At 33.4% G+C, this 143,237-nt stretch overlaps 16 protein-coding genes, 6 long non-coding RNA genes and 2 pseudogenes across 22 annotated transcripts; 11 read left to right on the forward strand and 13 right to left on the reverse strand.

Annotated features, from left to right (window-relative positions):
- The first annotated feature begins 818 nt into the window (after positions 1-818).
- LOC146912907 (uncharacterized) lies at positions 819-1,171 on the forward strand. Its single transcript, XR_015015542.1, has 2 exons — positions 819-1,031; positions 1,086-1,171. It is a non-coding gene; the product is annotated as an uncharacterized LOC146912907 (long non-coding RNA).
- Positions 1,172-3,544: 2,373 nt separating this feature from the next.
- On the forward strand, positions 3,545-4,039 carry LOC146912908 (uncharacterized). The gene is made up of 2 exons (XR_015014865.1): positions 3,545-3,899; positions 3,954-4,039. It is a non-coding gene; the product is annotated as an uncharacterized LOC146912908 (long non-coding RNA).
- A 5,286-nt stretch (positions 4,040-9,325) lies between these two features.
- LOC146912909 (F-box protein At1g47056-like) lies at positions 9,326-13,451 on the reverse strand (annotated as a pseudogene).
- Positions 13,452-15,888: 2,437 nt separating this feature from the next.
- On the reverse strand, positions 15,889-17,215 carry LOC146912910 (F-box protein MAX2 homolog A-like). The gene is made up of 3 exons (XM_085720800.1): positions 17,110-17,215; positions 16,914-17,043; positions 15,889-16,867 (listed from the first exon to the last, which is right to left on the reverse strand). Exons 1-3 carry the CDS (start codon positions 17,213-17,215, stop codon positions 15,889-15,891), a joined length of 1,215 nt encoding a protein of 404 aa, XP_085576926.1.
- Positions 17,216-20,893: 3,678 nt separating this feature from the next.
- On the forward strand, positions 20,894-22,024 carry LOC146912911 (uncharacterized). Its single transcript, XR_015013206.1, has 2 exons — positions 20,894-21,251; positions 21,854-22,024. It is a non-coding gene; the product is annotated as an uncharacterized LOC146912911 (long non-coding RNA).
- A 93-nt stretch (positions 22,025-22,117) lies between these two features.
- On the forward strand, positions 22,118-23,319 carry LOC146912912 (uncharacterized). The gene is made up of 4 exons (XM_085720801.1): positions 22,118-22,124; positions 22,185-22,431; positions 22,520-22,643; positions 22,966-23,319. The coding sequence occupies exons 1-4, from the start codon at positions 22,118-22,120 to the stop codon at positions 23,317-23,319; spliced, it is 732 nt and encodes a 243-aa protein (XP_085576927.1).
- Positions 23,320-26,362: 3,043 nt separating this feature from the next.
- On the reverse strand, positions 26,363-27,682 carry LOC146912913 (uncharacterized; annotated as a pseudogene).
- A 563-nt stretch (positions 27,683-28,245) lies between these two features.
- Positions 28,246-29,559, reverse strand: LOC146912914 (uncharacterized). Its single transcript, XM_085720803.1, has 2 exons — positions 29,002-29,559; positions 28,246-28,929 (listed from the first exon to the last, which is right to left on the reverse strand). Exons 1-2 carry the CDS (start codon positions 29,557-29,559, stop codon positions 28,246-28,248), a joined length of 1,242 nt encoding a protein of 413 aa, XP_085576929.1.
- Positions 29,560-35,107: 5,548 nt separating this feature from the next.
- On the forward strand, positions 35,108-37,870 carry LOC146912915 (uncharacterized). Its single transcript, XM_085716232.1, has 5 exons — positions 35,108-35,464; positions 35,553-35,867; positions 35,949-36,048; positions 36,125-36,955; positions 37,457-37,870. The coding sequence occupies exons 1-4, from the start codon at positions 35,160-35,162 to the stop codon at positions 36,905-36,907; spliced, it is 1,503 nt and encodes a 500-aa protein (XP_085572358.1). The 5' UTR covers positions 35,108-35,159; the 3' UTR covers positions 36,908-36,955; positions 37,457-37,870.
- A 1,109-nt stretch (positions 37,871-38,979) lies between these two features.
- On the reverse strand, positions 38,980-40,287 carry LOC146912916 (uncharacterized). The gene is made up of 2 exons (XM_085720804.1): positions 40,207-40,287; positions 38,980-40,119 (listed from the first exon to the last, which is right to left on the reverse strand). The coding sequence occupies exons 1-2, from the start codon at positions 40,285-40,287 to the stop codon at positions 38,980-38,982; spliced, it is 1,221 nt and encodes a 406-aa protein (XP_085576930.1).
- Positions 40,288-45,548: 5,261 nt separating this feature from the next.
- On the forward strand, positions 45,549-47,189 carry LOC146912917 (F-box/LRR-repeat protein 14-like). The gene has a single exon (XM_085720805.1). It carries the CDS (start codon positions 45,549-45,551, stop codon positions 47,187-47,189), a length of 1,641 nt encoding a protein of 546 aa, XP_085576931.1.
- An 8,475-nt stretch (positions 47,190-55,664) lies between these two features.
- On the reverse strand, positions 55,665-58,095 carry LOC146912918 (uncharacterized). Its single transcript, XM_085720806.1, has 2 exons — positions 57,276-58,095; positions 55,665-56,491 (listed from the first exon to the last, which is right to left on the reverse strand). The coding sequence occupies exons 1-2, from the start codon at positions 58,093-58,095 to the stop codon at positions 56,142-56,144; spliced, it is 1,170 nt and encodes a 389-aa protein (XP_085576932.1). The 3' UTR covers positions 55,665-56,141.
- Positions 58,096-64,113: 6,018 nt separating this feature from the next.
- LOC146912919 (uncharacterized) lies at positions 64,114-66,427 on the reverse strand. Its single transcript, XM_085720807.1, has 2 exons — positions 66,353-66,427; positions 64,114-65,774 (listed from the first exon to the last, which is right to left on the reverse strand). Exons 1-2 carry the CDS (start codon positions 66,425-66,427, stop codon positions 64,419-64,421), a joined length of 1,431 nt encoding a protein of 476 aa, XP_085576933.1. The 3' UTR covers positions 64,114-64,418.
- A 1,146-nt stretch (positions 66,428-67,573) lies between these two features.
- LOC146912920 (uncharacterized) lies at positions 67,574-70,797 on the reverse strand. Its single transcript, XM_085718287.1, has 2 exons — positions 69,395-70,797; positions 67,574-67,833 (listed from the first exon to the last, which is right to left on the reverse strand). Exon 1 carries the CDS (start codon positions 70,755-70,757, stop codon positions 69,429-69,431), a length of 1,329 nt encoding a protein of 442 aa, XP_085574413.1. The 5' UTR covers positions 70,758-70,797; the 3' UTR covers positions 67,574-67,833; positions 69,395-69,428.
- A 13,528-nt stretch (positions 70,798-84,325) lies between these two features.
- LOC146912921 (uncharacterized) lies at positions 84,326-85,874 on the reverse strand. Its single transcript, XM_085720494.1, has one exon. It carries the CDS (start codon positions 85,852-85,854, stop codon positions 85,006-85,008), a length of 849 nt encoding a protein of 282 aa, XP_085576620.1. The 5' UTR covers positions 85,855-85,874; the 3' UTR covers positions 84,326-85,005.
- A 1,734-nt stretch (positions 85,875-87,608) lies between these two features.
- LOC146912922 (uncharacterized) lies at positions 87,609-89,271 on the reverse strand. Its single transcript, XR_015014871.1, has 2 exons — positions 89,185-89,271; positions 87,609-88,037 (listed from the first exon to the last, which is right to left on the reverse strand). It is a non-coding gene; the product is annotated as an uncharacterized LOC146912922 (long non-coding RNA).
- Positions 89,272-95,928: 6,657 nt separating this feature from the next.
- Positions 95,929-101,732, reverse strand: LOC146912923 (dihydroflavonol 4-reductase/flavanone protein). Its single transcript, XM_085716233.1, has 9 exons — positions 101,497-101,732; positions 99,264-99,390; positions 99,037-99,140; positions 98,271-98,396; positions 98,053-98,173; positions 97,835-97,919; positions 97,612-97,725; positions 97,483-97,522; positions 95,929-96,394 (listed from the first exon to the last, which is right to left on the reverse strand). The coding sequence occupies exons 1-9, from the start codon at positions 101,671-101,673 to the stop codon at positions 96,242-96,244; spliced, it is 1,047 nt and encodes a 348-aa protein (XP_085572359.1). The 5' UTR covers positions 101,674-101,732; the 3' UTR covers positions 95,929-96,241.
- Positions 101,733-103,144: 1,412 nt separating this feature from the next.
- Positions 103,145-106,066, reverse strand: LOC146912924 (glucan endo-1,3-beta-D-glucosidase-like). Its single transcript, XM_085716237.1, has one exon. It carries the CDS (start codon positions 105,809-105,811, stop codon positions 103,544-103,546), a length of 2,268 nt encoding a protein of 755 aa, XP_085572363.1. The 5' UTR covers positions 105,812-106,066; the 3' UTR covers positions 103,145-103,543.
- A 1,726-nt stretch (positions 106,067-107,792) lies between these two features.
- LOC146912925 (glucan endo-1,3-beta-D-glucosidase-like) lies at positions 107,793-109,951 on the forward strand. The gene has a single exon (XM_085716239.1). It carries the CDS (start codon positions 107,849-107,851, stop codon positions 109,829-109,831), a length of 1,983 nt encoding a protein of 660 aa, XP_085572365.1. The 5' UTR covers positions 107,793-107,848; the 3' UTR covers positions 109,832-109,951.
- A 1,989-nt stretch (positions 109,952-111,940) lies between these two features.
- Positions 111,941-115,107, reverse strand: LOC146912926 (glucan endo-1,3-beta-D-glucosidase-like). Its single transcript, XM_085716238.1, has one exon. It carries the CDS (start codon positions 114,306-114,308, stop codon positions 112,080-112,082), a length of 2,229 nt encoding a protein of 742 aa, XP_085572364.1. The 5' UTR covers positions 114,309-115,107; the 3' UTR covers positions 111,941-112,079.
- Positions 115,108-126,226: 11,119 nt separating this feature from the next.
- LOC146912927 (glucan endo-1,3-beta-D-glucosidase-like) lies at positions 126,227-128,614 on the forward strand. The gene has a single exon (XM_085716240.1). The coding sequence runs from the start codon at positions 126,452-126,454 to the stop codon at positions 128,459-128,461; it is 2,010 nt and encodes a 669-aa protein (XP_085572366.1). The 5' UTR covers positions 126,227-126,451; the 3' UTR covers positions 128,462-128,614.
- A 448-nt stretch (positions 128,615-129,062) lies between these two features.
- On the forward strand, positions 129,063-131,762 carry LOC146912928 (uncharacterized). The gene is made up of 2 exons (XR_015013207.1): positions 129,063-130,542; positions 131,025-131,762. It is a non-coding gene; the product is annotated as an uncharacterized LOC146912928 (long non-coding RNA).
- A 1,563-nt stretch (positions 131,763-133,325) lies between these two features.
- Positions 133,326-134,397, forward strand: LOC146912929 (uncharacterized). The gene is made up of 3 exons (XR_015013208.1): positions 133,326-133,533; positions 133,883-134,027; positions 134,167-134,397. It is a non-coding gene; the product is annotated as an uncharacterized LOC146912929 (long non-coding RNA).
- A 673-nt stretch (positions 134,398-135,070) lies between these two features.
- LOC146912930 (uncharacterized) lies at positions 135,071-140,467 on the forward strand. The gene is made up of 6 exons (XM_085716234.1): positions 135,071-136,180; positions 136,399-138,061; positions 138,139-138,289; positions 138,401-139,203; positions 139,281-139,475; positions 139,562-140,467. Exons 2-6 carry the CDS (start codon positions 136,400-136,402, stop codon positions 140,294-140,296), a joined length of 3,546 nt encoding a protein of 1,181 aa, XP_085572360.1. The 5' UTR covers positions 135,071-136,180; position 136,399; the 3' UTR covers positions 140,297-140,467.
- Positions 140,468-143,237: the final 2,770 nt, after the last annotated feature.

Raw genomic sequence — 143,237 nt, forward strand, 5'->3', positions numbered from 1 at the left:
TGGGTAATAGATGTGTTATTTGAAGATGTGTGCTTTAAAGATGTGTTATGTAAAGATATGTTATTTGAAGATGTGTGATTTGAAGATGTGTTATTTATGATGCTTATGATGATGCGATGTTTAAGATGTTGTTGATTATCATTTGATGTTGTTGTACTATGATGCTGATATGAGATGAATTATTTATATGCTGCATATACTGCTGAGTCTTATTTAAGATGTAAATGTCGGTCTAAGTCAAAGAGTTGTAAGATGTTCATGAAGTTTCTAAGACGTAAGATGTTGAGTCCATGCATACTCATTTATAGATGAGGGCTCATGCCCTGGAGCTTTTGCTCAACCACGACGATGGAGCTTTTGCTCAAACACGACGATGGAGCTTTTGCTCAACCATGACGATGGAGCTTTTGCTCAAACACGACGATGGAGCTTTTGCTCAAACACGACGATGGAGCTTTTGCTCAACCACGACGATGAGGGCTTATGCCCTAAAATGGTACCACATGCATTTGCATTTCATGATGATTCAAGATGATTTAAGACGTTAAGAGTTGCATAGTCGAGTTTAGATGCATTGTCAAGTCAAGTTGTTAAGTTGTGATGTTTTAACGAATTACTCTGTGATGTTTTAACGAATTACTTTGTGATGTCTTTTAGTATGATGATATGTGACGATGACTGTGACTGCTATTTGATGATATTTTGCTAAGATAAATGATGATGTTTATGTATTTAATTATAGTTGTTAAATTATAAGATGTTTATGTTGTTAAATGTAATTTATGATTTATAAGATTAATATTATTGTTTGAGAAATCTCACCCCTTCTGCGTATATGTTGCCTCGACCGTGGGTAATGTGCAGGTAATAAAGACTAGCTGTGTTCGTGAGTAGACTCCTCACATCGTGTCTAGGATGCTCTGATACGTAACAGGATGGGGATTTTAATACTATTTTCTGTTCCTTTACGTATTGCTTTTGAAGTTTAAGAATTATTTTTGAACTAAGATTTATGAGACTTTTATGATGAGGTTGAAGTTTAAGAATTATTTTTGAACTAAGATTTATGAGACTTTTATGATGAGGCCTGCGTGCCAAAGACTATTTTAGATGTTGAATTAATTCCGCTGCGAGATATTAAATAATTTGTTGATTGAATTTGAAGGATAAATATTTATTTATTCCATTTATGATTTTTAAGAAATGTGACATTCCGTTTTGTGAAGAAAAACTCTGATTTTATTAAGAAATTTTTACGTTGGGAAAACGGGGTGTCACAATTGGTATCAGAGCAGGTCGGTCCGTCCGGCCAAGTAGATGAGTCGTTGTGTTGTGTCGTCATGTTTTCTAGTTAGTAGTTATGTTTTATTACGTGATCATGTTTAACTGACTAACTTTGATTTGGTTTTTGTGTGTTGTTGATGTTTCTATTTTGATATATATGGTTTAAGATACCGGTGCAAATAACTAAATTCATTTTCTCTTATGCTCTGAATTTCGAGGACGAAATTCTTTTAAGTTGGGGAGAGTTGTAACGCCCACTTTGATATTTAATTATTTTTATTAAGTTAGAATCTATTTATGTTATTTATTTATATATATGAGGTGTTAGTATTTTATTAAGTGACTTTATTCTATTATTTATTAGAATATGAGAATTATTAGAGTAAGTAGATTTGGGGGTTAGAATAGAAAGAAGAAAAAGTTATTGGGCCTAAATAGATTTAGGAAGAGTATTTAGTATTATAAATAAGGTAGCTTAGGTTAGAAAGAGTTTTTACGTTAAACCGCTTTTTGGAGAAAGAGGAGGAAGATGAGAACTTAGAGAGAGAACCCTAGGAACGAAGAACGCTGCTTTTGATTTCAGAAAAACAATCTAAGGTAAGGGTGAGACTATCTTTCACTAATATTAGGTCTGTGAATCATTAGATTGCATCTAACATGCTTTAGGATGCTTTAGGATGAGTTTGTGACATTATGAGAAATTAGGGTTGTATGAACATATGAATAGTGAAGGGTATTTTTATTCTTTTCTTTATTTGTATGATCTGTTAATGAATTCATGTTAAATTCATGGTCTAATTTGTTGCCTTGATTTTGTGTATGTTTTATCTCCGAATTTATGATTTTGATGATTCCTTGCTATGGTTTTTTTGTATCTATCTGTTGTTGATTCTCATACTCTGATTCGCTGTGTGTTTATACTTTACTATTGATATTGCCAAATTGAATTTAGATTTGCGTGTCTTTTCTAGTGTTGTTCCTAATTGCATACACTTGTTATTGATACATGTTAATCAATATAACTAGACTTATTAAATGATAGTTATCATTAAATTTGGAAAGATAATAGATAGTTGAAAATTGTACTTAGTGTCGTGTGACATGACTAGGTGTTTTTGAAGAATTTATATAATATTATTTCATAGAAAATTATCATTGGTTTTATTACTTTGGATCGGCAACTACCATGACAATATTAGTTTCAATTTGTATTTGATTCATCTTTTAGTCCATGAATTCTATTATACTCTGGATCAAACAGTTTTTATTTTATTTTTCTGATCATGTGATGATTAATTGTCGTATAAGTTGTTAGCAAACATGATAGTAACTGATACGAAAATTCTAGAAACAAATTATCCTTGAAAATTGTTTTAAGAGGAGGACATGTCACGTGATTAACCCTTTCCTTTCTTGTGCAATATCTATTTTTATTTTTATCAAGCTTGTGCAATATCTGTTATGCTCATGTTAAATGGTGATGTCTAATAATGAGTTATTTAACGAAGTATAATTGATGAATTATTTGACTAAGTGTAATTTGTGAATTATTTGATGATCTGAAATTGATGTGTTAATTAACGATGGGTAATAGATGTGTTATTTGAAGATGTGTGCTTTAAAGATGTGTTATGTAAAGATATGTTATTTGAAGATGTGTGATTTGAAGATGTGTTATTTATGATGCTTATGATGATGCGATGTTTAAGATGTTGTTGATTATCATTTGATGTTGTTGTACTATGATGCTGATATGAGATGAATTATTTATATGCTGCATATACTGCTGAGTCTTATTTAAGATGTAAATGTCGGTCTAAGTCAAAGAGTTGTAAGATGTTCATGAAGTTTCTAAGACGTAAGATGTTGAGTCCATGCATACTCATTTATAGATGAGGGCTCATGCCCTGGAGCTTTTGCTCAACCACGACGATGGAGCTTTTGCTCAAACACGACGATGGAGCTTTTGCTCAACCATGACGATGGAGCTTTTGCTCAAACACGACGATGGAGCTTTTGCTCAAACACGACGATGGAGCTTTTGCTCAACCACGACGATGAGGGCTTATGCCCTAAAATGGTACCACATGCATTTGCATTTCATGATGATTCAAGATGATTTAAGACGTTAAGAGTTGCATAGTCGAGTTTAGATGCATTGTCAAGTCAAGTTGTTAAGTTGTGATGTTTTAACGAATTACTCTGTGATGTTTTAACAAATTACTTTGTGATGTCTTTTAGTATGATGATATGTGACGATGACTGTGACTGCTATTTGATGATATTTTGCTAAGATAAATGATGATGTTTATGTATTTAATTATAGTTGTTAAATTATAAGATGTTTATGTTGTTAAATGTAATTTATGATTTATAAGATTAATATTATTGTTTGAGAAATCTCACCCCTTCTGCGTATATGTTGCCTCGACCGTGGGTAATGTGCAGGTAATAAAGACTAGCTGTGTTCGTGAGTAGACTCCTCACATCGTGTCTAGGATGCTCTGATACGTAACGGGATGGGGATTTTAATACTATTTTCTGTTCCTTTACGTATTGCTTTTGAAGTTTAAGAATTATTTTTGAACTAAGATTTATGAGACTTTTATGATGAGGTTGAAGTTTAAGAATTATTTTTGAACTAAGATTTATGAGACTTTTATGATGAGGCCTGCGTGCCAAAGACTATTTTAGATGTTGAATTAATTCCGCTGCGAGATATTAAATAATTTGTTGATTGAATTTGAAGGATAAATATTTATTTATTCCATTTATGATTTTTAAGAAATGTGACATTCCGTTTTGTGAAGAAAAACTCTGATTTTATTAAGAAATTTTTACGTTGGGAAAACGGGGTGTCACATATACAGTCAGGGATGGATAAGATAAAAGTTCAGTATTCTAGAAATAAGGGAGCTAAATATTGCTATGTGAATCAAGGATCCTACATGGTCTAAGTTATGCAAAATTGCGAGTCGGAGGCATACACATAAGTTAAGAAGGAATATCTAGAGTCCATTTCCAAAGTTTAAGAGTTCTATCAAGAAAAGAGAAATGATTTATGAGTTAAGCAAGATGAGATTCATACTCTCCGATGCCATAAAGGTTGGGTGATAACGATACTTTTCTAGAACAATGTTAAACCAAGATTTTATAACTTTTAAAAGTTAAGACGGGTATTAAGGGACTTGGAAATGAATTATACCAAACAACATCGTATTTTCATTTTTTTTCTGAAACCGATGACACGCGTCATAAATGAGTAGGTTCAATTAAGACGTGTGGACTTCCATATCAACTTGTCATTGGCAAGCTTGGGGCGAGATTCAAACCTTTTTCAAAACATAGAAACTCGTCCTGTGGTTCTGCAGTACCGTTATCGGTTTGGTTTCAAAATGTTTTCTTTTGAAAGGATATACATATATTCATTCCAAGAATCCGCATACCAATGTTTATAAGGTTTCTTAAAATAAAAAGATAGAACAAGTATCATTATTATCTAACAATATGTGGCACTTGAAAGTATGTAAGATGCAATGAAAAGTAAAGATTGACGAAGTGAAAATCAGTGATCTCCAAAAGGTCTTATGAGACGTATAAGTATATGCTAATAATGTTCAAGTGCAAGCAGACTAAGTCGGAAAGCTTAAGAGCATGTGAACTAAAGAATTAGTTAATGGATGTTAAATTTAAATTTGCTTCTCCATGTCCAGCTACATGAGACACCTATGAGTTCAGATGAAATGAGATAGGAATATTTTCCTAAGACTCTGAAAGAGATAAGAGATTCGTTGAATTGACTAGATAAGTAATGTAAGTAAGAGATAGGTGCCTCAAATTACATAAGGAAAAGTATGTATTAGCTAAGTGGTTACACAATAAGATATTTATGATGCAATTGAGCACTGCAGGGCAAACCTGAATTCTAGTGAGACTTCAGTTGAAAGGCAAATCCTGAGTGTCCAGATACTGATAGGTTACCTATATGAATGATTCACCCTAAGCCGGTAAGATATGAATCCGAGATATCTGGTATAATATGCCATAAGTATAAGCTTTGATCATGATGTTTTAGCTTAAGTTAAGACTATGAGAAGTATGATTCTGACGATGCAAGGATTATTTCAAGATGTTATGTTTGAACTCGTTATATGATAAATGATCTCTAAATTTCGAGGACGGAATTTTTTTAAGGGGGGTAGAATGTAATATCCCGCCTGTCAGTATTGGAATATTACCAGTCGATTGTGCCAGAGGATTTAAATTCAAGGAAAGTAAGTTTGGAGAATATTTATTATGCTATGTCAGTTTAAAATGGATAAAGTATCAGTGTCGGATTTAACACGCAAGAGGTGAGGGTATTTTGGTAATTGCACGTCAAGGGAGTATTTAATTGTTTTGGGGCCAAAATATCTTCACAATCTTTTCACTTTCTCTCTCTAGGCTTGGCCAAAAGTTTCTCCTCCTTCTCTCTTCTTCATCCACGCCCTTCTCTCTTTCTCTCCACCAAATCTTCCAAATCTTTTTCCTTCCATGGCATAAGAATTCATCTTGTTTTCCTTGATCTCTTCTACTTTTAGAAGATGGATTTTGTTGGGTTCTCTACATCTTCTCTCAAGAAAAGAAACAAGGATTAGGGTTTTTGATTGGTAGTGGTTATTATCAAAGGTTTATGCATGAAGTTTCTTTAAGAATGGAGTAGCTCCAATATCTACAAAGATTGGATGCTTTTGAAAGGAGTTGCATGTATTAGGGTTTGGATTAAACTCTCCTTTCACTTTGGTTCTCAAGAGATGTGTTATGAAAGCTAAGGTTTGGATGTTGATTAAGAGGCTAGGGTTTTAGTTGCTTGAACATGGAAGCTTATGATGAAGCATGTATCATGGAGTTGTGAATCAAGAAGTTAAGGCCTTGGGTTTGTATTGAAGCTATGATGTTGACTTGAAGGCAAGATAAATAACTAGGGTTGTTAATGGTAAAGTGGAAGCTAGAGTTTGCAAAGGATATGGTTTCATCTTGATCAAAGAAGAATTATGAAGATAGAAATGGATGGAGCAAAGGAAGCAAGTGGGACAAAAGCTAGGATTTGGACTTGTTGGAGCTTGGGACTTGTAGATGCTTCAAGAAATTGTCTAGGTGAGTTCCTTAGATAGCTTACCACCCTTGGTTTATGTGTTTTAATTATGTAAGGAAACTATATGAATTCTAGGGTTTAAAGTGTAAGTTAGTTGCCCCTTTTCTTGACATGCTTGCTATACTTGTATGTACTTGTTCCATGACTGTTTTTATAGGTTTCTAATGATCCTAAGGGTCATATAGCACTTGGAGATGCTTGGTTTGAGGTTTTTAGGTCAAAAATATCAATTTTGAAGTTGCTGGACTGTCACAGCTCGCCACGGCGAGTAAACTGCTCGCAAGGCGAGCTAGAAGGTCGAACAGGGGGTCCTGCTCTCCCCCAACTCGCCATGGCGAGTAGGAGCTCGCCTCCCCAGTAATTTTACTCGCCTAGGGGAGCAACACAGTGGGGAAACCCATTGTTTTGTTCGCCTCAGGTCGTTTCGGCATTTCGCGAGCTGTTTTTGTTGTGCAGTCTTTTTAAGAGAAATAAACCCCTCAAACCAAGATCCTAATTGTTAAAGTTTTAAAAGGAGACTTCCTTATAAATGAAACAAGTATTTGGCAAGTATGGTAAAGCATGGTAAGCGAGAGTATGATGTTTGATTTGGGTAGCAAGATAATCTTTAAGTAAGGGAATGAACTAGAGCCTCGACTAGTTGTCGAGAACTAGCAAGTTAAGCAAGAATCCCTAGAATGTTAAGACGCGAAGTGTAACCTCTTCGCATATGATCATGTACATTTAGTTAGCACATTAAGCCATGGATTGATTAGTCAATCTCTCCACTAAGGATAAGAACGTATAAGCTAGAACAAGTAGGAGTTTACCACTAATCGGTTCGATTAAGGTTCTGAGGTAAACAATCAAGTATGTACATGTTTAACTTATGTATACGACAAGACCATGACTAATAAGTAGGTGGCATGTCTCTTGCTATCCACATCAGGGGGATACAAGAGGTTCTCGATCTAAGGGGAACGATTCAAGCCGTAAGGGAACCGCATGTCACTGAAATTAACAAGACGTAGGTGCTCGTGTCTCTTGTTATCCACGCCAGGGGGATACGGGAGGTTCTCGACCTAAGGGGAACGATTCAAGCCGCAAGGGACCCACACGACACCGAGGGAGTCCGATGTACGTACATCGGTCATGTATGGGATTGTACTCAGGGTTACTCCACCCGGGACTCTCCGTAAAATGAATCAAGATAATGATGTTTGTTCAACGCTAACATAATGATTAATGAACTTAGACACGATTATGCATTATATGATTATGATCACGAATGAACTCAAGTATGATATGTTAGGTGCAAGTACATGTTAAGTAAAGAATGTGATGCCGATGACGATCTTAGGTTTCCCTAATCGTCCGGCTTAGGATGGTGTCATGAACATGTTATATGTTTAGGCCTTGATACGTAGATCGTATTTTTGGCAATGCGGTTCTAGGTTCCCTTTCGACCGCCATGACACATATAGGATGAGAAGCCTATAACAAGTGAGATAAGCCTATGACGGGTCTAGCATGCACTACCGTCTAGGAAATATGACCACACACGTATAATCAACCGTCAGGTTGTAAAATAGACACGTGGTGACCGTAGGTTTTCCCCCGTGGTTGCCTATAGCCTAGGATTAGGTGGAACTCACTGAGACATTATGTCTCATCCCAATCCTATTTTGTTTCAGATAAACAGGTTGGATGTCAAGCTAGTAGCCGAATGGATGTTTCAACAAGTGATCGTTCGTACCTGCAGCATGATGTGATGGATTTGAAGGATGCAATTTATTATACTTTAGAAAAGACAAGTTGTATATCTTTGTACGAACGCATGTTGTTGTAATAATATTCAATCGAAATTTTATTGTTGTATATTTTAATGTATCCGGTACTAAACTTAACGCACGTGCTAGACTTTCTAGATACGTCTGGTATGGGTGTTACAATAACCTTACTAACATGTATAGATTTCATTAAAATGTCAATTTATCAGAAGAAAGACACTACGAAGAATGGTACATATCATAGACATATTCATCAGAAAAACATTAAGAAAACAAAATGTAATAAAAATGCCAATTTACAAAAATTAATACTACTCAAGGATTTCAGAGGAATACAATAATATGTTTCAAGGATTTCAGTAAAGAAGGCTTTAAGAAAAATTAAAGAAATATTATCTGTCTTTCATTGATAGTGATAGGTTTCTACAAGTACACTCTTCTCATTTAATTATTATAGAGAAGATATCCCTGCGACAATCCAGAACTTAAAAGAAGGTTATTACATAACAGAAGGTTGCTAATAATGACAAGTTCAAATAATAATAATAATAACTAATAAGCTTATTAATCTAAGGTGTCTATATGTAGTACTAATCTTGAATGCTTTTTGTCCACAATTCATTCATGAATGAACTAATACATTATAGTTCAACATCTTTCATTCTTAAGTTATATCAAAATAAAGCCAAATCCAATAATCTCAATGAATATTATTATCTTTCCTAACCCGAATAAAATGCATAAGTTATCATACTTCAAACACATATCATTAATCAATTCATAAGCTATATGTCTTATTTACTTCATATTAGCTTTCAAGTTGAATCAATATATAAATTAAGTTTGACAGCTGAATTGCAACTTATGGTGCCGCCATGGTGGCCATCGGCATTCCTTCGCAAGTTGACTGCAATGGTTGTTACAAATCCGTCATTTTACCATGGCGTTGCCTTTCAACAACGCTGCAGCCAACTATTTGTATTGCATTGTACAATATATAAACATGTTACACTATAACTTAGGAAATTATAATTCAAATTTGTAAGATGCATTTTAAAAAGGAAATTTCTTACAGAAGTAAATGTTGAAACAAAAAGAACTTACAGTATTCAAACTTCAGCATAGAAATTTCAAAATACTAGCAAGGATGGAATCCATTGTCACTTAAATGTAACCTCGCCAAATTTATCTCTCTCAGTTGTGTGCAATTTTGTGTCACATGTTTCACACCCTTCTCTGTGACACTTTTACAATGATCAAGTTGTAATTGCAAAAGCCCACAACAACTCTTTGAGATCGCATAGAGTGTTTTATCATTAACCTTTGTATTTGACAAGTTCAATACCTCCAGCTCGGGAACTACAAAGTTCATTCCATGTAGTTTCACTTTTGAACAGAAAGCTAAGTTCAAATGTTTAAGCTTACAACATTTCCTTAAAACTTCACAAATACCTTTAGATATGCCAAAACAATGATGATGCAAATCAAGTATCTGTAAATTAGGGAAAATGGAAGAAAACATTATCATCGTTTTATTATGTAACCAAGAATTTCTACCCAAATAGAGAGACTTTAATTGAGGGTATACACCATACTCAACCAAAGAATGAGAATGCCCTACAGTCTCTTTCCCAATCCATGTGTCTTCCATTCTAATCTCACTAAGTCAAGGACAGTTTGAAAACAAGGTTGTTTCTGTGAGATTGTGACAATGACTAAGGTTTATAGACACCAAATTACCAAGAAAGAGAGAGAAATCAAGAACATGTTGATTATTTAGAAAATTAGTGGTATGAAGTACCAAATGTTGTGTACATGGAGACTTGGATAACAGACGGTGAATTATATTAACAAAGTTAGTCTGTTTGTTATTGAAGACGCGAGGGTGAGAGAGGTTGAGTTCTTCTAGCAAAGGGAAACAATCAACAATGGGTGACAGATCTTTGTCACCAAAATAAGTATTGTAACAAGTGAGAGAAGTCAAAGTTGTAATATTCTGGGAGAAAGTTTGCAACCCATCCGCGGGAAAGCAGCATGGATCTGGGAGTTTGAGCCATGTGAGTTTTAATGTGAAATTTGAGATTTGACTAAGAAGATCGTCGAGGTTGCGGTCACCACGGAAGTGTGTGAGGTCGAGGGAGGTGAGGTTGGTGAACCTTTTGAAGAGACGAGGGAGGAAAGGACGAGTTGCATCTTTGATACTGAGAGAAAATAGAAGACTATTGGTGATGGAGAGAAATTGCTTGGAGACGAGGGATAGAGATCTCAAGTTTTTGTCATCGTTGTTGATATTGATGAATTTGAACAATTTAACAGCTACATCAACATCAGTTAAACAAAGACTGACAGCAAGGGTAACCGTTAAAGGACCTGTTTGAAACTTTTGAAACTTAAAGGACTAACTTAGGAATTCTGTCGAACTAAAAGGACCTAACTGAAACTTTTGAAACTTAAAGGACTAACTTAGAAATTCTGTCAAACTAAAAGGACCAAAAGTGGTATTTGGTCAAATAAAAATTATTCCAACTTTACATTAATCAAAAGTTAAGAAAATTTTAACTTTCTTTCAACTCCTTTAATCAAAATTAAGGCTTCAACTATAATTTCAACCAATAATAGATTCACATTATGTGGCATAGATTTGAACGTTGAACATAACAAAAACAAACATTGTTTAAAAAAACAATCTTTTATTATCCAAATACATTTTGTTTTAAAAAAAAAATATTTGTTTAAAAAATACAAACTTCAGTTTTCCAAATACATAACATTAATATGCATAAAAAAATACATAACATTAAGGCTTAATTGCACTTTTGGTCCGCGCATTTTGATCGAACAAAATCGTCCCTAAACTAATTTTTTTGCAATTTTAGTCATAACCCCCATTTCCCCCTCCAAAAACGCCGATGTGTCTAATTTTTTTAGTGATGTGGCCAAAATAGCTCCTATGTGGCAATTCCCACATGGAAAATGTCATTACCATGTCATTAACTCAGACAAATATCTAAAACATTTTTTTCTTCTCTTGGTTCCACATACCGTGTATACAAGAGTTACATATGTTTTGAGAAATATTGCTCAATTAGAGGGTAATGGACATTATAGTTTAGTATAACATTTTTAGCTTTTTTGATAGTAGATGAATAAATAAAGATAAAATACTACGATATCTTGTTTTTAGAACTTTTTCTAATAAAATAACTTGCTCAAGTTAGATGCTTATATATGTACTTTGATTTTCATTTAGACCGTATATAAATAAATTAACATATATCTTGTGGTGTCGGTGTCCTATATTTCTTACACTAGCGGTGTTGAAGTGTTTGTGCCAGTGTCGTGTCAGGTGTCCGTGTCGGAGTCCATGCTTCATAGCTCACCGTTAGAGAAGATTCTTTGACTTTCACCCCTATACACATCTGATTGTGCAAATTAATCATACTCTTAGATCAATTCCAAGTTAAATATGAGTTGGTGAATTTTGTGTTGCTGATATGAATGTGGAACTTATGTAGCAGATGTATCTAGATTGTATGGTCCAATCCAGGCAGTTCTTAAGTTTGACAAGAATCAATTAACAGGTACAAGTCCTTATCGGGGAAATGAAAGGTTCGTCATAGTGTTTTCATTTGAGGAAATTTGGTTTCTGGAACTTTTTAGAACTTTATGCAATTTCTCTTGGGATCTATTCCAATGGTGGAAACAATTGTGAATGATATTTTACTTGTGCATATTGGCATTAGCCGTAAAACTAATGTCAAGATATATTAGCTGTTTAGAGGCACTAGCGTGACATTTGAGAAATTGACTACTACCAAAAAATTGAATCAGAAAAACTGAACTTTGATTGATAGTTCAGAAACTGAACCAATTCAGTTCGGTTCAGATTAAGTCATGAACCATCCGCCACGGTTTTATTCATGAAAAAACAAAATTGCAAAGGCAAATATGATTGGAAAAATCAAAAAAGTAGGACAGAAGTAGCACAAAATGAATCAACGGGGATGATGACTTTGGAGCCTATTCATATATATCTAAACTAAACGTGTTATTAAAAGGACAAAAACACATATAGGTTCCAGAAAGAAAATTTTATACAGATATTAATTAGAATCTCAATGAGCAAACTTGTGAAACAACAAAAAGCGGATCATTGACTTGTTTCATTTGCGAATAGAAGATAAAAAAATAATACTGAGAAGGAATTATTATATCCTTTCTACCAAACAGCAGCCCCTTAAAAAACATGCAGCACATCAGCATGCTTTTTTTTGTTTACTGCTGAGTATATACGACAGACCTGTATGAGCTTGTCTTGCCGAATATGTGGTTTATGATCTTATTTTGGAGCTTGTCTTGCAAAATAATGAAATCTACCAACAAATGATCTCTCAAGTTCAAGTTTAAATAATTAAAGTTTCAGTTATCTTGAGAGTAGAAATATCCTAATTACTTAAAATATCTAAATTACATGAGATCTAGAATCTGTTATGAGTATCGAGAAAAGGGTGCATTTACATATGGTGCACATGTTGAGGAGTTGTTGGTAGAAGTTAGGCTTTTATTGAAATAAACGATAAACTAGATGGTTCCTAGTTAGTCTACAACACAGTAAAACGATATCATACATTTCTGTGGTAACACAGTACGAACATACTCTGGTTGTCTCAAAGCAAAAACAAAAAAAGGAAACATAAGTCTCAATCTGGTCATAAATATACTAGAGCAGTCAGCTGGGAAGAAATTGACCAATTATTTGTTTTGTGCAAAGATATTTCTGAAAATCAAATGCAATTAATCTGTGGAAAGAATTATATACGATGATATGTCATTAGTATGGTATATATTCATCCAAATGAAGTAGAGAATAGTATCCAGCTACTGTAAAAGCAATACATTATTATAGCACTACAGAATTGTTTGGAAAACACATGAGATTCAGATACAACAAAAGATGGTGGTCTTGGAACCGTTCGCTAATAAGAAGGTTTGAGGAAAATGGTCTCACAGTTGTTCGCTGAACAGATTAACGACACTGAAGGTTAATTTGAGGGGTGTTGAGGAGTCATTTGAATGTACAACGATGGTTGAAGCAACGTTTGAGAGCACAATGATGGTCAAGGCGGTGTTTGAGGGTACATGGTGGTAAAAAGAAAACTAATGCAATGTACACACACATTTAACAACTTTACACTCAATGTACATTATATAAAACTATTACCATGCACAGAGTGATGAACAAATGCACATTTATATGATGCCATTGTAAAAAATTAATTTTTTAGAAAAGTAAAATCTTAAAACAAAAATAACTTATGTTCAAACTTCAGCATAGAGATATCAGAATACTATGAAAGAAGGCATCCACAAATCAAGAAGAATTTTCTATATCTCTTAAAATAAAATCATCCAAACTAATCTCTTTCAATTGTGTGAAATTTTCTAGCACACATAATTCACTCCCTTCTTTGTGACATTATCACAATTTTTCAGTAATTAATAGTTTCAAAAGCCCACAACAATTCTTTGAGATCACATAGAGTGTTTCATCGTCAACCTTTGTATTTGACAAGTTTAACACCTCCATCTTGGGAACTTCAAACTTCATTCCATGTAGCTTCACTTTTGAACAGAAGGCTAAGCTCAAAACAACATCGATTTGTTTATAGGATTTTTTAATTAAAACTTGACATTTCATTAAAGAATCCTATAAACAAATCGTTTTTTTTTTTTTTAGAAAGTAGACAGTATCATTGCCATGAAAAAAAAATCTGACATATCAAATAATTATAGAAATTATGGACAAATAATTAAGCTGCATAGAGTAATTCTCATATTAAAATATGCACAGCCATATTAGAATCATTGAATCAACAACACTGACGACAACAAGTATAAAGTATTACTTGTATTTCTAAAGCTTTCATTCTCGCTTTCTGAAACCCTTTCAATTATTTCAAATGGAAACTATTATAGTAAAAAGCATTGGCTTAACACTAAAGTACTACCACATGTTCACAAGTCAAAGAAGAAAGCACAAAACAAATCAATATCGGTCGAACTATTTCAATGAAAGACTAAGGCAATTTTTGCATTGTTTAATGCATGTCTAAGGCAATTCCTTTAAACAAATAAAAATTCTTTCTTCCGAAATACAGTCTATAAAGGTAAAAGATCTTTTTTCCTAACTCTAAAGATCCAAAAACCTAAATAAAACAATACAGCAGTTTTTGGATGAGTCTCTAATCTCTTCTGCATATCTACTCCAATGGCCTCCATACTCTCCTGTGGAGTTCTCCAGCTAACTTCTCAGCTTTTTAACATCTTAAACTGCATCATAAATGACAAACATATGTTTATACTGTTAATTTAGATGCATTTAAGCACGTAGATGACCAATGAACATACAAATGGCATATTATGGTATTTTCTAATTGTGTGTGGGGATGTCTTTTTATTATTACCTCCATGTTTCAAGCGGTAAAAACAAATGAAACTAAAACTATATAAATATCATGAATATGATCTGACATCAAACATTCGTGCTTTTTGATTATTAACATCAACATTCGATTCTTATCTCATTTAAAAGAGGCAGGAATGACACATCCAAAAGATCATATGTATAAAGCAGAATAGTAATTTTCACAAAGAAACAAAATCAAGACAATAACTTTACGAACATCATAACATGTAAAGATTTCAATAAATCTACCTATTTATCAGAAGAAAAAAAACGCTAAAAACAATGGTACATATCATAGACATATTCATCAGAAAAACATTAACAAAACAAAATATATTAAAACTGCCTAGGATTTCAGTGGTAGGTTGCAACAACCAGTTTTCACATTGTCATTAGTCATTCTTTCTGTCCACAATTCACTCATGAATGAACTAATACATTTTAGTTTAACATCTTTCATTCTTAAATTTTAACAACAAAATAAAGCCAAATCCAATAGTCTCAATGGAGATTATTTTATTTACAAACCCCAATAAATTCCTCATTTTCACAATCACAAATATAAAACAAAAATTAAATTAAATTAGTGGCACATATCAGAGTATAGCAGCTCATATGCAATCACTCCATTAGAATGCCTAGGCATTTTCCTTCAGGTACCAGTCCAAGTAGTTAGGAGTAGAAACCTGAAGGAGAGCAATTGTCCAAGGTCAAAACAGAACACTCAGAGCAGACATTCAGAAGCAATTAAAGAAATTAATTGAATTCACACAAAAATATGTTGTGCAGAACACCAAATGGGCTATAAGATGATTTTTCTCAAAGCCGTACACATGTTATCATACCTTAGACACATATCATTAATCAATTCATAAACTATATGCCTTATTAACTTCATACTTGCTTTCAAGTTGAATCACTATTTAAATTAAGTTTGAAAGCTGAATTGCAACTTATGGCGCTGCCATGGTGGGCATCGGTATTCCTTCACAAATTGAATACAAGGGTTGTTATAAATACATCATCCTACCATGGGGTAGCCTTTTAACAACACTCCAGCCAATTTTTTTTTTTTTTTTACATTGTACATGATATAATTATGTTACACTATTACTTAGGGAATTATAATGCACATTTGTAAGATGACATTTTAAAAAGGCAATTTCTCATTGAAGTAAATCTTAAAACATAAACAACTCACAGTGTTCAAACTTTAGCATAGCAATTTGAGAATACTAGAAGAGATGACATCCATGATGCGACAAGAGTTTCCTATTTTTGTCACTTAAATGAAACCCCACCAAATTAATTCCTCTCGGTTGGGTGCAGTTTTCAACCACAAATTTCACACCCTTTTGTGTGACAACGTTACAATTTTCAATAAATAATTGTAAGAGGCCAGAACAATTCTTTGAGATCGCATAAAGAGTTTCATCATCAACACTTGTATTTGACAAGTTCAACACCTCCAGATCGGGAACTGCAAAGTTCATTCCATGTAGTTTCACGTTTGAACAGAAAGCTAAGTTCAAATGTTTATGCTTACAACATTTCCTTAAAACTTCATAAATACCTTCAGATATTTCACGGCAAACCTTCAAATCAAGTAGCTGTAAACTGGGGAAAATGGAAGCATACATTATGATGATTTCATCACTTAACCATGAATTGCTACCCAAATAGAGAGACTTTAATTGTGGGTATACACCAGAATGTTCTAAAGTATTTTTCCCAATAGATGTGCCTTCCATTTTAATCTCACTAATTGAAGGACAGTTTTTAACAAGTGAAAACAGTGTTGTTTCTGTGAGATGATGACAACCACTAAGGTTTATAGACACCAACTTTCCAAAAAACAAACACATCTCAACAAGTTGATCGGTTAGAAAAGAACTACTACGAAGTTCCAAATGTTGTATACATGGACACTTGGATAACATTATGCAATGAATTGAATTAATGAAGTTAGGCTTATTGATGACCAAAGGGTGATGGAGGTTGAGTTGTTTGAGCAAAGGGAAACAATCAACAATGGGTAACAGATCGTTGTTACAGAAAAAAGTACCGTAACAAGTGGGAGAGGTCAAAGTTGTAATATTTTGGGAGAAAGCTTGCAACCCATTTACAGGAAAACGACATCGATGTGGGAGTTTAAGAGATGTGACTTTCAATGGGAAATTTGAGATTTCACAGAGAAAATCGAAGACAGGGAGTTTAAGTAACGGCATCGATGTGGGAGTTTAAGTAACGGTGGTCGCGGATGAGCGAGAGGTCGAGGGAGGTGAGGTGTGTGAACCTTTTGAAGAGAAGAGGGAGGAAAGGGCGTGCTTCCTCTTTAAGAGTGAGTGAAAATCGAAGACGATTGGTGATGGAGAGGAACTGCTTGGAGACTAGGGAGAGAGAACTCAAGTTTTAGTCAGCCTTGTTGATGTGGAATCTGAACACCAATTCCCAACACTCATCAGGTAAATATGTATTTGTTTGTTCGTCAACCATTTGTTGTGAGTTCCTCCGGCCCCGGTGATGAGTTAGGGTTTTTCGGAGAAACTGTGGAAACCTCATTGTTATCAGTGACAGACGGTGGTAAGAAATGAAAAGAGAAAGATGAAAATGGTGGTTTAGGGAAAATTTTATGCCTGTGTTTCCTATAATTGAGGTACGCTTTTATTTCTTCCACTCCCACGTGCTTAGAAGTTATTTTTTTATTCGACATTCATTTATATATATATATATATATATATATATATATATATATATATATATATATGAGGGCATTTCATGTGAGAGCACTACTTATAATGAGAGATGAAAGGAGTGAATATGGACCATTGGATTTAATTGTACGGTGCAGATTAAATTGGTCAACTTAAATAAATTGGTCAACTTAAAAGTAATTGTACATGATTCCCTTAGCTACATCCTTCTCCTTTCCCATCTCTCTCAGAAACGCAGTAAAGCCTTGAACCAACCCCTTTAATGATTTTTTTCCTGCATTCTTTCTTGTTCTCTATGTAAATACATGCATTGAAGATGAACAAAGAATGAATTAACAAACTACAAATATTGACAAATTTCATTTTTATTCATTAAAAAATCCAGTTATCTTATCGCTGTTTGCAGAATCTAGTTCCAATTGATTATGCACAAAATCAATCCACCGTATAAAAAAAATGATCAAAATTCCAATTGTTATAACAAAAGGATGCAGTTAATTAATTAATCCTCTATTACAAATCTATACATGTCTCATTAAGATATTCCAATAAAACCTAATTCCATTTCCAATAAAAAACAAATGGGTGGGTGGGGCATTTCACATATCAATCGGTGGCAATAACACCTAATTTCAAATACAAATTAACAGAATTGAAAAGAAAACATATTCATTTGACTTGTGAGAGAGGAAGAAAACCAGGAAAAAACAAAAGAGAGGAAAAGAAGAGGAAGGGATACGTATAGAGAGAAGAGAAACATATGCTTTCTATTCAACTGTGCCCAACCTTTTTTACTATCTTGTCAAAAAAAAAACACTACTAAAAAAACAGTGATTTCGGACGGAATTTTCGGACGGATACGAGTTTGTCTGAATTTTTCGGACGGATTTGGGACGGTTTTAACGGAGCGAAATTTTCGTCCCAAATCCGTCCCAAAATCGTGTGAAAATTTTATGACATGTTCAAACAGTGTTTTTTCCCACGAATTTCGCACGGAATTCTTTAAAAAAACAATTCTGTCCCAAAACCGTGTGAAATATTGAGACGGATTTCGGACGGCTAATATTTTTGAGGGTTTTAATTGGGAAAATTTCATCTCCCGCTTATATCTCACAAAATTTCCCTCGTGTGCTGCTCTCATGGCCCTAAAATTTCATCTCCCTCTTTCGTAACACTAAAACCAACTTCAACATCAATTTCTCAGGGTGCCGCTCTTCAATCAACTTCTCCTGTGCTGCTCTTCAATCAATTTCTTCCAAAAACTTCTCAAGCTCGTCAATCAATCTCTCAAGCTATCCAAGGTTCACTTCTCTTCTCTTCAGATCTGAGGATTATCTGTATATTTTTTTTTTAATTTCTCAGTGTTTTCTTCAAAAAATCAAGCATGTTCCCATAAACTTGTACCTGATTCTTGGTTCAGTTTTAGGGTTTAATTTGTTTTACTTATTAAGGTTTTTAGTGTGCTTAACTACCTATACTTGGATTCATGTTTGCTGTTGAAAATAATTGTGAGTTTTGTGCTTAATTGTGGGTTTTGTGTTGAAAATAATTGTGGGTTTATTTTTTGTTCACTTTTTTCTGTTGAAAGACTTGGATTCACTTTTAAGTTCTAAACTGTGGTTATAGACTTACAGTTACGGTTTCAATTACGTTTTGATCATTGATAATGCGGATAAATGCAGCCACTTTTTTAAGATGCTAGCAAGAAATAACCTGTTTGTGGTTGCGATCACAGAGCAATTATTGATATCGCGGTTAAATGTCATTGCAATGCAATTTTTATTAGTTGTGTTTTAAGTATAGAGAATTGAGAGAAATCTCATATTGCATAGACTGCAGAAAAAATACAAGTGTTTGAGCTATATATGCGGCTTACAAATCACAATAGCTAGCTAACTAAACTACTAACTAATAATAGTTACATCTACTGCTAACAGATGGATAACTGTCCTAATTGACTTTAGATGAAGTTAGTTGAATCTGACTAGCTTCTACATCCTTCACAGTACCCGGTGTTGATTCTTGGCGTTGTTAGAGTGCTGCTGTTGTGGTTGTTTTAGTGCTGAGTTTTCTTTTCTTTTTAGCCAGTTTTGGTGCCTTTAGCAGCTGTGTATGGGGCGTTGCTTTGCTGCTGCTGTTTCTAGGTGCAGCTAGTGTGTTTTTGCAGCTAGAGTGCTGCTGTTGTGGTTGTTAGTGTATTTTTTTCTAGGTGGTTATTCTTTCTAGATGCAGTTAGTGTTTTTGTGCTGTTTTTTTCTTTTCTGTTTTGGTGTTTAAGTGTGTGTATCTCAGTTCTGTTTTTCTGTTGGCATACTTTTGGTGTTGTATTTTGGTAGCTAGATATACCTGATGTTGGGTGTTATATTTTTGGTGACACCTAGTTATAGATTATCTCCATTGGACATGATAATGATCAATTTTTTTTTTTTTTAAGTTTTCAAGGGTTTACCAGCTGTGGCAGTAGTTCTGCAACTCAATACCTGGCTATGGACTATGGTTTTGCAATTAAGGAGAAGCAACCATCCTTATGGTGTCACAATTTTTCCATTGTTTACAATTAAATGCACTTTGTGTTTTGTCCTTCTTTAAAGAAATTAATTGCTCTTGCCCAATTTTTATTATCATGCATGTCATTGTTGAATTATTTTTAGCATCAATCAGAGTTTATGTTGATACTGGCGCTATAACATAGGAGAATTTGAAGAAATTTTCAGTGTTCTATTTAGTAAAAAATAATGTCAAATACTGGTTATAGCGATGCTAAATTTAGCTGCATTGGAAGGTATGAGTTGGTCTTGAGATTTTGAAATTTAGCATGTCAGGCACTCTAGAATTCAAGATAGTTGAAAGAATACACTTGATAGAGGTTAAGAATAAACTTTCAAAAAGTGGAATTTCAACTTATCATCTTAATTTTGTTTTGGTGCATTCTATAAGTTTAAAGGAATTTTTTACATAACTTGGTTGAACTATTGAAAAGTGAATCCAGTTTACCAACTGTTAGGCGCAAAACATGGCATAATTAGACTAGGGAGTAATAAATTACGGATCACAATTCATGTTTAAAGTGAATCTTCAATTGTAGACAGGTTGTGTATAGAAACTATGGACTATCATAGAGACTTAAAAATGAGAGGAAAAAACATGCATTGACATCACTAATTGCTGTAATGGTTTTATGTCTGGATTTCATTCATGCTATTAAAATGTAAATATTTCTAATAATTTTTTTTACTATGTTCAGCCTTGATATGTACATTATGCCATTTGGTTTTCTGGTGTGGTTTTATTGTTAGTGCTGGTCTAATTGCCTAGGTTTGTTAGGTCTGTTTTGCTTGGGAATAAATTTTTCATTTAAAAAGAAAAGTTATTTTGGCAGTTAATCAAATTGTTGTTTTAGATGTCTGGAAGAGGTACTAACAGAGGTGGAAGGACTTTATCCTCTCAAGGTCGATACTCAACTGGTAGAGGGCGAATTGTTGTATAAGTTACACCTACTACACCATCTCCACATGTATCTCTAAGTCCAGTGGCGGAGCCACGTGAGGACAGGGTATGGCCATGGCCTACCCATTATTTCTGTGAAATTACCATAATACCCTTGGCATAATTTTAATATTACAAGCATGCCATTCACTCACTCTCCCACTCTCATTCGTATTTTTTCTCAGAACGGGAAAGAAAAGGAATCGCATCTTTTCTCCTCATCCTCACCCAGTCACGGCGGCAATCACTCACCTTCATCCACCGGCAATCTGCCGCGACCGACGAACTCTCCTTGGAACTCAAAGCCTCCATCTCCATCTCCTTTCTCAGCATCGATCACTACTATGATTCTTTATTTGTCTCAATCTTTCTACAAACCCTAAAACTGTTAAACAAAGGTAAGTGTATCTCTGATTGTTTGATTTCTTTTTGTTTATTAATGAATTTGATATTTAATTTGGTTTTCAATTTCAATTTTCCCATAGCCCTAATCAAAACAAAAGGGGATTTTTGATTTTTGACTTTTGTTAATAATACTGCTTAAATGCATAATTGGAATTAGAGCTAGCTTTAGATTATTGAGGAACTAATCTATTCATGGTTGGAATTAGAGCTAGCTTTAGAGTTTAGAATATTGAGGAACTTAAATCATTGAATATTATAGCTAGCTTTAGAATATTCACGGTTGGAATTGAATCTGGTAACTTATTGAGTAAAACAATACATTTAAAAGTGCATAATTGGATTTTCAAAGATTATAAGGTATATAGAACCTAATGTGATTACTATGCATTATCTTTTGTCATGATTCTGTAATAGTGTAAGTAATGTGTAAGTAATGACAGAGAACAAGATCATGATTGAATGCCAATGTGTATAGTGTGTTATAGTGTAAGTACTGATTATATTTAGTTATAGCCAATGTGTATAATGTGATTATATGGCATATAAACCTTTATTAAGGACTGATTATATTTAGTTATAACTTGTTTCTCCCTAGTGAATGATGCAACCTGCATTCGGATGGAACCTATTGTCTGCTCAACTACACTTGCTGATTTAGAATAAGCTTCCTGTCTAGTTGATGATGATTTAGAATATGTGTATAGTGTGTAATTGTGTAAGTGGGCAATTGGCAGATAGGAGCTACCCTAGACACTTTGCAACAGAATTGACAATCCATTAGCAGTACCATTGTCAATTGTAGATTTGTTTCATTATAATAATTTTGATAATTTTATATATTATGTAGTTTAAATTTTGAATGATTAGTTTTTGGTTTATTACGACTTAAATTTGTTATACAATGTAATTTATATATTATATTTTAGTTTATTTTGATGGCGAGATAGCGGCCACCCCAAACATTTTTGTCTGGCTCCGCCACTGTCTAAGTCAATCATTATCACATGCACAACCTACACCATCAACACACATAAACACTCCGAACGCATCAACTACCATACCTCAAAATTCTGAACAAACTTTGCCACACACTCAATCATCTGCCATTGAACCTGATGAAGATGAAGGAATTGATCAAGAATGCCTTGAGAAAATAGAGCCGTATCGAAATGAGTAAGTTAAATATTATACTTTTGAGAAATTAACTTAATTTTTTGTAGAAAATAATTGATGCATGTATATTAACAATTTGTATTAACAGGTTCAATCCATCAACTGCTATTCGTTTCTTGACGAAATCCATTAAGAGCAAATTTGATTGGTTTTGTCCTACATGGGGACATGCATCTCTTGACCAGAAGTTGTTATGGTTTACTGAATTTAAGGTAATAGTTATATAATTAGTAATTTATAGTTAATTAGTAATATATTTCTTTAAGAAGAATACTTAGCTACAATGCTTTATATACAATTCAGTCGGTTAACATAAATTTCGCTAAACGACTTTGTTTTAATAGATACAAAATGCCTTTGCTGACGTAAGTTTTTGGTAGTTAAGATGAATATTAGTGTAGAACAGTACAAACAGTGCACAAAGTACTTTATCTAAGTGTTTTTTTTTTCATTAGTTAGATGTGATTTATAGAACAATTAAAGACTCTTGAAAATTTTGAATTGCTAACATGTTAATTGGGTGCAATTTTGTAGAAGTATTGTAAATGGGAACCTAAATATGATGCTAGGATTCGCCAAATTTTTGAAATCAAGGGAGAAGGTAGATTCAGAGGTATGATGTATCAAGAGACGAAAAACTATGCAGAAAATTCCAAATACTGGCTAAAGTACATCCCTGAGCCAATATGGAATCAATTAATACTTTATTGGGCATCCGATAAAAATTTTAAGAATTTATCAGTGGCAAACATTGCAAATAGTGCCTCAACTCAAGGGAGCTCCATTCATACCGATGGTTCTATATCTATGGGTATATGTTTGTCTTGTGTTCGAGTACGTCATCTTTTGAACAAAGTATTACTCAAATTTCTGTTAATTTACTTTTGAGTATTGACTAGTGAACAATTTAGTCATGTTATTTTGTGATATATTGTGCTAGAACATTGAGCACATATATGAATCTAGTTTGTATAATTTTGTTTTAGACAATGAGCATTTGTTTACTCTTGAATTATTATTTATTTTTATTTGAATCTAGTATGTATTATTGAATATAATTTTGGGATTTCAATTTATTTTAAACTCATTAAAATAAATTAATTTTTTTGCAATTCTGTATAAAAAAAAAGCATATAATCTCTCCCGAAAAGCGTGGTAAATATTTTAAGGTTCCTTAAGATTTCATCCGAAAATCATTGGAAAATTTGTCTGAACACTGCAGGAAATTAAACTTAATTCCGTCCGAAAACTGTAGGAAATTAAACTTAATTCTGTCCGAAATTCGTAGGAAATTAAACTTAATTCCGTCCGAAATGCGTCTGAAATCTATTCACATGTCCCACAAACGTAATCGTGCGAAATCCGTCCCAAATATTTTTGGGACGAAATTTGGGACGGAATTATGATTTGCGACGCGGCTTTTTCGGACAACGCCTTATCCGTCCGAATTCCGTCCGAAAACACATTTCCGTCCGAATTCCGTGGGAAATGTCCGTAAATTCCGTCCCAAAACCGTCCGAAATTTCGTCCGAAAATGACATTTTTTTAGTAGTGAAAAACATTTTTTACTATAATTTAATCTTGACCGTGTATTTTGATCCAAGGGATAATATTACATCCTCTCATCCTCTCATTTAAGTTGCTCCTCTCACTTGATATGCCATATATATATATATATATATATATATATATATATATATATATATATAAATATATATATTATTTACAAATTATTTTTTTGGTTTTTTCAAAAAATAATAATTTGGCTATTACTTTTTCCCACCCCATCCATAGAATGTACATCAATTTTTTTCTTAAAAAATGTCATGAAGTGCGGAGTTGTATGTTTGAACCTACGCCCCTGCATTTTTTTAGAGTATGAGTTGTACTTACATACTAGAATTTACATATTTTGTTAGAGAAGAATTGTATCAATGAGTAAAAATAAAATCATAAGAAAATTGAAAAAGAAAAAATGTGGAAGAGAAGAAAAAAGAAAATGATTATGATAGAATTGGTTAGGAAACTATTTAAGGTTGAGCTACGTGCTATAGAGTGCAGTTGTTGAGACGTCAACTCTTAGGGGTGGAGCTACGATAGGAGCTGGGTGCTACGTTTCAAATTAGAGTAGTATGTGAAGCTCAATGACGTATTTTAGTAGCGTTTACCTCCGAGATAACCAGATTTTAACATAGGGTTCTCCAAATGATCTTTTTGGGTCTAGGGCTTAGTTACTTAGCTATTGAGACGTCCACTCTTAGAGGCAGTGCTATGATAGAGATTGGGTACTATGGGGTCCCTAAGTTATATATTTACGGTGAAAAAGAAGTTCTATATCGAGTATGATGAAATGAGGAAGGGGGTATTTGAGTGACTTGATTCTTCTCCCTTGATAGCTAGGTTTTATGACACGTTCCTCAAATGCATAGATGCTTATTGGATTGTTTTAGTTACAAATCCACACAATGTGACAAATGAATTTTTATTTCTTCAAGCTAGGTTTTGATTCTCCACCGACATGTGCACGTCTATGGGCTTACATAGTACATACATCTCGTCACAATTGACATCAAATTAGTAATGAGTTGCGAATTTTTTTAATTTAGTTCTGACTTGTCATGGACTGCTAATGAACTATTGAAGAGTGTCAGGAAGACTCTATCTGGAGTAAAATCTGATTTGAAACATACCAAAGTGTAGTAGTTTCAAAAACGATTCAAGAAGTCCAAGCTTTTCATTATGAAGCTTTTGTTAATAAAAGTTGAGTCACATTAGTTTAATGTTCTATATGAGTCAGTATGACATGCCTAGCTTACTGCTTACATGCTCTGTCTTCTATTTCATTAAGAATATGTTGCACAAGATTTTGAAAATTGGACGAAGAGCTACCAGTATGGACTCAGAATGTTATATCTTTGCCAGAGAAATTTGAGTGTTCTGAACATTAAGTCTTAGACTTATTGTTCCAATGGTTTAAACAAATTTGTAAATGATACAACACATTTTTACTTGTGCATCATAGAACTAGCCGTAAAACTAATATCAAAGTTAAATTAGGTCATTGGAAGCACTAACGTGACATTTGAGCAATTGACTAGCTATACATAGGATGTGTTAAAAAAAATACCAAAGGACCAAACCAAAAAAACCGAAGTTTGATTGTAGTTCAAAAATTTAACCAATTCAGCTCGGTTCAGATTAATTCATGAACTAGCCATCACAATTTTAGTCATGAACAAACAAAATTGCAAAGTTAGTGATTGGAAAAAACAGAAAACTAGGACAGCAATAAATAACAACCAAAAAACATAACACTAGACCTGCAAACCATGTCAAAGTTATTTTCAAAATTAAATTAAGTGGTTGGAAGCACTAGGATGACATTTGAGCAATTGGCTAGCTATAAAAAAAGTACCAAAAAATCAAAACAAAAAAAAAAAAAAATTTGATTGATAGTTCATAAATTACAAAGGCAGTGATTGGAAAATCGAAAAAAGTAGGACATCAGTAGCAACCTGGAGACATATGCATAAAAGAACAAAAGAAACGACAGCAGCCACCGCAAAATAATCCACAACAAACTTTAGACCCGAAGCAAAATCAAAACTGCAGAACCTCAACAGTAGCAATAAGAGAATAAATACTACACAAGGAAAGACCAATCAGAAGTTCAGAACCAGATCGAGCTTCCTCCTGGCCCACTGCAGAGTGATGACCGAAGCACCAAAATAACACATTCAAAAACATCCCTTACAAACCGAAGGCAGATATTAAAACCCACCAACACAAGAAACAATCTGCTTAAAACAGATCAAAATCAATTAAGAATTTGTATTAAAATTTGATAAAGATTAGAATAAGATTTCCCATAATTAGCATAATGAAACTACATTTTTAAGTAATATAATTGTAAGTGTATTTGTGACCTCTTTCAGTTTTTGAACCATATTTTCACTCCTTGACGCGAGAAGAGTTCTTTATTTTTGCCACTTAAAAGAAAAGGCGTCAAATAAATCTCTCTCAATAGTGTGCAGTTTTCTGCCACATGTTTCACTCCCTTCTCTGTGATCTTATGACAATGTCTCAATGATAGTTGCAAAAGCCCACAACAATTCTTTGAGATCACATAAAGAGTTTCATCATCAACGTTTGTATGTGACAAGTTCAACACCTCCAGCTTGGTAACTACAAAGTTTATTCCTAGTAGCTCTACTCTTGAACATCCGGTTAAGTTCAAATGCTTAATCTCACAACATCTCTTTAAAACTTTACAAATACCTTCAGATATACGATTACACCAAGGCAAATCAAGATGTTGCAAATTGGGGAAGATGGAAGCAAACATTATGATGTTTTCATCACTTAACCAAAAATTGTGACCCAAATAGAGAGACTTTAACTGAGGGTATACACCAATATCCATCAAAGAATCAGAATTCTCTACACTCTGTTTTCCAATAATATTTGTGAATTCCATTTTTATTTTACCAAGTGAAGGACAATTCCTAATGAGTCAAAACAAGGCTGATTTTGTGATCCTCAAACATGAATTAAGGCTTATAGACACCAAATCATGTAGAAACAAAGACAACTCAGCAACATGTTGATCATTCAGAAAATAACTGTTATTTAGATCCAAATGTTGTATACATCTACACTTGGATAACAGAGAATATATTTCATTAATAAAGTCAGGGTGGTAAGTTTTTTGGGTCTTTAAAGAGTTACTCAGGTTGAGTTGTTTGAGCAAAGGGAAACAATCGGCAATGAGTAAGAAGTGAGAGCTATCAAGAGAATGAATGTGGGAACAATTGAGAGAGGTCAAAGTAGTGACCTTTCGGGAGAAAGCTTGCAACCCCTTAGTGGGGAAGGCATGCTTTTTTGGATTTGAAGGATGGTTGGAGATATTGAGCAATGTGATCTTTAATGAGAAACGAGAGATTTTCCGGAGAAGCTTGTTGAGGCCATAGTCGTAGTATGAAAGATCAAGGGAGTTAAGATCCGTGAATCTTTCGAAGAGGCGTTGAAGGAAAGGACGTGTTGAATCCCTAACCGTGAGTGAGAACAGAAGACAGTTGGTGACAGAGAGGAACTGTTTGGAGACTAAGGATAGAGAATTCAAGCAGCAGCGGTCATTGTCATTGATGATGAGGAATCTGAAGACAATTTCCCAACAGTCATTAGGTAAATATGCTTCTTCCTCAACTAACAGGTGTGAAGATTTGAATGAAGTTATTTTCTTCCTTTTCATTGGATTTCGCAAGAGTTTCGCTGGTGGTAAATTTTCCGGTGAAGATTTTCTTTTCCTTTTCATTGGCAGGGAATAGTCATCGCGCCGCCGACGCTGGTGGGAAAGGAAATAGAAGATATGAGAAACCATGGCACAGGTTTTAGGGTTTCGGATGAGAAAAGAATTGGGGTTAGTTTGTTTGTTGTAAAGTAAAATAGCGTTCTTTCCATCTTTATATATATATGCATTTGAGAACGGGCTTTGTTTGTGGACTATTTTCCTCCGAGTGAAGCACTTTTGTAGCTCGTCAAGTAAAACATTTTTTCATTCTTAAAAAAAAAAAAAGAAAAAAAACATTTTGTCATTCTTCAAAAAAAAAAAAGTAAAGTATTTTTTTAATTTCAAAATCATTTAATTTGTTTTTTTTTTTTTTGTCAAACACGGGGTTCAAAATAATTTAATGTAATTTCAACATAAGGGGTTTGAAACCGGCCCACCATATTTAAATGCATTGTCTACCAATTTAACATAAAACTAAAATTATGTTTTGTTGTGTTGAATTTAGTTTTTTTTTTCCAAGTAGTCTAATAGTTTTTTTTTGTTGACAAATGCATTGTCTTCCTATTTTTGTCACTTAAATGAAACCCCGCCAAATTTTTCTCTCTCCATTGTCTGCAACGTTTCACACCCTTCGCTGTGACACTTTTACAATTATCAAGTTGTAATTGCAAAAGCCAACAACAATTCTTTGAGATCACATAGAGAGTTTTATCATTAACATTTGTATTTGACAAGTTCAACACCTCCAGCTCGGGAACTACAAAGTTCATTCCATGTAGTTTCACTTTTGAACAAAAAGCTAAGTTCAAATGTTTAAGCTTACAACATTTCCTTAAAACTTGACAAATACCTTCAGATATGTTATAGCAATGACCCAAATCAAGTAGCTCTAAGTTGGGGAAAATGGAAGCAAGTATTTCGATGATTTCATCACTTAACCCGTAATTGTGAGCCAAATAGAGAGACTTTAATTGAGGGTATACACCAAACTCAACTAAAGAATCTGAATGCCGTACGCTCGCTTTCCCAATAGCCGTGCATTTCATTTGGATTTCAATAAGCGAAGGACAGTTTCTACCGAGTGAAAACAAGGTTGTTTCTGTGAGATAACAACAAGCACTAAGGTTTACAGACACCAAATTACTAAGAAAAAGAGAGAAATCAACAACATGTTGATCATTTAAATTAGTGTTACAAAGTTCCAAATGCTGTATACATGGAGACTTGGATAACAGAGGGTGAATTGTATTAAAGAAGTTGGTCGTATTGTTATGGGAGACATCAGAGTGAGAGAGGTTGAGTTCTTCAAACAAAGGGAAACAATCAACAATGGGTGACAGATCCATGTCACGAAAAAGGGTGGCGCAACAAGTGAAAGAGTTCAAAGTTGTAATATTTTGGAAGAAAGCTTGCAACCCATCTGTGGGAAAGCGGCATCCGAATGGGAGTTTGAGTGATGTGAGTTTCAATGGGAAAGTTGAGATTTGACTGAGAAGATCGTCTAGGTTGCGGTGATCGTAGAAGTTTGTGAGGTCGAGGGTGTTGAGGTTGGTGAACCTTTTGAAGAGAAGAGGGAGGAAAGGACGGATTTCCACTTTGACTCTGAGAGAAAATAGAAGACTATTGGTGATGGAGAGGAACTGTTTGGAGACGAGGGAGAGAGAATTCAAGCAAGATCTGTCATTGATGATAAATCCAAAGACGTATTCCCAACAATCGTCAGGCATATAGGAGTCTGAAATTCTCTTCTTCCTTTTCGTTCGATTTTCGGTGTGTTTCCGCGATGGTAAATTTTCCGATGAAGATTTTAGGGAAGAAGTTATTTTCTTCCGTTTCATTGGATGGTTTGAGCGCCGCACGGTTTTGGTAATGGTTTGACGATTATGAGAGCAGAACAAGGGGCAGTTTTACCGTAAATTCTGTTCCTTCCTTCAATATATAAACAACCTAATGGTTTTTTTTTTTATTACTAAAAATAATTTAATTAAAAATTATAAAATTATAAAATAACAAAAATTGTCAATAATAAAGTGTCATACCCCAATTTATATATATCTCTTTGAAGGGCCAAATTGTATATATCTATTCTTCAACTAACTGGTGTGAAGATTTGAACGAAGTTCTTTTCTTCCTTTGCATTGGATTTCGGAAGAATTTTGCTGGTGGTAAATTTTCCGGTGAAGATTTTCTTTTCCTTTTCATTGGCAGGGAATGGTCATCGCGTCCCCGACGCATGTGGGAAAGGAAATAGAAGATATGAGAAACCATGGCGCAGGTTTTAGGGTTTCGGATGAGAAAAGAACTGGGGTTAGTTTGTTTGTTGTAAAGTAAAATAGCGTTCTTTTAAAACATTTTTTGATCCTTAAAAAAAAAACATTTTTTTTTATTTCAAAATAATTTATGCTCCCAGTAAAAGAAAAAACCATACATGGGTTTCAGCCCTCTTGTAATCCAAAAAAAAGACTATATGTGTGCACAGGGTCTTGCGCGTCATGCAAATGGTGGGAAACTCGCATCTATTAATAGCTGCAACTTTTCTTCGCAGCAACTTACTTTTGACAACATTAAACCGAAGAAAGTTGTTCTTTACGACTAGGAGTTGCTGAAAACATCCCAGAGCCAAAGATCATTCGACGATCCTACATTCATGAATTACTCTTCATAAACTTATGTCTATTTTTAGTTATATTACGAGTGGCTAGTTTTATAGATTAGATCAAATAAAGTTTCTTCTCTAGAGCTGCTTGAACCACGTAATCTGTTGAACTGTTTAGCTTCATTAAGTTAATATTTGCTCATAAGACTTTTTATGCATTTACTAGTGTTCATAAATTGATTTAGGTTTTAAATGACTATTAACCCTAGCTTTTGGAACTCAACTTATATTAAATGTTCAATATGTAATAGCTTTAAACATATCTTCAATGACCATGAACTAACTAAACAACTGTAGACAATGGACACAATTAGAAAGTAACAAAAGAGAAGTGAATCAATGATGATCTAATCAATCTTTTTATCAATTTTTTCATCAATTGTTAATGGACTCATGCTTTACGCATTCCACCAAGTTAGCACACTCTCTAATTAACCATCAATAACGGTAATAACAATTCAAAACGAAGTTATACATTACAAATGATATTGACCTTACATAAGTTCTTATGTATAACTTATTCTACAATTTATCAAATTATTGGAAATTATATTTGGTTTAGTTGTGGGTTGGATATATCAGGTGTTTATTCTTATATTTGAAATGGCCAATATATATATATATATATATATATATATATATATATATATATATATATATATGTATGTATGTATATGTATTAGTTCAAGGACATATTTTTATATATCAAGTGTTTATTTATAGAATAAATTACCCTCAATCATCTGAAAGATGCTTAAATTATAATACATTTCCCTTTTATGTCAAAATATATACTCCCCCTCTCCTTTTAAGCAAAACATATTATAAAAAATTACATTCCCCTCCCCTATTACTCTCACGTCATTACATGACATGGATCATTAGAAAATTAATAATTAGAGGACGTGTTTTCGAGGACGTGCTTGCAGACAAGCCATCATGTAAAACTTCTACAAATATGTCTAAGTCACTAATTCTATCCATTGAGTTTCTAGATGATCAATTTGATCCTTCCTGCTAATGTACTATTGAAGAGGGTGATGAAAAATTTATCACCAGCAAAATCTTATTTGAAACACAGGTAAGTACAATAGTTGCAAAAACAATTTGAGAAGTATAAGCTTGTGTTTGTGAAGCATTTTGTACTCAGATTTGAGCAAATGTCTAGTTCTAATCTGTTGACTAAAACATTTCCTTAAAACTCGCATTTTAGTGTTTGTATCTCACACGATACCATATTCCATAATATATAGATGACTGAAAAACTGATTGAAACCTTATGATAGGTTTCACAGACATATTATATTACTTTTTAGATATACAAAATGAAGGGAAATAAGGAGAAAGGGGTATTGTGTATTAGTATGGAGAAATCTCAAATCGCTCAGTTTGGCCTGGTTCCACTTCAGCTGTTTGCTCTTTCTAAGTACGAGTTTCACAGCACCTACACGGCATACTTCTACTATTGAACAAAATAACCACAAGCACTTTGCAGAAGCTCATACGACGGATACAATTGGAAGAATATATGGTCAAAAACAAGTAAAAGGAAGTGAAAATCTAAGAAACTTTAAATGGACAAGTTACTGAGAAATAGAAAGTCTCGACCTTCCAAAATTCGGTATATGTGCTTAAACTTTTAATGCAATTTCTCTACTCATTATATAATTGATTCATCTGATGCTGTCTAGATTATGTGAGGAATAATTTAAGCTACATTCAACTTGTTGTAATTCCAAATTTGTAACTTTTCAATTCCTTTTGTCAGTATTCACAGTCACGTCTTACTAATACAACTATGAGCATATATAGAGGGAACCATGTCCAAAAACATTCTACTTCTTTGGTTTACATATTCATATTACCAAACAATAAAATCTAAAGTTTCAAAGTTTAAATTACTCAAACCTGAAATATTTTCAAGGCAATTAAAGCTTCTTTCAAAGTAAAAGAAACAAATAATTGTCTCATTTGAGAACCTCTCATAAGTTAGAATCTATTTTAACTTGGACCTATCATAATCATAAAGTTGACACATTTCATCAAATTCATTAGCAAGTAGAAAATAAAGCATAGGTAACCCAAAAATCATAATAAACAATAACAATGGGGTTAATCCAACAAGACAGACTTTTTGCACCAACAATCATCGCAAAACATTGAACGAGAGAGTGTACAAAACAAAGAAATTTCTTTAGGACTAAATTGAGCTCTGGAACCTTTCCAGTTCTAGCTATTTCTTTAATTCCAAACTTGCTTATATTTCTTTGAACTCCAACCATCTTCGCTCGATCTCAAGTAACTTTCAATGGTGATAATAACAACCGCTAAAATAATCACAATGGCTGCGAAGCCCACACCCAATCAATAATCACAACCGCTAAAATAAATACCCTGCGGCTAGATACCAGAACTTCGACGATGGAAACATAATGACTTTGGATTCTATTCTTATATACCTAAACTAATTGTGTGATTAATTTGAAACTCAATGACTAATTATTTTTAACTTGTGTGAAATTTATGGTGAAAGAAAAGTGCTGTGTTGGTCGAACAAACCGTTTAAAATTGTGGGAATATGGTTTATTTAGTTTTGATATAAGTATGTACTACTCCTTATGCACAAACACTCGTCCATAATGTTAAGTGTTATGTGATTAACCATTTATTTTCATTTTAGGAAGGCATCTGACTGCAACATGAAACTAGAAGGGACTCCTTATTCACAAACACTCGTAAGGATGTTTTTGAAGAATTATACATATGAATGGAGAAGTATTTAAATATACGATAAGAAATGGTCCGACACTTAAAAAGGTTGGGCTATCTGCAGCGCATCCAACATTGATTGGTTTTACGAAGTACAAACAAAATTTTATATCTAAATTCAGGTTGATTTTATGATGCAAAGTAAAATAGTGATATCCACCAATGAATCATTAAGTCTGAGACATATTATACCAATGGTTGAAACAGATTTGTAAATGATACAACACATTTTTACTTATGTCAATGTTAAATTAGGTCGTTGGAAGCACAAGCCGTAAAACTAATGTCAATGTTAAATTAGGTCGTTGGAAGCACTAGTGTGATATTTGTGCAATTGACTAGTTCAAAAATCGAACTTTGATTGTAGTTAAAAAATTTAACCAATTCAGCTTGGTTCAGATTAATTCGTGAAATAGCCGTCATAGTTTTAGTCATGAACAAACAAAATTGCAAAGGTAGTGATTGGAAAAAACAGAAAATTAGGGTTGCAGTAACACCCATAACACATAACATTAGACCTGCAAACCTAATGTCAAAGTTAATGCACTACTAAAAAAACGCGAATTAGAGACGGATTTTAGGGAGGGACAAAATTCCCTAACTAATTGTGACGGAATTAGGGACGGATTTTAGTATTAAATACAAATATTTAATTGCCAATTATTAGTGAGGGAATGGTTTAAACATCCCTCACAAAATATCCCTCACAAAACATCCGTCACTAAATCCCTTGCAAAATTGATGAGTTAAATGTTTGTTAAGGAATTTGTCATGGAACTGAGCCCTCTCTAACGATTCCCTCACTAAAATCGTCACTAATGTCAATTATATAGTTGGTGAGGCAATTAATCCCTCACAAACAATTAATGAGAAAAGTGAATTATTCCCCCCAATTGTTTCACGTTTTGGCTTTCCCTCTCTTATACTAAAATATTCCCCCTCTTTTTTTTTTCACAAACCCTAAAATAACATTTTTCCCCAAAATTTGGCTCCAAGTTTTGAACCCAAAATTAGAATGTTCTCTCAAATTCATTGAACCCACAAAGATGAAATCAGTACCAAAATCACTTAATACTCCCTCTCGTTCCAAAATTTTCCCCCAAATTCATTGAATCTTCACTTAATCTCAGAATCCTTCCTTCGTTTGTTCTCCCAGAATCGTAATCCTTCCCAGAATCGTAATCTTCACCAAAAATCTCTCAAATCTTCACTTAATCTCGCTGAATCTCTCCGAATCTCACCGAATCTCTCAGAATTTCTTTCTCTGAAATCTTTCCTTCTCATCGATGAACTCACACTCATGGTAACATCTCTCTCTCTCTCTCTCTCTCTCTCTCTCTCTCTCTCTATCAATCAAAGAATTTAATTTATTTTTTTATTTTTTATATTTTATTGCAATTTGTTTTGGGTTTTGTGGTGTAACAGTGAACTCACTCTCCTTTCTGAATCCAAAAGTGAATCAGTGAACTTGCTCACACACATTCTCTGAAACAGGTGAATCCAAACCCTTACCTATGTTTGTTATTAATTTTGATTTTTAATTTTGTATTTTGAATGATTGTTGTTGAAGACTGAGATTATTTAACTTTTGATTTTGTTGAAGATTGGTAGTATAAGACTTGTTTTTCAATGAATTCGTGTTGGACTTTCTGTTTTTCAGCTATCCTTCAGTTCCTAGGCTTGTGCTAGAATTGGTTTTGTAAGCTGTTAGGTTACAATTTAAAAAAATAACGGTTTTGCAGCTAAACTGCTACTTCAATTTAACATGGTATATATTGCAAGACAAAAGATACTTACAAATCTAGGAAGGACTTAGAAGCACATTGTAAGCGTAAGGGCCTGGAGCTTAAACCTGGTAGGAATGGTAACTTTGTAAAACCAAAGGCACAATATACATTAACCAAACAACAAAGAACAGCTGTATGTGAATGGGTTACAAAACTTAGACTCCCAGATGGTTATGTTTCGAATTTGAGTCGATGTGTTGACTTCAAGGAAGCAAAGTTGTCTGGCATGAAGAGTCATGACTGCCATGTATTCATGCAGCGTTTGATACCATTAGCATTTAAAGCCTTACCCAAACCTATTTTGAACACACTTACCGAATTCAGCCAATTCTTTAGAGAAATCACATCATCAGTGTTGAGTGAAGATAAATTGCGTAGTTTGGAGGAAAACATTGCAATCATTATGTGCAAATTAGAACAAATATTTCCTCCAAGCTTTTTCGACTCAATGGAACATCTTCCTATTCATTTACCTTACGAAGCAAGAGTTGGTGGTCCCGTGCAGTATAGATGGATGTATCCATTTGAAAGGTAAATTTTTCTACCTTATATACTCTCTTGGTTAGTTATCTTAGTTATTTCTTCATTTATCTAAGCTTAATCTTAATTTTGTCTGTAGGTTCATACGAACTTTAAAACAAAAGGTAACAAATCAAGCTTATGTGGAAGGTTCGATTGCCAAAGAATATTTACTAGAGGAGATGTCTACATTAGGTTCCTATTATCATCCCGCTGATGTTTCGTCGAGGAGAACACGAGTGCCTCGGAACGATGATGGAGGAGAAGATTTTTCAGTTAATCCTACATTGTCAATCTTTAACTATCCGGGTCGTCCTTTTGGAAAACGTACGAATTCTAATTTGACTGATAGGGAAATGAAAGCTGCACATCTTTATGTGCTTTTAAATTGTCCTGAGGTGGTGCCTTACCTGAAGTAAGTATTCCAAAGTTTAAATTTGCACACATGTATTGATTGTTTATGAAGTCAAATTTAATGGATATTTTACATGTGCAGCATGTACTCCGGTTTGTTACGAGAACTAGACCCCGAGTTGAGTGAACCAGATTTGGACAAACAAATTTCTGCAACATTTCCAACTTGGTTCAAAACACATGTACGTGAATCTCCATAGTTTCAAATTATAGTACTTAATTTATTAGGTTGAATTTACAATATTTTGCCTAATATAGGTGCTTGATTCAAGGAATGGGATAAATGATGTGCTGTTAACAAGTTTGGCATGGGGCCCTCTTAGAAATGTTATCAAGTGGCATAGTTATGTTATTAATGGCTACAAGTTTGTGACAAAATCTCGAAATGAAGGGATGAGTACAACCAATTGCAATTTATGTGTTCGGGGAGGGCAATTAGATTCTTTAGAAAATGATTACTATGGTGTTTTGACTGACATTGTCGAATTAGAGTACACCGGTCACCCTACAAAGAAGGTGGTTTTGTTTCAATGTGATTGGTTTGATCCGAGCTCTCAAGGGACCAAGACGGATAACTATGGCAATGTTGAAATAAAAAAATCTAGGAAATATCAAAATTATGATCCTTTTATATTAGCCCAACAAGCAGATCAAGTTTACTTTACATCTTTTCCTGAAGGGCAACAAGGTTGGCTAGGTGTCATAAAAACCAAGGCCCGCAGTAACATTCAAACTGTGGAAAAAAAACAGCAAACAACAGATGCATATCAAGATGATGATGCTAATACACTACCTGTAGTTGTTTCAAATGATGATTTTCAGCAATGTCTTGTTGACGTTAATGGTGTAGCCGAAGAAGTGCCAAACTCTTTGTTGAGGAGAAGTGCCAAACCCATTGTTGAGGATGATGATGATGATGATGAGGAGGAGGAGGAGGAGGAGGAGGAGGAGGAGGAAGATGAATATGAAGGGGAGGAGGAGGAAGATGAATATGAGAGGGAGGAAGATGAAGATATGTATGAAGATATAGATTCAAACTAAGTCATTGATCCAAGCAAGTGGGTTTCCTCAAAATCAAAGGATATTGCTGTAAGTTATTACTTCATGAACTGATGCTATTTTTAATTGTTTTAATAGTTCTGCACTGAAATAATTGTTCACTGATGCTATTTTATGGAGGTTATGCACTGATGCTAATTGTTAAGCACATATTAAGAAATAATATAAATGTACCTATAACGTAGATTGAGCACTACCATTTCAATTTTCTTTTTTTTTCTTCCATACCAATCCTAACTCCACTTGATTATTTTTTTGACATAAAGAACTCCATATTAAACTATGTCCATATTTAAGAAGCAGATTGAGAAAAATAATGAATTGTCTTGATAGGACGATATATTAGAATGTTAGTTTGTTTGATGCTTCTGGAAAACTGATATAGGCAAGCAGTGAACACATCATAAGTTTTTAGGACAACATACCGGGTAAAAATCAACAACATTGTTTTTATATAAGGTTTTAGGCGGTGGATTTTGTTTGTTTGTTTGTTGCTGTTATTCATCTGTTATTCACTCTGCTATTTTGCAGCTTGTTTTTCTGTCATGGGGTTTGCTGTTCTGCTTTTTCCCTCCCTCTCCTTTCTGTTGAGCGGCTGTTGGTGTGTTTAGTTTGGTGTTTTATGGCCTGTTCATAGGTGAGGCAGGGGTATGCTTGGTACTCGTAGGTATTCTACTACCTCAGCGATTGATGCCACCTTATTTTTGGTTTTTTGGGTTGTTGGTAGTTCCGTATATTTGCGGCTACAATTGTATTTTTCCCTTGTATCCGCGAGTTTTTTTGCTTCTTGCAATGGCTCGACGTGAATAAATTTCCTTGTGTCTCTTTATGTATTTTGAGAGTTGAACAATGGTTGTAAACTTATTGAGAGTTTCCTTATGACTTTTATGGTGACAAATGTATGTGTTGGCTATGAAGACAATTTATGAAGTGGTTTTTGTTGTATATTTATAATTTCCAACAAGTTCAATATGGTTTAATATAGTAAATGCATATACAATATTAATATAATCAATTAATGAAATCTGGTTTGAAATGGAACATTAATCCGCTGATGCAAATTTCTGTTTGAATTAGTGAGGGAAATAAATTTCTCACTAAACTTGTAGTTTGTGAGGGAATTCAATTTCATCACAATTTATGCCTTCAAAATTTGAGAGGGAAAACCAATCCGTCACTAATTACTGACGGAAATATTGGTAAAAATTGATGGAATAGTCCCTCACTATTAGAGAGGGAACAAGAATCCCTCACTAATTACTGACGGATTTGTCCAAGGTTTAGCACATTTCTGGTTCATATTTAGTGACGGATTTATATGATTAGGGACGGATTGTATCCGTGTCAATTAGGGACGGAAACCAAAATCCCTCACAAAAATTTAGCAAGGCCAATATTCTTAAGGGATTACCGGTCGTCACTAAATCCCTCACTAAATTCGTTAGTGAGGGAATTATGGTAGTTTAGTGACGGATTTCTACCCTCTCTAAAATTGATTTTTCTAGTAGTGATGTCAAAACCAAAAATACCAAAAAAACCAAAATTTGATTGATACTTCATAAATTGCAAAGCCAGTGACTGGAAAAACTAAAAAAGTAGGACATGTAGCAACCTGGAAACATATGCATATAATATCAAAGCAGACGACAGCAGCCGCCAGAACCCATAACTACAGAACCGCAAAAGAATCCACATGAAACTGCAGAGCCGAAGCAAAATCGAAACTACAAAACCACAACAGTAGCAAAGAGTCCAACCGAGAAGCAATAAGAGAATAAATACTGCACAAGAAAAGACCAATCAGAAGTTCAGAACGAGAGAGCTTCCTCCTTGCCCACTGCAGAGTGATCACCGAAGCACGAAATAACATCCTTTCCAAACCGAAGGCAGATATTAAAACCTTCCAACACAAGAAACAATCTGCTCAAAACAGATCAAAATCAATTTAGAATTTGTATTAAAATTTGACAAAGAAAATAATAAGATTTCCCATAATTAGCAAAATGAATCTACATTTTTAAGTAATATAATTGTAAGTGTATTTGTGACCTCTTTCAGTTTTCTATCAATATTTTCACTCCGCGATGCGAGAAGAGTTCTTTATTTTTGTCACTTAAAAGAAACTGCTTCAAATAAATCTCTCTCAGTAGTGTGCAGTTTTCTGCCACATGTTTCACTCCCTTCTCTGTGATATTATGACAATGCTTCAATAATAGTTTCAAAAGCCCACGACAATTCTTTGAGATTACATAGAGTGCTTCATCATCAACCTTCGTATCTGACAAACTCAACACTTCTAGTTGAGGAACTACAAAGTTTATTCCAAGTAGCTTCACTCTTGGACACCGAGTTAAGTTCAAATGCCTAATCTTACAACATCTCATCAAAACTTGACAAATACCTTCAGATATATGATTGCACCAACGCAAATCAAGATGTTGCAAATTGGGGAAAATGGAAGCAAACATTATGATGTTTTCATCACTTAACCATGAATTAAGACCTAAATAGAGAGACTTTAACTGAGGGTACACACTAATATCTGTCAAAGAATCAGAATTCTTTACACTCTCTTTCCCAATATTTGTGTATTCCATTTTGATGTCACTAAGTGAAGGACAATTCCTAACGAGTGAAAACAAGGCTGATTCTGTGAGGCTGTGACATGCACTAAGATTTATTGACACCAAATCAGCAAGAAACAAAGACCACTCTATAACATGTTGATCATTCAGAAAATAAGTGCGACGAAGATCCAAATGTTGCATACATAGACACTTGGATAGTAGAGATTGAAGTGGATCAGCGCAATTGTTTATAAAAGTGTAACCGAGGTAGAGTTCTTTGAGCAAAGGGAAACAATCGGCAATGAGTAAGAGGTGAGAGCTATTAAGAGAATGAATGTGGGAACAATTGAGAGAGGTCAAAGTAGTAACCTTTCGGGAGAAAGCTCGCAACCCATTAGTGGGGAAGGCATGCCTTCTTGATTTTAAAGGATGGTTGGAGAGATTGAGCGATGTAATATGTAATGGGAAACGAGAGATTTTGTGGAGAAGCTTGTCGAGATCATAGTTGTAGTATGAAAGGTCAAGGGAGTTAAGCTTGGTGAATCTTTCGAAGATGCGGTGAAGGAAAGGGCGTGCTGAATCGTATACAATGAATGAGAATCGGAGACGGTTGGTGATTGAGAGGAACTGTTTGGATACGGTTGAGAGAGATTTCAAGTAGCTACGACTTTGGTAGTAGTTGTTGTTGTTGTTATTGATGAGGAATCTGAAGACGCATTCCCAACAGTCATCAGGTAAATACAAACAAGTTTCTTCCTTAACCAATTGTAGGGAAGAATTTCTTTTCCTTTTCATTGGTACGAGCTTCAATGGTTTCGGTAGTTTCAGGGTTTCTGTATAAAGTAAATTGTTGTTCGTTCCATATATATACCAACTAGTAAATGGGCTTTGTTTGTGGACTCAATTTCCCGTGAATAAACCACTTTTGCCCCTCGATCAATATTTGTTACATAAATATCTCAATAAACAAATCTTTATATTTTAAAATTTTATTTTTTTGAACAAGTATATTTTAAAATTTTCTAATCATGTCTTTCATTCTCTACTAGAGAAAAGACGGACACTCACGTGCTCGTCTTTCCGCTCTTTTTATTTCGCTAACATTTGAAAAGATTTTTTTTTTTTTGAAGAGGCACATTTGAAAATTATTAACAGTTTTTTTTTTATGATTTATGAAATTTTGATTTTGATTAAAACTAAAAATATAAATGTTTGTTGTTTTCATTTTATAATAAAACAAACTAACCATAATTTTTAATTTCAATGACACCTACAATATAATAAAAAAAATATGATCTAATTTTTTTTAATGACCCCAATAGTGATCTTTATTATAGAAAAAATTTGTATAAGGGTATGTGTGTGTGTGTGTGTGTCTATGCATATCATGTTTGTTACATTGTTTTAATATTTAAATTTATTCTTGTCTAATTGTTACATGTGTTATTTGTATTCAAGATTGGGGGCATTTTTTGAAAGATAAAAGATCAACCTAAAAGAGCTGAAAAAGGTTACTTTTTTTATATATAGTATAGATTTATGAACGTTAATGACCAGCAAAACTAAGTTTTGTCGTATCATATCATTTGATACCTCAACATATTTTTACATTTTTGTATCTTTTGAAACTAAAACTCATATCTAGATGAGAGAAAAGATAATTGTCAAAAGATTGAAGTGATTTTGTAACGAAAAAATTTCTGACATATAGTTCTTTTAAACAAGTTAAATTATTTTTAAAAAAAATTACGATAAAAAAAACTGTGATAAGAGTCGCTATTTTACTCTTTAATTGCTCCTTTGAAAATATTTTATCTATGTGTATCGATGATAACTTTCCTTTTCTTATTGATTATATTTATTGTGACATATACTTGATCTAGTTTGTTAAACTTTATTTTAAGTAAAAAGGAAAAAGCTGGACATATTCTCATATTGTGTTAGGTTCCGACAAAGAAAGTTACTTGGGAATCGATAAAGGACAATCCATCCGGAATCGGTTCCTCTCTTGCTTTTGGTAGCGCACAACAGCATGTTAGACCATCGGTAGAAGTAGAGGTTCACATGTAATCAGAAGTTGTTCCCGCCTAACCACAACAACAGATTGAGCAGGTTCAGCAAACAACTGAAAGGCAACCATTGATACTGGTACAGCGACACAGTCTAATGATGAGGAAAATAATGCACTGAGGACATTCCGGCAGTAGCACCTATAATTTGGTAACTCCTCCTACCTGCAGCCTGGTAACTAGGGATGGCAATTGGACCCAGGCCCGATGGGCACCCGCAAAAAATACCCGATATGGATAGGGTAAAACCCCGCTTTCATGGGCATGGGCTTGGGTACAGGTAATTACCCGCAAATTTAAGTGGGTATGGGTGTGGGTAAGGGCACTATAGTACCCAGCCCCGCAACCCGAATATACATATTTATATAATATAATAAATACTTCATTTATTTTTGGCGCGTAATTATTTAATTTATTTAACAATTTACGTCTATACTTAAACCTAAAAACTAATACAGTAACTGTTTCATCCTTTCCCTTCACACCTTAGATCAATTTGATGTTTAGTTTAGTATGCACTTTTTTATATGTATTTTGAATGTTTTTTACTTTTATTTTCCAGGGATATTTTGGATGTGTTTTTATTTAGTTAAATATTATAATTCGTATTATTTTATGAGTTGATTTGAAAATTTTGGGACGATAGTTTTATTTTCAATTGTGACATATTTTATTGTCTTTTCATAGTTAAAAAGCATATAATGGGTGCGAGTATGGGTACTTAGGTGCCCATCGGGTATGGGGAAGGGCACTAAAGTTGCCCACGAGGGTACGGGCTCGGGTACGGGCATTTTTTACAAACGCGGATATGGGGAAGGGTACTATAGTACCTTACCCATTGGGTACCCATTGCCATCCCTACTGGTAACACATGATAACACTTTTAACATTCAATTAGTTAATGTCTCTGATGAAGTAGTTAGAGGTGATCTTGAACGGGACCATGAATCTGTTTTATCTTCCATTAAAGAAACAACACTTGATGTCAATAGTATAGTGGCTCCTGATGACGCCATGGTTGATCCGGCACTGCAAAAGGACATAAATTTTATGCAATCTTGGATAGCAAAGGCAGCTGTGAATTATGCGCCTTAATTTTATAGAGGTAGTATCAAAGTCTCAGAAAAAGAAAATACATAAGGCTGCATACAAAACCCGCTCTCAAGGTCCTCTTCCGCCGCCTCAATGAATATTATTTTTTGGAATATTCGGGGGATTGGTAAACCATGGTCTGAAGATTGTGCTGATGGGCTAGCAGTATTGGGACATGCGCAGACAAACACTACTTGGTTGACCATTTTGCCTTCTTCATTGTTGGTGATTTTGCTAGGTACAGGAACGGGCTACCTATCTATAGATTTTCTTAGCCTTCTCTGTTCCTTTTATTTTGTTTATTTCTCTCTATTCTTTTGAAGCTTTTGGCCTATTCCCCCTCTTGTATATATTTTCTCTTTTTTTAATAATATTACGTATTGGACAGGCAGCATAGCATGAGGGTTTTTGTTGAGTGCCAACCTAGTTGAGATGCTTCATATTCTCCCGGATGCCTAACCTTTCCCTTGGCCTTATCAAAAAAAATATTGTGTTTGTTACATGATATATTTTGTGTGGTAACCGAAAAAAAAATATTGTGTTTGTTACATGATATATTTTGTGTGGTAACCAAAAAATAAATATTGTTTTTTGTTACACTTTTTTTAATATTTGAATTCACTCTCATCAATTATCTTTTTTAAACAATATGGAAAAAAAAATCACACATATACAGTTCATTAGATTTTGTTTTAATATTTGATTTTACTCTTATCTATTTATTATTTGTGTTGTTTGTATTGAAAGTTGAGGGTAAGGAATAAGATAACCAAACGGTGCAAATTAATTGTGTATGACTACTAGCCCTACCTTCTTAGTTATACGAATTGATCTTGGATCTTAAGTGACTACTAGCCCTAGCTATTAAACCTGAACTAATAATTATGTTTAGATTTACATATGAAACTAGAGATAGTAAGTTGCGAGTTATGACATTAGGATTAACGAACTAACCCATTCCTTCCGCAGTTAGGAATCAACTGAAGAGATTAAGTAGTTATAACTTAGGAAAGGGTTTTGACTGAAGAGATTTTTCAAAACTATTAAGTTAATCTGTCGTAAAGCTAGGTTAATTTTGAGAGAGAAGAGGGGAAAATTATTCACAATGAGTAATAGAGGATTTGAAAGCTTGATCATATGTTTTTAATCTAAATTTCAAACCAATTTAATCGCATTACATTAATTTTAAGTTTTATGCAACAACTTGTTCAAAAAAAGTTTTATGCAACAAATCCAACTATTCGGGGCAACCCTAAATATAATACATCCTTTATGATGATGAAGTATTTGAGTAGAAGTTAACAACAATCCTCGTGGATACGAATTTAATTATTACTTCAATAATTTTGGTACACTTGCCAAAATCCTATCAATATATATATATATATATATATATATATATATATATATATATATATATATCCATTTTTTCGAAAGCCCAATGATTTCAATTTCATATATGGATCTTTTCCCATATTTTTTTTTCTTCGCATATATATTGTTGTTCTACAATTTGATGATGAATAACCAAAATATTTTACTTTCGCCTAAAAGAAATCTCACATTCATGCACTGATTAAAAAAAAAATTAAATTCATCCATTCTTCAATTAAAAAAAATTAAAGCTAAAAAATTTAAAGATGATGAATAACCAAAATATTTTACTTTCGCCTAAAAGAAATCTCACATTCATGCACTGATTAAAAAAAAAATTAAATTCATCCATTCTTCAATTAAAAAAAATTAAAGCTAAAAAATTTAAAAACTCATAAGATTTAATTTTCTTTAACTGAAGAATGCATGAACTTTAATGTTGTTGCACAACATAGACCCCATATATGACCAGTGTAATGAGACACGGTTATTATGTTGTGGATTGTTTATGAATATGTTGAATGTTAAAATCCTATCAAAAAAGAGCATTCTTGCCCATACTTAAATTAAAAAGAAATGTGAGTTCAAGAATTCATTTTGTGCTTAATAGGTAACAGTTTATTGTTAGACTAAGTTTTGCTATTACCATAAATAAGTCAAAAGGAAAGACCATTCTCAATGTTGGAATCTATCTTCAACGACATGTTTTCAGCCATGGTCAACTATATGTAGCTTTATCAAGAGGAGTTTATCAAAATTCAACAAAAATTTTCACCAAAGAAATACAAGGAGAAGATGGAGACTTTACAAAAGAAGTTAGTTTTTAATGATATTCTTTTATCGCAATCATATGATTTTTCCTACATTAAAAGTCATTTATACATTTATGTTATCATTTTACTAATTATTATTAGAATAAACAATAAATGATCGTTATTTTATTTTTATTTTATTTTTGAGTAAATTTTATTTTTATTTTATATACAGGCAAACAAAAATACGTCGAGTTGATAAATAATTTTTTTATATGTTTTGAGAATAGTTTATAAATAAATCAATGTACGAATAATTTCCATTAATATTTAAAAAATTTAAAATAGAAATGAAAATTATACAACCAAAGTTAATAATATATACACATGTTAACATAGTAAAAAGAGCCGACAAAAGTCTTTCCGCTAGTCTATAATATGGATATGTATTCTTGAAAAAAAAAAAAAAAAAAATGTATAGTATGGATATGTATTCTTGCAAAATATAAAATAAAAAATAAGTATGTATATATAGCATTGACAAGTCGGTAGAGAGAAACCCTAGCTTAGCTTTTAGAAGTGAACGCTTACGACATCAATCATTGACAGCTTATTTCCTCACCTTGAATCGCACCATCTTTTCAAACCCTAGCTTCAACCTTCTGACTTCTAAAATCACTATCGTCACCGCTAACCCTAACTCAAAATCTTAATTTCTCTGATTTGAATTGAAGCATAAAAGTTTTATGTTAACCCTCAAATCATCACAATGAAAAGGAAGAGGACATCTTCTTTTAAATCTTCGTATTTACCTGATGAATGTTGGGAATTAATCTTCAAATTCATCATCGACGACAACAACAATCGACGCTACCTGTATCTTCTCTCCACTGTCTCGAAACAGTTCCTCTCCATCATCGACCCTCTCCGATTCTCACTCACTGTCGTCAATCCAACAGTCCCTTTCCTCAGTAGCCTCTTCCAAAGGTTCGCTAACCTCAACTCCCTCGACCTCTCGCGCTACAATGGTGACCTCGACTGTCTTCTTCGTAAAACCTCTCGTTTCCCTTTGAAACTCACATCTCTCAACATCTCCAATCAACCTACCATTCCCGCAAATGGGTTGCGAGCTTTCTCCAAAAAGATTAAAACTTTGACCACTCTCACGTGTTCCTGCATTACTCGTTCCACTAACTTTGACTTGTTCCTTATCGCGGAATGCTTCCCTTTGCTTGAAGAACTCGACCTCAGTTGCCACAAAGATTACACGGATGACCCTTGCTATCGTGATGGGGTAGAGGCTCTTTCAATGGAACTTACCAAACTCCGCAAGGTTAATCTTTCTAGATTTCCGACAGAAAACCAACCACTTTTCTACTTGTTCAGCAACTGTAAGCTTCTCGAAGAAGTCACCATGTTTGATTGTGATCTATTAACCAATGTAGGCATTGCTTCTGCTCTCCGCAAGAGACCAACATTGACGTCTTTATCCTTTTCCAACGATAACTGTGTGTTCACTGCTTCACGTCTTATCAACTCATTGGTGAGTTTGAAGGGTTTGACTTGTCTTAATTTGCAAGATTTGGTTATCTCAGATAAGTTGCTCTACTCTATCGCAAGAAAAGGTATTCCCTTAACGAGGCTTGTCCTTCGATATTGCACTGGGCATAGTTATGATGGAATCTTTTGGTTGTTATCCAATTGTCAACGTTTCCAACATTTGGATCTTACCGACACTCCGTTTTTGAATGATGAACATGTTGTTAAGTTGTCTCCGTTTCTTGGTGATTTGATGTCAATAAACCTTAGTCTTTGCCATGAGGTCACAAAATCAACGCTGTTTGCACTCGCTAGTAACTGCCCTTCACTTAGTGATATCAAAATGGAAAGTATTGGGAGAAAGAGCGTAGAGAATTCCGATTCTTTGACAGATTTTGGTGTACATCCTCAATTAAAGTCTCTCTATTTGGGCGACAATCATTGGTTAGGAGATGAAAATATCATATTGTTTGCTTCCATTTTCCCCAACTTGCAGCTTCTTGATTTGCAAAGGTGTCGTAGCATATCTGAAAGTATTTGTCATGTTTTAAGGAGGTGTTGTAAGATTAGACATTTGAACTTAGCCCACTGTTCAAGTGTAAAGCTACTAGGAATGAACTTTGGAGTTCCCAAACTGGAGGTGTTGAACTTGTCATTTACAGAAGTTGATGATGAAACACTCTATATGATCTCAAAGAATTGTTGTGGGCTTGTGCAACTGTTATTGGAACATTGTGATAATGTCACAGCGAAGGGAGTGAAACATATGGTAAAAAATTGCAAACAACTGAGAGAGATCAATTTGGGGGATTTTAAATTAAGTGGCAGAGATAAGAATCTCTTCTTTCGTCGTGGATGCCTTCTTTGCTAATTTTCTCTAAGTGCTATGCTGCATTTTAAACACTGTAAGTTGTTCTCCGAAAAATAAAAACTGTCTTGTTTTTCTGGGCAGTGTTATTTTAGATTCTTAGAATAATTTTGTAACTTCTATTTGGTTTATCAGTCTATTTGCTACATTACTTGATTGATGTTGACTGACTCAATGACTTTTAAACTTTCATTTTGTGGAATTGTAGAATCGAGAGTATGATATTTGAGAAAATCAGCCATCGTTCAATTGGTGGAATTGTGATTACAAATTAAAAATAAAATAAGTAAATTATGAATAATTTTTCAAATGTAATTTTAATTACGATGTTTTTTCTATTTTAGTAACTTTACAAAGGATTTGATGTCATTACTGATGCTGTATGTAATATTGCAATTTTTCTTAAGCTAAACAATATGACAGTCCTTGTTATTGTTCTTAAACCTTTTCTTGTTAGAACCATATGAAAAACCACATATTAGATCAGGTGATTTATGAATTAGAGAAGTATCAATTATTACTTCGATTGATGCAAATTATCTATTGTAGTTCCGATTTAGGAAGTGTTAGTATTAGTGTAGTGATTATGTCTTGGTGTTTTTCTTGCACTGTGTGATTTTGTCCTGGTATATTGATGTTAATTTCAATTCATAGCAGGATATGAGCTTCAATAACAGTGACTAGAAAAACATATAATTTGAACAAAATCAACAAGAAATTATTTTCCTTGTTATTAATTAATTCCCAAATTTTATGCTTATGAAGAATTTTGATTAATTTTATTTTATAAACAGGTCAAAAATATTTCATATTTTTGATAAATTTTCATTCTCATTAATATATGCTATAACATCTCTTTATTGTCGTCACAGGGAAGATGGTTGCAGTTGAAAGAAATTTAAGCAAGTTTGGGATATTTCAACTAATTGTTTTGTAATAATCATTGGAGCCACAGTCCTGTCTAGCTGGATTAATGAATTTCTCTAGTTACCTATGCCTTATTTGCGGCCGAAATTTGATGAAATGTATTAACCTTGGGTTAGTGTTTATTCCGAATCATGAAATATATCAACCATAGGTTAGGTCCAGACCTTTCACTACTAGAATCTCTCGATTTTCCTGCGGAATTACCTGCGGATTTGGGTGAAAATTCCGCAGGAAACCAGTTTCCTGCAGATTTTACCAAGGATTTAGGTTCCCAGGTATAACCTTCGTGGGTAATTGTTTCCTGAGGATTTCAGTAACCGCAGGAAATGTTCCTGCGGAAATTTCCTCAGTTAAAGTGCAAAATATCCGCAGGAAATCATTGGGCAGAACTGGATAAGTTTCCCTGCCCGTGTATGCGCTTCCTGTGAACATACGGCAGATAATTCCGCAACAAAAATCCCCAGGAACTTGAATATTCTGGCAAGAAAATCCGCAGGAAAATCACATGATAATTAATAAAAAATTAATAAAAATATTTGATTATTTTCTTTTAATGAATGCCATATGGCTTATTAAAAGTCCTTTTTAATTATTTGATTATTTTCGTATAAGCTGCAACGTATATTGAAAGCGAACCTATCAATAATACAAATCTTTCAGACTAGAAACAATACAATGTCTCAATTTGATAACCATTATCACATAAAAATATTTATTGTAAACCATTTGATAAACATTTCGGAAAAACTTATAACAACTTCAATATATTTGAATACAAGTATGCCCCCACCCATTATAGAAAACTAAAACCTTGAATACAAATATTTCTACTTAAAATTATTTACATATGATAGAATACAAGTGTCCAGTAAAAGCTTGTTCTTTCTCATCATAGCTTGCTCCTCCTAGAAGATTCAACCATAACCACCGCAGACAATGAAAGGAAAGCTCTCGACACTTGCACAAAAACACATAAGTCCTCCCTCATTACAATTTGATATTTGAAAACAGAGTCACAATTCAGAAGTCTTCAAATCCATAACTGGAAGAAGGAAAAACTGGACTATAACAACACCGATGTAAGGGCTATGCAGATTCCACAAAGATCATAATTATAAGATGGTGACAGTCTGGAGGAGTTAGATTCGAGCTACAAAGATTTGAGAAATTTGAAATTTTTTTTTAACCAGTGCGGGTATAAAATAATGGATAAACAAAGGATTCTTTGATTTCTCACCATTACAAAGATTTTGTACAACATATGCATGAATGCTATTGCTACAAAACTAAAGTCAGTTACAGTGATCTGTAAATTTAGAGTGATGGCGGCATGAATGACTACTACTCCAGCTTTTGTCAAGCTTTTTATACACAAATATCCGAAAGAAAATATAGTATTCAACTCTTGCACTTCAGATGTCGAGTTTCAAATTGTTTTCCAACTCATCAGCTAGATACTATATTACTTAATGGCAGCCCGTTACTATATTTTGAGTGGTTAATCAATAATCTTTTAAATTATCAGAAAGCATGAAATTAGTCAACTTGAAAAATTGTTAGTGTTTTGAATCAGCCCAACAGGATTGTAAACTAATCATCGTAATGGTGGCAGCATTTGTTGAAGATGGTTCGAATCTAAAGACACTACTTTCGTAGAGGGTGTACTCTTTGAGCTCGTTTAGGACTTCCAAAGCTCATTAGTATGTTGGCCTTTTGAGACATGGGGAGTAGATTTTACTTATCTTCTAAAATAGCTTTCTGCATTACAGCCACCGCTTCTTCACTTCTTTGAGAAATCATTAAAAGCATAATTTAATAATCTCAAGCACATCAAGTGCAACAAGAAATTCACCATGAAACAATGCAAAGCAGTTCTAAAAGATTGTGGTTTATTTCCGAAAGCCATACGGAAATGAAGTTCAGAGAACTCAAATTTCTCTTGGAAGTTTTAATAGATATAAAAGTTCAATTACATGCCATGTGTTATAGTGCCTTGATCAGTTTATTCATTTCCAACAGTCATTTTAATTCACAGTTACACACTAAGAAAAAAAATATATGGTGCCACTTTTTTCTATCAAAAGGCCATGATTAGTTTATAAAAATGAATGCATTTTAGTATAATTCTGAAATAAATCGTCAGAAAAAATATAACACATATTCACCTTGCAAAGTATATGAAAAATTGAATCACTTAAATACTCCCTTCATCATTTCATACTACTCGTTGTGGAACTTCTTCATCGTACCAGATATGGACCTTAAGCACCCAATAGGACCTAATATCTATCATAACACTGCCCCTGAGAGCCGACGTCTCAGTGGCTGCAGTCTATATATTAGCTCATTGAAAAGCTAGTTATCATGGAGGTAAAACCTCAACTAAAATACTTCCCGGAGCTTCTCATTCTACTCAATTTTGAAACGTATATATCACCTCATAATACCAATCCCTATCATCGCTCTACCCCTAAAGACCTGACGTCTAAACGCCACACACTATAAAGCTTAGCTCAACCTTGAATAGTCTCCCAAGTCCTAACCAATTCTATCAGAATCATTTTCTTTTTCCTCTCTACCATATTTTTTGTTTTTCAATTTTTGTATGATTTTACTCATTCGTACAATTCTTCTCCAACCAAATATCAAAATTCTAGTCGGTAAGTACAACTCTTTGATGTGCAGGCGCTCAGGTTTAAACATACAACTCCGCACTTCATGGCATTGAGTGTATGCGACTTTTGTTAGATCTAATCATTGTATATAAGAAATTTTACTACACTACACTCAAATTGAAATTTTACTACACTACACTTAAACAAAAATTGATGTGAAACAAACTCTTGCACTGTGTAAGGATTTGGTTAGAGAGAGAGTATGAAGTTCTTGAGTTTCATCCATCAAACTGTTCAGTTCAATGTGTTGAGCAAGCTATTGCCACGAAGTTCATAATTTTGAATTTCTGATTGAAAAAACACCAAAGAGTTGATAACTACTATGTGTGTGTGTATATTGCAGTAGTATTTATATATCTTAAGTTTCTTCTAAAATAATTATATATATTGAAGGATGGAAATATGTCAGATCCACCGAGTCTACTTTAAACCGAGTTAGACAAAATTTATTTTTTTCTTGCATAGATTAGGCTCAGGATTTTTTAAAAACATATTTAAATAAAACGGCCAAGCTTTAATCCGTGAAAAAAAAATCATTTTAGGGCTTTTAGGCCGGCCCACATAAGTAAACATGTATAACATGTTTGTATGATGCATTGATATATACTCTCTTTTCTTGTACTCACTCACTCATCAAAGAAATGTGTGATTAATCATTTATTTTCATTTTAGGTAGACAGTTGAATGCTTAGTGTTTAAAAAGGCTAATTCTATTCTTTCAAAAAAAAAAAAAAGGCTAATTCTATGATGCTAAGTAAAATAGTGATATTCACCAATGGATCATTAAGTCTGAAACTTATTGTTCCAATGGTGGAAATAAATTTGTGAATATGGTACAACAATTTTTTCAATTGTGCATCAAAATACTGGTCGTTAAACTAATATCAAAGTTAAATTAGGTGGTTGGAAGCACTAGCGTGACATGTGAGCAATTGACTAGCTATGTAGGATTGGTAAAACCAAACCGGAAAACTGAACTTTGATTGATAGTTCATAAATTGAACCAATTCAGTTCGGTTCAGATTAATTCATGAACCATCCGTCACAGTTATATTATGAACAAACAAAATCGCCAAGGTAATAATTGGAAAAATCATAAAAGTAAGATATAAGTAGCAACCCAAAAACAGAACACTAGACATGAAAATAAGCTAATGAAACCAACTAAAATCACACGCACCCGAGCACAAGATGTACCCAGATACGCGCAAAATATGAACGGAAAAACCAGAAAAGTAGGACAGCAGTAGCAACTGAAAAACAGCAGTTCCGATTCCAGAAACAACAGCAGTCACCAGAACCAAAACATAACACTTGAATCGCAAAAGAATCCCCACCAGAAGTCCAGACCTGAAGCAAAATCAAAGCTGCAGAACCACAACCATAGCAAACACTCTCACCCAGAAGCAATATGAATAAATGCTGCACAAGAAAAAGACCAATCAGAACAAAGAAAACTTCTCTCAGCTACACTGCAAAGTGATCACCGAAGCACCGAAAGAACACACCCAAAAACATCCCTTCCAAAACGAGCGCAGATACAAAAAGCCGTCAACAGAAGAAACAATCTGCTAAAAACAGATCAAAATGAATTTAGAATTTATATTAAAATTTGATAAAAAGAATAATAACATGTATCTGCCAATATTGAAGGGCTTGCATATGTCTACAGAACAAATGGACTCCTATTCTATAATAAACCATCTATATCTTGTTGTGTCTTCCCTGCTTCAATTTTTTTAAAGCTTTTCAAATTTCCATGATGCAGAACATGGATTCCCACTTTAGTATGTTTCATTTTCATAGTAAATGAAGCTAAAACTGTCCCATAGCATTATCTCGACTTTAATATGATATTTAAAAATATAGTCTGTTGACGTTGAATCCCATACTTGACATAACAAAACTACTTTTTTTAGTAACATAACTATAAGAATATCATGTTTGTGACCACTTTTAGTTTTCTTTCAATAATTTCTATGTAATTTATTTATCATGTCTTGTTTCGAATCAAGGAAAAATCTATTTCAATGACGGAAAATCATTTGTATTAAAAAAGAAAACAACTTACAGTGTTCAAACTTTAGCATAGCAATTTCAGAATACTAGCAAAGAAGGCCACTCTAGAACACTTGAAACTTCTGATTAATGTCAATTTTCATTTATTTTCTCATGTGACCTGAAGCTTCATATTCTGTTCAAAAAATCTGCCATTGTGAAGCCTCAAATAACCTGAAGCTTCTTTGATTTTCTTTCGCCTAATTGTGGTCCAAAAAGCGTCCCATAGGATTCATGCAGCCGTCATCACATTCACATCCGGATTCGAGTATATATATGTCGTAACATGGTTACCAAAAAGCTCCATTATTTGTAGAAAATTGTTGTATTAACGAGAAATCCATCAAGGGCATGTTCATAAACCAAAATCTCAATAGTTATGAATATATTCTGTTTATTTCTAACCTGTTCATAAACCAAAATCTCCAGAATTACTGTAGCATGTCTCAGAAGCTATTTTATATTTAATTAGGAAGTCCTTCTATCATTCACCATGTTTACGATAATTCTATTTTTCCTCTCAATTCACATTACATAAAGAGAGAACAATTATACGGACTACAAACTTAACAACCAATTCTATCCCTCAATTCACATTGTTGACACTTTAACCAATATTTTTTCCCCATAAACCAGTCCTGGCTGAACCAATAACATGATAGGCATAATGACGATTGACGACACCAACATATCACACTATCAATTATCAAAATTATGGACATAATTAATCAAGCTGCATAAAGTAATTCTCATGATAAAACACTGACGACAACAAGTATAAAGTAGTTATGGTAGTCCTAAAGCTTAATCAATGGAGCTTTTAATTATTGCAAAGGGAAACACATTGGCTTAACACCAAAGTACTACTACATGTTCACATGTCAAAGAAGAAAACATCTAGTTCTTGATAGTGCAATATGAAGAGTGACACATCTTCGTTACCGGCAAAAGCTGAGTAACCTTCTAATTCTTGGAAATTAATCGATACGAAAGCTGAGCCTCGGCTTAAGTTAACTGGTTGAGATTGCAAATAACAGCTCACTTATAGTAGCTGCTAGTTAAGTTTTAATTAATGTTGATAGAAACTAACTCACTGTTGAATGTTGCATGAAAAGAAAAAGGGGCTAAATTTACTTTAACATCCAATAATTTAGAGTACGAACTATGAACAAAATTTTATATCTAAAACTAGGCTAATTCTATAATGCTAAGTAAAATAGTGATATATATCCACCACCAATGGATCAATGGTGGAAACAAATTTCTGAATAATACAACACATATATCAATTGTGCATCATATCACTAGCAGTAAAAGTAATGTCACAATTAAATTACGTGATTGGAAGCACCAGCGTGACATTTTAGCAATTGATGATGTTAAAAGAAATACCAAAAAATTGACGGAAAAAAACCAAATTTTTAGCGATAGTTCATAAATTGAACCAATTCAGATTGGTTCTGATAAATTCATGAACCATCTGTCACAGTTTTGCTCTTGAACAAACAAAATTGCAAAGGCAGTGATTGGAAAAAACGTAAAAGTAGGACAACAATAGCAACCCGAAAACAGAACACTAGACCGCAAAACAGATAGAAGCTCAGTTGCACTGCAAAGTGATCACCGAAGCACGGAAAGAACAGAATTAGGCAACACCAGAAAAACAGATCAAAATCAATTGAGAACAAAAGAAACATCTCAATTAGGCCAAGTTTGTTCATAAGTTGGAATTACAAAATAGTCATAAAAAGGTATTTCTAAAGCTCTCTCTCTCTCTCTCTCTCTGTCTCTCTCTCTTTCCGATAAAGTACTACCACATGTTCACATGTCAAAGAAGACTGACGAACTATTTTAATGCAAGACTACGACAATTCTTTTAAACAGATAAAAGTTCTTTCTTCCAAAATACAGTCGATAAAAGGTAGAAGGTTTTTTTCCTAACTCGAAAGAGCCAAAAACCAAAATAATTTTAACTGATAGTTCAATATAGCAAACAAAACAGGACAACAATTCTATCTAGAAGGTTATTGCTATATAAAAAATGGAGACATCAATAAACTGTCTCTATGGATAATCTATCTAGAAGGATTTCTTTGCGGCAATCTCGTTCACATGTTTCCACTTTTTCTTACTATCAAACAATATTAGTTTTTCTCCTTCAATCGACTCAAAGTCAGTGATGTCATCTCAAATTTTTATTGTTGTTTTTTTGTTTATAGAACTTCTTATATTAAATATATGAGTTGGTGAATTTTGTGTTGCTGATATGAAAGTGAAACTTGTTGTTTCTGAATTAAGAATGTGCACTCATGGTTGATGCAAAGAATTATAAAGAACGGTATGGACTCGAAATGTTATACTTTCTATAGGAGAAATTTGAATGCTATGAACATCATTTCCGTATGGCTTTCCAAATCAACAAAAAATTTGAACTGTTTTGCATTGTTTGAAGGTTAATCTCTTGTTCATTTAATGTTATGATTGTATTGCTTTCAAGTATGAGGAAGATGGTTTATTTAGTTTTGATTTAAATAGTGATAGGTATAAGTATATATTGCAGACACACACACGTACCAAAAATAATTTATATCTAAATCTGGACCAATTCTATGTTCTATGTAAAATAGTGATATCATTAAGTCTGATACTTATTGTTCCAATGGTGGAGACAAATTCATGGATGATACAAACACATTTTTCACTTGTGCATCGTAGCACGAGCCGTAAAACTAATGTCAAAGGTAAATATGGTTGATTGAGGCATTAGTGTGACATGTGAGCAATTGAGTAGCTATGTGGGATATTTAAAAAAAACCAAAAAACCAAACTTTGATTGATAATTCATAAATTGAACCGATTCAGTTCCGTTCACAGTTTTATTCATGAACAAACAATATCGCAAAGGCAATAATTGGAAAAATCATTAAAGTAGGATATAAGAACACTAGACGTGGAGATAAGATAAGGAAACCAACTAAAATCACATACCTGAGCACAAGATGTACCCAAATACGCGCAAAAAATTAATCGAAAAACCAGGAAAAGTAGGACAGCAGTAGCAACCTAAAAGCAGAACACTAGATCTCAAAACTGATAGAAACTCACTTCAATCAAATGAACTTAAAAGATCAAAAGAAAACACATGTACCCTGCACTAAAACTGCAGTTCCGATTCCAGAAACAACAACAACCACCAGAACCAAAACATGACACCCGAAACGCAAAAGAATCCCCACCAAAAAGCCAGACCTGAAGCAAAATCAAAGCTGCAGAACCACAACAGTAGCAAACACTCTCACCCAGAAGCAGACCAACAAGAACCATAAGAGTCATAAATCTTTCCAAGTTGTGTGCATTTTTCTGGCACATGTCTCACTCCCTTCCATGTGACATTATCACAATTATACAACAATAGTTGCAAAAGCCCACAACAATTCTTTGAGATCGCATAAAGAGTTTCATCATCAACGCTTGTATTTGACAAGTCCAACACCTCCAGCTTGGGAACTTCAAAGTTCATTCCATGTAGTTTCACTTTTGAACAGGAAGCTAAGTTCAAATGTTTAAGCTTACAACATCTCCTTAAAACTTGACAAATACCTTCAGATATACCATCACACCAACGCAAATCAAGATGTTGCAAACATAGTCACATAATTCGGTGACTTTCAAGGGAACCGCGAATTGGTTCGCGCGTACCGGTTCGCGGTACTTTTGCGAACTGGTTCGTCCGAATTCGCGTCTGAATTCGCAGAAAACAACGCACCGGAAAGATGAAGAGAGAACCGATCAAAAGTCTCACCGTTTTTCATTTTTTCAGTTTTGAATTGCAATTTAGGGTGAAGGAAAGGGGTAATTTCATCATTCTCTAATTAATTGTGAGTCGAAATTGACATATGGAATAAATGGATGTTGGAGAAAGAAGAACCTAAGAAGATGAAAAGTTTGATTTTTTGTTCTGTAGATGAACATGAAGTGTTAAGAAAGAGAAAAGATTGTGTTACAAAAACCACACGCTTCTTTTACGAGATTCCAAAACAAATGGCAATTTCCGATACAATCTGTTTATTACTTTCTGCTTACGAGGTTTCTCCTCAATTTTCAAGATTCAACTTATTCAACTTTATTTAACTTCCGTTAAAAAAATAACTTTATTTAACTATTTTATGCGGTTGTGTAATTTATTATATTGAGGAAATATATTTCAAAATCTTTATTTTTGTAACTAAATATTTGTTGGTTTCAAAACACTAAAAAATATTTTTATTTTTAGTATACTAGTATTATATTTTTACAAACCACGAACCCATAACGTACCAACTATGTAAACCCCCTACGTACCGAATTCTCTTAAGAGTTGCGTACCGCGTACCCGAATTCGTACCACGTACCGAAGCGAACTATGAACCGTGTGACTATGGTTGCAAATTGGGGAAAATGGAAGCAAACATTACGATGTTTTCATCACTTAACCATCCATTATTACCCAAGTAGAGAGACTTCAATTGAGGATATACACAAAACTGCACCAAAGAATCAGAATATCCGACACTCTCTATCCCAATAGTGGTGCTTTCCATTTTGATCTCACTAAGTGAAGGACAATTTCGAACGAGTGAGAATAGGGCTGATTCTGTGAGATACGAACATGAATTAAGGCATAGAGACACCAAATTACCCATAGAAGAAGACAAGTCAACGACATGTTGATCCTTTAGAAAAGAAGTTTGCTCAATATCCAAATGTTGTAAACATTGACACTTGGATAACAGATAACCAAATCCATTAATTAAATTAGTTTCATCGTAGACCGAAGGGTGTTCGAGTTTTAGTTCTTTGAGCAATGGGAAACAATCGGCAATAACTAAGAGGTCGTTGGCGTAGAGAATCATGTTATAATAAGTGATAGAGGTCAAAGTTGTTATGTTTTGGGAGAAAGCTCGTAACCCATTTGTGAGAAAGGTGCGGTTGCGGATACGGAGCGATGTGAGGTTTATGAACCTTTTGAGGAGGCGTTTGAGGAAAGGGAGTGTTGAGTTGTAGATAGTGAGTGAGAATTGGAGAGAGTTGGCTACGGAGAGGAACTGTTTGGAGACGAGGGAAAGAGAAATCAAACAGCGACGACAGTAGTCGTTAATGATGAAATTGAAAATAGATTCCCAACACTCATCAGGTAAATATAAATATGTTTCTTCTTTAACCAATTGTTGTGAAGAAGATTTGAGAGAAGTTATCTTCTTCCTTTTCATTGGCAGCTTCGGTGATGGTTTAGGGTTTTGAGTGAGAACAGAACAAGGGGTAGTTTGTATTGTACAATACTGTTCGTTCCTTTTATATATACAAGAAAGTGGGCTTTTTGTTTTGAACTCAAAACTCGATCAATATAAGTAGAGCAATCCTTTTATTTGTTTTAAACTAATTTAATTAAAAATAAAAAAGAATGATTTTTTTTTTGAGAGATAAAAAAGAATGATTGTTAATGTTTGGCTTAAGTTAAAACAAGACTTTTGACCCATGCGACACACGGGTCTTGTCGACTATTAGAGATCAATGAATAATCTTTAACCCGTAAGATCATGGGTCGATCAATAAACACAAATTAGATTACTAGAGATACAATATTACAATCAAATTTGTTTTACTATGTCCTTCAATGACACTTGAATCTTATTAACTTTTACATTTTAGTTTTGAAAAACTAATCAATTAAAGACTGTTATTTTATTTTATCACAATATATTATTGGGGCATTATCTTCTCATTTTTTTTTAAAAAATTATAAAGAAAAAAGATAAAAAGAATACAATATTATATTGTTGTACGGGTCAATTTTATTTATTACTTTTATAGTTAAACATCAAAAATTGACTTGTAATAATTGTTTTAAATTTCTACTAACATGAAAAACAAAGTCACTTCAATTAATAGAATTTCTAAATTACAGGTGTAGCTCTGAAAAAAATAATTACACTTTGATATTTATTAAAAGTAATAATATATTTTTCCAACTAAATACATATCATATCTGCATATATCATAGAATTTAATAACATAAGAGATCTTATACATTGTATTAATTATTTTGAAGATGTGTGCTTGGTTGAAGAGTTGTGTATTTTTCAAGGGGTATAGCAGTAGATGTAATTTAATGCAATTCATGGTTTCTAACAAAATTTTTTGAATTTCAAATTGAAGAAGTGTTGGAAGGAAATACATAATTAGGGTTAGCACTTAGCAATTAATGAGGATCATTTGGAGGGAATTTTCTAGGTTTAGTTGTTGCAAACCTAATAAGATTAAAGAGTAAGGGATTCTGCTGTCTGTGTAATTTACCACGGTTTAGGTTTTTTTTTAGAGAAACACTGTTTAGGGTTTGCTATATATAGTCGAGTTTGCATAGAAATTAGGGTAGCCGAGTTTGGATGGAAATTAGAGTATTCTGTTTGTAAACGTATTAAATAAGTGTACAACAACTTGTCAAAAAAAAATTCTACAGAAACAATAGATATATACAACCGATGACACAACAGGATAGGAATGAAAAGCTCATTTTAGAGGGAAATTATTAGGTTAAATTGGTGCGCTGCATTTTAGATGGAATTTGTTAGGTTAAATTGCTGCTAAACTAATGCAACATATTAGAGGGATATTATTAGGTTAAGTTGCTGCAGACCTAATAAAATTAATAAATAAGGATAAGGATGAGCGGGAAAATATTAGGTTAAATTGCTGCAGACATAACCAAATTAATAAATAAGGATATGAAATTGGGGCGATGCATTCATTTAGTATTAAATAAGTGCACAAAATATTTCCTTCAAAAAAAAAGTGTACAAAATATTGTCAAAAAAAAAAAAGCAAGAGGATAAGAATGAAATTGGTGCGATGCATTTTTTTAGATGGAATTTGTTAGGTTAAATTAGTGCTAACCTAATATAGCAAATGAGCGGGAAAATATTAGGTTAAATTGTTGTAGACCTAACAAAATTAATAAATAAGGATTATTTAGTATACTAGCAACAAACCGGTGCTAAGCACGGGCCCATGCTCCGTTTAACCGTTCCTATGCACAGGCCCCTGCTCCGCACGGGCTAATTTGAAATGGGGGCTATGCATTAAAGCTCATTGCAATGCTACGTGAGTTGTGAAAATAAGAAGGAAAAAAACTAATGATAAACCCGTCGTTAATGATAAAAAGGCAAATTACTTTGACTTCCCTCAAGATTTTCTTAAATAACACCAGCACCCCTTCTAATTTTCCAAACACATCAATCTACCCTTAATTTCAGTCATTTTTGTTTGGTTGTATTTGTTTTCTCTTTTCGCAATTAAGTTTAATGACCGGACACCCCATTGAAAATTGTGAATTCTAGCCACTTACGCTACTAGAACAAAACAAAAAAAAAGTTAAATAAGGTTTTTATCTTTGTTTGTTTGTATCTGTTTAAGTTAAATGAAGGTTTTTTTTTCTCACAATGGAGAAACAATAACAACATTTGTTTTTACCACCAAATATAATCAAACATTGACAATTACAAAAGAGATCAAAAGAGAATATAGAAATGAGAAGAATTTTGGCGGATGGACATTATGGTTGATTAATAAAAAGGAAATAATCTTCGATGTATTCGTTTTATTACATTAAAGATTAAAAATTAAACCACCTTGACTGAGTAACAATGAGTTGAGAAAAATCACCTTAGTGAAAAATGAAAAGAAAAAATGGTCGAAAATTAAATTAGTTCATACTCATATGATGAAGTTAATTGTTCAAAATAAATGGTGTTAACAAAGTTTAAACTGTGTTTTATTATAAGAAAAGTTCTTGTCAATTTGATATAAAAAAAAAGGAAGATTAAGGTTTAGTTAAAAAATATATCTGGTGTTTGTGTTATTTAAGAGACCTTAAGAGAGGTTAGTGTAATTTTCCCATGATAAAATTATTGAAACTGTTGTTATTAAATACTATGAAATGGTAAACTAAAACTATGTAGAAATATTTAATATAGTAAAGATTTCATTATTGATAAAGATGTCGTTATGAGTCTCGTGTATGAAATGTACAACAATATTATCCAGTGACTAATTTATCATGTTTTCAGTGTTTTTTATTGTCATCTTTCTAAAAGATATAATAATTAATAATATACAACAATAAAAAATAATATCTTTTAAATGACATGTTGGCCTAACTTTTTTGATTCTCTGTTGTTTCTAAATATGTTGAGATCTGCAGGTTTCAATGTGTCTTATTTTTCTACGCTCTCGTTCTTCAAGCTCGAAAGAGCTTTTATGCATTTGTTGGCACTTGGATTTTGATATCGTGTTCACGGTCGAACTATAAATTGTTCTTCCACTACTAAAAAAGCAAAAAATAGTGAGGGAAATTTTGAGAGGGAAAACATGAAATCCCTCTCTAATTCCATCACTAAATTTTGCGACCAAGGAATTTGTGAAGAATTTTATTTTTTCCGTCACTAATTTCCCTCTCTAATTTTGCTTTTTCTAGTAGTGTTCGCAGAGGTTCACTTTTCATTTTTTTAAACCTGGTTTCGCGCCCGTATACGAGTTCGCTTGCTGATTAGTGAATTTTTGTTAGGATAGATTTGGGTCGATCCACTTGGTCCGACTTATTATGGTGTATCCCCGTTTTTTGTTGTACTTGAGTCAGGTATAATGTCCTCATACTCTTTATCCAGTTCTTTTTATTTAATATAATTTTTCTTTTGACTAAAAAAAAGATAAATAAAAAACAAAGGCAAATTATATTTAGAAAAGAAGCGATCCTGAAAATGTGTATTTTTTTTTAAAAGTAGGTATATGCCTTTTAATAAATATTTTGTAATATTTTTTAACTGTTTAGATATTTCAAAGTTGAATTGTAGGAAAATTTGTTTTGATTGGGATTAAGATTAAGTTTGTTTGTTCTTTAAAAAAAATATTAAGTTGATGTGTTTTATCGAGGTATTTTATGTCTTTATACCTATGCTTGAGTTTGGAGCTAATAAAATGGCTTTTTTTCTGTTTCTTATATTGCATCTTATTGGAGGTGCGTATGCCAAGTACTTGTCATGCTATTATGAACCTTATAGTTTGGAAAGGAATGGATATATAATCAATAGTACTTTACGTGTGTGGTTATACTTTTTTTTTTTGTAAGAAGCATACATCTATTGTTTGCTCCACTTTGAGGCCAACCTTATAGTTGTCGTTCACTTGTGTTTTTCTATTCAAGATTTTGAAACTATGCTTTACTATGATTTCTCAGAAAAGTGAATGATAGGTTCGTCATGATGGAGAGAGCTATTTTAGCACATAAGAAAGGCCAACATACTAATGAGCCGCGAAAGGCTTGACGAGGCTTTAGAAGTCCAAGTTGATAAGAGTATGCTCCCTTTGAAGGTAGTGTCTATGCATTGATGGGCGAATATCTATAAAAGGTGCAACATGCATTGAGAAATGGTATTTTCTTGATGCGTTGGAACACAACTTGTAAATTGACATTTAAAGTGCAACATTTGAGTAACATGTCTGCTTTCGGCCAATTGTGTATAAAGAGCATTACAAATGCTGGAGGAGTGTATTCGTTCATTTGTGTGCAATATCTCTAGGGAAATAAGAAAAATCTACTCCCCATGCATCAAAAGGACAACATATTAATGAGCATGGAAAGGCTTGACGAGGCTTTGAAGTCCTAGACGAGCTTAAAGAGTATGCTCCCTACGAAAGTAGTGTATTTGCTTTGATGGGAATTATCTATAAAAGGTGTAACATGCATGATAGAGCATCTTTTTGAATTTGAAAGCATCTGCAACAGATGCTACCACCAAAGGTGATTAGCTTACAATAGGGATTTCCCAGTTCACTAATTTCTCTTCATTTAGTTATTCATTTCATCTTCAAATTTTTTAGATGATGCTGAACTTAGGGCATGTTGAGGATGGGCCACTTTTATATAGTGTCCACCAATACATCTCAGTAGTTGTGAATATATTCTGTTTAACACATTGGCTTAACACCAAAGTACTACCACATGTTCAGATGTCAAAGAAGAAAGCATAAATAACCAAATCATCACAAATTTGAATCGGTCGTAGAAGACTGACGAACTATTTGAATGCAAGACTGAGGCAATTATTGCATTGTTTATTGCAAGACTAAAGCAATTCATTTAAACGGTTAAAACATTCCACTAAAGAGCCAAAAACCAAAATAATTTTGACTTTGATAGCTACATCAGTTCTTGGACGAGTCTCGAATTTCTTCTGCATATCTACTTCAACGATGTACGTCATCTTAAACTGCATCATCATAAATGACAAACTTATGTTTATACTATAAATTTAGTATGAAACAAACAAATCCAAAAATAGATACATTTAAGCATGTAGATGAACAAAGAACATACAAATGTGATTTTATGGTACTTTCTAGTTGTGTCCAGGGAATGTCATTATTTTAGCATTACCTCCCACAGTTCCATGCGGTAAAAACAAATAAAACTCAAACTATATACATATCATGAATATTCAATGAAAGATTACAAATATTCTAGCTCTAAAATATTCATCATGAATATGCTCTGACATCAAACATGTTTACTTTACCCATCTTAACTATAAGAGTATTAACATCACCATTAGATTCTTATCTCATTTTAAAAGAGGCTGGAATGACATATCCGAAAGATCATACATATAAAGCAGAATAGTATTTTTCACAAAGAAACAAAATAAAGACGATAACTTTACTGACACGTATATCCGAAAGATCATATATGTATAACCCTGCAACTATCCAGAACTAAGAAGAAGGTTATTATATAACAAAAGGTTGCCATATTAATCTAAGATGTCCTTATGTAATACTAATCTTGAATTGTTTTTGTCCACAATTCACTCATTTTCAGGAAACAGTTAGAGTATAGGATAATAGGTATTAGAGTAGTCCCAGTAGTTTGGAGGATGAGCTTTGAATAGAGTAGAAACTTGAAGGAGGGATTCACCCTTATTATTTCTTATTTTCTTAATTAATTCAATTAGAGAATAAGTTTGTCCAAGGTCAAAACAAAACACTCAGAGCAGAAATTAAAGAAATTCATTGAATTCACAGTAATTGATACTAAAATAAGTTATGTCGATCCCAAACATATTACCACACAAAAATATGCTTCTGATATTTTTATATGAATTGTCTTCAAAGCAATACAGAACACATACTTACATAACTTATTCAATCCATAAACTATATGCCTTATTTACTTCATATTAGCTTTAAGTTGAATCAAAATATAAATCAAGTTTAACAGCTGAATTGCGACTTATGGCGCTGCCATGGCGGGCATCGATATTCCTTCACAAATTGACTGCAATCGTTGTTAAACATCTGTCATCCTACAATGGCGTAGCCTTTCAACAACACTGCAGCCAACTATTTGAATTGCATTGTACATTATATAAACACGTTACACTATTACTTAGACAATCATAATTCAAATTTGTAAGATGCATTTTAAAAAGGAAATTTCTTAGAGAAGTAAATGTTGAAACTTCAGCATAGCAATTTCAGAATACTAGCAAAGATGGCATCCACGGCGCGAGAATAGTTCCCTATTTTTGTTACTTACATGGATATTCCCCAAATTAATCTCTCTCAATTGTGTGAAGTTTTCTACCACATGTTCCACACCCTTCTCTGTGACACCATTACAATTTTTAAGTAATAATTGCAAAAGCCCACAACAATTCTTTGAGATCATATAAAGTGTTTCATTATCAACCGTTGTATATGACAAGTTCAACACCTCTAGCTCGGGAACTGCAAAGTTCATTCCATGTAGTTTCACTTTTGAACAGAAAGCTAAGTTCAAATGTTTAAGCTTACAACATTTCTTTAAAACTTGACAAATACCTTCTGATATTTGCGAGCATTGTTTCAAATCAAGTAGCTGTAAATTGGGGAAAATGGAAGCAAACATTTTGATAATTTCATCACTTAACCCTGAATTGTGACCCACATAGAGAGACTTTAATTGAGGGTATACACCAGAATGCCATATAGTCTCTTTCCCAATAGACGTGCCTTCCATATTAATCTCACTAAGTGAAAGACAGTTTCTAACTAGTGAAAACAAGGTTGTTTCTGTGAGATGATGACAACCATTAAGGTTAACAGACACCAAATTACCAAGATACAAAGAGAAATCAACAACATGCTGATCATTTAGAAAATAAGTGTAAGAAATTTTTAAATGTTGTATAGATGGATACTTGGATAAAAGACTGTGAATTGGATTAATGAAGTTGGTCTGATTGTTATTGAAGACCTGAGGGCGACAGAGGTTGAGTTCTTCTAACAAAGGGAAACAATTATCAATGGGTAGATCGTTCTCACAAAAAATATAAGTACCGTAACAAGTGAGAGAGGTCAAAGTTGTAATATTTTGGGAGAAAGCTTGCAACCCATCTGCGGGAAAGCGGCATCCACCTGGGAGTTTGAGTGATGTGAGTTTCAATGGGAAAGTTGAGATTTGAATGAGAAGATCGTTGAGGTTGCAGTCATTGTAGCAGTGTGTGAGGTCGAGGGTATTGAGGTTGGTGAACCTTTTGAAGAGAAGAGGGAGGAAAAGGCGTGATTCCCTTTTGAGAGTGAGTGAAAATCGAAGACGATTGGTGATGGAGAGGAACTGCTTGGAGACGAGGGAGAGAGAACTAAAGTTTTCGTCATCGTTGTTGTTGAGGAATCTGAAGACGCATTCCCAACACTCGTCGGGTAAATATGAATCTGCTTCTACGTGAACAATTTGTTGTGAGTGCCTCCGGCCCGATGATGAGTTAGGGTTTCGCGGAGTGTAAAAACAGAGGTTTGATATTTTGTCGGTGACAGATGTTGTGTAAAAAATGAGAACAGAAAGATGGAGATGGTAAATCTTGGTAAAATTTGACAGGTTCAATGTTTAGGGTAAATTTTCATTCGTTTCCTATAATTTACGGTGAGGTACACTTTGATTCCTTCCAATCCTTCATGCTTAGATTTTAATATTTTTTATTCAACTCCTTCAAAAAAAAAAAAATTATTCAACATTCTTATTTATATATCTTTAATTATTTACAATTATTTTTTTAGTATTATTTTTTCCACCTTATCCATTTATCGTGCGACAATTTTTTTTTTTTTTGTGTTTTCTAAATTAACCAACAATCTTCTGTGATATTGCCATACCTTGGAACTGCTTGGCATTCTCTGAAGGTTAGTCTCTTGCTGCCCTTCATGTGGTTCTACAAGCTAGAACTCCGGTTATTGTTTGCTTGTGTTTTTGTATCCAATATTTTGAAACTAAGCTTTTCTATGATTTCTTAGAGAAGTGAGGAAGGTTTGGCCGTGATGGAGAAAGCTATTTTAGCAGATAAGAAAAATCTACTCCCCATGTATCAAAAGGCCAACATATTGATGAGTCTGGAACGGTTTGACGAGGCATTAGAAGCCCTACACGAGCTTAAAGAGTACGCTCCCGTTGAAAACGATGTCTTTGCTTTGATGGCCAAAATCTATAAAAAGGCGAAACATGCATGAGAGAGCCATGTTTCACTATGGTATTGCTTTGGATTTGAAACCATCTGCCATGGACGCTGCCACCATTAAGGTGATTAGTTTACAATAGCAATTTCCTAGTCACTAGGTGTAAATTCCGTTGATTGACCGACCACTTTAGAACACTTCGAACTTCTGATTATTGCCATTTTTCATTTATTTTCTCATGTGACCTAAAGCTTCTTATTCTGTTCAAACAGGCTGCCATTGAGAATTGTATTTGCCTGATGAGTTGGAAGACAACTTGTAACTCGAAATTCGAAGTGCAAGATTTGTGTAATATATTTGCTTTTGGCTAATTGTGTATAAAAAGCATCACATTCACATCCGTCTAATTTCCGGATCACTATAACCGATTTCAGTTTTGTAGGACAGTCACATAGAAATTGAGCATATATATGATGTAATAGGGTTACCGAAAAGCTCTAATATTTGTTCAAAGTTGTTGTATTAGCTAGAAATCCATGTATTATTTACAAATATATCCAGTTCTTCCATCTCATTTCCAAAGCAAATAGGATATATTTGTTTGTTAGATTTTCAGTATGTAACTACTAGCAGAATGACGCTTCAATTTATTTCTAATCTGGTCATGCTCACTTCCAAATTTTATTTCTCTATTCACATCGTTGATACTTCAACCAATATTATTGTTGCCCATAAACCAGTCCTGGCTGAACCAATACTAATTTCCTCAACTATAGAATAAAAAAATTGAAATCCATTCATCACACTAAATATTGAATAACTCATTGACAAAATGAGTATTTGGTTTGGTTGCAAATATATGAAGCCTAGTAAGTTAATATTCTCTCTTTATTAATATTTATTAGTTTGTTCCTAAAATTAAGGACACAAATAAAAATTTGATTTGTTCTAACTAAATGTAATTATTTACTATAATTACTTTTATAGCCTTGTAACCTGTATTTTGAAAGTGAGACACAATTCTTGTATTTCTAAAGCTTACTTAGTAGAGCTTTCATTCTCTTTTTCTTCTTGAAACCCTTTCAATTATTTCAAAGGGAAACTATACTAGTAAAAAACTTGGTTTAACACCAAAGTACTACCACACGTTCACATGTCAAAGAAGAAAACACAAATAACCATAACTCTGCAAGACCTTAGTATCGATCATAGAAGACTGAGGCAATTATCTCAATACAAGATTGAGGCAATTTTTGTTTTTTTTTTTAATGCAAATAAAACTTCTTTCTTCCAAAATACAGTCTATAAGGTAGAAGATCTTTTTTCCAAACACAAAAGAGCTAACAACCAAATAATTTTGACTTTGATAGTTTCATATCCCAAACAAAACTCGACAACAGTTCTTGGACGAGTCTATAATCTCTTCTGGATATCTACTGCAACGATGTATATCATCTTACTCCCTTAAACTGCATCATAAATGACCAACATATGTTTATACTGTTAGTATCAAACAAACAAATCCAAAAATAGATATATTTAAGCATGTAGATGACAAATGAACGTAGAAATGGCATACTATGGTGTCATCTAGTTGTGTGCAGGGATGTCATTTTAGCATTACCTCCAAAAGTTCCAAGCGAAAAAAACAAATGAAACTAAAAATATATAAATATCATGAATATACAATGAAAAATTACAAACATTCTGGCTCGCAAATTTTCATCATGAATATGATCTTACATAAAAAATTCTTGCTTTTTGAATATTAACATCATTATTAGATTCTTGTATCATTTAAAAAGAGGCAGGAATGACTCATCCGTAAGATCATACATATATAGCAGAATACTATTTTTCACAAAGAAATGAAATCAAGACAATAACTTTATTAACATGTAAAGATTTCAATATAACTGCCAATTTATCAGAAGAAAATCACTAACAAGAATGGCACATATCATGGACATATTCATCAGAAAAACATCAACAAAACAAAATATAATAAAACTGCCAATTTACAATAATTATGTTTCAAAGATTACAGTAGTAGATTGCAACAACCAGTTTTTTACTGTCATTACTTACTTTTCAGTAAAAACCACTTTAATAAAGTTAGGCTTTTCAGCAAAGGGTGATGGAGGTAGAATTGTTTTAGCAGATCGTTGCTACAAAAGAAATATTCTTTCTGTCCAATATTCACTCATGCATGAACTAATACATTTTAGTTCATCATCTTTCATTCATATATTATAACATCAAAAAAAGGCAAATCCAATAGTCTCATTCATGATTATTACCTTTTCAAACCCCAATAAATTCCTTATTTTTAAATTCACAATTCATAAAAAAAAAAACAGCGGCCCATATCAGCGCATAGCAACTCGTATGTAATCACTCCATTAGAATGTCTAGGCATATTCCTTTTAAGGTATAAAATACCAAAACACATGTAAGTATTTCAGGTACCAGTTAGAATATATAATAATAGATATTAGAGTAGTTACTGATAGTATTGTATTGTATTGCTGATAGTTTGTTTGGTTGGTTCATTCTCTTCCAAATATAGGGATGATTACGGAAAACCTTTGAAAGAGAGATTCACTCTTATTATTTCTAACTTTCTTAATTCAGTTGGAGAACCTTAAAAGGGGAGACATGCATAAGTAATTAAAGAAATTCATAGAATTCACAGTAATTGATGCTTAAGTAAGTTATGAACATACTTCAAACACTTATCATCATTCAATTCATAAGCTATATGCCTTATTTACATCATATTAGCTTGCAAGTTAAATCTAAACAGAAATTAAGTTTGACTTCTGAATTGCGATTTATGGCGCCACCATGGTTGGCATCAGCATTCTTTCACAAATTGACTACCATGGTTGTTAAAAATCTGTCATTCCACCATGGCGTAACCACTTAACAACACTGCAGCCAACTATTTGTTTTACATTGGACACAATATATAAACATGTTACACTAAAATTTATCAGAGAATTAAATATTGAAACAAAAAGAACTTACAGTGTTCAAACTTCAGCATAGCAATTTCAGAATACTAGCAAAGATGGCATCCACGGCTCGAGAATAGTTCCCTATTTTCGTCACTTACATGGATATCCCCCAAATTAATCTCTCTCAATTGTGTGCAGTTTTCTACCACATGTTTCACACCCTTCTCTGTGACACCATTACAATTTTTAAGTAATAATTGCAAAAGCCCACAACAATTCTTTGAGATCATATAAAGTGTTTCATTATCAACCTTTGTATTTGACAAGTTCAACACCTCCAGCTCGGGAACTGCAAAGTTCATTCCATGTAGTTTCACTTTTGAACAGAAAGCTAAGTTCAAATGTTTAAGCTTATAACATTTCCTTAAAACTTGACAAATACCTTCAGATATCATATAGCAATGACCCAAATCAAGTAGCTCTAAATTGGGGAAAATGGAAGCAAGTATTTTGATGATTTCATCACTTAACCCGTAATTGTGAGCCAAATAGAGAGACTTTAATTGAGGGTATACACCAAACTCAACTAAAGAATTTGAATGTCGTACCCTAGCTGTCCCAATACCCGTGCATTTCATTTTGATTTCAATAAGCGAAGGACAGTTTCTACCGAGTGAAAACAAGGTTGTTTCTGTGAGATGAAGACAAGCACTAAGGTTTATAGACACCAAATTACTAAGAAGCAGAGAGAAATCAACAACATGTTGATCATATAAAAAATTAGTGCTACGAAGTTCCAAATGCTGTATACATGGAGACTTGGATAACAGACGGTGAATTGTATTAACGAAGTTGGTTTCCTCGTAATTGAAGACACGAGGGTGACAGAGGTTGAGTTTTTCTAGCAAAGGGAAACAATCAACAATGGGTGACAGATCCATGTAACAAAAATCAGTGGCGCAACAAGTGAGAGAGTTCAAAGTTGTAATATTTTGCAAGAAAGCTTGCAACCCATCTGCGGGAAAGCGGCATCCAAATGGGAGTTTGAGTGATGTGAGTTTTAATGGGAAAGTTGAGATTTGACTTAGAAGATCGTCGAGGTTGTGGTCATCATAGAAGTCTGTGAGGTCGAGGGTATTGAGGTTGGTGAACCTTTTGAAGAGAAGAGGGAGGAAAGGACGAGTTTCCACTTTGACTCTGAGAGAAAATAGAAGACTATTGGTAATGGAGAGGAGCTGCTTGGATACGAGAGAGAGGGAATTTAAGCAAGATCTATCGTTGGTGATGAATCTGAAGACGCATTCCCAACACTCGTCGGGTAAATAGGAATCTGAAATTCTCTTCCTCCTTTTTGTTGGATTTTCAGTGTGTTTCGGTTGTGGTAAATTTTCCGGTGAAGATTTTAGGGAAGAAGTTCTTTTCTTCCGTTTCATTGGATGGTTTGAGCGCCGCACGGTTTCGGTGATGGTTTGAGGATTTTCGATGAGAACAGAACAAGAGGCAGTTCTTACCGTAAATACTGTTCCTTCCTTCAATATATAAACAACCTAATGAGCTTTTTTTTTTATCAATCAATTTAATTTAAATTTATAAAATAAAAAAATTGATAATAATAAAGTGTCATACTCCAATTTGTATATATCTCTTTGAAGCGCGAAATCCTTATTTATTAATTTTGTTAGGACTGCAGCAATTTAACCCAATATTTTCCAGCTCATTTGTTGTATTAGGTTAGCAGTAATTTAACCTAATAAATTTCATCTAAAAAAATGCATCGCACCAATTTCATTCCTATCTTCTTGCCTTTTTTTTGTACACTTATTTAATACTAAAAAATGCATCGCACCAATTTCATTCCAATCCTGTTGGCTATATCCTTATTCGTATGTCAATCCCTTTACAATAAACCTGTGCAGAGCACGGGTCAAATATCTAGTTGTATATATCTCAAATAGCTTTTTTTTTGACAAAATCTCAAATAAAATTGTAGAAAATGGTCCGGTCAATCTTGTATTGAACCAAAATACTTGAGGTCTTCCGCCATTTCACCCATCCCAACTTGTATTTTATGACCTAATTTTTTTTAGTTTTAGTACACTCCTAACATTCATGTAACAATTTTGGGAGACATAGACCTAACTTATGCTTCCTTCATTTTTACAAAAGAAATGAAAATAAGTGCAACTAAAGTTTAATTGTCAGGTTATTGTTATTTCGACAGTTGTCAAAAGTAAAGTAAAAGCTATTTGTAATTCATCTTGAATATGCTAATATAAACATGAACAATGGACCCTTAAAGGAAGTTTTTGACTAACCCGTGGACCCTTAAAACTGTTACGCGTTGCTTTGGGCTGGCATTCGGCATCTGGCTCAATTTTGCTAAGAGCAACATTGTAGGGTTAGGTTTGTTCTGTTTATCTACTTGGATCTACCTCTAGGGGCGAATCCTATGCTAAAGAGGGCATGGCATAATAGGTTTGTTAGTTTGGAGATGGAATATGATTTGAAGTGTGTTTGTTTCAATCGATCTTTGTATATTTCTAAGAATAAAATGATATAAATGTGCATGCTTATGTTTGTTACAAATTTATTAAATTTTATTCCTAAGCATACAATACTATATATCGAAAATACTATATAGTATTGTTTATATTTTCTTTATATAGTATTTTTTTTCCTACAAAAACATACCATATATCGAAAATATAAACAATTTCCCAAATAAAAGGGTTAGGGAATAAATTTCCCAAGAATATTATAATATTAGTTTTACAGAGTGTTTGTTCAAATTATTTTTGTAGTTCTCGGACATAAATTGATTTAAATATGTATTCCTACGTTTGTTATAAGTTTATTCAAATTTATTCTTGGATATAAAATGTTGCATGGAATAGAATAATTTTCCCAAAGAAAAGGGCAGGAATAAAGATGTCATGAAGATGACAATAAATTTATGCATAACTATATTTTAACCTCCCTATTATAAAGGTTCATATTAATATTGTTATACAACCAAACTTTTTTTTTTTTTTATAAAATACTTTGGAATAAAAGTCCCATACTTATATTATCAAGAAAGTTATTCCTACGAATAAATCTCATAAACTTAAAACAAACAACCTCAGTCATAATATTATTATTATTTTTTAAAAAGCAATAAAACTTCCATCCATACATTTTCAAGAAAGTTATTCGTAACAATAAATATACTTGAAACAAACACTCTTTAAATAATTCAATATCATTTTTTTAGAGCACTATCACAAAAGTTCTATAAATTTAGAGCCTGTTCGATATAATTTTGTTGTAAGGAAAAAATAATTATTTTTTCTAAAATAATAATCACTTTCAAAAAAAATAATCACTTATAAGAGTATTGCATGCGTTTGTTATAACTTTTTAAAAAATCAGAAGCTAAAAAGAAAAATCTAAAAACATTCAAACGAGAAGTTGTTATGAGTAGCTTCTCAAAAATAGATTTTTTTAGAGGAAAAAAAATAAGGGTTTGTTTGTAGTGTAATATGTTCTTGTTATAATTTTTTTAACAAAGAAATTTTCAAGGAAAGCTTAAAATAAAAAATTTGTTTAAATTGCTTATCCTTTTTTTTTTGAAGGAAGGAATTTAAATTGCTTATCCTAAAATGTCATTCTAAGTATTTCATCATTTTGTGACTTAAATGAATATTCCCCAAATAAATCCCTCTCAGTTGTGTGCAGTTTTCTACCACATGTGTTTCACTTCCTTCTCTGTTACACAACAATTCTTTGAAATCACACATTGTGTCTCATCATTAATATCTGGATTTGACAAAGTTCATTTGTTTAAGTTCAAATGCCTAATCTTACTACATCGACTTAAAACTTGGCAAATACCTTTAGATATGCGATTACAAGAATTGAAATCAAGCACCTCCAAATTGAGGAATATTGAAGCAAACATTTTGATATTTTCCCCGCACAACATGAACGGTGAAAGTGAAACCAAAGAAGATAATACAAGGGGACGTATACAATGCTTATGTATAACAGGCATTTTCCCAATTTATAATAAGGCATCCCATTTGTCGGCGAAATTTTCCCAATGTTCCATGTAGGCATCAAGTTAGAGTACAACAAGGCCTGCAACTGATCTTAGGGTACCATGTAGGTATAAAGTACAAAAAATATCAATTGATCTAGGCTTTACATAAATTTGAGGATATGTATTAAAATTAGCAGATTTTAGACATCCGATTAAAAAGTAGCAGATGCTCTAGATGCTTTCCTTCTCAATGGATATCATAGTAGTTTCATCGAACTTTAGATGACAACATCAATTAATGATTCTAAAACACAAACAATTATCAATGTAAGCCCGTGTTAAAAGTGAATTTAATAAGAAATGAATTTAACACAAACGATTATCATCGAAATTTAGATGACAACATCAATTAATGATTCTAAAACACAGTAGTTTCATAACAGAAAAATACACCAACAGACCCCACAAATTCAATGTGTTTTTGCTTAAACTTCAGAAATTTTATTTCCTAATAATGGTAACCAAAAGGACTCGAACTATAGCTTGATGTAGGTAACGCATTTGCATATTTCATTTACTTCCCTTTTGTCTTGGTGCTAAATCATATTTTGTTGTTGCAAATAAAAATAGACTTTTGTAGAACGCCTCTGAGTTATCCAGCATGTGTCATACAAATATCCAGCATGTGTAGAAATTCCTATAAATTTTAAAAGATAAACAAGTTTTGATGATTAAACGGTTAACGAACTTTGATAGTTTTTTCATATTTAATATGTGTTCTTGAGTGATTAACTAAGATAAGAACAAAGTTTAAATCAAATCAGGAGTCAAATGATCAAAAAACATTGAAGACAGTGAACTCGGCCAGAGTTCGGAAGGTTGCTCCAAGGGTTCATCAGAACTAAACCCATAAGTTATTGTTCCCACCAAGAACATACAAAGCACACAAGACAAAACAAACCATCTACATCAAAGGATTATGATTTTGGACCAACCACGTATTAACGGCATTTATGGTGTCAAAGTCAAAAAGTACATGCATTGTTCATCAAGATAAAACAAGCAATGAAGTACAAACACTGTGAATATTCTTCTAAGTCATTAAAAAAAATCATCGTAGATGTTATACATGTTATCCTTCATTTAATTTCTATTAGGATTTGACTTCATCAAATAAGAAGCTTACAAATTATCTTATGTAGAACAAGTATCATTATTGTTGCGGATTCGATGAAAAAACTCACACCAATAACAACTTGATGTGTGGAGCAAGGGATAATAAAGCAACCAATAATCAAAGTGAATAGAACAGTTATAATCACAAGCCAAAAGTAGAAAACAACACAGCAAGAGAAAAGAAGAAGAGAGAACACAAAGAATCTGTTTACCCAGTTCGGTCCAAATTGACCTAGTCTGGGGGAGAGAGCAGCCCTCCGTTCCACTATTTGATGAGTAACGTTACAAAAGAGATGGATTACAAGAATAAGTCTCCCGCCTAATTCTACCCAAATCCCAGCCTCTTCCCGTAACCAAGAGACTCAATCCTAATAGTGTTTCCCAAGGTGAATCAACCCTCAAAACCTAGTGTTTGTTCCAAAGAGACAAACTCTATACAAACCCTAGTTTTGTTGTTGCCTTTCTAAACCCTTGTTTCAGCCCCCTCTATCTCAAGGTTTATACTGATACAATGCCTATATTTATAGTAAAAGAAACTCCCATAAAATTGTACCAAATCTGGCCCAAAAATACGTTTCTGAAAAATAACAGCACGCAAAATCGGGCCCCGATTTTTACCATTCGGGCGCCGATTTTTCCAGTAAGCCAGGCTGCTCCAACTGCAGCCAAAATCGGGCCCCGATTTTTGCCATTCGGGCCCCGATTTGTACTTTCAGCAAACATCAATTTTTGGCCTCCAAACTCCAATTTTGAGTCACTTTCACAACAATTATGATGAAGGTCAAAATATTGATGATAAAGAATTTTTTTTATATAAAGAAAGTGTGAATTCCAGAATATGTATAAAATAAAGAAGGGTTAATTAAGTTTTTAGTCCCTATAAATATTCATAGTTTTGTTTTTAGTCCCTACAAAATAAAATCACACTTTTTAGTCCCCATGACATTTTCCTTAAGCATTTTAGGGACTAAATATGCTGATGGAAAAATTTTATAGGGACTAAAAATGCTGTTGGAAAATTTTATAGGGACTAAAATTTGCTTAAGTTTCTTTGAAAAGCAACCTTCTTCCCTCAATCTCTGACAACCTGTAGCATACACAAAATGAATCAACCGTGGTAATTTCCATTTTTCCCAAATGTCACTCAATTGTCTGTGAAGAACCGCAAATACAACTTCCATGATGGAAACATAATGACTTTTGATCCTATTCATATATACCCAAATTATAAGGACACAAACCCATCTAGATTCCAGAAAGGAAATTTGGTACAAATATTAGGATCTCCAAGTTAAATTGACCATACTCTTAGATCAATAACTATCTGTACCCTCGCTAGTCCACACATCATCAAAATTAATTTGCTACAAACATGGCTGCCAAAAATATGCATCAACATCATTTTTCACACACAATATGCATCATGATAATCCAATAGATATATGATGCAAATTAATAGTTTCGATTGAAAATAAATAGCAGGTCTGTAGTCAAACTTTGTAAATATTAAAATAATGACAAACTTTAGCATAGCATTTTCAGAACACTAGCAAAGAAGGCATCCATGGCGCGGGAAGAGTTCTTTATTTTTATCACTTATATGAAAATCTCCCAAATAAATCTTTCATAATTGTTTACAGTTTTCTATCACATGTTTCACTTCTATCTCTATGGCATAATAACATTTTTCCAGTAATAGTTCCAAAATCCCAGAAACTCTTTGATATCATGACATAGAGTGTTTCATCATTAACTCTTGTATTTGACAAGTTCAACACCTCTAGCTTGGGAACTACAAAGTTCATTGCAAGTAGGCTCACTTCTGAACATCTGGCTAAGCTCAAATCTGTAATCTTACAGCATCTCCTTAAAACTTGACAAATTCCTTCAGATAATTTATTTCAAATTAGGGAAAAAGAAAGCTAACATTATAATCTTTTCATCACTTAATCTTAAATTTCTTCCCAAATAGAGAGACTTCAATTGAGGATATACACCAAGCTGCATGAAAGAAACAGAATACCCTACACCCTCTTTTCCAATAGATCTGTATTTCATTTTGATCTCACTAAGTGACGGACAGTTTCTAACGAGTGAAAACAAGGATACTTCTGTGAGGTCGCGGCATAGACTAAGGTTTATAGACACCAAATCAGCAAGAAAGAAAGAAAACGCGACAACATGTTGGTCATTCAAAAAATAAGTCTTTTGAAGATCCAAATGTTGTATACATTGACACTTAGATAATAGAGAGGAAAATTCACTAATGAAGTTTGTGGGACTGTTGATTAATGAAGCTGGGTAAATGAGGGTTGAGCTGTTTCAGCAAAGGAAAATATCGTAGTTTCATAACAGAAAAATACACCAACAGACCCCAAAAATTCTTATTTACAAATATCATATGAGTGTCGGACACTGATGCATGTCCGAGGGCACGCACCTTATTCAAAGAGTAGTGTTCATGCTTCATAAATAATAATCCACAGGACACATACCTTAAATTGATCGTTTGACATGCACATCTAATCTTAACATCTAATTTTCTTGAATCGCAAAGGCTAATATTAATCACTTTTAAATCCAAGCGAGCCTCTGATTCAAGTTTCTCCATCGTCACAATGCACATCTCTATGCTCGCATGTCCCTTCACAATTGACATCGCATAATTGCTCTGTTATGTTCTTTTTGCGCCTGGTTCTGTCACACCAACATTCTTCAGTTCATGTGAATAAGGTTTCAATGGCGAAACAGTTCTAGAACGCAATAGCCATCGGTTAGGGTAGCAATAAATACTTGTTATTAGAAGGGGATTTAACATAATTATATATGTTGTTTTTGTGCAATATACTGTTGCAATACTTTATCTTGTTACTAGAAATATCCTAATTAAATGAAATATACGTTAAGCTTTTAAAGTCCTTCATGTCCAATGAGTTGTTAGATCTGCCTTTAACAAAGACAACAGATATAAAAAACCTAACTCAATAGATATTCTATGGCACACTATAATATATGTACATAACTGATAGTGTACGACATTACTGAAATAACACTGAAGGTGAGAAAAACACAAGAAGCGGGTTGAATTGTGTTTTTGAAAAATTCTTCGTTTCTCCTAAAACTGAACACACTGATCAGAAGCTAAGTGAAACAGCTTCTGAAGTGATAATCAAAATCTAAACACAGCGGAATAAAACAGAGAGAGAGAGAGAGAGAAGAAGAACGACACAAAGCAATTATACTGGTTCCTTCCACAATCCGGAAGTAGTCCAGTCCCCCTTGCACTTCCAAGGAGATTTCACAAAGAGTAATATCTGATTACAATTGCTCAAGCACACCTGCAAGAGACTTCCTTTGCTCAAGCACACTTTGCAAGAGTCTTCCTATGCGCAAGAACACAATCAAGAGACTTCCCTGCTCAAGCACAACTGCAAGAGACTTCTAACTAAACAAAATTACACAGAAAATTGTTTAAGGTTGAACACTTGATATACAATCAGAGGTGCTCACAATACAAATCAGATACAGACTCAATAACTTAAGAATTTCTAAGATGAAACTTTGAGACACAGAAATTCTAAGTGAATGCAGAACAATTTCAGCAGAGGTTTGGCACTTGTAAAAATGTTGTGAGTCTTTCGTTCAGCGTTCTTGCATTACCAAAACTCTAAGTCTTCACTCCTTTATATAGAGGTGTGAAAGAGACGTTGTGAAATTGCCAGCACATCAAAGAGTCGTTGTTGAAGCTTGATCTTTCACCAATGATCTTTTGCCTGATTTGGTTGTTGTCCTATGAAGAATCAATTTGAAAACCATTCCTTATCCAAAGGAACATCTAACCAGGCGAAGCCGTATTCTGGAGCTGTTTTCTTGTCTTGTAGCGTGGACACAAAACAGGGTAGTGGAGAAGGTGGTTGTACAGTTCGTACAAAGTACAATGTCAACGCTTTCGTCCAAAATTGCAAGCACATGTCTTCAAACACCTTTGAAATGACCGTTGCAAAATTCCACTGATCTTTTGTTGTCCTTTGATGAGTTTCGATCCATGACACAGCTCTTGAATCCTTGAATTTCTCAAATTCAGTTGATCTTCAGCTTCTGGTGATAATCAGCTTCTGATGAGCTTCAGCTTCTGAGCAAGTTGCTTCTGAACTATCTGCTTCTGATGACTATCCGCTTCTGAAGGCTATCTGCTTCTGTTGACTTTCAACTTCTGATGACCTTCAGCTTCTGATGACGTCATCATTCTTCAGGAGCACTTATAACTTCAGATGCACTTCATTTCAGATGCTTTCAAGCTTCCTTTTCTTTAGTCCATAGATCTCTTTTTGTTCTTCAGAACCTTTATATGATGTACATTTTTAACTATGGTTCTGTACACTTGAACAAATATTAGCTAGTCCAATTTACAATTTTTTAATACGTTGTTATCATCAAAACTCTTTAAGGTTTATTGTTAAACACATTTTGTTCCAACAGTCTCCCCCTTTTTGATGATGACAAACAATAGTATTTAAAATTGATCAATTGTTGTTAATCTAATTAACAAGTTGACTTTTGGGGTTCTGAGGTTTGTAAGCTCAGAATCTGAGGTTTGTAAGCTCAAACTCCCCCTGAGTCTGATAGTCTTTAAGGTGAGGTTTGTAAGCTCCCCCTAAGTTCTATCCAGGTTAATTAAATTCATTTAGCGCGCAATGAAAATATCAGAGCTTTAAAAAATTGAAAGAATTAACTTATAGATAAGAAGAATGGTTCAATTAATTTTATTTGAAATTTGATACTCCTTCTTTCGTTCATAGCTTATACCTTTAAGGTAAAAATGATATAAGTTTTTCAAAATAATCTTCAAATATCATTAATAGGGCTCAGAGCCTTTAAATACTATCACATATACTCCCCCTTTTGTCATTAGCAAAAAAAAATAAACATAAAGGACAAAAAGATTTGAGAAAAACTCAAACAAGAAGAGAGTATAACTATGATCAGAACCTATAGTCTTATCAATAATATAATCAAGCAAAAAAACATAAATCATTAAATCAGAGCCATGAAAGTAAACAATAATAACCAGGCATTGTTAATTAGAACCATTAAGCATTCAGAAGCAGTAAGAAACGTAAAGACAAGAGGTATTCAGAAGCAGGAACTGAAAGAATTAAAACAAACAACAAACAAAAATAAACACTAAGGTGTGCAACTAAGGTTTGGTTTGCTGTTGTTTCATCATCTTCTCCATTTCTTCTGCTTGCTTCTTCAACAATTCTTCAAGAACCTGTTGCCTCTGGAGAAGAGCCAATTCCCTTGCTTTAGCTTCTTGCTGTTGTTGTGCCATCTGCTGCCTTAGACGCTTGAACATCCTAGCTTCTCTTGTCATGTAGTCAGCTTCTGAGTAGAATGACTTGTTTGACAGAAGCAGCCTTGAACTTCTCTTGGCTAACTCCATATCTTTCAAAAACTTCCTTACAGTAGCAGCTTTCATTCTGATACATTTCCTACGAACAGATGTTATCAGATCAGTAGCTTTCTTCTGCAAGGATGCCCATTGTTCCTGATAAGCTGATGATAAATCAATTGCCCATCTTTGCTGAACAAGATCTTGCATCTCTGAGAGGATCTTGAGTAACTTAACGTCAATGTATTTAGATTCCAGTATGTTCAAGGGTGGTTGTTCAAGAATTTCTAGGTCTGAGGATTGGTCAGAAGCACCAGGGGAAAGGTCTTGAACAGGAATGGATTCTGGAATGATGAGTTGTTCAGATGGAGTTGAGGATGATGGTTGGTCAGGAGCAACGTGTGAGGTTGAGGTTGAGGCTTGGAGATTGACTTGATGATTGTCAATGTCCATGGGAATGTGTTGGGGCAAGGATTCTTCTGGCTGTGATTCAGATTGGGGTTCAGTATGCTCTGGTTGTGGGTTAGATTGAGGTGGTTGTTGTGGTGAAGTTTGTGTTTGAATGTTGAGTTGCGGGTCAATGTCAACTAATGGTGATTGTGGTTGTCGGGGTGATGTGGGTTTGTGTGGTTCAGGTGTTTGTTGATGGGGGCTTTCTGAAACAACTTTTTCAGAAGCAGCTGCTTCTGGGGTTGTTTCAGAGGCTTTTTCTGAGGTGGGTTTGACATTTTCTGGTATGATCATGTTGAGAGGTTGGGGGTGATGGCGAAGTATACTATCAATGACTTGGTCTCTCCTTACAGCTATTTCAGCTAACTTTTCATTGATAATATGACCCACTGGCTCATAAGTGCTTGACTGAGAGGGCTTTTTGTTGGTCTTGGTTGGTGTTGGATGGCTTTTACTGGTTTTCGTAAAAGGAGTCCTATGGGTATATCATCATCAGAATCTGATGATGATGAGGATGCGGAATCTGATGATATATTGACTACCTCTTCTGGTTCAGGATCAGAATCCTTCTGACCTGCAGACTCTTGTAGCTCAGATGCAATTTCCAAGACTTTTTCAGCTTCTGCCTTCTTCCCTTGTAAATCCTTCAAAGCCAAAACAGAAGCAGCTTCAGCTTTCTTGGTAACATGAGGAAAATCCTTGGTCCTCCTCACAGCTGGTTTCCTCTTCCTTTTTGGTATAGCAGGCTGTTCAGGAGCAATACCAATACTCAGGATCACACTTGAATTGATGTCTTCAACTACTTCTTCAATTGATGGCATTCCAGAACCACCAATCTTAAGCTTGTCAGAAGCAGGTTTTGCTTTCTTTGCAGATTTTTCAACCTCCAAATACTCTTCTTCAGACATCTTCCTCTTTGACTTTCTGCCTCTGGCCCGTGGCAGAACACCACCATACATCTCCTCAGGTACATCTTCCAACCTGATAACCTTGTTGGTTGTCTCATAGTGATCCTTGATGTACAACATCTGCACATCAAGAGGATCCTTCTTGCAGATTGGTGGAAAATCCTTCATGAGATCAGACAAGACATTGGATTCACTCAAATCAGTTTGAAGCTTGGTGACATTGCTGATCAGCTTCATATGCTTGAGTGTGTAAGCATTGATGAAATTCCCGGTCTTAGTGTCAAGCAGCTGATATGTGAAGGCTTCAACACTGCTTAGTTTATCCAAGACACCTCCTTGATAGAAGATTTCTCAAAAGAGCCTTCCATAAGGTACCCAGAGTCTATTCTGCAACTGACTCTTTTTCAGGCACTCTATCAAATACTTGAACATGTATTTTGGCACATTCACCTTTTCCTTTTTGATGAAGTGCTGGAGAAAGACTTTTTGTGCCAGATTGGGTTTATCATTCCCACCACATGGAAGCAAGTTTTCATTCTGAATCTTCAGAAGCAGCTTCTTATCCATGCTTAGCTCAGAATACTTTCCTGCCTGCGTGGAGTTGTACAGAGCCAAGTTCACTTTCTCTTTCCATATGCGTTCTTCAGCAGTGCTTGAAAGATCAATTCCAGAGTATTTCCCAGAAGCTTCTCTACGGAGTACATCTTCTATCTGCCATTCTGCAATGCTCACTGGAATACCACAAATACTTGACCTGATTTCAACATCTTGAAGTGTCTAACCAATGCTTCGTATGTCGGTCCATTCAACATCTTGAAGTATTGCGTAAGTTCTTGCACTTCATAGTAGCTTCTGATCCAACACTCATGGAAAGCGAGTGATTCAAAATCCATCGGATTTTCTATTTGAACCTGTAGTTCCCACTCTTCCAGTTTCATACTTCTTCCTCTGTAGTCATATTCAGGAACCTTTCGTGTTGTAGATTCTGAAACTCTTGAACTTGATGATGCCATTGATGATTGAAGAAGATTTGAAGAAGATGATGATTTTAGGGTTCGTAAAGCAAAGGTAGATTAGGCGACCAACCAATCGTCAAAATTGGTCAGGACTACTCAACTCTGGCCCATTTGCGAGAGCCAAGTGGTGATTTTGTTCCATGGGAGTGCTTGCTGGTTTTGATCCTAAGAGCCCTGTCTCCTTTATGATGTCCAACGCATACTTCCGCTGGCAGAGAAAAATCCCGTTATTAGAGCGAGCCACTTCAACTCCTAGAAAATATTTGAGTTTTCCAAGATCTTTCATGTGAAAACAGGTGTGTAAATAATTCTTAAAATTATTAATGGTTTCATGATCATTCCCACCAATAACAAGGTCGTCTACATATACCAAGACCACAACTTGTACCTTCTGTTTTCGTAAAACAAATAGAGAGTAGTCTGATCATGATTGAGTGAACCCAAACTGTTTTAGTGCAGCAGAGAGCTTTGCAAACCAGCACCTAGGAGCTTGCTTGCGCCCATAGAGAGACTTCATGAGCTTGCACACCATTTTAGGATTGGGAACGCTGAAACCGGGTGGTAGTTTCATAAACACTTCCTCTTCTAACTCACCATGTAGGAATGCATTATGAACATCCATCTGATGCAATTCCCAATCCTTTGCAGCAGCTACTGCCAACACAGTACGAATAGTTACCATTTTTACAACTGGAGCAAACGTCTTTGTGTAGTCAATCCCTTCCACCTGACGATTTCCAAGAATAACCAGCCGTGCCTTAAATCTTTCTATGCTCCCATCAGATTTATGCTTGAGTTTGTAGATCCACTTACATCCCAACGCTTTCTTCCCAGGAGGCAAATCTGTTACCATCCAAGTATCATTATTTTGAAGTGCATGTATCTCATCTTTCATAGCTTTTCTCCACCTGTGATCTTTTACTGCTTCAGCATAGGTGAACTGCTCTCTTTCCTGTGATATAGAGGCAAGAAAAACACTGGAGAAAATTTATCATAATTCATATAATGAGTTATGGAGTAAGGATCATCTGAGCATACTGTTGAAGAGGGTGAAAGCTTGGATGGGTTTATTCTTCGAGCAGTGTTAGTCACAAAGTCTCGCAGACGCACAGAGGGTTGTTTCACTCGCTGTCCTTTCCCTAACAAAGGCTCATCCAGGGTAATTGATGAACTTAATGACTCACTTGCCATGTCATCAACCCTCGATACAATGTTCTGTTCATCATTCGACGAAACTAATGGACTTAGTGATTCGTCTGTCGTTTCAGCAACCATTGGAGCGGTGTTGTGTTCTTCATTTGTTACTACCTTCATTTCATTTGTTGTGTTCTCATTTGTGGTGTGATCATGCACATAATCTTCCTCAATTTCGTCAAAACACTCATTGCTTTGATCAGCTTGATACGTGTGTACTTCATCACTTGCCGCAAAAGGATACACACACTCAACAAACTCAACATCGCGAGACACAAAACTCTCTCGAGTCTCTAAGTCAAACAACTTCCATCCCTTATTACCATAAGGATATCCGATGAAGGCACATCTTTTGCTTCGACTAGCAAACTTATCTCCTTTTCTTCCTTGATTATGAGCATAACACAGTGACCCAAACACTCTCAAGTGTTCATATTCGGGTGGTTTCCCATGTAACATCTCATAGGGAGACTTTCCATTTAACACTTGAGAAGGTGTTCGATTGATAAGATACCCTGCAGTCAGAACACACTCTCCCCAAAAATCAATAGGGAGATTTCCTTGGAATCTCAACGCTCGCGCTATATTGAGTATATGTCTATGCTTTCTTTCTACTATTCCGTTTTGTTGGGGGGTAGCAGTACAAGAAGTTTGAAAAACAATTCCATGTTCAATAAAATACTTTTTCATGCACGTGAACTCATTCCTGTTATCACTTCTAAATATTTTTATTTTCTTGTGAAATTGTCTTTCAATTAAAGAAAAATAATCTTTAAGAGTTTGTGACACTTCTCTTTTATCCATCAACAAATATATCCACACAGCACGAGAGTAGTCATCAACAATTGTTAAAAAATAGTAAGCACCACATGGTGAAGGAGTTCTATATGGTCCCCACAAATCAGAATGAACCATTTCAAAAATACTACTAGCATTGTGTTCACTCAAAGGAAATTTTTCCCTAGTTTGTTTTGCTCTAAAACAAATTTCACATGCTTTATTAAATTCACTACCATTTTCATGTTTATTAGCTCCAGGAATCAGCTGCACGACCTTCATGGAGGGGTGCCCCATTCTTTTGTGCCACAACTCCATTGAATTCATTCCATCAGTTTTGCAAACCCTCTCTCTTCGGATCCCTTGGAAGTAATAAAGCCCATCTTTGCGTTTACCCGCTCCAATCAGCATCCTCGAAGTGCGGTCCTGCATTACACGCAACTTATTAGTGAACTGAACAATGCAATTCAATTCGTCTGACAATTGAGAAACAGATATCAAACTGCAAGTCAATCTAAGAACATAAAGAACATTGGTGATTCTCAAGCCTCCATCTAGCACAACACTCCCTTCTTTAGTTGACAATGTGTGTTGTCCATTTGGAAGCCCCACCGGAAAACTTTCAATGCTATGCACATCACACATAACATTTAGGTCCCCCGTCATATGGTTTGAGGCTCCGGTGTCAACAATCCACTCACCTGTCATTTTCTCGTTTGAAGTATTAGTTTGATTTTTCAGCAAATTTCATAGCGTAAGCCACTGCTCATTTGTTAGGCCACTCAACCCAGAGTTATCATCTTCAGGAATGGTCGATCCAGATCCCATACCGCCACTTTGGACCACATTTGCACGTGTTGTTCCTCCTCGACCTCGACCATTTCCACGACCTTGCGGTTGTTTTCCTCGTCCTCCATTTTTACCATCAGTTTTGGGTCTGTCTCCCCACCATTCAGGATATCCCACTAGTAGAAAACAATCTCCAGCTTCATGACCTGTTCGATTGCAATGCGTACAGGTCGTCACAGACTTATTTATGGGATCTCCTCTGCCTATGACTCCTCTTCCAGCAGTTTGAACAGACAACCCCATCACTTCACCTCTTTCTTCTCTTCCTCTGGTGATTGTTCTCACCCTTTCTTCCTGAATCAAAGTCGAATAAACACGATTCAGTGAGGGCAACAGATCTGTTGCTAAGAGATTCGAACGCACGACACCATAAGTTACATCATCCAATCCCAAGAGGAATTGATGTACCTTTTCTTCTTCTCTCCGCTTCTCCAAATTAGATGCTAGATTACATTTGCATTTGCCACAACTACAAGCAGGAATTTGCTCATAGTTTCCTAACTCATCCCATAAGATTTTCAGCTTTCCGTAATACGTCACCACCGACATTCCACCTTGTTTGCACCCGGCCAGATCTGACTTCAGTTGCTGTATTCTAGGCCCATTCACAACTAAAAATCTTTCCTTTATGTCTTCCCACATTTCTTTCGCAGTATCTGTATATGATATGGTGGAACGCAAGACAGGTTCGATCGTGTTAAGTAGCCATGAAACTATCATGGATTGCACCATCCACCAATCTTCCATGTCATCTGAGTTTTCTGCAGGTGTTGGGATGGTTCCTTCTATGAATCCCCATTTTCTCCGCGCACGTAACGAAGTTTTCATGGCACGGGCCCATTCATCGTAGTTTTCGCCTCGAAGTTGAACTTGAGTTATTATGTTTCCTGGATTGTCGTTGTTGTTCAAGTCATAAGGAGACACCTTTCTGTTTCCTTGACTTGAACAGGCTTTCAATTCCTTCTTTGTCTTCTTTTCTGAGTCATTCTCAGAATCAGACATTTTTCTTTCAACCTCTGGTACCATAAAGAGTGGTGTATTGGAAAGAACACACTCGTCTGATCTATTCATTTGCAGAACAAGCAATATATACAAATTGTTTTCCTCAATTTGAGCTAACAAATCTCTATAATTAATCCTATATCAAATCTGCCAGCTATGCTAATTAATTCTATACAATTAGCCTATAAAAAAACATTAATGCAGTCAAAGATTGCAGCCTGTGTAATCAGAATGCTCTTACAACAAAATCAGACCAAATATTCTCATTAGTTAGTTTTAAAAGTAATACTTTGGAAGTAGTGTGCAGAGTATTAATTGGAGGGTACAATTGAAAAGAAAAAGTTATTATTGCATTGGAAACTGAAAGCGACATTCATTTTGAAACAAATTTTTTTGGCTAAAGCGACACTCATTTTGAAACGGAGGGAGTATATGTAATTGACTAATTGTCACTTTCAATATTATCAATGTTATTATAATTATATTTATGTTGTTGCTCGTTATCTGTATTGTTGATTTTCATGTGAAGACAATTTCTTTGTTGTGCCTTATTGTTGTTCTATGTATGTTCGATCTAGGATTTGTTCCTATTTTTTTCTTTTGAATTTCAGTTCATAGTTTGTATTATGAGTTTTAATTTGTCGTTTAAATTTATTTTTTTATTAAAGTATCTCGGCCGTATTGTATCTTGAATTTAAAAAAAAAAAATATGTATCGGTGTCGTATCATATCTGCACCGTATCAATTGTATCCACTTTGCATTAAAACTGAACCTCCAAGGCATATACTTTAAAAAGACCATTCTAGAGTGTCGTACGCCTTTTCAAAGTCAACATTTAAAACCAAACATTACCTCCCCAATTTCCAAGCCAATTCTAGCACTTCATTCACCACCATTGATCCATCAATTCAATCTGGCCTTTTAGAAAATTTGATTGAGACGATGAGATAAAAGTATATTCATTAACTTTAGATAACCTTGTGGCCAACACCTTTGATACTAATTTATACACGCAACCCAGAACAAAAATTGATCGATAATCGGGAATAGCAAAGGGAGAAATAACCCTGGGAATCAACGCGACAAAGAAAGACAATTAAAAGAAAATTCAGAACGGCACTTTCTTCACAATGATCGACATTTTGGAAGGAAATTCTTGTGGGGAAGTATTGGGATAGTATGGATTGAGGAGGTGTCGATTGACCTTATTTCCTTCGATGTGGTGAAAATATATAATTTCTTTCGAGGAATCGGTGGGGACCGAGTGTTGTAAAAAGAAATTTTACATTAGGATTGAAAATGTCGGGTCGACTAGATATTAGAGGAATATTCTGTTGTGTGAATAACTTCCACAGTTGTTCTCTATTGTAGAGCAAAGAGATTCAAAGGTTAGGGATTTAAGGGAATCACTGAAATTCTTTCTATGATCCCAAGACTAAAGGGAGTTGTCTCCCCCTATAGTAAACAAAACTAAATATAATAAAGCGCGATAAAGAAATAATAAAGAATAGAAAAATTTAACTGTATTAAAAAGGGCGTACAAATGCAAGAAGCAAACGAGAGAATATGAAGATTCTCAGGTTACAATGTGTAAAATTCATACAAATTAGTGTAGAAAATTGGTGGTTATATTTGTTCCTTAAGTAGCCATTAAGACTTCATTGGCTGATAAATGCACAGAAACAACTAAAATTCCAAGAGTATATAACTGCCAAAAACTCTGCAGACAAGGGTTGTAGCTATCCTAGACTTAGAAACAACGCCCCTTTTGAACTCTTCATGAAGATTTGTTGCATTTTTTACTTTCTTTGCATTGTCTTTGGAAACGGGCACAACGTAGGTTCTTTACATTTTTTACTTTCTCTGCATTGACTTCATTAATTGCAACGTTTGCGTCGTTTTGCTCCTTTGCTTCTCTGTTAAAATACTACTAGAAAGTAGAAACACACTAAAAATACCAATATTTTAAATAAAATAAAGCCATAAAAATAGGTATAAAATCATGTTATCAAAATTCAAAATTATACCAAGGTTTCCAAGGACATAATATTTGAAGAGCTTTTCTTATGAAGTAGCATGAGGAATGTTCTAGAGTCTAACACCTGAGACACTTCCTTGATATTTAAAATGCATATTTAAGCATCACATTCTCTTGGAGACTCTCTCAAAGTTGAAATTTTCTTTCTCGATGTTAAAATCAAATGATCTTTTCATCCATCATCTCTATCTATAGATGACCGAAGTTTATTGCTTCATAACCAAGTTTTCTTTGTAACCAAGTTTACTTGGTGGCTAAGTTATCTTTCGTGGTGACCAAGTTTACTAGCAAATTTGATCATCAAGAACGGTAACTTAACCACCAAGTAAACTTGGTCGCCAAAAAAACTTCGTCAAAAAGTTAAAAAAAAAAACATAATGTGTTATTAGTATTTTTGTTTTATACTTCGATATTTATCACTTGTCACTGTTTGATTACGAGAAAACGACAAATTTTACAAAATTAAAAAAGAATTTGTCATTAAAGTTGCTCAATGGTAGAGAAAAAGAAATTATCAAAATTAAAAATGTGTAAGAATAAACATAGAAGTTATGGATCATCAATCCTGTTTGGGTTAGTTTGTCCTTTATAAATTAGTTAAAGTTAGTTACTCAATAAGTTCGTACATTTGAACTCTTTATTTTTTTTCATAGACCAATACAATTGAGTTTTATAAATAGGACTACTGTGTGAAATTAGATTTCCTGTGGTTAATGTTTTTCCACATCTAAGCAGTCAGAACGTCCGTCGTCCAATCTTGATCAAACGGTTTACAATATACATATTTTCATTTTTACGATAAGTAAATCCAAGTCCTATTGTCGCAATGGTATTGTGTACATATTTCATCTATCTCTTATCAATCCAAATAGCCCCTTAAGTCAGCTCAGATGTATACCCAGTGGGACATTGCAATTGGAAAATTTATATGCTCTCTTTCGAGTATGATCTATGACTCTATCATTCTACAATTTTCAATGATATAATCAAAAAATTAATCAACATTAGAAGGAAAATAGTAAACATGGTAACGTACCTTAGGTGGTTGTTGATGCTGAACACAAGACATGCAAAAGCTGTTGAAGCCACATGAGTTCTCTTTTTCTCTAATTATCTTCCTATCTTATTTACTGAGGTATGTATGAGTGTGTATTATGGAGAGACAAATTTATATGGGGAACAACACAAGGGGGTCCAACCAACGGATATATGACCGTTATGCCCCACTTTGAGAACTTGGCCACAATTTAAATTTATATGAATTATTACAAAAAGCCTAAAAGTTGCACTTTTCTTTATTCCTTTTGCAACTTTTATGTTCTTTTTCAAAATAAAGGAGTAGCTAATAATGATATTATCTTTGTTAATTCATGAGGGACCTAATTGACTTGCTTCCGACTAAACTCGATACGAGAGTTTTGAAAATAAACATTAAACAATTGTTTACAAGCATTCATAATTAGTCTTGCATCATACATAAGTTTTACCCTTTGATCAACAAGTTTTATCATATTCAATTTAATTTAATGGTGAGGCTTATTGATTTTTGTTTTTGTTTGTTAGGAGTGGTGAAACTTATTGATCTAATGCTAAAAACAACATTGTCCATGAGTGCGCAAGATTTATCTTATTTGTGCACCTAAATTGTATTCTAGATTCTTTCTCAAGTGAAACTACGTAAGTTTGTTCTGGTAAAAAAATTAGTTCTAAAAGGTTGATGTCAATAAAAGAGTTTAAATTTTCTTTCAAAACAAAATAAGAGAGTTTATATTTAAACAGTTTAATTTTTTTCTATCTATGTGTTTAAATTACTTATTCTTCAAAATTAAATGATAACCATTTTATTTTTTATTTTTGCAGCTTTCTGAGAGAATAATTAAAAAATAAATCCCTTCAAAAAGTTAAAACAAAATTCTTTCAGATTGAATCATAAGAATATGCCTAAGGTATAATGAAGCATACAATACTTAATCAAATAGTTTCTTAAAAAAAATAGTTTCTTAAAAAAAAATAATCAAATAGTTAATAACAATTAAATCATTATTCCTCTTCAAAAAACAATTAAATCATTATTCAACTTGAAATCTACTTTGCATTGAAGGTGATTGTTTTCTCGTAAGAAGCTTAGATGATTGTTTATGAGCATCTCTTCCCAAGACGTTGTTTGATGATGTTACAAGAGTTTCTACTTGTCATCTTCTTTCCTTCTAGTTTTCTTTTGGGATATAAAATACAACACCACATTTACCTACGGATTTTGGATTTATAGTGATAGTTTTTTACTGTCACTATAAGTGAAATTTGTTGCAATGCACAACTTTCATAAATTTGTACTCAATGGATGTTGAATACACCTTTTAGTCACTTAACTGTTGTTTTATATCGTGTTGGTCCCATAAGTAATAAAAAGTCTATTTCAGTCCTTTAATTTCATATCCGTTAAACCACATGGTAAAGGGAGAGTTGTGGAATATTAACCCAGAAAATGTTTAACGAAGATGAAATTAAAAGACTGAAACATAAATTTTATTACTTATAATATCATAGCAAAACAAAACAAAAATAGTTAAGGACCAAAAGAGCAATTTAACCATTTTCACCCCACTCATATCGTGTCAATAAACACTATCAACAACCTAATTACAACCAACACATTTTAAACACCATCACCCCTCCGAGTTGTTTTTCCTTCTATCCTAATTAAATAAGTGATTTCACATATTTTCTGTTTTCTTTCGTTTGTTTTTGTGATTTCGTCGTCTCTGAACGACTCTGTTTGTTTTGATTTCCCGTCTTTGTGCGGTGTGTTTTTGATTTCCCGTCTTAGTGCGGTGTTTATTTGATTCAGGTTGAAAGATTAACTTTGAGCAAGTGCAGATCCAATCAATGACAATGACTTTGGCGTCGTCAACGTTGCAGATCCAGAGACATGAGTATTCAAGAGACTTAAATATAGTCATATTAGTCATATTCGTAGGCATAGATAGTTTGCCCTTTTATGCTATTAACACGGATGATGTGAGTTTGTTCATAGATTCATCCTTTTTGTTTTTAGCGAATTTGTATTGTATCGATGTACTCTATCAATTTGAATGAATGAATATCGTTTACTTTTGTCAAAAAAAAAAAAAAAAAAGTCTTTATTGATACGATGAAAGAAATACCTTGATACTACATCCTACATTGGGTTCATATATCTGATTACATCGGGGTTGTAGATTTGTGGCCTCTTCAAGACTTTGCCAATTAGTTTGGTGTAGATGAGTAGTATACTTGACATTAAAATTACGCATGTTTGTGTGATCCATTCCACTCACTGACTATTATGTGGTCAATATTCCACATAGTAATATATAGCCAGATGTCTTTAGGTCATCTCAAAGTATCCTTCTTATTAGATTTTTGACCCGTGCTCCGCACAGGTTTATTGTAAAATGTAATATATAATTGGTAACGGTGAAAAAAATAACACGTGATAATCTATAGTAGACAAAATAAAACACTTCATAAAATGTATGAAATCTGAAAATAGTATAAAAGAAAATTCGGTAATCCTATCAATAATTCGGTAAACGAAATATGAAATTTTTAGTACATTGGCATGTAGTTTCATCACACATTGTGAAATACTTCCCCATATACGACATTAGACGTTACATTGGTATCTTCCCCATATTGTCAAAAAAAATGCAAGAGGATAGGAGTGAAATTGGTGCGATGCATTTTTTAGATGAAATTTGTTAGGTTAAATTACTGCTAACCTAATACAGCAAATGGGCGGGAAAATATTAGGTTAAATTGCTACAGACCTAACAAAATTAATAAATAAAGATAATTTCTCTCGTTTCAATCATAGTTCAACAACGTGCAATTTTTTATTTTATTTTTTTGGCTTTCGCACCGGTTTCCGACCCACCAAAGGTGGGAGACTGATCCGGCGCATGCGTAGAGGCATGCGCACTGGCCAACCGTTGTTCCCCTAGGAATCGAACCCGGTATTTCCCGGGTACGTCCTTAGAAGGAGCCCAAACGACTTGGTTTGCAATTATTTATTACAAGTATTTACACTATTCAATGAACTTTTAAATAAAACCATGTGGTGTTGCTGAAAAGGACAACTGGACAAGAAAAAAAACTTTACATTGTCGTCTACAAGAGAATTTTGCTAAAGGCGGCGAGCAACATGAGTCACCTAATATGTGTTATTGCTCGGCAGTCGGTCGCCATGTACAAGAGAATTGAAGATTCAAAACCAAAACTAGGGAGCGGGGTGATCCTTTGCACATTGTCATCGGTGTGGGCTATGAGTCTGTCGATGGTGCAGAATATTGGCTGGTGACAAATTCATACGATATGCCATAATGAATTCTTGTTAATATGTATTTATCAAGGAACAATGGAAGATCAATTGGGAGATGTGGTCTTCTTGCGAACTTCATATCCCATTTTAGAGGTCTTCAATCACTTATTGATTGAAGTAATAAGTGAGTGAAATACCTTCAATATGGAAAATGAATAATTCACATCACATCTCATAACCACCGCTTTCATGTACACAAGGTGATCTTACTTCTTTTCTCTGTGTTTGGTATGAAGGTAGTCTTTTAACTTTCAATTTCAAAGCCGCTTTTGAAGGAAAACTGGGTGTGTTTGGATGGAGGGTTTAGGAGGGGAAGGGAGGGAAGGGTTTACTTTTCGTTTTTAAATTACGGACTATATAACAAGTTTTTCGAAAATAAATTAAGTGTGATTAAAGTATTATATGATCGTTTATCATGTTAATATGTTAACTTTTTATAAAACATTTCATAGTGTCTGTAATTTAAAAACGAAAAGTAAACTCTCTCCTCCCTTCCCCTCCTAAACCCTCAATCCAAACACCCCCTAAATATTCCACATGAGTTTTGGAAGAAAAAAAACCTTAGCATTTAGGAAATGATCGAATGTGATTCAAAGAGTTTAGAGTGCCAACAAGTTAATATAGAACGCGGTTTTGAGATCACGAAATATGAAATTTCTTTGGAAAAATAATATCAATATGTTTTTTAAAAACTAAATCAAGTCGCGTTTCTTAAAAGGATAACAAGGAAAAAAATTGCCAACTACAAAATAATTTTGCTATTTGTGCCTAATGCGTGTAGCTGTTGGTCATCTGGTCACCATAACCAAGGAGTTGGAAAAGTACTCCTCGATTACAGATCTAAGAATGAAATATTCAAAATAGAAACCGAGAAGCAAGCTGATCTTTTGCATGTTTTTTGTTATTGAAGATTGTGGGGCCATTCATGGTGAAGAATATTGGAGGACCGCACCAAACCTTGGTATACCATAAAGGATAATTTGTTTTTATGTATTTACAGAGGAATAATGAAAGATCATTTAGGAGATGTGATCTACTTGCAAATCATCATTATCCTATCTTAGAGGTCCTAAGTCACTTACTTAATACTTCAATCAGTTTTTTGTTTTGTGCTTTTCTTTGTCATGCAATCGTTGTTAAGCGATTATCACAAAAACTATAAAAACTACATATGAAAAGTACGAGACAAAAAATTGAATGAAGAAATAAGTAAGTGATTGAAATACCTTCAATATAGAAAATGAACATCACATCACCTCCCCCAAATGATCTTTCACTGTTCAATTGAAAATACATATAACCGAAATCCCCTTGTAGTATACCCTGGCAATTCGCAGCCATCCAACATTCTTCACTCGTATCCTCCACACAAATGAAAACAATATGCAAAGAACCGTCTCCTCCGTATAAGTTTTGAATATTTCACTCATGGCCTTGTAATTGAGGAATTATTTTCTATCTTGTATCGATATAACGACCACTTGATGATATACCGCACACATTAGTCAGCTATTTTGCAGTTGACAATGTTATTTTTTCTTAGTATCCTTTTCAACAACTCGGTACCTGATTTAGAATGTTGGAAAATATCCACATGAGTTTTGGAAAAACGTAACATTTAGGATTTTGATTGATCGTGTAATTGGAAGAATTCACGTTGTCAACAGTTGGTAATAATTGGTTTTGAATATACAATGAAAAATAGAATTTCTTTAGATAAACAATATCCATACGTTTTTAAAAACATAAGCATGTCGTATTCCTGAAAATGAAAAGAAGAAAGAAAGAAAAAAACACATTTTAGCGAAATTCTCTTGTAGTCAACAATGTAAAAAAATTTCTTCTTTTCCTTTGTAGCAATGTGGCATGAATGGGTTTTAAAAATGTTGTCCAACCTACTAAATAAATACTCCAAATTATAGGTTGTTTTAGACAAACTTGATTTAAAAAAAAAAAAAAAAGATAAAGAAAGAAATCATTATATGAAGTTAAAAATGACTGTAATTTTACCAAAAATAAAATAAAATAAAGCTAACATTGTTATTAAAGATGGTAATCAAACATTTTACTTTATCAATTTAGTTTTTTTTTTTTTTTTTACTGAGCCAATTGAAATGTTATGTTACACAGTATGTATTAAAATTATATCTTAAATAAGTAGTAACACAGAAAACGTAATAAACATAAAAGAGTAAAAACAAGTTTTGGCACAATAGACATCATGCATGAACAAAATATTGGCACAGTAATCATCATCTATGAATAAAAACTAGAAATCAATTGGTCAATAACATATTATTGAAGTCCCCAATGTTAGAGGAAAAGAAACAATCCAAATGAGAAGAAAAAACGTGTAAGAAAAAGCATACAGTAAAATATAAACCATGATCTGAACATGGTAACATACTTTAAGGTTGCTCATGCTAGATAGCACTTGAAGCCATATGAGTTCTCTCTCTGGTTTTCTTCCTTTGTTAAATACATATTATAGATAGACATGGTAACATACCTTAAAGGTGTTCATGCTGCACCTAAGTTTATGTGATTTCAAATCCTATTTATTGACAAAATCTTCCAATCCTTTTGCATTGGATGCCTATGTTGTGTTGCATCTACTCTCATATGATGCAAAAGAAGCCAAAAACCGTTGAGAAGTACTGCACGTTTTACCAAGATTGTTGAACCAAAATTGAAAGTGAACTTTGGTTTCAACTAAAACTTAATTACAAGATTTTGTTTTACTTTTTGTACTTTTAGATTTTAATTTATTGAAATTAGTTTTTTTTAATTTTATAATATTAAAGATAGACTAATGAGGAAAAAGAACAAGCAAGATGAAGATCAATTTTATATTTTTTTTAAATTTCTTTTTTGGTAAGACACAACATGAAGAAAAAAAGAAGTGAGGGTTCATTTAATTTTATTTTTGAATTAGTTATACGATATTTGGGGTCCGATAGACACATGTATTGTTTAATTCCATTCATGATTTCTCTCAATCTTGAAAGAGTTTTGTAATATGATAGTCTTTTTTTTTTTTTTTTTTTGAGGGAAGTTTTGTAATATGATAGTCATTAGTCACTGAGATTATATTTTTAATAAATGTTAATGTATGGTTGCAATGTGACTTAAAACTAGACGTACAAGATGTAACTTTTGGTACTATCTACTATGAGTTAAATTTTGTCTAGCAAAGTTATTTTTGAGGGAGGTTGTGTCTGAAAAAATTGATGTCAATTAGTTCTAAAAAATTAATGTCATTGTAAAAGAATTGGTATCGAAAGACATTTTACATGAAATCCCGGGTTTGAATCCAGGTCACCAAATTTCCCGGGTTTATTTGAGTATGTATTGGCCACTAAGTCAGTAGAAAGGGAAAAAATAATTTGTTTTTTTCTAAGCTTGTGTTTAAAAGATGTATTTTTTTCAAAGCTTAAAAATAACCATTTTATTTCTTCCAGCTTTCAGAGAATTATTTAAAAAACAATTGTTTCTCAAGTATGATCAGTAAATAGGAATATACCAAAAGTATATAATTAAACATACAAAGAATAAACCTAAAGTACAATTAAGCATACAATACTTAATCAAGTAGTAAATAACAATTAAATGATTATTCAACCCAAAAATCTACTTCAACTCTCTGTAACCAATTTGTATTTGGAGGTAAAAAGCACAAAAATGTCTACTTGGTGCTGTTCCAATGAAATGGATAACAACTTTAGCCAAACTTCTACCTTAACCACCATCTTTGAACTGCAGATAGAGGTGTCTTCAAGAACGGTGCATGGCGGTGGATAAGCGGATTGACCGACCTCCCAATTTTAGCCCAAACACTCTGATGATATGCAGCAGTGACAGGAACATGATACATGAGCTTCAAAAGCTGCAGGATTAAAAGATAACACAGGTAAATACATGCCATTGGGTAATATTTTTACAAATTCATTTAGGAAATTGCGTCATGTAGAACCATTAGATCAAGAGAAAGAATATTTCTCTCAATCAAACGGCATTACAACTCGTTGCACTGTGCATCGGTTGTACAAGATCTGAATCCAGGTAATGTTACAAAATGGATTCTATGCAATACTTCCTAGTATGAATTGGAGAAGAATTCTATTTTTTTCAATCCTTTTTACTTGGGAGGTGAATTCTCTATGCACAAACAAGTCTTTAAAAATACTTTATATCAAGGTATATTTATACTTTACATCAAGGACCTTCATTCAAAAATACTTCATGGCAAGGATAATGCCTCATTGATATGAAAAACAATTCGTGACTTTTACATGAAGGTATAGCTGTGGAAAAAAAGAAAAAATCACCTGTTAAGGTGATTTTTCACTTGATTTTTGTTCTTTCTCTTTTTATACATTCATAACTGAATTTAACACTTACTAAATAACGCTTATTCAGTAACACTTATCGTTGAAAGCTGATGTAAACATTGGTTTGGGATGAATTGAAGTTGGTATAAGCTCTTCCAACTTAACAATCAGAATAAAAGCAAACATGGTATCTCTGAACTGAACAAGCTATTTTTATAAGCTACCTAACAGAGTTTTTATGGCGAAAGATGAAAACAACTACGGCCATACCATAAGCTATTTTCTGTTAGCCGTACGGAATATTTATATAAATCCATATATATAAGATACGCGCAAAGTTCTTCCAAACACTCTTTAAAAAACACGAGTCTTTTAGTAACTTATGGAATCAAACATATTACAAATATTGTTTGCCTTAGATAAATGAACACATTAACTGCATGTTTGGATTCGCGGTGAGATTAAAAGAATCACGGTGAGCCACCATGATTTTGGCTTCGACAAAATTACAGTGCCACCGTGATTTTGTCAAACTCACCGCTAATCCCAACATATTAATATGGGTTTTACACAGCCAATTAACATTACTCGAACCAAATAAAAACACTTGGCACATATATATACAGATAGAATTGAAACAAACCTGCCAGTACATGAATGTTTGTATTATGTTGCGTTGCCACCTGCATGTGTTGTTCAAAAATAAGGGTTACACAAGTCCAACAACAACTTCAATAGAAAAGGGAGGAAATGAAAAGATTGAGAAACTAACGAGAACAGCGAGAGGACGAGCAGAAATCCAAGTCCAATCTCAGCATGTGATGTCAGTATATTGAGAGTAGTATTGTTTGACTCTACCCAAACACAGGGCTCTTCCAAGTACTTCCTATAGAAGCAAAAAACCAAAACTATTACGTTGGATATCGATTAATACCAAAAAACAGTGTCCCCTAATAAAAATTGCATGCAATCCATTATTTAGAGCAGTTACTCACCTGTACAGAGTAGAGCGACTGAAGTTACGTCTAAGGAACTTGGCAACATGTTCAAATGACCAACATAAGATAGGGATCAAAGCAACTGCAAAATGATCAAAACATGTTATAGAAGGCATGATGGGGACGTGAGAAAAAAGAGTGATAATATCACATCCCTTCATGAAAAACAAGCAAGATTGCAAGAATATAGTGGGATTATACCAATGAATACTCACATTTGAGGCAAAGATGTGATGTAACAAATGTTAGGCAGTACACAGAGTATATAAAATCCTTTGAAGCAATTATTGACTGAAAGTAAACTTGCACGGCCTGCATATTCCACGCTCTTGGTTTCTGCAACCGCACAAGACAACATAACAATGCATTAAAGATTGAAGATTGTAACATTAAGAAGATAATGTTAACTGTCAAATTAAAAACAGAAGCTTACCCCATATTGTGAGTACAATGAGTACAGTGAAGAACATAAAGTACCCATAAAAGAAAGACGATAAGCCCTGTGAGAAAGATGCTTAGGTATTATTGGAACAGCTGCAAGGAATGCCACAACAAGCACCTGCAGAAAATATTTAATTAAAAGCATCAGCAATAGAAGTGACTCAGAATATAAACAGAAAGTGCACTTATCATATATTTTTCAAATTCACAATTTCAATGCATTCTTCCCTAATTCTAATTTCCATCTCTCTTTCCTCCCAAAACAAGTGCTCAACATGAAAATTAGTAGTGATCGAAACAAATTAGATCTGTAGTTGCATACTAGCATAGGACTGACGAAAACATATTCCCTGTTGTAACTGTGTCATGCAGTTACATACGACATGGTTACATATCTTGACCATTTGGTATAAATCAATGGTCAAGATTGTACAAAAATGATTTATTGGTTGAGTAATCTAAACTATCCGATTTTAAACTAATGCTCGAGATTGATTACTGCATGAAAATGTGTAGGACTTTAACAGCAGGGAATTCGGGTCCTATAACTGACATGTACAATCCATAAGAGTAAAGCTCTTTTAGAATACAAATATAAATACAATGTCAAATGATCAGAAATAAAAGTAGGAGAACTGAAGAAAAAACCAGTCAACCAGAGTGATCAAAATTCAAAACTGTCAAAAAGCAAAAAGAGCATATCTTAATCAGAATATGTTATGTGGGAATTTATAGAATAAACAGTGAAAAGACCTTACCCAAGCATTAACAGAGAATAGGATTGTCTGTCTATCCCAACGCAGAGGAGCTGGATTAGGACCCGCCGCAGTTGCAGATGTCCCAGAAGTTCTATTAGTTGATCCTGCAGAAAAATCCAAAACATATGTTAAGAGTCAGCACACCACGCAACAAAGAACAAAAGAATGGCTCCACTGTGAGCTCTTACTAAAAAAAATTATGAAACTAGCATAAATAAAATATTCACCAGAGCTTCTTGCACGAGCTTGATCATTTGAACGGGGTGGTGGTGACGATGATGATGAGGTAGCTGGCGGCCGTGGTGGCTGAGATGAACTGCTAAGAGACATTGGCTCTACCACAAGATCATTATCCTGTTCAGTATCCAGCATCAAAATACAAAGTTAGTGAAACTACGACAAATTCTTTGATAAAAAAATATACACTATGCAGCATCAAAATACAAAGTCTAGTATACAACAACAGAAAAATACTATATACAAATAATAGCATAATGTTCTATTCTGAAGTGACAATCTCTATACATACAATCCTCTGAAATAGTTCACAAATAAAAGTAAAATAGCAGAACTTTTATAAAGAAAACAAGGTTTTCCCTGTTTTGTGAGTTGTATTAATATAAGCGTGTTTTGGTAAGCATTTCATATACGCAATTTTTATATGGAAGTTGATTGTTACAACTAAGTATGAAGTGAAGTGATTTATGTCCAGACTAGATGTTTTCGCTTTGAAAAGTGAGTTTGATGCAAAAATTGGTAAACAAAAATCAGCTCAACCCAAACCAAAAGCTACTTCCTATTACTTCTAGTCAAACCGAGTTTTGTAGTCAAAATCAATTTCACCAAATAGTAACTAAACACTTGTATTTTACTAAATATCTATCAATCTATTAAGAGGAGGTAAAACCAATTCCAATATTCACACTGAAACCAAACACACTAATAGCAGGTCTAAATTCACATCCACACTCCAAAGAGATCCAACCGCATGGCTAATATGGCTAATAGATAGATTCTCCTGCTTCATCAACTTCAACAACTAAATAGTGTTTTTATTCTCATCAATTAATTATTATTACATTTAACTATTTCATCAACCATAAAGCATGAATAATTGAACAAAAATAGCAAAAACCCAAAAAATAACACAAAAACATCTAGTACTAATGAAGTTAAATGTACTAATTAAACTCAATAGAAGATGCAGTTTATTAAACTAACATCCAATGAGCATCTTGTATCCCACCAAATCACTAAGATATTTTAAAAGTAGTTCTATAACATTCATGACAAATTAATGGTTTCTTATTGGATGATATAGTAAAACTATTTGACACGATAGTGCATGATCATTAAATTCTGATGGAGTTTAATTAGTATACTTTGATAGAGTTTAATTAGTATACTCTTGTATGTACAATTATTTTATACATGCATCCGATTTATTTCACAAATGCATCCAATGACGTGTTGTCACGTCAATTAATGAACATGACAATCATATTCATTAATTGACATGGCAACACAACTGTAATATTCATTAATTGACGTGACGTGACAACACATAGTTGGATGCATGTCTGAAAAAAATTGGATGCATGTGTAAAATAATTGTACAAACAAGAGTATACTATTTAAACTCTATCAAATTAAAATGAGTGTAAAATAGTTTTACACTGTCATCCAAAAAAAAGCATCAAAGAATGTGTTATACAAATAATTTCAAAATATCTTTGCTATTTGGTGTAATACAAGATGTTCATTGGATGTAAGTGCAAACCTATTTAACACTATCAGTGCATCTTCTATTTTCTCATATAATCTACAAAACCCTTAAAACTAAAAGTAGTATCTACGATGACCCAATTGGCTAAAATTACGAAAAATGGGAACTTTAATCGAAATTGATGAACAGAAAGAAAAGGGTCATTTTAACTGTCAGTGTAAAATGGTTTTATACGGTCATCCAAAAAAAACCATCAATGGATGTGTTAGTTACACAACTAACTTCAAAATAGATTTTCTATTTGGCATAATACAAGATGTTCATTGGATGTCAGTGTAAAACTATTTTACACTGACAGTGCAAAACCCCTCAACCTAAAAACTAATATCTACGATGACCAAATTGGCTAAAAAGAACAAAAATGGAAACTTCAATCGAAATTGATGAAAAGAAAGAAAAGGGTTATTTGAACTCTCAGTTAAAACAGTTTTACACTGTCATCCAAAAAAGACCATCAATGAATGTGTTATACAACTAATTTCAATATATATTTTCTATTAGGCGCAATACAAGATGTTCATTGGATGACAGTGTAAAACTATTTAACATTGACAGTGCAAAACCCCTAAAACTAAAAACTACTATCTACGATGACCCAATTGGCTAAAAAGAATAAAAATCAAAACTTGATTCAAAATTAATGAAAAGAAAGAAAAGGATCATTTGAAACATACAAGATAGCGTTGATAGAATTTGCGTTTGAAGTGAGAAACAACATCTTGACGAGAAGACATATGAGGAGGGATGAGAACGTTGTTCCAATAATCAGGCCATCGTGAATCGGAGTCATAGTCGTATGAATCCGCCGCTAATCGCTTCAGTTTCTGTGGATCTTCTTTCTCTGAACCCATTCTGATGATGATGCTGTTTTGTTTTTCTCACTCTCTCTTTGTTCTTTCTGTGTTTACCTAATTTTCAACACAGCACACAATACACTAAAAAGAATATTGTGAATTTTTTTTTTTATTTTTTTTTTTGTGATTTTTTACTTTTTTTTTTTTGACAAGTTGTGATTTTTTACTTAATGAGTACAAGATGCTTTTTTCCATCTTAAATATCTAACAATTAATATCTATTTTCCTAAAAAAAAAAAAAAATATCTATTTAAAAATAAATTCCTATGTAAAATCATGTCACATGCTTTTTTTTATTAGGAAAATGTTAACAAGTTCCCAAAGGGTATTGTTTAACCATCTAAAAGTAGCAACTTTTGTATTGAAAATTGTACGATTATGACTTTAATTAGCGTTTGACTTATACTTTCAAGACATAATTTTCTTTTGAGGGTTTCTTAAACAATGCTCTTAGGACACTTGTTAACAAGACCCTTTTTATTAAAGGGTCTCATAAGTATAATTAAGTAAGAAGTCTGGAGTTCAAACATTAACCCTACATATTATTCTTATCAATTGAATTATGCATGCGACATGGCACAATCATGTAGGATGTTTTAATACTTTTAGAAAAATTAAAATATTTTTAAATTTATATTTTTGAAATTTTAAATGTATATCTATATCTTATTTTAATTGTCATCGTGAGCTTTGCTCAGTTGATAGGGACAATGCATAATATATGCAACGTCCGGGTTCAAATTTCGGCCACCACCAAAAAAATATATATCTTATTTTAATTATTTTTTAAAATTTTACCTATATTTTTTTAATTCATTTTTCTTTCAATTTTTAATTCATTTATATGATTTTTATTTACAATTTTGTCAATTTTTTACTCATTTAAACTTCTTTTTTTAAATAACTGCGTAAATTTAAGGTGGCATAAGTGTCAAAAACGTGTCTTGCATAATATCAATGTGTATGAATGGTTGTATATTTGTTTTTAGTACTAAGCATGTGTTTGCTGTAGCGGTGGAAGTGAAAAAAATGTATGTTTGCATTGATGCTACATTTTAGAGCTTTGTTATTTTCACGGAGGGACACGAGAATTTTGCTTTTGCAGCATATCCAAACAATGCATAAGTGTGCAAAATAATGTGACATTTTACTCAAAAGTGTCATAAAAATGTCTTCCATAGTTATAATGCATGTCAATAGTGTTTTTAGTGGCATGTGAGCGAATAGTTCGGTCTTTGTCTTTAGTGTATTGTCAATCTTATAATTATTTGGAAAATCAATACTAAAATCAATAAAATTGAGTCATTAGAACAAATCTTGTTGGTAAATATGGTGAGAAGGAACCGTGAAAAAAAAAAAGTATATCATCTTTAAAAAATTGAAATAGAGTGCAATGCAAGAAAACTAGTTACAAGTAATTGAACTTGGCCCTAATGTATATAACATCATATATTCTTAAATGAATGACTTTCCACCACAAATATAACAACCTTTCACATTCTCTAAAACTTCTGCAATAACACATCAGAAGCATAATATAATCAACCACAGGTTATATACATGTTGATATCAATTAAATAACATACAACAAAACACTAAACACACAAAACCATATTTTATACAAATTCAATGCTATACAATTAACCAATGTTTTAAAATCCAAACTGCACTCAAACTGCTCAAATAACCGAACCATAGATAGTATCGGTTCACAATCCAACCGATTGAACAGTCCGGTTCAGTTTGATTTTTAAAACATTGTACTTGACACTCTAACAAATATCTCGCATAACATTATCTTTTCAACGCTCAAATTATCATCATTAACGCGTATATGCCAGTGCAAGATTGGATTAATGCCGAGTAGTTAATGGCAGTAATGACCAAACCAGCAGTCTTTTCCATGACCAAACTCCTCCTCACCATCACCTCTACTGTGAATCCACCACAAAAGATTACTCATTGAGTTCCCATCATCAAAACCCTTCAATCCTCTTACCTTTTGCAATGCACTTTCTTTATCATAAGTACCTTCCATAGCATATATAAAACCTTTCCATCCTTCACCAACACCTTTCCTATTCAAATTTGGTACTGTCCATTCCACAAGCTCCTTCACATAACCGACATCTGAAAACAATGCCTCGGTAATAGGCAACAAAGGTAAAACTTGGATACCAAGCCTACACTCTCTCCATTGAGCAGGTGCAAACCATAATCCACTATCTCTCTTATTAGACCAAACAACACTCACCACTTTGTTCTCTTTGGAAAATTCTTCGGCATAAAGTTTATCTCCACCTTTTATATGCCACCACATTTGAGCTGCATGAATTTCAAGTGCTGCTAGTGTTGATCCGGTTGCAATAAGTTGTGCGTCGCCGTATGCCATTCCCATCAATGCTGCAGCATAGTATGCATTCACAGCTTCACTAGTACTCTCTTGATTTCTTCCATCTGCAAATTCGATTAATCCTCCAGCCCAAGAATGAAATTTATAGAGATCGAAACACCTTAAACGTGTATAATTTGAGTTTGATTTTCTTCCTAAGTTTAGGAAATCTGCCATGAGTGAATAAGCTTGAGGTTTATACTTTCTTCCCCAAGCTGGATCAATCTTTGCAAGCACTGAAATTCCATAAAGGAAATATCCTAAATGATAATGATGATCATTATAAATACCGAATCCAAAATCTGCACCTGAATCTTGAGAGCCTTGTTTGGTAACGATTCCTCCCCATTTTCCATCATAAAGAAAACCATTTTCATTAAAAGTTCCATTCAACCATGGCTCGATCGTCTCCTTCAAGAACTTTTTGATCGCTGGTATGGAATCGAGGTCATTCACTTCTTCAGCTATCAATGCCAACCTTGCTGCCCTTGCTATCAATTTTCCATAAAAATAGCAAGATGCTGTTGTTGTTATTCCTAAGGGACTTAGAGCATCCACATCGTCAGAAAGTGCTGAACAAATTTCATCATGAAACTCTTCATTGATACCTTTGGTGGAATGCCATGTAACAGAAACAGGATGAGTATTCAATAACCATGAGTCTCCAACAACACCAACAAGCTCGCCGTCAATGCTTTGATACTTCAAATCATGAAGCACAGTTACATCACAACCATCAGTTGCAGACAAAAGTTGAAGATGAACTGGATGAGCAAGCATTAACAACTCTCCCCACCCTTTCTTCTCCCATTTATATTCGACACTGAATGGTTTTGTGAATGCTGCATCACCAGAAGTAGGGTAACAAGAACTGAACCGGTTTAGGATTATCTCGTACTTGGGATCAGAATCGGGTAATACTGCCATCCTTATTATGCCAGAATAGTCTTCAGAGGTAATCTCAGAAAGGCTATTACTGAAACTTACTGGGGACGACGTGTAAATGAGCCATGTTTGGCCATTGTTGAGCTGCAAATTGTGCTTGGTGAGGGAATTATTGGATGAAAATGAAAGGATGGAATGCATGGTGGTGATGGAGAGTGGCGTACGGCCGGTCACTGATGCTGTCACAAAAGGGCTTCCTCTTACAAGGAAAAACCGCAGGTTAGACAAGGGAATGTCCAAAGTGACACTGAGATCACTGAAGGAAGAGATCACATGTTTTTGATGTGAATCTTGGTTTGTTTTCATGGAGGTGGAAATGGTGATATCAGGGTTGAAGACTTGAGCTATGAAAGAAGAGTTGGCGGTGCAAGTAGGATAGCAGACGGAGAGGGAGGAGTTTGAGGATTTGATGAGGTAAGGATGAATGTACTCAGGTGTGTCACCATTGTTTAGAACAAAGTTTTGGAAGAAAGAGTTTGTCGGGAGTGGAGATGAGAGAAGGTTCGGAGAGAAGAAGTTGGAAGGGTCTGGCAGAATAGTGGAGTGGACTTGAGGGAAGAGAAAAGGTGTATTTGTTGGTTGCTTTGGAAGAGGAGGAGGTGGTGGCGGTGGTGGTGGTGGCGGAGGAGGAGGTGGGGGTGGTTGTTGTGGTGGAGGAGGAGGAGGTGGTGGTGGAGGTGGTGGAGGAGGAGGTGGTGGAGGAGGAGGAGGAGGAGGAGGAGGAGGTGGAGGTAGAAGGGTTGGTCTTGGTCTTGGTCTTGGTTTACCTTTGAAAGTTCTACTGATTTTTTTCAGCATGGTGGCTTTAGATATGACAAAGTAGTTTTGATTTGGATGTGACTGTTAAGTTAGTTGAATAGAAATAGAAAGGTTGGTTACTGTGTTTTATATTGAAGAGAAAAGTGAAGCATAAAAGAAAAGAAAAGAATTTGGAATTGTGTGAAGAAAGGAATTGTTTGAGGAAAATGAAAGGATCTTTATGAGCTATGCATTTCACAACAAAAACATTGAAAAAATAATGATAAGAAAAAAGAATCTAAGAAAGTTAATTTTTTCTTTATTTGAATGTCCAATGAAAAGATGGCATGATGAAATTGTTTAGCATATTATAAGGTAACTTGTTTGAAGAAAGATCTTTTTTGTAGTTTTAAGAATGTTCTTTTCATATTCTTTTCCATTTGTATGGAAAAGTAACTTGTAAATATTCTATAAATATCCTCATATTTTATTCCTTGTGTGCTTTTGCAGAAAGTCTCACAACCAAATATTCTCTTTGTAAGAAAGTAGATTGAAGACAAAAGTTATTATTTGAAATATAAGCTTGTAATTATTTTATATACAAGTTATTCACAAAGAAAATGTCACTTTAACAGATCAGAGAAAAAGATAATTTTATTGAAATTTCAGTAAATGCTGACCTATATAGACAAGCTATCAATGAAGATGAAAGCTACAAATGATGAAGTGGAAATTGAAGTTTTTGAAATATCCTTGCATTCTGTTGAGATACTGAGATAGATAAACTCGTTATTGAGACAGCGAATCTTTTCCATGACTTATATAAAGAGCAGTAATGGCTGGAAGCCAACCTTTAATTCACCGAAAAATATTTTCCGGACACGGATAGCAGACACAACTGACACTAGTAAAAATTTGAGAAAGTGAAATATTTGAATATGTGCTAGTGTCTTGTCAGACACTGCCGAATACGAGACACGCCTTCAACATGAAGTGTTAGTGCTACATAGGTTTCTAGAATTGTGCTTTAGGATTTTGGGTCACGAAACATAATTTTTATTATGTTACAATATCATTGTCGCGACGCATCCACCAATTTCACAGACGACTTTTCTCAGTTGGGAAATTTTAAATAACCACAGTTAGTGATTTTCTCCTCCCAACCACATTTTTTCTATCAATAAAGTTCGAAACCAGAACCTGTCTAAGAGATCTGAGTTTTATTCAACTAGACCAATGTAATGATGGCGAAGTACAAAATCTTAGATGTTACTGTTTATCTAAAAACACTAAAACAAGGGGAAAATTTTCAGATTTCAACAAGAAACTTCATAACTTTACAATTTTAATTCACATCTTTCAATTGAGTAATCTTTTATACTTGATCTAAAATGAAAATAAAGGGGAAGAAAAAATAGGGGTATTTGTTAAAACACATTTGTCATTGGCTTATAAATTTGATTGTTGAACTTAGGATATGACATCTACATAAAAAATCTCTTAAAAGTTTCTGAAGCTATAGGTATTACATAACAAGATTAATTAATTTTGATTTTCAATAATAGGTTATTAGTGTAGTTATGATCACAATTTTATTCTGATTGGTGTGTTGTAGTGTCATATTAATTGATTCCATTTATTTATATTGTGTACACATAAAGTTTTATGATATAGAGGTTTTGTTTATTAATATGGTGTTCTTCAAGTACCTTTTTAGCTCATTGTAATATATATTATTCACCTCCCTTAACTTTAATCAGTGGTTTCATTATCTTTACTCCCACACTTCCTTCTTTCTTTCCTCCTAATTGAATCATATTTAATTGGCTATGATTAATCCATTAACATACAAATTTGAGCAAAAAATTCAGTTCATAAACCCATTAACATATAGCCAGCTACTCAAACTTTCAATAAAATATCACCTAAATTACAAGTTGTGGAGATTGAGTAGCTGCAATGCAAATATTGATAATATTTAAAGTTAAGGTTAATTAAAACTGCACTCATTATATAAACCCTCTCATAGTACTATAAAACTAACAAATTCATCACCAACACAATCACCAAAAATAGAGATTTACTATCAACAACAAAATGAGCTCTCCTTTTCCAATGATAGATCCAAGTTCCACTGTCCTACCTGACCCCTCCAAATTCTTCTCTTCAAATCTGCTATCCAAACCCCTCCCTACAAACTCCTTCTTCCAAAACTTTGTTCTCGACAACGGTGACCAACCTGAATATTTTCATCCTTACCTCATCAAATCATCAGACTCATCACTTTCTGTCTCATATCCATCTCTTTCCATCAGCCCTTCTGCTATATCCCAAGTTTTCAGTGCTGATCTTACCATCACTTCCTCTACAAAAACTTCCAATGAAAATCATGTAGTATCTTCTTTTAGTGATCTCGGTGTCACCTTAGATATACCTTCTTCCAACCTCACCTTCTTCCTTGTAAGAGGAAGTCCCTTTTTAACTTTCTCTGTGACAGATTCAACACCTCTTTCCATCAATACTATTCATTCCATTCGTTCCTTTTCGTCAAATGATTCCTTTACTAAGTACACATTTAAGTTTGACAATGATCAAACATGGATTTTATACTCTTCCTTGCCAATCAAGTTAAGTCATGGCCTTTCTGAGATCACTTCTGAGGCCTTTTCTGGTGTAATTCGAATTGCTTTGTTGACGAATTCCAATTCACAAAATGAAGACGTTCTTGACATGGTTAGTACTTGTTACCCTGTGTCTGGTGATGCTTCATTCAATGAAGCATTTACTATGGAGTATAAGTGGGAGAAGAAAGGTTCAGGTAGTGATTTGTTGATGTTAGCTCACCCTCTTCATATTCAGCTCCTTCAATCTAATAGTACCGACCATAACGTTGTGGTTTTCGATGATTTTAAGTATCAAAGCATTGATGGAGACCTTGTTGGTGTTGTTGGTAATTCATGGCTTTTGGAAACTGATCCTGTTAATGTTACATGGCTTTCAACCAATGGTGTGAAGAAAGAATCCCGTGATGAAATCGTTTCATCACTTGTAAAAGATGTTGAGGGTCTAGATTCATCGAAAATAACAACAAATGATTCTTACTCTTATGGTAAATTGATTGGAAGGGCGGCGAGGTTTGTATTGATAGCTGAAGAGGTTTCTTACTTAGATGTGATTCCAAAGGTTAAGAAGTTTTTAAAAGAAACCATTGAGCCTTGGTTAGATGGAACTTTAAATGGGAATGCATTTCTACACGATGATAAATGGGGTGGCATTGTTACCCAACAAGGGTCTATGGATTCTAACGCTGACTCTGGTTTTGGAATTTATAGTGATCACCCTGATCACTTGGGATACTTTCTTTATGGAATTGCAGTTCTTACAAAGATTGACACTGCGTGGGGTGAGAAATATAAGTCTAAGGCCTACTCACTTATGAAAGATTTTATGAACTTGGACTCAGGACCAGACTCGGATGACCCACGTGAAAGAGATTATGATTACCATCAAGGCCACCATTATAGTCCAGGGTTAATTCAGCATAAAGATGGAAGAAACCATAAGAGCACAAGCCAAGCTGCAAATGCATATTATTCAGCAGCATTGATGGGTTTGGCATATAATGATGCAGATCTTTTTATCAATGGATCAACACTTTTAGCTTTTGGAATTAAAGCAGCTCAAATGTGGTGGCATATAAAAGAAGGAGATAAATTATATGCAGAAGAGTTTACAAAAGAGAACAGGATCATGGGATTTCTATGGTCCAACAAGAGAGAAAGTGGACTTTGGTTTGCTCCACCTGAATATAGAGAATGTAGACTCGGAATTCAGCTCTTACCACTGCTTCCTATTTCGGAAGTATTGTTCTTTGATGTCGAATATGTGAAGCAACTTGTTGAATGGACATTGCCTGCTTTGAAAAGGGAAGGTGTTGAAGAAGGATGGAAAGGGTTTGTATATGCCTTACAAGGAATTTATGATAAGGAATCTGCATTGAAGAATATAAGAAATTTAAAAGGATTTGATGATGGAAACTCATTGACTAATCTCTTATGGTGGATTTATAGTAGAGAATGAAAAACACTGCTTGTCTGGTTTGATTATTACATCCTATATGTATAAAAATAAGTTCAATGTATAAGAAGAAAACTATAATAAAGTTCCATACAATATAATCATGCAATATTGTGTATCTTACATCAAACTCTATTAATTTTGTGCATTATATCAGATGGTGGTGAATCCTAATCTAAACAGACAGCATCACTATTGTATAACTGGAAATATTTCAAACAAAATAATAGACATGAATGTGTTGGACAAACCATGGTGCAAATTTAACTACAAAGCAATTGAATTGAAAAACTACATGATAATAGTTCAACTAAATCATGAGGTTCGGCTTTAATTATCATATCTCCAAAATGTACACATTCCTATTAGAATAACCTACCTATTAATTTAGATGAGAATCAGTTATCAGTATCTTACAATACATACGAGTCATATCTCGATTCAATACAAAAATCAGCCCAATCGATACGAACCCCTAGTGTGTTTCTATTTAGCACACGAATCACATCTTGAATCCCGATTTACTATGAATGAATCCCCGTTCATTCTGATAAATCATTAGCAAGGCAGTATGAGTAACTAAAGTTTTGAATCAATGTGAGTAAACTTGAATCGGAGATCAATTCCATTGGGATACTAGAACAATAATTTCAGTATTTCACATAGCAAGGCAGTATGAGTAACTAAATTATTGACTCAAACAATGATTGTCCTTTTATAGTTCTGATAATAATTTGTCACAGTTTATAGCTTAGTAAAACATCCCTTAACTAGTTTATAGGTCATGAATGTTTGATTTTTGTTAGTAGCTTATGTTAAAGGGTCACAAATTTTGAATGATTATTTTCTATAGTTCTGTTTATTTGTTTCATTAAAATTAAAATGTGATTCCAAGGAAATATAATAATTATATTTGCTCCTAAATGCTAGAAAATCAGTGATAATAATTATTGTTAGATCAAAATGTAATTATTGTTAGATCAAAATGTATACTGCACATTAGATATGCCATGAACAAGGAAAGCTACAAATTTTGTTGACGTTGCATTTAAAGTTCTTGAAATAGTCCTGCATTCTGTAGAGAGACTGAAACATTAACTAATTATTGAGATAGACCATCATGATTCATGCCTTATCACAGTATAGACCATCATGATTCATGAACCAAAGTTTCAAAAAAATTATTGAATTGAATGGCTCGTGACACATTATACAAAGAGTAGTATTGTACTAGATGGAAGCTAATCTCTGCTTAACTGAAAATTAATCTCTGTTTTAGTGCAGAAAACAACAAAATATTTTGCTTGAATGAGCACAAACACAGAGAAGAACCCTAAACACAACACAAACAACATATTATTTCAAACATGTCAAGTTTCAACACTCATCCTTGCCTAACTAACATTGGAAATTAATTCCCTAAGGTCATCATCCTATTACCTTTAACCCTGCTATTATCTAACTATACTCCATAAATAATCATCAACTGAACCGATTTGATTTACTAAATTATGTTCATTAAAATCCCTTTAACCATTGTACTTTTATTCCAATTTAACATAATAAAAACCAAGTCTCTTGATTACTCATTCCCTCACAAGTCACAATTAAACCTCAAAACAGAAGTGACTGGACGCCAAAAGGGTACTATGGAACGCCAGGACACGACCCCCCTGCCCCTAACACGCAACAGTGTGTTGCTGTTTCTGACAGGCTCGCTAGGCGAGCCAGAGGCCTCGCTAAGCGAGCCTCCTTCCTTAAACCCAGATTTTTAAAAACATTGCGGCTCGCTAAGCGAGCATTAAAGCTCCAAAACCCTGGAAATCCGGTTTGAGAAACTGATTGCCATTTTCTTGTCAACTTGATTGTTGAACTTGGTATATAACTTCCATCATGGGAAAATCTCTTCAACAAATAAAATGGTACTACATTACAAGATGTGATCATTTTGATTTAAACTAAACCATTTTAAGTGTAGTTTTGGTCCCTGCTTATATAATATATATCCTACATAATTGTTTTCAATGACTTCAAACAGAATCCATCCACTAATAGTTACCTTTATTTTCAAAATTAAAAACGCCAAAAAGCATAAAGAAAGTACAGAATGAATTCATAATCAAACACAACATACTTTATTCACAAACAAATTATAACAAGCATCTGTTAACTACAGAAATAAATTGGTACAATGCAGGAATTTTATAATAACTTATTTCCTCTATATATTTGAAATCATAAACAAATACTCCTAATGACAGTAATTACCAAACCAGCAGTGTTTTCCATGATCAAACTCTTCATCTTCATTACCTCTACTATGAATCCACCATAACAGATTAGTCAATGAGTTTCCATCATCAAAACCATTCAAGCTTCTTATCTTCTGCAATCCACTTTCATTATCATAAACTCCTTCCAAAGCATAGACAAACCCTTTCCATCCTTCTCCAACACCTTCCCTATTCAAAGCAGGCAATGTCCACTCCACAAGTTCCTTCACAAAATCAACATTTGAAAATAAGAATTCAGAAATTGGAAGCAATGGTAAGAGCTGAATCCCAAGCCTACATTCTTTCCATTCAGGAGGAGCAAACCATAATCCACTGTCTCTCTTGTTAGCCCAAAGAACACCAACCACCTTATTCTCTTTCGCAAAAACTTCGTCATAAACATTATCTCCACCTTTTACATGCCACCACATTTGAGCTGCATGAATTTCCAATGATGTAAGTGTCGATCCGACTGCAACGAGATGAGTGTCACCATATGCCAAACCCAACAAAGCTGCTGAATAATATGCATTCACAGCTTCACTAGTACTCTCCTGATTTCTTCCATCTCCGAACTCGGTTAACCCCCCAGCCCATGAATGCAATTTAAAAAGATCGAAACACCTTAGACGCGTGTAATTCGAGTTCGGATTTCTGCTCAAGTTCATAAAATCAGCCATGAGTGAATAGGCTTGAGGCTTATACTTCCTACCCCAAATTGGATCAATCTTTGCAAGCACAGCAATTCCATAGAGAAAGTATCCTAAATGATAATGATGATCATTATAAACTCCGAACCCGAAATCAGCACCAGTATCATTAGACCCTTGTTTGGTAACAATTCCTCCCCATTTTCCATCATAGAGAAATCCATTTCCATTAAAAGTTCCATCAAGCCAAGGCTCAATGGTTTCCTTCAAAAACCTTCTAATTTTCGGAATCACAGCAAGGAAACAAACCTCTTCAGCTATCAATGCCAACCTAGCAGCCCTAGCAACCAACTTACCATAAAAGTAAGACGAATTCGTCGTTATTGCAGACGAATTCAAACCCTCAACATCTTTCAAAAGAACTGAAACAATTTCATCATGAGATTCTTCTTTAACACCCTTAGTAGAATGCCAAGTCACAGAAACAGGATCAGTTTTCAAAAGCCATGAATCACCAACAACACCAACAAGATCACCATCAATACTTCTATACTTAAAATCATTCAAAACAGTAACATTATCACAATCACTATCATACAAAAGCCTAAGATGAAGAGGATGTGCTAACAATAACAAATCCCCCCAACCTTTCTTCTCCCATTTATACTCAACACAAAATGGTTTTGTAAAAACAGCATCACCACATAAAGGGTAACAAGAACTAAACCTGTCAAGAACATCTTCATGCTTGAAATCATAATCAGGCAACAAAGCAATCCTAACCACACCATAAAAAGCCTCAGAAACAATCTCAGAAATACCATGACTCAATCTTATAGGTGAAGAAGCATACAAAATCCATGTTTGACCATTGTTAAACTGAAAAGTATGCTTTGTAAGAGAATCATTAGAACTAAAACTAAGAATTGCATGGATTGTTGTGATTGAAAGAGGTGTTGGTTGTGTTACAGAGAATGTCAAAAAGGGACTTCCTCTAACAAGAAAAAACCGCAGATTTGATGAAGGTATATCCAATGTAACACTAAGATCATTGTAAGAAGAGATTTTGTGATTGGAATGAGATAAAGGTTCGATTTTTTGACTGGATATGGTGAGATCAGGGTTGAAAACTTGGTATATGAAAGAAGAGTTGAAAAAACGAGATGGGTATGAAAGAGAAAGTGATGAGTTTGATGATTTGATGAGATATGGATGAATGTATTCAGGTTGGTCACCATTTTTGAGAACAAAGTTTTGGAAGAAAGAGTTTGTGGGGAGGGGTGTGGATAGCAAATTTGGAGAGAAGAAGTTTGTGGGGTCAGGGAGAACAGTGGAATTTGTATGTGGGAATATGAAAGGTTTGTTTTTTTGGGTGAAATGATGCATTGCTGGAGATGGTGGTTGCACTGGCAGTGTTAATTGAGGTTGTTGTTGTGGTTGTGGTTGTGATGGTGGTGATGTTTCATAGGTTTTATAGGGTTTGGAAGGTTTTGTTTTTTTGTTCAATGTTCTAATGCTAAGTTTCGTGGTTAATTTCTGTCTTAGTTTTTTCAACATTATGAGTTTGTTGACTATAATGTTGGGTTTGTTGACACGAAATTGTTTGTTATTGCCAGATGTTTCACTAGATTTTTTTTGGTTATAGATGATTCACTAGATGACAAAATATTATTAAATCAATAGAAAAATTGGATGTTTATGTTTAATTAATGACTTTATGGATCACCTAATCAAATATGAGAATTTGGTTATTATAGTAGAATGTAGTGGTGGGGTTTTGATGATTAACTTTTGAATTAGGTTTGATGAATGATTCTATAATAAGGAGAGTCGATCAGATGAATCAACGGATGGTCTAATCTTTAGAGATTAAGAAAAATTATAAAAAGAATATAGATAAAATGAGTAATTGCCTCTTTGAAGTTGTGACACATTCTTCTAAATCACAGTGAAACACTTCGTTGGAACTTATTTTTTGAACTTCTATGAAATTAGATGTTTGTTTGAAGATTCAAACCTATGATCAAAAAGACAATAAAATATACTTAGTTTACTAATTTGACACTTCGTGAGTCTGTTTTGTATAATGAGTCATACCTAGTAAGATAATGTTTGATTGCCGACGAAGGATTTTAGAATAGTTTATTTGGGTTGGAGAGCAACAAGATGAGGGGTGTTTATTTATTAGGGTTATGGGTGGGGGGACTTGAATATGATGAATGAAATTGTGAGGGTGGGGTTGTCGTGTAGGAGTAAGGAAGATAAATTATGATTGATGTTGAAGGAATATGGTATCATAGGCAAACAAGGTATGTGAATGTGACCATATGAAGAAAGACATATGAGGATAACTTTGTACATGAACGTTCAAGGAAGGGATGGCATGATGATGAGTAGATAGAATTTTTTTGATATGTGCCTTGTCAAGTAAGTGAGAACATGGAGGAAAAATAAAATATTTGGAACTCTTTGCAATTAAGGAATTAATACCTAAGGGAAAGGAATTGGATTTGAACAACACACGGTTTGTGATAGATGGTGTGGTGGGGACAAGTGTGGATAGAAATATGAAATTTGGTTTTGGTCAAAATGGGAAATATAAAATTGAGAATTTGGGTTATTTCTACCTCTATTAACACAATTTTATCTCTCAATTTTTATTTTTTTTCCGCGTAATTGCATATTTGGTTTTTTGTGTTTATTTTATGTTTTAAGTTGGTCACTTATGTTTTAATGTTTTAAATTGATCTAAGATGTTACTTATATTAGAATAAGTATCTTACTAGTATGGACACCCGTGCCAAGCACGGGCTAAAATTTCACATACTTTGGGGAGAGAATATTGTGATGTATCGATTGTTAGTTAAAGTTCAACATTGGATAAATGAGTAGAGGTTGTACAACAAATAAGCCTTTGGGTGAAGATATAGAGTTATCTAGGCATGGCATTGGGGCGGGGTGGGGACGGGTTTTACCTTCCTCATCCCTATCCCTGGCTCTCATATACTTACTCATTACCTTACCCATACCCAACAGGGATGAGGAATTGAATCGCATCCCCGTCCTCAACGGGTTTGGTATCCCTGCCTCATCTCTGTCCCCATAATGAATTATTATTTTTCAATAAAAAATAAGTTTTTTTAACCTCGAGGAAAATGTTGTAATGCATTATCCAATAATATGCTTATTTTAACATTTCATTGAGTGAATTAGTTGGTTGCTTCTTTAAATATCAATTGCAAATTTTATAAAATGTCAAATATCAATGGATGATAAAGTAATTTTCTACAATGGGATGAGTTTGAGTATGGGTTCAGGGTGAGTACCTATATCTATGTTATACCCATGTTTTGAAGTCGGGGAAAACACAAACTCATAGCCAAACCCAGTCAAAAAGGGGAAAACTCGTCAAATCGGGGTTGATTTGGACGGGTAACCGCGAGTATGAGTTTTGTTGTCATGTCTAGTGTTATCCTCATTTATGTGGTTGCTCTTGGTTGAATGTGATGTCACCATACTCAACATGTCTCTCTTCAATCCAATACGAAATAAACCCCCCCCCCCCCCCCCCCCCCTCTCATTGAAACCCTTTTCCTTTATGTTCAACATTCTTGTGGTCCTCCAATCTAATTTTTATATCTACATAATATTCATCTTAACCATAAAGGAAACAACAATGGATATTGAAGTGGCACAAATAAAATATATGTCTCATATAAGTTTGAACTCTACACACACACTTTCAATTTAATGTCTCGACCTTTTTCAACTGCATTACCATCGTTGATTATTAGTTTTGCAACATCATCAAACATAAGTAAATTATGCATTCTAGCACCCTTTGAAAGATTGATAATAATCTAAAATACAAATTGGTCGGGTCTTCTTGTTCGACGTGATCTATAACATAGAAAATCATTTTTGCAAGTACATTATGCTCATCAATGTATTTTTTAAGCTCTCAACCAAAGACACATTAAGATCTTGACCGTCAACATTCGCACTGTATAAAGAAATATTGTATTTAAAATGTTCATTTGACTCTTAAACTCAATTGTTGGTGCATAATCAGAACCTAACATCAGACTACCATTGCAATTATAGTTTTCACCAATAAGAATGAGTGGTGACGGTCCACCTCTATCTTTTTTTCTTTTTTTGAAGAAAGCGATCCACCACTATATCAAGGTGAACGAAAACATATTACTGTAAACTTTAATATTATCCTGGTAGTGTCAACTATTTGGATGACCACCATGTAATTTAACTAAGGGTCCTGCTAAGCAGTGCCCTGGGTGCAGCGGTTAAGCTTATCATAAAAGGGAATTATTACCACAAAAGGATGCTGCTTTTGACATTATTATTATCAATTAATTACACAATTTCAATGCATTAACTGCTATATAATTTCCTTTTTCATATTCTTAACCAGTGCCCCGGGGGCATTGGTTAGCATTTCCCTTTAAGTAAATAATAGTTGCGCAAGCTTCTACTATTAATTTATTTTTCTACTTAGTTATACATTAATTATTAAGGCTTAATTGCATGTTTGATCCCTTATGTTTATCCTAGTTTTCATGTTGGTCCCTTATGTTTTAAAAGTTTCTATTTGGTCTCTTACGTTTTAAAAGTTTCAGGTTGGTCTCACTTTGGAGTAAGTTAGTCCCTTCCATCACTTAACATTTAAAGATTCAGGTTGACAATAGCGGTGATGGAACTTAATTTATATAGAAAATCAATTTTAAAGCAGTTTTTTTGATATTTTTTGTTTTTTTAAACTCAATATCATGTCGCGGAAGGGACTAACTTAGCTCAACGTGAGTAACGTTTTGGACCAACTTGAAACTTTTAAAACGTAAGGGACCAAATTGAAACTTTTAAAACATAAGAGACCAACTTAAAAACTAAAATAAACATAAGGGATCAAACATGCAATTAAGCCAATTATTAACTATTTGTTGGTTATATTGTGTTTATTCGTTTTTTATAGTGTACTTATGAATGTTTATTTTTCAATTAATCTATATTATATTTATTTTTGTTGATGAATCTATATTATATGTAAACATTGGATTTAAAAGTAGAGTTGAATATGTTTTTCATCCCTATAAAATTAACAACTTTCCTTTTTTGTCCAAATAAAAAAATTAATTTGTGCTAAAACCATTATTTTTAACTATTCTTAAACTTTTAATTTTTATCAATTTTTTGTCTATGTGTTTAGAACATAATTTTTTTTATTTAAAACAAATGAAGCCAAGTTGATTTGTTATTGATGTTTTATCTACGGTTAATTAGAAACTATTACCACTCACAAAAACCAACGAATGAACTTATTATTGATTTGTTATTAACCTTTTACCCTTAAAACGTTTCTTTTTTACCACGTTACCCATGTATGGAAAGTGTTGTTACACCGTCGTCGAATTTTGTGATTAATCAGTGTCATTTTTTTTAGAGGATAATCAGTGTCATGTTGTTTCGCATTGCTCTTGATTAAAATTAATTGCAATAATGATGTTTATAAATTATATAACATGGTTGTATTTTACAAAATCAATTAATGTTTTTATATTAAAATATTACTTTTTACAGAGTATTTTAATTTATGAATGCATCCTTATGAAGTAAATCATCTTCTAGGCATATTGTTTTTCATCAAGCATATTCTTCTCATTTGCACACCAAACAACTTAATTTAAAACGTAATAGTTGACTCAAAAAAAAAATGAAATGGTTTTATGATACATAAATGCTATTAACTTGCACTTTCTCGTTTGAATTATTTCAATTAATTTGCACTTCGTATTTTTGGTTTATTTTAATTTTAAACCGAAGAAATTAGCATTGTATTGTACAAAAAAAAATAGCATATTTTTTAACCTTTTTTTAAAAAAAAACCTCTCTTATGATTTTATTTTTATTTTTATGATGTATGTATGTAAGGGAAAAAATATATTGTGTGCAGATTATTTCAAAAATTTGGTAGTAAATAAGGTAATAGCTTTTGTAAATAAAATATTATTAAGAAAATGTACGCAATCAAATACAAATATTATGTAATGCATATGTGTGTCGATTAATATCTTATGCAATCTAAATAATTCAATTTGTGGAAAGTAAAAAATTTACTCACTAACCATAACAAAAATTAAAGAGAAATTCTACTCCACACATGAAGTAATTATATTATTTGGGAATGATTAGAATATGGAAACTCATAAATCTACTACATTGAACCGTTTAGAGTAGAACCAATTTGCCCCAATCATAAATTCACCATTTTTTTTGCACCAATCATATAGGATGGTCTTGAAAAATACATCACAAAGAGTACAATGGTAGAAGAGCGTTTAGAAACCATTGTATATATGTGTAATAGTGATGTTAAAAATCAATATAAATTAATTGTGATCAATGACGGATTTAAAGTTATTCAAATAGTATTCTCTACAAAAAATAACATTAATAAGGAGTATATTTGATAGTAGAAAAAAATGCACCTAGTAAATTGCAAATGAGCTTATATTTAAGGACACGAAAATTATTCAAATAGGGCTTATAATTAGTTAGGGAGGGATGGATTATCGGCCAAACATTGAACCGTATAATTCTCTTGAATAAAATATGCTAAATATGTTTAAATTAATATTAATAGATTATAAATTACATTATAAGTTAAAATAAGATGCTTATCATTTAAATTAGTTCGACATACATTTTACATATCACTAAATTATTAAAATTAGCAAACGACAAAGAAGAGATTGCAAAATACACAATTTGTCTATCACAATATAATTATAACTTATCCGGATTGAAATTGAAATGAAAATATAAAAACCTTTCTCTTTTGTAGGTGTTGCCCAAATTTGTACAACAACTTCTTCGCATAGTGGAATGAATTATATTACCTTGAAAGTACAAAGAAATAAAAATACAAAAATTAGATTAATTTATAATATCGAAAAATAAATAAATTCATTATATACAAATAAAAGTCTTCATGAGAATCATATCTAGATAGAACATGTGTATGTGACCGTTGACATTATAAACAAACCATACATTAATGATTCGAACAACTTACTTTGATTCTTTGATTGAGTTGATCTCACAAATGTTATCAGATCTTAGTGTCATGACGATTTTTTTGGAGTTTCACAGCACAATTTGGAAGAAATGTGCAAGTGAAAAGGATAAAAGAAACATATGCTATATATAGGAAAATAATAAAAGCAAACGACATCATGAACAATCATGAACAAATAAAAAATATGATGCAAAATTGGTTAATCATAAAATGTTTGATTAACTTACAACCTATAAGGTGACACATGTTACACTCTAATTGATTTATTTTTAAAAAGTGACATTATATTCTAATTTGATTGGCTCAATACAATTCTACCTATAAAGACATATGATGATTTGTTTAACTTTGATTAGTTAAAAAAATAAAACAAAATATATTTGATTTGATTTTGGTTGAGAAAATAATCAATGATGAAGATGTTTTGCTCCATCTACTTAATCAACAATACCGGAAAAAAATCAACAATAATTGATTATAAATGCCATTTTCATTTTTAACAAAAGTTCCATATATATATATATATATATATATATATATATATATATATATATTTGGTCAAAATAAAAGTTCCATATATACAACGTGAAATTAAAGTTCCATAAAAGATAAGTAAAGGTGTATATCATTTTCATTTATTTTGAATTGAGATTGAAATTTGAATATGTGTATAAAAACATTGTAAAATTTTATTGGAGAAGTAATAAATGCTAGAAGAAAAATATAATGCCATGTGTACTTTGGCTCATAGAAGTATTCTTTTATATTATATAAAGATGTTACATGGTTTTAGAGATATGAGTTGAGAATATGAGTGTTGGAATTTAAATTATTTTCAAAATTATTTTCAAAACATTTTTTGTTGTTTTATTAAACTCAATAATATGTGGTGGACAATAGCAACTTATTCCAATGTGATTAACATTTCAGACAAACTTAATACTTTTAAAATATAAGAGACCAATTTAGAACTTTAAAAACATAGAAGACCAATTTCAAACTTAAAATAAACATAAGAGACCAAACATACAAGTAAACATTCTTTTTTTTTAATGTGTTTTTACTTGAAGATGTCTTCTATTAAGATTTTATATGAAAAACATTGATTTTACAAGAGTATGTAAGAATGTAATCTATATTAATGTTTTTGTGAAGTTTTTCTCTCGAAATCTACCCTTTATTCAAATTATTTTATTTAAAATTTTATTAATCTTTATCTAATTGAATTTAATTAAAATCAAATTTGATCTAATCCTAATTTAATTTTTAAATTTGTTGTGTGCGCCTTAAAATCTCACTTAATAGTGGTTGAAATGCAGAAATATGGTGCAAAATGACTAAATTCCACAAGGCTGTCAAATAAGCGGCGAAAGGTAAACTTATCAACTTTAGGATGCATGTTTTGCACGACTTTGGCCGTAATTACATCCTTGGAGACACAAGGCGCCCATTATAATTGAGGATAGGGCAAAAGGTTGTCGTGCATGGACATCAAGGTGTTGCTTCATAATCACACCACTATTTAGGTTTTCTTCTTTCATTTGTTGTTTAATCTTGAAAAACCAAAAGATAGAACTTTTAATAAACATAGAGGATAAGAGTTAGGTGTCTTTGAGTAATATTCGTAGGTTGGGAAACACTTTTCATATACCTTGGATGGTGAAATCTTATTAGATGGAGGTTCATAGTTCTCTCTCTTGATTTCTCTTAGGATCTCTATGTGTGTTTGAGTGAGGTGTATATTTTAATATAAAAGACATGCCAATATAACATAAGCATCTCTTAGAAGAATGTAGTGTTATTTCCTCTAAAATGAATAATTGGGATCTATATTATTCACACGTAGGGAAATATGTAGTCCGGTAGTCAGTGCGTTGTAGACCTTTCGATTGAAATAGTCGTACAAATTTACTGTCCAACAAATATATAAAAACTATTACAATAGATCGGACGATCAAGATCATTTTGGTGTCATTATTTTTTTTTCTAGTGGTCGGGATTTTGAACTCCGAATCTTGCATAATTTCTAGTTAACAATTTATCTTCCCTGCATCACAATTACACATTTTGAACAATTACACATTTTGAAAGTCTAATTATCTTGCATTTTTTTTAGAAGAATCATAATATAATATTATTAATTTTTAAATCAACCTGCGTAGTCTTTTACGTTAGGATAATGAATTATGATATTTTGGGGTCCATTGAGAGTTGAGACATGATCACATTTACGTAGCTTCATTGCCCAAAATTTATTTCCCTTAAACTTCAGCTAATCCATTCAATTCTCTTTACTCTCACACTTCCTTCATGCTCCATAAATTCCTCCTGATAGTCTTATTTAACTTTCCATCATTAAACCAAAATCAAAGGTGAGAACTATGTTACCCTCTCTTGTTTAGGGGGTAATTTACCCTCTCATGATATCAACCAATCAAAATGTAATATGCATAGACAACATTAAATGTCAAATAAATGAATCAATTTTTTCTAAAAATAAAAAAGTTCATCTTAATCATAAGGTAACTTTTAATACTTTTAATTTTTATTTAGAGTAAATTACATTCCCCTCCCCTCTTATGTTAAAATATACACTTCCCTCCCTTTAAAAATAAAATCTACACTCCTCTCCCTCTAAGATGCTTGAATTACAAGCCTCTCCCTTAATAATTAAATATGTACTATACTTTAATCTATTTTAACATAAATAAATATTTTTATGATATATACTAATTTTGAACCACCATTTAAGAAAAATAAATTCATTTCTTTATAATTTAAATATCAATGGTAATTAAACTTAAATATTTTGCTATTAAGTTTATAATTTATAGTATAAAACTAATTTTTATATAACCATATTTTATTGTATTTAGTAATTATTGTAATTTTATTTTTTGGTTGTTTCATATTTTATAATAGGGTTTAAAATTATATGTTAATGAATAAAAAATAGCGAAAAATATGTATTCAAATTTTGATTATGTTAAAATAGACCCGTGGTACTTTTTTTTTTAAGTGTGTTAGATTATTTTATTTTATTTTTGCTAGATTATTGAGGAAGTAAAGTGTAGATTTTAACATAAGAAGAGAGAAGAATGTAATTCAAGATTCTCTTAAGGGAGGGGAATGAAATATTTTCTAATATGTTTTGAATAAGGGGGGAGGGGAGTGTATATTTTAACATAATAGGGGAGGGGAGTGTAATTCAAGAATCTTTGAGGGGAGAAGAGTGTAATTTACTCTTTTATTTAATTATATTAAGGTGTTCAATCTTAATTAATTTACACTACAAGACTTATAACAAATAAAATTTTTACATCAAATTTCTTTCATCTGGATGTCCTTAAATTCATCACTTACATTAATACAATTTCTTCCATTCCACAGCCCCGAATGTGAGAACAAAAACATCTCCTTCATTCAAATTTCTTCTTTATTCTTCCCTATTGATCAATTCTTGTTTCTTTTTCGTTTTCTTCCCATTTTGATTGTTCAATTTTGTCGTTCCAAACTGCTGCAGTTTCAAAGTGAGAATTGTCGTTGTTTCCAGAACTGCGTCAGGTATCGTGACTTTTTATTTTATTTAAGTAGCCAACCTAATAAAATCTGCTAACACGCATAGACCTGACCCACTATCAGCCAAAGCCTTTAAGTCCAAACAAAAGAACAAAAGCCTCGTGACATAACCATTTCAGCAGCAACCGAAAAAAATGCTAGCAAACTCCCAAAACATCACAGCAGCAACACCTGCTAACAATCCTTAAAGTATAACGGATGACTTACTCAATTGTTATAATTAACTACCTCACAACCAAGAAAAATCAAATCAAAAAGAAAAATCAACTCACCATATCTGACGTGGTTCTGGAAATAACAGTAATTCTCACGATATTTGGAATCAAACGAACGACGACGATTCTCACGAAAATTGAAAAATGCGGCAGTTTAGAACGACAAAATTGAACAATCAAAATGGGAAGAAGAAATTTTATGAATGTAACGGATAAATTTAAGGACATTCAGATGAAAGAAATTTGATGTGAAATTTTAATTGGTCTAAGCCAGTCTTGTCGTGTAAACTAATTAAGATTGAACAACTAAATATAATTAAGGCAAGATTACATTTGGGGTCCTTTATCTTATTTTTTTTGTAACAATTTGGTCATTTATCTTTATTTTTTTCCTGTTTAGGTCCTTTATCTCTCTTAAAAGCACATATACATCTTTTTCCTCATTTTTTATTAAAAAATACATAATTTTACTTCTAAAAATATATTTTTATTAAAAATGAAAAAAAAAAATCCAGAAATATGATGAAGATGTTCATCATCTTCATCTTCTTCCTTTGAATCTTCATCATCTTCTTTAAATAAAAAAAAATCCACTAAAATATATCTCCAAATATCATGAATTAATGTTATATTCACCTCAAATCTTCTTTTAAACACAAAAATCAAAACCTTAATTTCACAAATGTTGCAAGGCAGATGGTGGAGGCTTAGTCACTGGCGGAAGGGTTAGGCTTTACAAAAGTTAAGATTGTTCTGGAAACAACAAAATTGATGTGCAAAGCTGCTCTCAACTTTGGGGTTATTTTTATGCCGGGTTTGAATATTGAGTTAGAAAATAATAATAATATATGGTGTGACAATTTATATAACTAATTTTTTTTTTTGTGATGAAACTAAATGTCTTTTCTATAGGGTTTTGATTTTTGTGTTTAAAAGAAGATATGAGGTGAACATAATATCAATTCATGATATTTGGAGATATATTTATGTAGAATTTTTTCTGATTCAATGAAGATGATGAAGATTCAAAGAAAGAAGATGGAGATGATGAACATCTTCATCATATTTTTTTTTTTCATTTTTAATAAAAATATATTTTAAAAAATAAAATTATGGATTTTTTAAATAAAAAAATGAGAAAAAGGATGTATATGTGCTTTTATGAGAGATAAAAGATCTAAACGGAAAAAAATAAAGATAAAGGAGCAAAGTGTTACAAATAAATAAGATAAATGACCTATAATGTAATCTTGTCTATAATTAAATAAAAATTAAAAGTATTAAAAGTTACCTAAAATTGATTTTTTTTTATAGAAAAAATTTACTCATTTATTTGACATTTAATGTTGTCAATGTATATTACATTTTGATTGGTTGATATCATGAGGGGGTAAATACCCTCTAAATAAGAGAGGGTAATCTAGAAAAAGCCAAATCAAATCATTCCTCACACAACTTGTGCTAAATTTAGTACACAAAACCAATAATATTTTAGCCACCTCATCAACCATTCAATAAAAAATCACCCTAAAAACAAAACTCAAACCTAACTCTAAGGGCTTGGTCTAATGGTAAAACAACATACAAGTTCAAGTCCCACTAGTGCCTTTAGAAGAAGCTAAATGAAAATATCTTTTTATTTTATGCATTTTTGAGCCCGTAGATCTTTTCCTTATTTTGGATTGGTGCATCATCCTCGATACCAAAAAACTCAAACCTCACAATTGTTATGAGAAATTTTGCATTCATGTAGCCACTTTGCTTTGGTGACCGTTGAATTCATATTAGACGGTTCATAAAACATGCAAATTTTTATTTTTATTTTTTAAACTCAAAACACCTAGTTTGGAATATGGATTTCTGTTTTTGGTGCACTGATCATCGATGTGCTAACTATTGCATTAATTCAGAGCATCTTAGCATGAAGAACCATTTCCTTAAAAAAAAAAACAAAAAGAAGAACCCCTGATCCCAATCCTATCAACAACAAAATAATACATAACCTAGTTGTGCTAACTATTGCATTAATTCAGAGCATCTTAGCATGAAGAACCATTTCCTTAAAAAAAAAAAACAAAAAGAAGAACCCCTGATCCCAATCCTATCAACAACAAAATAATACATAACCTAGTTTCACGACGAACTACATTGATTGGTACTTAAAAATCGTCTAAAACTCCCAACGATAACTAATGATGGTTCTCAAAAGTAAAAGTTCACAAACCTCTTTATATATTATAACATCTAAAATAGTGATTTGATCGATATTAGTTTGACAAAAAAAAAGTAATATATGTGTCTCAAAATTCAACTCATATTTGTTTTTTTTCTTGTTTTTGTCAATCTAACATCGATCATGTATGTTTTTTTTTGGTTGTGTCTCATTTTTTTTTTTGGTAGTGATCGATCATGTATGTCATCTTATCAATCGTGAGTTCGAAGATTACCGTACTTTTAGAGTTTTTTTTTTTAATCAGTTTAGTTGAAATAACAAATAAATACCATGTGCCCGTGCGCCCGCACGAACACTATCAAATGACAACATCCGGGTCCTAACCCCGAACCGGCATTCGTGTATCGCTGAAATTGCGAAAACAACCAACCGTGGGACCAACTTTTAGTGGGTATGTTAATTGTCATTAGTGTTTTGAAAAATTTTCGAGTGTTAGCCTATCGTGTACCCTAGAACTTGCCTAAGATTGAGTAGTTTCTAATGCTGAAAATGCCTTAAAAAATTGCACTCACCACATACCTTAAAAAACTATATAAACTCAATTCATAATTCATCACCACTACTACCACAATCAGCTGCAATGCCTAACAACAAAGAGAACACACCTTTTCTATTCCCACAAATACAATCTACTGTTCTCCCTGACCCTTCCAAATTCTTCTCTCCAAATTTGCTATCCACACCCCTCCCTACTAACTCTTTCTTCCAAAATTTTGTTCTCAAAAATGGTGACCAACCTGAATACATTCACCCTTATCTCATCAAATCCTCAAACTCATCACTTTCTGTTTCATACCCTTTTCACCACTTTAATTCAGCTTTCATATACCAAGTTTTCAATGCTGATCTCACAATAACTTCATCTGAACAGAAAACCAATCAAACTTCCAATGAAAACCACATAATATCTTCCTATAGTGATCTTAGTGTCACCTTGGATATCCCTTCAACAAATATGAGTTTCTTCCTTGTCAGAGGAAGTCCCTTTCTGACTGTTTCGGTAACAAAACCAACACCTCTTTCCATTTCCACCATTCATGCCATTCTTTCCTTCTCTTCAAATGAAAACCTAACAAAATTCACCTTTCATCTTAACAATGATCAAACATGGATCCTATACGCTTCCTCGCCGATCAAGTTAAGTCATGAACTTTCTGAGATCACTTCTGAGGCCTTTTCCGGTGTAATTCGGATAGCTTTGTTGCCGGATTCCAATTCAAAAAACGAGGATGTTCTTGATAAGTACAGTTCCTGTTACCCTTTGTCAGGTGAAGCTATGCTCAAAGAACCATTTAGTGTTGAGTATAAGTTTGAGAAGAAAGGTTCAGGTGATTTACTGATGTTAGCACACCCTCTTCATCTCCAGCTTATGTCTAAAAGTGATTCCAATGCTACATTTTTGAGTGATTTTAAGTATAAAAGCATTGATGGTGAGCTTGTTGGAGTTGTTGGTGATTCATGGCTATTGAAAACCGATCCTGTTTCGGTAACTTGGCATTCAAGCAAAGGTGTAAAAGAAGAATCACATGACGAAATTGTTTCAGCTCTTTCGAAAGATGTTGAGAGTCTAAAGTCATCACCGATAACAACATCATCATCTTACTTTTATGGAAAATTGATAGCAAGAGCTGCAAGATTAGCATTGATAGCTGAAGAGGTGAATTACCTTGATGCAATTCCAATTGTGAAAAAGTATTTGAAGGAATCTATCGAGCCTTGGCTTGATGGAACTTTTAACGGAAATGGATTCCTTTATGATAAGAAATGGGGAGGTATTATAACGAAACAAGGTTCTACTGATACCGGTGCTGATTTCGGGTTCGGAATTTATAATGATCATCATTATCATTTAGGTTACTTTCTCTACGGAATTGCAGTACTTGCTAAGATTGATCCAGTTTGGGGTAAGAAGTATAAGCCTCAAGCCTATTCACTCATGGAAGATTTTATGATCTTGAGCGAAAATTCAAATTCAAATTATACTCCTTTAAGGTGTTTTGATCTTTACAAACTTCATTCTTGGGCCGGAGGGTTAACCGAGTTTGCAGATGGAAGAAACCAAGAGAGTACTAGTGAAGCCGTGAATGCATACTATTCTGCAGCGTTGATCGGTATGGCATATGACGATGCAGAACTCGCAGCGAATGCATCGACACTTGCTTCATTGGAAATTCTTGCTGCGAAAATGTGGTGCCATGTAAAAGAGGGAGAAAATCTCTACGAGGAAGATTTTACGAAAGAGAATAGGATGATGGGAGTTCTATGGTCTAACAAGAGAGACAGTGGATTATGGTTTGCTCCTGCTGCATGGAAAGAATGTAGGCTCGGCATTCAACTCTTACCATTGATTCCTATTTCTGAAGTTTTGTTTTCAGATGATGATTATGTGAAGGAACTTGTGGAGTGGACATTGCTTGCTTTGAATAGGGAAGGTGTTGAAGAAGGATGGAAAGGTTTTGTTTATGCATTGCAAGGAATTTATGATAATGACAGTGGATTGAAGAATATAAAGAGTTTGAATGGATTTGATGATGGAAATTCATTGACTAATCTCTTATGGTGGATTCATAGCAGAAGTGATAAAGAGTAGGGATTTATTAATTGGTAATGCTTTCAATTTTCAAATCATATATTTAAAAAGAAAATAAGTTATAAATCAATAATAATTCCTGCATTATATTGTATATATTTCTGTTAACAATTTCTATGTAAATAAAGTGTCTTGTGTGGACTTGTGAATTTACTAACTGTTGTTTTCCTATTTCTGCACTTCATATTTGCTTTATATGTTTTTGGTTTTCACTTCTAAAAGTAACCTATAAAGTTTGAAGGTTAAGAGAAAAATCCTATTTCAATTCTCTTAGTTTGCAGTGTATAATGATGATTTTAGAAACTGGTTAAGGGAAGTTTAACTCAGCTATACACTTTCACAAACTATTGAATGTATGAGAAGCTGTCTATATGTTAATGGGTTTGTTGAATAAAATTTTATGTGTACACAATACTATGAGTCAAAAAAATATGTGTACACAGTATAAAACAAAGGTTTGAATCCCACAAATTTATCCTTTTTTTCTTACTTTTAGTCTTTATAAATTATTTATTTATTTTTTAAATTATAGTCTATGCAAATATACCATATTTTGATTTTAGTCTTTGGTATTTTGTTTTAGTCATTGCAAAATTAGTTGATGTTGAAATTGACCAAAACAATGAAAAGAAAGAAGCAATGTTGACAATTTTAAACACAGGAGCTTGTACTTGAGATAGGATTGGCTGGATCTTCCAATCCATGCTATGATCCTTGAGTTATGATCCTAGTTTGACAGTATTGGCACAAGAAGCGAATATAACCTGATGTTGTAATATTAATCTGTTTACTCTCCAAGAAGTTAGTCTAGTAGGATAAAAAATTGTTCCATCCAATGATCAAACTCTAGTTCTTTTGAACTATTCGTCATTTGTGGAGTTCATTAACTAATTGAGCCCAATTGTTTGGTTTATATGCATGATTGTTAAAAAAGTTTTAAAAATCGAATTGGAATCAGATATCAAACCAATACTTGCAAATCATGATTTAACTGATCCTATGTCTGAAGTAGATAATAAATAAATACAAAATTACTCTCATCGCCCCTTAATTTAATTTCAGGTAACAATGTAGTCCTTTATTTCTTTGTTCATGTCATTTTTGTAGTTTTGATCAATTTGCATATGGATTTTCAAGAATCAAATTCATGATTTATTTTTTGATAGGTGTTCAAATCTAGGGTCTTTTACTCATGTTTTCATATGAATTTTAGATTTGATACTTGAAAATTCATTTACAGACGAAAATGACGTGAAAAACAGATAAACGACAGAATCGTTATCTAAAATTAAGTTAAGAAACGATGAGTGTAATTTATTCGTAAATATATATATAGTGCAAAATTTGATAGATAAATAATATCATAGTTTACGAAAAAAGATTTATTAAATTTAAGAAAAAAATAATAGACATACAAGTTAAAAGGCACAAGGTAATGTGAGTTTTTTTTTAAAGGAAAAAAATAAATAAGTGTTGGTATATCAAGTGTGGTAATAATATGTATCACATCTGATGAAAAAATGAATGTTGAACACTTTATAAGTGAAAGAACCCGTAATCCTAATGTTTAAGATTTTGGGTAAAAATGTTGTCTCTATCACTTTACCCCTGATGTGCCAACAAAGTTAACAAAACAAAAAAAAGAGTGTCTTTTTCCATTCTCTAAGCTTCATGCTTTGTTTTCCATTCTAAAATTAAAAAAATTAAGAGTTTATTGACCCTTTTTTGTGAAAAATAAGTAGGGTGGAATAAGAAACTTTCAACAAAATTATCCAAGATATAAGTAACTTTCTTTGTTTGGGCCAGTGTATTAAATTGTAAGCCCAAAAAAGTTACATTTGGCCTGAATATAAATAAACTTCTTCACACATTTCACATTTACTAAACCCTAGTTTTCTCATTTGTTACTTGCCGTCAGCTTCTACTCTCAAATATACAGATCTCATCTATGCACCTTCCTCCAGATCTCCTTTTATCATGCTACCATTTCCGTCGCCGGAGCTTCTGCTTCGTTGCCATAGCTGCAGCATAATGACTTATCTTTGTGTTCATCTACGACCGTAATTTCCTTGATTAATTAGGTAACAAATTTTTAAACTTTTCATCTAATGTCTCCCATGTTTATTAACAAACTGAAATATGTGTTTCATATGTTGTACAACAGATTTATTAAAACAAAACATGTTTTTATTGGTTAAATAATTCTTATTTTTGTTCTTAAACTCTTATCTCATGATAATGCTGATTTTGTTGGACGAATTGCTCGGTATGTTAAGTTAAATGTTAATTTTTTTACTGGTTAAAAGATAAGACTATTTAAGAAAATCCCTATTAAACTGTGGTAGTTTAATTGAATAAAAAACCTTTCAAAAACAAAATTTAAGTTTCTTTTCAAATTGAAATTCTACACAATGAGCTGAAATTGTCAATTAATAGTTTATTGTTTTTGAGAGAAATTAATAGTTATTAATTTTGTTTTTTGGTTGTTAGGACTAAGTTTTGGTATGTACATCAATGTCAAATATCTCTGTGGTTCTCATGTTTATTGTTGCCACGTAAATAGGTATTTGTTCAATTTGATCAGGGGTGGCTGCATGTCAATACATTGTCATCAAACACATCTGGCCCAAGGCCACTTTCAAGCTCTGATGCAGATCATAAAATTCTTTTTTTTTTTTGGTAAAGTATTTGCCACTTTAGAAGTGACTACTTTTTGTATCTTGAAAGGAGCTTTAGAGGTTGCCACTTTTACAATTTTTGTGGGGTGCCTTGGTGGACCTTGTCAGACTTATGGTGGGTTGGTTTTTGAAAATATGCATGGAGATGGTTCCAAGAAATTTTGTGGACTATATTGGAAAGGAGTATAAATTTCAATATCTCTTGTAAAGGATTCCGTACAATTTCCAAATGGAGTGTAAAATGAATTGGGTACCACGTTGCGCACTTGTGTTATGGTTAAATGAAGTATCCTTCAACTTACTAAGAGGGAGGGTCCAGTCTAAGCCATAAGCTTCAGCCAGAAGAAACGGAAAGAGTTACAAAACAGATCAATTATTGTAGTTAAACATATCTTTATTGTAAAAAAATAGAAACAGTTTCAAAGCAAATCAATTGTTGTGTTAAACGTTTGTCCTCGTGAGCTTAGTTGAGTTGGCTAGGAAAATGCATAAAATATGCAAGTAGCAAGTAGCAGGGTTCAAACTCCGGCCACCACCTTGTAATTTAATTCATATGGATATTTTTGCTTTGGCATGTTGAAATTCTGACTAATGATTTTTACACAACTATGTTTATTAATAAAGATAACATTTCATTGGATTATCCACACTCATACAATCGAGTAAAGCCATTTTACACCTTAGATTGAGAAAATATATATAAAAAAAAAAAAGAAGGCATCATATTTAAAGTTAAATATTCAAAAATATCCACACTTATTGATTGCAACTAGCATTAAATTCTAAATACAATGGGTCAGATAGCTAGTCTGAATCATAGATCATATAACTTTATGTGTACACAATATAAAACAAAGGTTTGAATATGGTTTTTATCCCACAAATTTATCCTTTTTTTTTTTTTTTCTCTTAGTCTATAAATTTTTTATTTTTTATTTGAATTATAGTTTTTGCAAATATACCATATTTTGATTTAAGTCTTTGGTATTTTGTTTTAGTCATTACAAAATAAGTTGATGTTGAAATTGACCAAAACAATGAAAAGAAAGAAGCAATGTTGACAATTTTAAACACAGGAGCTTCTACTTGAGATAGGATTGGCAGGATCTTACAATCCTTGCTATGATCCTTGAGTTATGATTTTTTGACCTCCTCTTGATCCTAATTTGACAGAATTGGCACAAGAAGTAAATATAACCCTAATGTTGTAATATTAATTCGTTTAACCTTTGAGAAGTGAGTCTAGTAGGATAAAAAATTGTTCCATCCAATAATTAACTGAATCATTGGTGGAGTTCATTAACTAATTGAGCCCGATTATTTGGTTTATATGCATGATTGTTAAAAATGTTTTAAAAATCAAATTGGAATCAAATATCACACCGAGACGTTCAAATCATGATTTAACTGTCCTTCATTTATTTCATGCTATTTTTGTACTTTTGATCAATTTTCATATGGATTTTTAAGATTCAAATTCATGATTTTATTTTGATATGAGCTCTTAGTGTTCAAATCTAGGGTCATTTACTCATGTTTTCATATGAATTTTAGATTTGATACTTGAAAATTCATATACAGACAAAAATGACGTGAAATCAGATAAATGACAAAATCGGTATCTAAAATTAAGTTAAGGAATTATGAGTGTAATTTATTATAGTGCAAAATTTGACAGATAAGTAATGTCAATCATAGTTTATGAAAAAAGATTTATTAAATTAAAAAAATAATAGACATAATTATTTGAGTTTTTTTTAAAGGAACAAAATAAATAGGTGTTGGTATCTCAAGTGTGGGTAATATGTCTCACATCGGATGGAAGAGTGAATGTTAAACATTTTATAAGTGAAAAAACCCATAAACTTAATGTTTTAAGGTTTTGAATAAAAGTGTGGTGTATCTATCACTTTACCGCTGATGTCCCAACAAAGTTAACAAAACAAAAAAGAGAGTGTCTTATTCCACTCTCTAAGCTTCTCACATGCTTCGTTTTCCATTCTAAAATTAAAAAAAATTAAGAGTTTATAGAGCGTGTTTTGTGAAAAATAAGTAGGGTGGAATAAGAAACTTTCAACAAAATTATCTAAAATATACGTAACTTTTTTTGTTTGGGCCAGTGTTAAATTGTAAGCCCAAAAAAACTTACATTTGGCCAGTATATAAATAAACTTCTTCACACATTTCACATTTACTAAACCCTAGTTTTCTCATTTGTTACTTGCCGTCAGCTTCTACTCTCAAATATACAGATCTCATCTATGCACCTTCTTCCAGAGCTCCTTTTATCATGCTACCATTTCCGTCGCCGGAGCTTCTGCTTCGTTGCCATAGCTTTAGCACAATGACTTATCTTTGTGCTCATCTATGACCGTAATTTCCTTGATTAATTAGGTAACAATTTTATAAACTTTTCATCTAATGTCTCCCGTGTTTCATATGTTGTACAACAGATTTATTAAAACAAAACATGTTTTTATTGGTTAAATAATTCGTATTTTTGTTCTTAAACTCTTATCTCATGATAATGCTGATTTTGTTGGACGAATTGCTCGGTATGTTGTGAGTTTAATGTTAATTTTTTTACTAGTTAAAAGATAAGACTATTTGAGAAAATCCCTATTAAACTGTTGTAGTTTAATTGAATAAAAAACCTTATAAAAATAAAATTTAAGTTTCTTTTCAAATTGAAATTCTACACAATGAATTGAAATTGTCAATTAATAGTTTATGGATGTAACAGAATATTTACAACACAAGTTACAAAAGTTGGCAGCTAATGATTCCAATGAACAGCTGTGTGTGCAACGTATCTTAGAAGAGATGAAGAGAGGAAGGAGCCACAGAAAACTAAACCTCCTGTTTTTGGAGCAGAATCCCATCAAAAAGTGAGTTAATTATGTATTTATTGTCATAGTACAAGTTAAATTCAAATGTCGCTGATGTTCTCGTCCCAATATTTTGGTCATTTGAATATATAGACCTTGTTTATTTGGAACTTACTGGTTTTTGATGATATGCTTGCAGATGGTTCTAGAAATTTTGTCGAAAAGTATTGGAAAGGATTATAAAATCCAATATCTTTCAAATGAGTAGAAGTGGTCTAAATCATTAGTTCCAAGTTCCGAAACATTTTCCAACATATTTTTAGTAATTCTAAGAAATAGAAATAGTTACAAAACATACTTGTAGATAAACATATTTTTAATTATTGTAAGAAATAGAAAAAGTTACAAAGCAAATCAATTATTTAGTTCAGCATGTTTGTAATTTAATTCATGTCCATATTTTTGCTTTGGCCTGTTGAAAAGTCTGATTAATGTTTTTAATTCATGTCGATATTTTTGCTTTGGCCTGTTGAAAAGTCTGATTAATGTTTTTACACAACTATAGTTATTAATAAACATAACATGTTATTTTTGTCGAAAAAATAAACATAACATGTTATTGGATTAAAGTTAAATATTCAGTTATTAATAAACATAACATGTCATTGGATTAAAGTTAAATATTTAAAAAGATTCCGTTGAAAGCCATTTTACACCGTAGATTGAGAAAATACATAACAAAAAGGAAGGCATCATATTTAAAGCTAAATATTCAAAAATATCCAACTCGGTTTTTTTATATGACGTGTCCCACAATAGATGCCTATTCACTAGCATTAAATTTTTTTCCCTTTATTTTTTCCTCTCTGCAAATGTATGCCTCTATCTTTTTTAATATAATTGTTTATCTAAGACTTATCTAATACGATAATAACAACAAGAGGCCAAAACGAGGGATCCGGTCAACGTAGGTCACTCCTGTAAATTGCACCATTTACTAAAGGCTTAATTACACTTTTGGCCCTCTATCTTTCCAAAATTTGCGGTTACAGCCCCCTAACTAATTTAAATACAAAACAGCCCCTTAAGTATTGAATCTTTGGCAGTTTTGGCCCCCAACGCTGACGTGGCACCCTAAATGAGGTGCCACGTGTCATTTTTAAAATTTTTTTTTTTGCCTTGGGGGGCCAAAATTGCCAAAGATTCAATACTTAGGGGGCTGTTTTGTATTTAAATTAGTTAGGAGGCTGTAACCGCAAGTTTTGGAAAGATAGGGGGCCAAAAGTGCAATTAAGCCTTTACTAAATTGTTATCTCATTTTAAAATTCAACAAGTTCTTGATCAATTAGGAAAAAGTGTTTTCGCTACTTGTTTAATTCTTGTATTTTTTAATTCCAATATCGTTCCCGCTCTTTCGACGCAAAAAAATATTTTTATGCTGCTATTTTCGTAGTAAACTATAAATTAAAAACCGAATTTTCCAAACAATTAATTCATTCTTGTCATAATTAAACATGCATAAATTACAAGAGTTTCATCGGTAAGATGGTCTCCTCGTTTTGTACCCAATTTAAACTACTCAAACATAATTAAATTATAATCTAAATTTAATTCCAATGAACTCGTATTAAAATCAAAAGGAAATGAACTTGTTATAGTTGGAAATTTTAAATAAAAAGAACACTCGAGCAAGGAAATAATGAACTTGTTATAGTTGGGAATTTTAAATAAAAAAGGGTAAAATATGCTTTTCGTCCCTGTAATTAGGGGTCATTTGAATTTTCGTCCCTGAGCTTACTAATCCTCCCATCTTGTCCCTGTAATTATTAATCATTTGAGATTTCATCCTAATTACAAAATTTTGCTGAGGTGGAGGGTAATTAGTGACGTGACATGTGTTTAATGGATTTGTGTCAGGACACGTCAGCTGTGGGGAGGGGCAATGACATTTTTGCCCTTAATGAACCTGGGCTCGCGCAAAAAGACATTTTTACCCCTCTCTTCTTCTTTTCCTCTTCTTTCAGAATCAGAAACACGAAATTGGGGGGAAATTGTTCCAGGGTTAGGGTTCAGACACAAATTGGGGAAAATTGTTGAGAAGATTACGATTGGAACTCGATTGCCTCCGAAAATTGGTGTTGGAATCTGTATTGGAACGCAAAGCTCTAAATCGTACTCGTTTGCAAAAAGGTATCGCGAAGAAGAAAACCCAGGTACGTTCGTTTTGTCTAAATATGTTGTTCGTATAAAAATGTTACGTTTGTTTGTTTTTTCGGTGAAATAGATGATAAAAAACATGTAAAACTGGGGGGAATAAAAAACGTTGTTCGTATAAAAATGTTGTTCGTATAAAAATGTTACATTTGTACGTTTGTGGGTTTCTATTTTCGCATGCTTAGTGTGGTGCTGAGTGTGTGTTTTTTTGTTTCAGAATGTCTATTTCCGTTTCAGTTCACTATGGTGGACGTTTTGTTAGGGATTGGTTAATCAATTACACTGGGGGGAATGTAAAACTGTTTGAAGGCTTAGATATTGAAAAATGGAGTTTTTTTGAAATATGTGGTATTGTAGAACAAGATTTGGAGGTTAAAAAGCCATATAGGTTGTGGTGGATGCCTGATGAAGATGTTGACTTTAGGATCTTAAGATTAGATGAGGATGCAAGTGAGATTAAGGATTATGCTGTTAAAAAAAACAGGGCTGCTAACATATTTGTTGAGCATGATGTAGATGAAGTAAGTCAGAGAGTAGACATTCCAAACTGTGTGATTAGTAGTGAAGTAGGTGAAAGGTCAAACTGTGTCAAGGGTAATGAATTAGGTGAAAGTTCAGAAGCCAATAGGTACATTGAGAAAGGAAAGGCACCTATGGTATGTCCTGATGTAGATAATGTGGATGAGGGTGGTTCAGGTAGTAGTGAAGAAGATGAGGCATATGATAACTACTTTGATGATGACAATGAGAATGAGAGGGTATTATGTCTGGATGATGGGTTTGAGCCATATGATAAAAACCCTTTAGATTTTGAATACAGTGATGATTATTTGGATGGTGTTAATGGTGTTGCTGATAATTCATACAAACCAACCACTGAAAACCCTACAACTGATAAACCTTTGAAGTTAAAACCAAAGAAAAAAGCAAAGGTTGCTGAACATGAAGAGCATACTGACCATGAATGGGAGAAGGACTATGAAAGTGAAGAATTGGTATCAGATGACCCTGATGATTCTGACTCTGAGGGAGTGCCAAGATACCCTCAATTTAAGATGGGTGAACTAACAAAGGACTATAAGTTCAAACTTGGTATGGACTTGAAGTCAATTGCAGAGTTCAAGGAGGCAATTACTGAGTGGTCAGTATTAAATTTAAGACAGATAAAGTTTGTGAAACAGGACAAGGTAAGATGTAGGGCAGAGTGTAGAGAACCAAATTGCAATTATGTGATTTACTGTAGCAAAGTGGCTGACAGCCACACATTTAAAATAAAGACATTAAGTGGGGACCATACATGTGCTAAGTCTGTAAAAAAAACAATTGCTTCCTACAAGTGGGTGACAAAGGAAGTGCTTCCAAAGATAATGACAACTGGTGACATGCCTGTGAAAGATATAATGAAGGACTTGAGGAGGAAACATTCAGTGGGTGTATCTTTTCATGTAGCTTGGAAGGGAAAGAAAATGGCTAAAGAAATCATTGAAGGTGATGCTAGGAAACAATATACTCTGCTTTGGAGGTATGCTGCTGAGTTGCACAGAGTTTCATTGGGAAATACCCTGAAAATTAATGTGGAGAGAACACTCTTAACAAATCAACCAAGATTCAGCAAGTTTTACTTCTGCTTTGAAGGATGTAAAAAAGGTTTTTTGAGTGGATGTAGGCCTTTCATTGGAGTGGATGGATGTCATCTGAAAACTATGTATGGAGGAATACTTCTGGTTGCTGTTGGAAGAGATGCAAATGATCAGTATTACCCATTGGCTTTTGGAGTGGTTGAGAATGAGACCAATGATGCTTGGAGGTGGTTCTTGACATTGCTACTTGATGATATTGGCACTGACAGGAGATGGGTCTTTATATCAGACCAACAGAAGGTATTAATGATATTGATTCTAATTTTTACTTATGTTTTGGTTTCTTATGTGTACTTATGTGTTTGATATTCATCCAGAGATTGATTCCAGTTTTAGAAGAATGGTCTGACAGACTTGAACATAGATTGTGTTTGAGACATCTATATGCTAACTTTAAGAAGAAGTTTGGAGGAGGGACCCTGATTAGAGACTTGATGATGGGAGCAGCAAAGGCAACATATTTCCAAGGTATTTTCATAATTTGCTTTTCCTGAATATAGTTGAGTTTTAATAGTTGAACATAGTTGAATATAGTTGAACATAGTTGAGTTTTAATTTTTTTTCTTTTCCTGAATAAAGCATGGGAGGCAAAGATGAATGAGCTGAAGAAGGTTGATCATGCTGCATGGGAATGGCTGAGAGGTCACAACCCTAAATTATGGTGTAAGCATGCCTTCTCCTACTATCCCAAGTGTGATGTGCTCATGAATAATATATCTGAGTCTTTTAATGCAACAATCTTGTTAGCTAGGGACAAACCAATACTAACAATGGCTGAATGGGTTAGAACTTATATTATGAATAGGATAACAACCCTTAGAGAGAAACTTAGTAGATGGGAACAAAATATTATGCCTATGCCTAAGAAAAGACTAAATACTGAGATACAAAAGGCTGGTAATTGGATTGCAACTTTGGGAAATGGTGAGGATTTTGAGGTTGAAATGATTGGTGGTGGGCATAGATTTATTGTGGACATGAAGAAAAGAACATGTACTTGTAATTTTTGGGAGCTTGTAGGTGTACCTTGCAGACATGCCATTGTTGCAATGTCTAAGACAGACCAAAACCCAGAGGACTATGTTTCTGAATGGTATACTAGGAGCAAGTATGAAGCATGTTATTCATTTAATGTTAGTGCTATAAATGGTCAAGACATGTGGCCTGAAGTTCAATGTGAGGAGATGCTTCCACCTGTGTACAACAAAGGACCAGGAAGGCCTAAGAAACTAAGGAGGAGAGAGCCTGATGAGCCAGCAAAATCATGTGGGAAATTTAGCAGAAGTTTTAGTAAGTACAGGTGCACAAAATGTGGAAGCTCTGGTCACAATGCTAGAGGTTGCAAAAGTCAGACAGTGAACCCTGAAGCACAAAAGAGAAAGGTATTTTACTGTTGTTACCTAATTGATCATATTCATTGTTAGTTTATTTATAACTATATGGATTTATACTTTTACAGAAGAGACAACCAAAGAAACAAATGCAAAACCAACAACAAAGTGTTCAAGTCTCTCAAGACCAGTCTGCTCAACATGAAACACAAAGTGCTGAAGCAAGTCAAAGTGGAGGGACCAATCCAGTCAATCCAATTCAACCTGAAGCAAGTCAAAGTGGAGAGACTAATCAAATACAAGTTGGTAAAGTTCAAAGGAAGGTAATTTGTTTATTATATGCTACTAATTTGTTTATTATATGCTACTAATTTGCTTAGTATATGCTCATGTATCTTCACTTTGACAGAGAAAAACATCAACTGAAGGAAATCAAACACAAGCTACTGAAGGCAGTTATAGTGTTGGTACTGGATCAACAAACACTGAGGTAGGGGCAAATGAGAGTAAGAAAAGGAAGCTGGTCAAATCTGCTAAGTGGACAGGTAAATTCAAACCACCTGCACAGTCTCTTCCTTCCAGACCAGTTAAAGGTCCAGTCACAAAACCAACAGTTGCATTTATGTCAACCTACATGAAACCAAATTCATCCACAACTGTCAACCCCACTGCAGAGGTTAACACCAATGTTAACACCATTGCTCCAACCTCAAAAACTGTTGTGAAACCAAATACAGTAGTCCACACAAATGTTCAGACTGCCCCAAACACAAACATATTCATTAACCCATCTGCAACTGTCAACAGTACACAAAACCATTGTCAAACTTATGTGAAGCCATACACCATTGTCAAAACAATTATCCAACCTGTCTTAAAGCAAAAGGGTCCACCACCCAATCCAGCAAAACCATCATCTAACAAGGTTAGGAGAAGTGGTAGGAATGTTTGGAAAAAAAATGCTAACTTGAAAGGGCCTGAAAAAGCAATAGATGATCCAATTGAAGTGGAAGATGATGTTAAGGATGCTGAGACACAACCTGCTACAACAACATCTGCTGATGCTACAAAAGTTGCTGGTGATGCTAAAGATGGATCCTGTCTAGGCCTCTTGAAAAAAATTGACACAATTAAATATGTTTAATTGGCCTATCAGTGTTTTGATGCTGTCTGTTTTGGTGTAATATGTGGCTTGGACCAATTTATCTACTATATATTGGCTTTGACATTAATTATTTAGCTTAGCCATCTTTTGATGTTAATGTATGGCTTAGACCTTAATGTTTCTTCTTTTGATGACAATGTATGGCTTAGACCTTAATGCTTCTATTTAAATGTTATGCTTCTTTTGAAGACAATATATGGCTTTCACTATCTTTTTTTACACTTTGTTGCAATCATGGGATACACCATATTTTGATTATGTAAAAACACAAGCTTAAACACTTTGTTGCAATCACATTACAATTCATATAGATTGAAATACAACACAGTCATTGATATTAAATTACAACACTTAACAACTTAAAGCATAAAGCCTAAACAAACACTACCAAATTCATGAGAATAAACACATTCATTACATAACAACCAACTACAACCCTAACTTAAACAACTAACAGAGCAATCCACATTCATCACTTTCTTGCATAAAACACACAAAAGAGGACACAACTTGCCACCATAATCCACTTCAGCCATTCCACTTTCTGTTTCTCAGCTAACAACTTCTTCTTCCACTTCTCTTTCTTCAAGTCATAAATTCCTTCCATAACTTCAACACAATTACACTTATTTTGTTTAGACTCCACTTCTTCCTCAACCGGCCTCCTAGATGTCTCCGCCATCCTAGATGTCACAGCAACCATTGGCCTTGTACCCGGATCTAGCTCATCATCCCAGACCAACAAACCGCAAGTTTTTTTTTCATCCAATTGCGACACTTCCAAAACCGACGTCCAGGATTCGCACTTGTGTTGGAAATGTAGATGACCATGGGCAACTCACAACGGCACAGTGGGAGCATTCCACGGGAAGTTTCGAAATTACCGTAATAAGATCCATACGAGTACCCTGTACTGGTGTTACCTGTTGACATTTGCAAACTGAAGCAGAACTGAGATGAGGTGAGGGATTAACAGTGAAAGCTTCGATGGAGAAGAAGAGTTGGAGGCTTCGATGGAGAAGAAGAGTTGGAGGAAGAACAGTTTTAGCTTCGATGGAGAATATGAGGGAAAGAAGAAAAGATGGAGGCAGGGGCAAACAAGAAGAAAAGATGGTGGTGGACATGGAACAGATCAGAAATTGGTGGTGGTGGAAGAAAAGAAGAGAGGAAAGAAGAGGAAAGAAGAACGAAGAGGAAAGAAGAGAGGAAAGAAGAGGAAAGAGGAGGGAAAGAAGAAAAGAAGAAGAGAGGGGCAAAAATGTCATTGCCCCGCCCCACAGCTGACGTGTCCTGACACAAATCCATTAAACACATGCCACGTCACTAATTACCCTCCACCTCAGCAAAATTTTGTAATTAGGATGAAATCTCAAATGATTAATAATTACAGGGACAAGATGGGAGGATTAGTAAGCTCAGGGACGAAAATTCAAATGACCCCTAATTACAGGGACGAAAAGCATATTTTACCCAATAAAAAATTTGCGGCAGCCGTATTGTATATATACTCCATATTTAAGAGTAATTTGGAGAAAATTGGCTTCCAAGTCAGGGATGTCATGCATCCTATTTGAGCTTTTTATTTTCTCTTTGCGTTCACTCAACAAGGAAAACACCAACCGTAACCGTGTAAAGACACAATAATTAACTCTAAAACAAATAGATATCAAACTATTTAAATAGTGTATTTTGCGTGTTATGAATTGATATGAGAGACAGAGAGATCCATGCATGCATGTCTATTGTTATAAAGGATTTAAGGGTTAAATGAGTTTTTGGTATTTATAAAATTATAAGTTTTAAAGTTTAGTCTTTAAAAAAAAAATTATTCACTTTTAGTATCTATTTGTATTTTACAGGAACTATTTAGGAGGACCAAAAGTATCCATTTTTTAAAACAGTTTTCAAAGTAGGGACTATTCTTACAAATTACAATATTATTAAGAACTAAAATTACCATTAAAATTTTACAAGGACTAAACATGAAAACTTATGAATTTACGGGGACTAAAAACATATTTAACCCATAATTTAATTCTATTCGATTTGATTTTAAAAGCTTTTTATTTGAATTTTTTTTTCTTCCATAACTTCAATGTTTTATCTATTTTACGTAAATGTAGTTAGAAAAAATTGGGTTTTCGTTATTTTTCTACATGGACTCTTTCAAATTGAAATAATTATATTTGAGACGTGTCGAATGAATAACTTTTTTTTGGTAGGATTCAAACTTCAATTTTGCACATTGTAACTTCCACTAGATTCCCTAGAGGAACCATGATGTGACAATGTGGCTGGCAAAGAAATGGTTGAAATAGTTTAAATAAGCTACAATCATCATATTGATATATAATATCAAAACAATATACTTTTCGTTAAACCAAGTGATTGTGCTCAAATCGTTAATGAATTCTCGAGTTTGATTCTTGGTGGGATCAAATTAATTCATATGTTAACGTTTTCTTGCCTATTGTTATTATGTGGACTTTGATGACTTTGTGTGATGCGATAAACCTTTGTGTTTTGTTGTAAAATGTAGTGCGTTGTTGTTTTTTAGTTCTTGCATTTTCACAAGAATATACTATACTTTAACTCAAGATACCAATTTGCTAAATTCGTGAACTCAAGTTGGGAACATTGATCCTAATCCTATATTCACAAGAATACTCTCTCCGGTTCTAAATATAAGAGAAGATTTTTTTTCTTTTCAAATTCATTAAATAAATAATGTATTTAGTTTATGTTATAGTCCAAATACATTAATAATTCAATGAACCTATTTTTTTTTTCTCTTATATTTAGGACCGGAGGGAGTACTTGAGGTTTCGTGCCACTACGTTCGCTCGATTGTCGCACCCTTTATATTTAGGACCGGAGGGAGTATTATACTTAACACTGTTATAGATGAAGAAGTCAAGTT

This window comes from Medicago sativa, chromosome 6, assembly GCF_051527215.1.
Source record: "Medicago sativa cultivar Bolivia chromosome 6, Bolivia_mono, whole genome shotgun sequence".
NCBI classification, from domain to species: Eukaryota; Viridiplantae; Streptophyta; class Magnoliopsida; order Fabales; family Fabaceae; genus Medicago; species Medicago sativa.

Excerpts from the sequence above, each read along its gene's own strand:
- LOC146912910 (XM_085720800.1), bottom strand. The coding sequence starts at position 17,215 with ATGAGGTTTCCACAGTTTCTCCGAAAAACCCTAACTCATCACCGGGGC. Across the intron at positions 17,044-17,109 it reads TACATATTTACCTGATGAGT|TCTCCAAGCAGTTCCTCTCC; the intron begins GTTGGGAATTGG and ends CTCTCTCCCTAG. Across the intron at positions 16,868-16,913 it reads TCCCTCGACCTCTCGCTCAT|ACTCCCTGTCTTCGATTTTC; the intron begins CCGCGACCACCG and ends GCCGTTACTTAA.
- LOC146912912 (XM_085720801.1), top strand. Across the intron at positions 22,432-22,519 it reads ATAGAGCCGTATCGAAATGA|GTTCAATCCATCAACTGCTA; the intron begins GTAAGTTAAATA and ends TTGTATTAACAG. Across the intron at positions 22,644-22,965 it reads TATGGTTTACTGAATTTAAG|AAGTATTGTAAATGGGAACC; the intron begins GTAATAGTTATA and ends GCAATTTTGTAG.
- LOC146912914 (XM_085720803.1), bottom strand. The coding sequence starts at position 29,559 with ATGAAACGGAAGAAAATAACTTCTTCCCTAAAATCTTCATCGGAAAAT. Across the intron at positions 28,930-29,001 it reads TCAACCTCTCTCACTCTGAT|CATTTGGAACTTTGTAACAC; the intron begins GTCTCCCATAAC and ends CCATGTATACAG.
- LOC146912915 (XM_085716232.1), top strand. The coding sequence starts at position 35,160 with ATGAAGAGTCATGACTGCCATGTATTCATGCAGCGTTTGATACCATTA. Across the intron at positions 35,868-35,948 it reads GAGGTGGTGCCTTACCTGAA|CATGTACTCCGGTTTGTTAC; the intron begins GTAAGTATTCCA and ends TTACATGTGCAG. Across the intron at positions 36,049-36,124 it reads CAACTTGGTTCAAAACACAT|GTGCTTGATTCAAGGAATGG; the intron begins GTACGTGAATCT and ends TGCCTAATATAG.
- LOC146912916 (XM_085720804.1), bottom strand. The coding sequence starts at position 40,287 with ATGAAAAGGAAAAGAAATTCTTCCCTACAATTGGTTAAGGAAGAAACT. Across the intron at positions 40,120-40,206 it reads CTGATGACTGTTGGGAATGC|TTCCTCTCAATCACCAACCG; the intron begins GTCTTCAGATTC and ends GTATCCAAACAG.
- LOC146912917 (XM_085720805.1), top strand. The coding sequence starts at position 45,549 with ATGAAAAGGAAGAGGACATCTTCTTTTAAATCTTCGTATTTACCTGAT.
- LOC146912918 (XM_085720806.1), bottom strand. The coding sequence starts at position 58,095 with ATGAAAAGGAAGAAGATAACTTCTCTCAAATCTTCTTCACAACAATTG. Across the intron at positions 56,492-57,275 it reads GTTTGCTTCCATTTTCCCCA|GTTTGCAACATCTTGATTTG; the intron begins ATTTGCAACCAT and ends TTATGTGACTAT.
- LOC146912919 (XM_085720807.1), bottom strand. The coding sequence starts at position 66,427 with ATGGCTCTCTCATGCATGTTTCGCCTTTTTATAGATTTTGGCCATCAA. Across the intron at positions 65,775-66,352 it reads ACATCGTTTTCAACGGGAGC|ATTTACCATCTCCATCTTTC; the intron begins GTACTCTTTAAG and ends AATTTTACCAAG.
- LOC146912920 (XM_085718287.1), bottom strand. The coding sequence starts at position 70,757 with ATGAAACGGAAGAAAAGAACTTCTTCCCTAAAATCTTCACCGGAAAAT.
- LOC146912921 (XM_085720494.1), bottom strand. The coding sequence starts at position 85,854 with ATGGAAGATTGGTGGATGGTGCAATCCATGATAGTTTCATGGCTACTT.
- LOC146912923 (XM_085716233.1), bottom strand. The coding sequence starts at position 101,673 with ATGGGTTCAGAGAAAGAAGATCCACAGAAACTGAAGCGATTAGCGGCG. Across the intron at positions 99,391-101,496 it reads AATTCTATCAACGCTATCTT|GATAATGATCTTGTGGTAGA; the intron begins GTATGTTTCAAA and ends GATACTGAACAG. Across the intron at positions 98,397-99,036 it reads TATTCTCTGTTAATGCTTGG|GTGCTTGTTGTGGCATTCCT; the intron begins GTAAGGTCTTTT and ends TATTTTCTGCAG.
- LOC146912924 (XM_085716237.1), bottom strand. The coding sequence starts at position 105,811 with ATGCTGAAAAAAATCAGTAGAACTTTCAAAGGTAAACCAAGACCAAGA.
- LOC146912925 (XM_085716239.1), top strand. The coding sequence starts at position 107,849 with ATGAGCTCTCCTTTTCCAATGATAGATCCAAGTTCCACTGTCCTACCT.
- LOC146912926 (XM_085716238.1), bottom strand. The coding sequence starts at position 114,308 with ATGTTGAAAAAACTAAGACAGAAATTAACCACGAAACTTAGCATTAGA.
- LOC146912927 (XM_085716240.1), top strand. The coding sequence starts at position 126,452 with ATGCCTAACAACAAAGAGAACACACCTTTTCTATTCCCACAAATACAA.
- LOC146912930 (XM_085716234.1), top strand. The coding sequence starts at position 136,400 with ATGTCTATTTCCGTTTCAGTTCACTATGGTGGACGTTTTGTTAGGGAT. Across the intron at positions 138,062-138,138 it reads TTATATCAGACCAACAGAAG|AGATTGATTCCAGTTTTAGA; the intron begins GTATTAATGATA and ends ATATTCATCCAG. Across the intron at positions 139,204-139,280 it reads CTGAAGCACAAAAGAGAAAG|AAGAGACAACCAAAGAAACA; the intron begins GTATTTTACTGT and ends ATACTTTTACAG.